This window comes from Manacus vitellinus, unplaced genomic scaffold, assembly GCF_001715985.3.
Source record: "Manacus vitellinus isolate BGI_N305 unplaced genomic scaffold, ASM171598v3 scaffold_13_pilon, whole genome shotgun sequence".
In the NCBI taxonomy this organism is placed as follows: Eukaryota; Metazoa; Chordata; class Aves; order Passeriformes; family Pipridae; genus Manacus; species Manacus vitellinus.
In genome coordinates this window covers 1953716-2089967 of record NW_021938999.1, presented here as the reverse complement: position 1 = coordinate 2089967, position 136252 = coordinate 1953716, and the positions used below count along the sequence as shown (strand labels likewise).

Here is a 136252-nt window from a genome sequence, read left to right as displayed (position 1 = left end):
TGGGTTTTTTTTTTTTTTTTTAGTTTTGTTTTTGGGTTTTTTTTCAAGAATATGGGTTTAGGATTCTTCCAACCTGTGTCGTTTCAGTGGCAGCTCGGAAAGCCTTAGAGGTGTGCTGTCTCTGGGTAATGCCCCCCTGGACAGTCCTGTTATATAGGTAGAGAGCGAGAGATAAACACAACGAACTGTGCTGTTCGGAGTATTATGTCCTGCCTCGGAGTATTACGTTTGATAAACACCTGCCAGAAGCACTTTCTGTTTGGTGGAAGCAAAGACCTAATGCTGTTCTCAATAGGCTCTTTGGGAATACATACAGGAAAAGTTTTTCAGGATATTAAGTTACCCATAAACCTGGTAGTAGAAATGGGCTAGTATCTGATTTTTAATAGATACTGTGATTATTCTTGCAGAAAGGTTAAACTGTGCAACCAATTCTTTAGGAAATGGAAGATGCGAGTGATAGTTGCTTTGAAGTTCCACCAGAAGGCTCAGGTGCAGAGCAACCACCTGCATCCTCACAGGGAAATGCAGTCGGAGAGGCCGAGAATGGGGATGCAGCAGAGAAGCCTCTGCTTCCAGAATCTTCAGGCCCTGTACAGTCAGAGGAGGGCTGCAATCAGATGCCTCCTCAGGAGCAGTCAATTTTGGAGGAACAGGAGCAGTCAAGTTTAGCACAGTGGGAACAACATGAAGAAGTGCGGAGGGAAGAACAAACTTCTCAAAACTCAGCACTACCAGAGAATACAGCAAGTGGGACAGTAACAGGTAAAGAAGTTATTAAAATGTTGGACATTAGGGCTTTAAAGAGAAATTTTTTCTTCAATTTGATTATGGCTTCTTGCACCCCCTACCCTCATTCTGTTCATATTTGCTGGGTTTTGGCCCTGAAGTGACTTTTTAAATTCTCATATAAAACATACTCCAAAGGTAAGGAATGTATTCTTTATATCAAGCTACAGTCGCAATTTATAGATGGCATTTTATAGAATGATCCTTATTTCCAGAAACGTGTATGTGTTTACACGTTTTGTACATGCATTTAAACAGTTTAAACTAGATCATAACAATCGCTATTTTACCTCTCAGATTCCTCTATAACTTACCTGCCACTCTTCTGTTATCCATGCCTTTCTTCTGCAGTCCCCTAAATGCTCTGTCATTTCCTGCACCTGTTACCCTGTGTTCTGGATGTCTTTTGTCACTTCCTCTTCCCAATTCAGCACCCCATTTTCTTAGTTCTTCAGAGCAGAAGGCAGCACATTCTGTTCAGCAGGTGAGCACGGTGAATAATCTTGCTTAGTATGGGCCTGTTGACTGTCTTCTTCTTGTCTGGGCTCCATTCAGATGCTGTCGTTCTGAATAGTTGGCTTGGAGTGACTTTATGTGGTGATAGCATTACATTATTTATCTCTTTTAAAATTGTATGATGATACTGCTTCCGCTTTCAAGTAGACTGTCTTTCCAGCTCAAAAAACTATGATTATTCTGTGTTGTGATGTTTCAATAAAATCATCCTGGGGTAAACTAGGAGTGATTTTACGTGTTTGTTTTGAGAAGCTGATCAGGAATTAATTTTGGTTTTATTTTTAGAAACCATGACTGAGGATAATAAAACAATTAGAAGGACTGGGCCTAACTTTGAGAAAACTATGCAGTCTGAGAATCAGGAACATTTTCCTGGGAAAGTCGTTCAACAGGATTACCACATGCCTGATGTCATAACTGTCAGAGTACAAACAGGTAAATGCTGGTTTTGCACATGTATCAATGTATAAATTCTGCTCTAATCTCAATGTGTTACTAAAAGAAACAGTATTTCTATTTTGGAACTTCCGTTTTAACAGATTCTGATTCATTCCAAGAAGTAGTTGTAAAAATTGAAAGACCTACCTATAATAAACCTTTTCTGGGTGGATTTAGGAGCATGAGAACAGGAGTGGAATTTCATAACGCAGGATCACAAACAAGATGCAAAAAACGACCTAACAAAGGAACTCAGTCATTTTGTAGGGAAACACAGGTAATGGTTTTGTATTTTCTTTTTAGAATGTTGGTTTTGACACTATTTCTGATAGGAAAGAGGAAGCAGATCAGAAATAAGCATGCAAATGGAAGTATTTAGTGGATAAATATTAGTGTTGTGTTTCCTATTAAAAAAGCTAATTTTGCCACTTTTTGTAATGAGGCAAAAAATCTCTGTGTATTTTCTTATAATCTGACATGCATTTTTTCCCCAGACGGTTTGGGAAAAAAATAAGCCACTACAAACAAGAAATACAACATCAACACAGATGACTAAAATTGGCCTTTATGTGTCAAACATGACTGACAAACTAATAAGTCCTGGAAAGTATTTTACAGCGGAAGAATATCATAAACGTAGACTTGAAGCAGTAAGTCCTTATCTGTTTGAAACTATCTGTAAAGCAATGTATTACAAAGGTTATCTGAATATTTAAAGCGTATTTAGAGTGTTCAAAGACTGTGAAGTCAACTGTAAAATGTCTCATCTTCGTGTTTTGAAATATTTTAGATATGGGGAAAGCCTGTGTTTGCTCAGTGGTTTTAGTGACATTTGACACCTTGTGACTTCTTAAATATTAAGAATTCTGAATTTATTGTTTTCTGTATTACACTGACAGTTAAGTTTCCATGTGGAATATTAGGGATTAAACAGGCATATCCCTACAATATTCTCACGATCTCTTTGGAAGAACCTAAGGTACTTGCTTAATGTATGGCCTGAAATGGATGGAGTATTGGGTTAGGATTTATGAGATCTGCATCCAGATTTTGGGTTTTGTGTTCTCTGTTTGTTTGTTTAACAGTCTTGGTAGGTTACCTTGGGCAAACTGATCCATTTTGGATTCTGTTCAAGGTCCCTTCTTTGATATTAAGGTAGAACTGGGCTGTTCAAATACATGCAGTAGGTCTATGGGGTTTTCTAGTGTGCTGAGGTGCCTCGTGCAGGTGATTCTGATTACAGATTCTGTATATTCATTGTGCAGAGGATGCCATTTAGGCATTCTGAATTGCTTTTTGGAAACCATGTGTTCAGTGACTGCACATGTAACTCAGGTGCACTCTAAATTGTGCTAGGTGTGACACTGCTTTGTAAATGCTCTAGTTAGTTATTTGATTGCTTAAAATAGGCAGTCTGAATCTAACTGAATGGACTAACAGTTGATTCCCCAAGTGTCTAAGTAGGATAGTTGTATTGATAATTGTACTGAACAAGATCTTTGAAATATTCTGGGTAGAAGTTTTCTGTAAGAACTTCTTGAATCAGTCAGCATCAGCTGATGGCAAATAAGCATCTTGTAGAACTCAAATAGGTAACCATTTCCTCAGGACTGCCAATATGTCTTACTATGATCTTAAGTGACACTTACTGAAATCTGGAATGTATCTCTCAAGTAATTTATAATGCACAGTAGAGAGACATCAACTTGGTGTTGGTTCAAGTTGATGGATTTGCACAGTGCAATGTAGGTCCATATTGAAATCTGAAGACATATTCAAGAGAAGTGTTAGGTTAAGATATCACTAGAGACAGTGTAACTGCATTAGTATAATTTTGTGCCTGTTAGCTTTCATGCTATAGCTCATGGTATTGATCTGACTAAACTGACTGTAGTGCAAGTGCTAACCAGCTGGCAGAGGGTGAGGCTTGTGCATTATCCTCCCTTGACATAGTGTAGACATTTCCCTAGTCTTCAATACCCACAGCTTGGGAAGGTAGATGATTTAATTTTCTTTCTTAAGTTTTGTCATAACAGCATTAGTAATTTCACTTTCATTATTTGTTTAAAAATAAAATGCAGTTGATTTTATTTGTGTGTGTGTTGATTTTTGTATCTAGGAATCTAAAAGAAACTTCGCAAATATGTGTCTACATTCCCACTATGTAAATTGATAATAAGATGAGGAAGAGAAAAAAATAAAAGCAATACCTGACAAAGGACATTTTTTAAGGGGAGATTTGAAAAAGAAAAATGGATATTTAAATGTAGTTTATATTTTGACTTGATTTTATGAACCTAGTTTATCCACTGTATTCACTGGTTAGACTCTGGCAGTTGCCTAAATGAGTAAGCATGCTGGTGCTTAAACTAGTAGTACATGACTGATTTAGTAACATTTATATTAGTTTCAGTACAAGACAAATCTTAGAAAATATAGTTAGGCATCTACAAAAAAAAGAACAGTTGAGAACAAAATACTATGCTGTTTTGTTTTAAATTCACGATTCTTTGGTATTGTATCACATGTAGGTAATAGTATTACAGAAATATTTCCGTCGTTGGCATGCTATAAATGTAGTACAAAATCTGAGGGAACAGAAGAGGTTAAGGCTGCTGTGGGAGGCAGATGAAGAATTACGGAAAAAAAATGAGAAAGAAGAAAAATTGAGAAGGGAGTACGAGCGAAAACTGAACCCTAAAACAAAGGAAGACTTTGAGCTACTGTACCATGACTTGGAATGTAAGTTGTCTTAAAGAGATACCATTAAATCAGCAAAATAGTACAGTTTATTTACAGCAAAATTATGTTTTTACATGTTCTATAGACATTTCCTTGATGTTTTTTCCACTTACAGTGAAATTTCTTTAATTTTAAAATAATTATTTTATTTTCATATTTTACTAGAAACATAAAAAGGGCCTTGATGCTGTGTAAGCACTGTTCAGCAATAACTAAACATCCTTGTGTTATTAACAACCAGAGCATAGCACCTTACAAGCTACTATGAAGAAAATTAACTCTATTCCAGCCAAAGCCAGTACAACTTTTTAGGAAATAATCAGCTTGTAGAATAGTGCTATTTGGCAGTTTTATTAATTTTTTTTTAATTTATGTCTAATGCTAAGGTCAGCTGGAGGAACAGAAGTTGTTTTTTTAGATCAGACTTCATTGGTCTTTTACTCTATGTTTAAGATGCTAAAAACAATTCCACGAAGAAATTAGTATTAAGATCCATAATTCATCATTTGATATAGACAGTTTTTATAATGGATTAAATTTTTGCACAGAATTTTACAACATATGTCAGAAGTTATTCCTTTTGTCCTAGTCATCTTCTACTGATGCTTTTTCTCCTCTCTAATTCATTCCACATTTCACAAAACTGTCAAAATTTTAAAAATCTCTTAGGAGTCCTACAGGACATCCTAAAAGTCATATTTTTCCTGTTTCTGCAGTAGATGTCTAATACAGGCAAGTACCTCTAAACTTTTCCAGAAAAAAATAATGTGAATGCTGCAGATAATTGATATAAAGCCTTACAGGAAACTAGTGTTGCAAATGGAACAAAAAACTGAGAGTATCTCCTTTTGGAAAAATAAAAACAATCTAAAGCAGTAGACTTGTACCAATCTATAATGAAATGGCAAAATTTTTGTTTTTTACAATGTCTCTTATAAAGCAAGAGTCTTGCACTGTGACTTGTAACAACTCTTATATTATCTAGGCTACAGTGCTTGCTTATGGTCTAGCTCTTTGACAGTTTGGTTACTGTTGTCCCTGTAGCAGAACTGATTACCTACTTCGTTGCAAAGCCACCTGCCCTACCTTAAACCATCTCAGCTATTTCTTCAGTGTTACACTGAGCATAAATTTGATGGCATGTGTTATTCACAGAGCTTAAGATCACGATCCAAGAATTCCCAAGTTATACACTAATCTTTTAATGCTGTCATACTTTGTGTGGCATTGAACAAATTGCTTTGTCTGAATGAATAAATGACTTACAAATATCACTGTGACAAATGTAAAAGTTACTGCTTGTCTTGAACTTTAAAATTGTAGGAATGAGATTTGTGTCTTGTTTGGGGTTGTTCCCCCCCCTCCTTTTTCTTTGTAGATAGTTAGCTTTTCACTTCACAAGAATCATGCCCTTTTAAAGGTGTGACTGACTAGATAGTCAGAAGACAAGTTACTCAAATAATAGTCTTTTGCATGCCACTTATACCAAGACTTAATATTTGGCATCTAATTTCCTGTAATATTTTCTTTGAAAAGCTGCTTTGTAGCTAATGTGCTATCAGATGTATGATCCATTTTTTTTTTAAGTGTGAAGTGTTTTATTTGTAATAAAAACAGCAAAGCTGATTTAAAGTTATGGAAGAGTGCTAATACTCACAAAATTTTTAGATTTGAAACTTATGGTTATATAAGTGTCTCTTGCTTAATGTAATGCCTTTGGATTCTCAAATAATAAAACTTTCACCAATGCATACTCAGGAATTTCATATCTAGGCAACCTGAAAAAAACATGTCCCACTTCAAAACAGAACAGAGCAAACTCCAGTATTTGAAATGTCTTTTTAACATTTTGTTAAAAGTAATGGTCTGGTATCAATCTTATTGTTTTGTTTTTGTTTACTGGCGTTGACTAGTTGCTTCTCTACATGGAGATTTGCAGTCATGCTCTTCATTTTAATAGAGCTTAATGGTTCTAGGAAGTTGGGATTTTTTTCCTACCTGCATTTGAAACTGCTTTTACGTTCTTATAGTGCCAACGGTCTACACAAGCTAGATCATTGTGACGGTAATAGAATGAGACTGTTGTCCTCCAGGGATCTGTGAAGGTTATTGCTGCTGATCACAACAGGTGTACTATTACAGGGTCAACCAGTACAAACAATTCCTGGTGGTACAAAAACTTGCCTGATGACTGTATGGTGCAAATGAGATGTATCTATATATTCAGTTTGTCTGCATATGGGCATTCATTATTTTAAAAGTATGAACTACTTTGTTTTATAAAAACTGGAATAATAAGTAAAATGTAATGAGTAAAATCTCTACCTGTAGAACACGTAATCTAAGAGGAATATTTTAACTTGGTTGCATGTATGTGTGGAATCACAAGCTGAGTATCGATGATAACTGAGAGCTCCTTCATTTCTGAAAGTATAAAATTGCTTACTGTGTTATTACCTCTACCTTAGAGGTTTCTGCCCCCTTCAGGCATAAAAAGCTTCATGTAAATTAATTCTATATAATGCTTTTGCTTGCTCAAATGGCTTTATTTAAAAATATATTTTTGCATTCTCAGAACTTATCAGACAGCTGTCATATTAATACCACAACTTGGAGAGCCTAAGGGAAATGATTTGAAATATTTAAAATTGTAAAATGTAAGGTATTGTAGACAAGAAAGGCACAGGCAGAAAATAAGCCTTCCTCCTTTCCCTCATCCTACCTCTAATCTTACCCGATCCAGGATGTTGTAGGCTTCTTCAGTGCACCACATATTGGTTTGTTTCATTTTACGCCACGTTTTGCTTTTGCATAACTGTTCTGGGATGATAGCGACACTTTGAGATATTATTCAGAAACGTTGATGGTTTCGATTTTAGAAAATTCCTCACAAAACTCCAGAGATATTTGAACAGGATCAGGCTCTTCAGAGAAGCCAAGAATTGTTACAACATAAGCGAAGGTAGACTCTATTCAGTAAACACAGTTTGGTTTTAGTAACAGATTTCTCTAAGGCTGTGTTTTCTGTGTATCAGCAGCATAAGTGTCAGAAGACCAGATTCTTATACAGCATGTACTGATCCGTGTGCTGCTGTCATGACCATCCTGTGGCTCCCGTGCCACTTCTCACCACACTTGAAGGGTTATGTTGTAGAAGAGGAAAGGGAGAGTAAAGCCATGACTGTCTAATAATGATTGCGCATCCATTGGATGGCAAAAGGTGATACCACTGCAATATTCAGTGTAAGACCTGGAGTGCTAAATGTGACTGTCAGTCAAGTTTTATCTCAGTTTTGAAGGACTTTAAGCTTCTTTAGATTTTACTCATTTATGCAGGGAGAAGCAGGAATATTCTCAGCACTGAGTACTAGTGGTGCCACAGTAAGGTACAGTCTTTAATTTGTTGAGATCTCCATAGTACCTTTACTTGTGATTTTGATGAGAAATTGTTTAAAAAGTTCATATTGCTCATACCTTTTGGAGCTGTTTGAGTCTTAAACAGTTATTTTTAGATGCAAAATCTGAAGCAATCATTACATCACAGATTTCCACAGGAGCTAAATTCCTTTTCTCACATAGAGCTTCTTTTTCTCCTACCCGTCCTTGAGTTTGGAATTGGCAGTCTGGAATTGATGTACACACACATACTCTCACAGAACATCTGTATAATTTACATTCATTTCTGGGCCATTTTACATGTATTGAAAATATGCGTAAGAATCAATTACCTAGCATAGAAACTGGCTTTTAGTGAATACTAAAAAAAAATCAGTTATGTTATTTCTTAAATGTGAAAGCCGAAGTTTCGCTGGAAAGTATCTTGTAACAAATACCTAGAATATTTGTGTCTGCAGTATGGATGCAGGAGGAGACTGAGCGGATTAACAGAAATCTTACTGGAGCTGAAAGAAAGGCAGCACTTTGTGCACTTCTGGAACAAGAGGCACAGCTCATTGCTTGCTTTGGGAGACACAAACTAAATGCCAATGAGGAGAATCAACACAAAGCAATACTGCACCTTCTGGATAAGGTCTGTCATTAGGCTGATAATTTTAGGCTGAACATAAAGAATACCAAAGTACAAGAACAGAAAATACACCTGCAAAGCACCAAAAGTAAATTTTGTAGGTTTTGATGGTTAATCATGTGAATGCTAATGTTACAAATATCCAAATTATTCATGTCAGTACAATTCAGTAAATTTCTTTTTCCAAGCTGAGAATTTTGTAGCTCTCTGACTGATTGAGGGATTAAGAGTGCGTCATTAAAACTGTTACCTATAAAAAATGTAAATAATAAATATAAAACTATAGCCCTGAATGGATGGATTTTATATTATGTAACTATTCTGCATAAAGAACATGATTCTGATGGTACTGCTAACAGCATTAAAGGCTCAAAGCCTAACAGTTCAGCATGGTTAATTTGAAGCTAAAAACCATCAGGATCTTGCATACCATTCAGTATTCTGTACTGTGTGCATTGTAGTGCAGAAGGAAACCTATTAGCTTCTCTTTCAAAAATATTCAGTTTCACTAATCAAAAGTAATGACCAAGTATTTTTCTCACTGATGTGTTCTGTTCATTGCTCTCTATAATGAAAAGTTTGCTACTTCATTTAAAATTAAATGCGAATGTTAAAGTAAGTACTTGTAAAATTAAATTTTAACCCTGCAAAATGGATTAATATATTTTTTTTTTCTTCTTCCCTTGGAAATTTTATCCCTCGGGAAGTAAATTTGCCGTTAATTTCCCAATTGAACACAGGCCTCTGGTCATGATGTCTGCCTTTAAAGAAAACATTTATTCTGTTTTCGTGTACAAAGAAGAACTTTGACTAATTCTTATATTGAACTCAGTTATTAATTCACTAGTTTCTGTTCCATTAGAACTTGAGATTTTGTTCTTATATTATCTTGGGGATGATATTTGAGGCAAGTGTTCTTCAGGCTTTACTCTATAAAACAAATATAGGAATTCCTTTAGTCACAATGGTTTAGTATGGCATTAGATACAATGACACCTTAATGTAAAATACAAAAAACCCAGTCCTTTTTAGGTAGATGTTCAGCAATCCATCTCCTCAGAAAAAAAATAGTTTATTTTCTATCTGTTTCCATAGTATTGTGATGTGATTATGAAAATAAATACTGCAGCTGAAATGGGTTTTATCTGATTTTTTTTTAAATTTTGACTATTTAGTGACCAAAAGTGAAAGTAATAATTTTATCCGAAAGAAACTTTTTTCATTCTTTTCATTACTGATGCCATGGAACCATGCTGTAAAAAGTGATGTGATAAAATCTGTTACATTTTTAATTATGAACAAATTGCTTATCTGAAAAGTTGATGGGATGTTACCAAGTTTATTGCTGTGGTGTGATTGTATTCTGTATTACTGCTTTCAAGAATGCAAAAAAACCCAGAAAACTAAATAGTTAGGAATGATATCAAAGCCTTGTTTCTACTACTTACAATATATTCTGTTTTCTTCAAAGAAGAAAAAGAAGCCTGAAACAGTCAAAGCAAATACGTTTCTCTCTTAACTGACTCTCTGTCATTATTTTTCCCTTAAGGACTGCTTTCCAATGTCCTACCATATACAGTGTACTTCTAGTATATATTCTGACAAGTTGTACAGTTTTCTCACATCTAGAATCACAATCAAAATGTTTTTCAGTACCAGAATCCTTAGTGACAGTTGATGTTTGGAGATTCAGGAGACACATCAGAGACAAGAGATGCTCCCTCTTTCCAAACAAGGGACGTATTTCTGAAGCACTACTAATTTATTTATTCATATTTAAAATTTAAAAATTATGTTTTTCATTAAAGAGACTGTATTTTTTTTTTATTTTGAGAATCTAATGAGCTTCTGAACTACTACAACTTTTCATGGTTTTTTATCATGTTGGCTATAGGATGGCAGTGTTGTTCTAAACTGCTAGATAGCAGCCTCACTCAGAAGTAGAAAAAATAATTTCTGCTTTGAAAAAAAAATACTGTTTTGGAAATCTCAAAATTAAATGGCTCATTTGCTCTGTCTGTGAAAGTACAATTGAAGCACTTTAAATTGCAGTATGAAGTTTATTGTTGGAGTGCTAGATTGTGGACTATTCAGTTATTTCTTTGATTTTTTGCTGATAATGTTAATCTGGACACATTCCAGTTTAAAACTGAAATAACACCTTTCACATCTGAAGACTGCAAGCTGCAATAGCCAAGGTGATATGAAACTTGCTTCTCCATGGAAACCTTTGTTCCCTTCTTTGCTCCTTTAAGCATGTATCTCTGCAGGCGTGTGTGCTTTTACAAAGGTTGCTACTGGTTGTGTGTGCACTACATTCTAGGGGCTTCGCTTTTATGCTGGGCTCGCTCTGCGTCAGGATTTGTACTTTGAAGAGAAAGTATTTGATTAAGCTTCTGTACAGCAATCATATTTCCTTAAAGGGATTTGTGTAATTATTAACTATCGCTCAGTTCATACCCTTCATGCTTTGTGCTGTTTCTGCACACATTCTGTGGATTCTTTTTATTTTACTTACCTTTTCTCTCTGTGTCTCTGGTGGTGTGTTTCTCTCCTCAGGCACTTTTTCTTCTTTCATGCATTGGCAGCAGAGTACAGTTATAGTAGCCTTGCTTTCTAAAGTAATACGGATAACAGAATTATTGCAAATTTCACAGCACTGCCAGCAGACTAAAAGACAAGAAAAAGCTGGCAGATCTCAAAGTTTTAGTTTTTCTTGCATCACTCTTAGTACAGAAAAATAGTCCTGAAATCAGAGACCTTGTGATTCTTTCTGAAACATAGGAAATCTTCATATTAATGAGACCTCTGGGTTTTTTTTTCAGTAAAAACCTGCATATTTTTTATAGATTTTATTTTATATAATACCAGCTATAATGAGATAGTAAGAAAAATTACAGAAGTTACAGATATATCTTCAAAGAATTAATTATCATAATATAATTGGTCTGTGTTAAAGATCATTTGCAGAGTAGGAGACCAAGACTGCTTACATATATTTGGGCTTGCAAATTTATCAGAAGAATCTAGTTTTAGGAACTATTTTCTAGGGTAAACTCTACCCTAGATTGTCCCTAACATAAGGAAATGACCTTTTTCTCTTACTATAAGTGATTTCATTGAAGAGGTTTAAATGTAGGTACTGAATTAACTGCTATGTGGAAAGCAGTGTTTTTTTCCCAGTCTAGCATACAAAGGAGTGACAGCATGATAGACCTAAGTTGGTTGGAGTTTTCTTGTTTACTTGGCTATGTGTGGGATGGGTTTTTTCTTTTAAAGAATTTCTAGCACTGCACAAAGATAGTGAAACAAAGTAATGAAGTTACAGTAGAATGCTCCCTACTTATGACAGTGAGAAAATCACATCTCTCTAGTTTTGCAGAAATTCAAAGATTTCATTAAGGAATTAAGAGTTGCTTTGTTTTTTCTTTTTAATGTCTGGTTTTGCTATTGCATTTCTTAGTCAGTTTTGGCTCTAAATTGTGACCTCTGATTAGCAATACCCCCTTTAACTAGAGTTCTACCCCCACTGATAAAATAATTATTTGTCAGTTATTCAGTGTTAAATCCTTTTTTCAATTATTTTGTCTTTCATTTGCTTACCTAACTTTATAATTTATTTATTTAAAAATGAGGAAAAGTCTATTTTGATTGTGGTGATGACTAATCATATCTGTTCTAACTATCTAATATTTATGGTGTTTTTATGATTTAGCACCATAGCAAGCCTATGTGATCAAAATAATGATTACATCAATGCTGGGGTCATATCCAGAAAACTACTAGTCATGTGAGCGCTTCATGAAGTGTTGCTGTTGTTAACTCACGCTGAGACTTCAAGGTGAAGTTCATGAGTGTTTGTGAACATTCAAGTTCCAAATATAGTGAAAGACAATAATTAATACAAAGAATGAGGTTTGAAATACCTGTCCCAATTAAGGAAAAGAAATGGAATTAGGTAATGGTGGGGCGAGGGTTTTGAGAACTCTTTTTCTGTTGGAATTGGATACCTGTCTCCATACAGTATGGATACAGTGTGATTTGCAACCAAACCCAGTCTTCTGGAAAGAGGAGAATGGTTGGGCTTTTCAAACAAATTGGGGCAGCTGACATCATGTAACTTCTCACTGTCTCTAAAAGTTAAAGATGTGCGAAGAGGTAATTGAAGCATAAGGTATATGGCATGTGGTTACATTCAGAAACAAGAAGCTAGGTGAAGTGTCTGATAAGCTGTGAACTCATACCTTGTCTTAGTTTTAACAAAGTCTATGTCTTCTATCTGTCTCTGCAACTAGCATAAATAGAACAGTTCCCTGGAGATATTTTGTACTGCGGTAGACTCTAAGGTCTTAAATTTGCAATCTTTACACAGTCAACCAACCCATTGATTTTTACTGATAGTTTGGAGGGATTCATAACTGCCAGGTGAAGTATAAGAGCAAACATATACTCTAACACTACTGTCAATAAATTCATTTTAAAGAGGTAGAGCATATCCCTGTAGAAGAATATTATTTACTTCTAATATACTGTAAGTCGAAATTTTCATGGCCTGCAGCTTCAAATAAAGTGTGCAATTGAATGCTTGCTCTGGTGGCAGAGGTACTGTATCAATATTGACACTAGAATTAGCCTTTTGCACTAATCAAGCATTAAGGTTAAGTCCTATTTGCTCTGATGAAACTTGATGTAATATAATGCACTTGTTCACCTGGTGGTCAGATTGTAATAGCTCAGTATTCTACTAATTGTTTCTGAAGTGTGCACAACCTAAGAGATGGAAAGCATATGATGGAAAAATCACTGAAATGGATACACAGGACACGCTCTGTGCCAGAGAACTACTTGAAATCTACCGCAGCATTAGCACAAAGGACATCCCAAAAGATGAGAGAACAGATGTGCTGTTAACACTCAGATGTACAGTGAAGGTATGTTTTATTTTTCTGTTTATGTTTAGCTTGAAGCTGTGCTTCCCAAGGATACTGTCACTTAATTATGTTGCTGCACAAGGGTGCCATGATGATTAGCTGGCAGCAAGAGACCCCAGTGTACTGTCTGGCATGAGAGCATAATTTACATTCCAGATATACTCAGAATTTATATTTCACTTTGTTATGTGCACATTTTTCTTCAAGTTTGTTAGAATTTTAACCCTGTGGTTTTAGACTTTTTGGTATATTAATACATAATACAATTTTAGTACAAAGTTTAGTTTAATTGTTTATAGCAACCTTATGAGAATTGTGGCAGAAATGTATGTGGCTATTGCCATTTATTTTTTCTAAGTTTTTTGAAATGTCTGTTTAGAACCTTATCTCTGTTGGTTTGGATTATCAGTTTTAGGGGTGGCAAATACTGATTTTTGTCTTTTTCTCTTTACCCCTCGTCCCCCACCCTCACTGGTGCTGCCAGTGTTCCAAATGAATTAGAAGTTGATTGCATTTCTTGTAATCTTTCATATTTGTTTTATTCATTTATTCACATACAAAGAGAATGAGTTTTAAGGTCCTTTTAGGATGATACCATTGACAGCAGACTAGAATAGAATGCTGCTTCCTGGTCTTATTAAAACAAGCAAACATCTTACTGTTTGCTTTAGTAGTGCCAGTATTTAATCTGAAGTCAATATGGCATTGGGAGCACTGCTGTTTTATGAACCCTTGCCCATCTTAATACAAGTCAATATTGCTGTAGTGAACAGGTGAATTTCTGTAAATTAGCACTTTCTTCTACCTGAGAAAAACTGAACTCATTTACCTCTTATCTCTCTCTGAAGAATCTCCTGACAAGCATTTGAAATATTAAAATAACTAATTTCCAGGCATCCTCTCAAAGTCCCCCATGCCTTTCGTGTGGTGGATTTTTTTTTCCTGTGGCTTTTTTTTTTTTTTTAAACCATCTTCATTACACCTCCAAGGACATAAAAAAAGCTTCTTAGGGAGATACTTCTTTGGGCTTTTGGAGACTGAAAATTTTGCATGTATTGTATATCTCTGCTAAGCATTTTTTAGTGCTTCCATGCTTACAGTTCCTTACAGCTTTGGTATATATATACAGGCCTCTTAAAACAGCATCTGTAAGCATTCTTGCTTTTGTAGTTCTTCATATTAGTTTGATTGGAGATTGTTTCCTTGAGACATGAATGGGTTCTTCTGTGAACATGTTCTTGCATGAACATACACAGGTATGAATAGTAATGGGCATAGAATCCACAGTTTGCTTTCATATATGCATTGAATTATTTTGTTTGTTTGTTTGCTTCTTTATTATTGTGAAATTTGTTTTCCTTTTTGTGTTTTTTTTTTTTTCAGGAACATGAATGTAAATTAACGCAGGAAATAGTGGAACTAATTGACAGGGAAATTGATCTTATATCAAGAGAGGTGAAAGAATGCAACTTAGAAGGACTGAGGAAAAGAATTTGTACATTATTTCTTCAGTATATTAAAATTCCAAAGGTTAACCCTAAAGTTGCTGGGTTACTTAAGGTATTATCCCTATTTTGCAGTCTGACATAGTGGCCATTGAAATAAGGAGAAGGGGAATGGAAAACATCAAAAGCTTTTTTTATTTCACATTTTGCTGTGGAATTGGTGGAGGAATTCCTCAAGAGCTAAAATATAGCAAGTACATAGGCTTCACACAAATAAGCTTAAATAGTCATACAGGAAGCATGGGGCATGGACACGATTATAAGAACGTGACAAGTGGCTGCTACTACTGGGAAGGCTCAGGAACTCTTGTGTCTGAAATAACAAACCTGAAAGTTATGAATGGTAGATGTTATGGGATGGTATGGGTAAAATGTAATATCAAAGGGGTACCAATAGATAGAACAATTCATGTTTCTTCCACTGGTCAAGGGGCATCAGACCATGCTTCCAGGAGGGAGGAACATAGCCATCATCAAAGTGACATAGCCATCATCAAAGTGACATCTAATGACTTGCACCTAAGCAAGAACTCTTACGGGCTTCTGTTGTACAATCAGTTGCTGCTGTGTGAGAAGATGTAACTAGATTTGTGTGATTGTTTTTCTTTTCTGACTGCAGATTACAATGAAAAATATGATTCACTATCATATGTTGCTGCTTTATGTAGCAACACCTGTGCTGCACCTATCAGAAGAGGATTCTTTGTGCAGGGATTGATGGTATCTTAGGAGCATAGAATCTGTCAATAAACAGAATTTAGAACCAACTGACAGTTATTTTTATGCTAGGTTTATTAGCAGGGCTATCTACGTGTGTGATAGCAGAGACTGAAGATTATCAGACTACTTAGACTGTCCAGTTACAGGCTTGGTCCCTCTTCACAGACTACATTATATTCTTTCCAGAACCCATGAAGGAATATGACAATGAGGAGGTCACTAACAAGTTTAGTTTATTATCTTCCCCTGTGTTGTTTTAGGACATGTGGCTCTGATGATTTTGTATTCTTATGCCAAAATATTAATATGCCCATAATCTCAGGGTTTTATCTTTGACATAAAAGGCAGATTGTACATGAAAAATTAAATGCAGAAAATGTAGTTTCTGTTTTTCTGTGTTGTCATCTTTCCAGAATGGCTGGCAATCTGCATACATAAAAGCGCCAGCAAGAACACTGGAGCGTGATGTTTAGGATCTTCATATAGCTTAAAAACGAATTGACTGATTTATATAACCGATTTTAACATGTACAATAAGAAAACACAGTGGCTTTTGGTATCCTATCTAAGGAAAAATCACACCACCTTGTTGGGTATTTTCAAAACTAAACATTACTAGCTGCTACATATTAGAATACTTGCATGAAGATATGCAAAATGTATTCTGACAGACTGTGACACACAAGTAATACAAAGATACTTTGTGGTAAATTAACTTTTTTTTTTTTTTAATTTTTAGGTTCCACAAGATCCTTTAAAGCTTTATAAAAATGTGTACTTCTGTCATAGCTGTGAAAATTACTTACCATCTACTGAGTTTCTTATTCCTGCTAATTCCCACACCATTGGCAGATGTCGCTTGTGTTACAAGCTTGATAATGAGGCTCGGCGAAGAGAATCATATTTGAAGTACAGACTTATTCTAGAAAATCTCAGGAAGTCTGAAGCTGATTATCAGGATGATAGTCAAATTGTTTTCTTAGTTCAGGTACTGTTGGAAAGAGCATTGCTAATAATGGAAAACAGTGGCTTTGACTATTTGTCCTTTATTTGGTGTATGTTGTTGGCAGTTTGAGAAATAGGCTAAAAGCTACAACTTCTTCCTGTTGTATGGGATGTTCCATACCATAAAGAAGCAGCCCTTAAGCTCTCGAAGCATAGTTGAAAGCTGAATTGCACCTCCTGAGCCCCATTTTGTGGACTGTTTTAGTAACACAACTGAATTGTTGGAAAAAAAAGTAAAGGAACTTAGGTTTTGACATTCCTGTTCTTTGTCAGTAGAATATCTCTGTAGTTGGAAGTTTTGCTGTGTGCTTTCATTAGGGGATGGCTTCAGTAAATATTTTAATTTTCTGCATTTTTTACCATCTTCTGTAATATCTTTCAATATGTAATAATCATTACTGGAACAGGTCCATTTAAAAAAAAATTCTTGCATCTATCTTCAGCAAAATCTCTATTTTAGTTGTTATTGTCAAATGAATTTGACATCCAATATCCACTGAGAAAGTTTTGAATATTAGATATTTGCAAAGTATTAAAAATATTGAACAGCCAAGATTTATTTGAACTTTCTGAGATTTAGCAGTAAAAATCTCTACAGTATCAACATCCATAGAATAATCTTTGAACTATATTTTCAGTATGTTCGAAAGAACAACCAAGCAATCAAAAGCCAGTCATCAATATCCCACTGCTACCAAAAAAAGCCATGCTGTGGTTTAGCACTTTGCCAGTGTGCTGCCAAAAGGAAGCTTGGAATTTCTTAATTATTATGCCTGAGTTAAGAAATAGTCTCAAAAAAACCTGGATTTCGTAAATGTTGTTCGTCCATACTGGTTTTCACCAAAGCTGAAGAGTTTTTTGTCTCTGTCTAATTTAGTTCATCTTAATATGTAAACATCCTTCAAACTCTCTCACGTCACTTGTGATGGCTGGTGGGTATTGATGCACTGAAACATGACTGCTTCTTAACTGCTGAGACCATAAGCCCTCACTTGTAGTTCCATTTGTGACTGTACCATTGCAACACCTCTAGATATTGTGTAATTTTCTTCCAAATTAACTTATTTTCTCTAGAATTGTAAGTATCTAAACAACAGAGGTTTGTAACTGAAATCACTGATTTCCTAGTTTTTTTCCTAACATTTTCTTAAATTATTAGATTTTCTTCTGAGCTACTTGCCTTTTTTCCCCTTCCCCTCCCAACAACCCCATCCCCTTCTGCACTTATATCCAGAACAGCTCTGGGGCACCTAGAAATGAATTGGGCACAGCTAAAACTCTTTTGAAGCAGCTGAAACTGCTTCATTCATTTTGCAGTGCAGCATCATTTAGAGATGATACAAGAAAAATGCAGTTGTTAGTTGCTACACCATTCTAAAAGTAGATGTGTATGTCTAGATGAAACATGCTTCTTCCTTCTTAACCCTCTTTTTCATTTCAGCTTACAGATCTGCAGTACCTGATTGAGAATATATGGAACTGTCAGTCAGCTCTCAGTGCCTGGGGTGAACTGTATGATTTGGTTATGGTCAGATGGGATAAGAAGCATGAGTGGTCTCCATGGAACACTATTCTCCTCACTAAAGAAGAGGCAGATGCACATCTTAAGCTGTGTAATCTTCAGGAGGTAAAACTTGATGGGCTTAATTTTTTATGTTATTTATGTTATGTTTTAATAGAATCTTGTGACTAATTAGTTGGACCAAATTTAGTAATTACAGTTGTCCATGTTTAGATTGGCTCATTGTGACTATTTAAGTGATTACATCTGTACTATTAAACAAAATGGACATCAATCCAGAAGGCATCTGGCATGTACCACTCACTCCATGCACATGAACTCTGTCTTGCCCTGATACTCCCTCCTGTATTGCAAGAAGTGGTTTCATCCATGCTGCCTACTGAGGACAGTGCCGTGCATATGCTCTTTCCTCAGATGAGATCAGACAACAGCTGGCCTGGATGAAAAGCATAAAGACTAACCATAAATACTATGACAGTTGTGTGCCTGAGCTCTTGCACATGCTCTGGCCTCTTTAGTTTCTGGCCTTATAAGTTTCTCATCAAATAGCAGAATGGCTCTTTTTCTAGAACTTAACCATTTGTCGTCATAAAATTGATCTCAGTTTACTTTCTTACATAGATGTCACTTCAGTACCCCTGACAATGCAATCTTACAGTTTGCAATTAGGCAATAAAAGCATAGTTTCTCTTTTGAGTTAAAAAAACTCAATGTGTTAGAATGTGTTAGTCATCATCAAAACTGTATTTTTACAGCAAATTCCATGTCTAAACATGGTAGTCTGTTAAGTATCTCACTCCACTGAAAATATATGTTAAGAGTATTTAGTTTTATAAGGCACAGGAGAATCCTGTGAGCTGTGTTTGTCCTGCAGTTAGCAATGGATTATTAAGGCTTTCACCTCTAGGTTATTGATTTATGTATGTAGAGATCTGTGGTCATTGTTGCCTAGTGTCCTTTTGTTCAGGGTGTTCTTCAATTTCTAACTCAATATGTGTGCATCAGAAATGCAGCTTCAGCTGTTATACATTGCCCTTCTTTTTGGAAGTCTTAAGAGGATGTGATAACTAAACTGACAGAGCAAGTTAATTACTCTCTTAATGAGTTGCTTTATGGATGAAATATATCAGGGAATTCTAAAGGTAAAGGGAATTCTACCATCCATGGTATTTTGAGTGTGTGTGTGCCCAACTTGTGTCTTCAAGCAGACACGTTTATGTGAGCTTTAGCTTTAGAAGGTAAAACCAATTTGAAGCTGAAAATTCCTTTATTGCCTCCTCTGTCTCACTTGAGACAATAAGGCTGTTCACACAGTTTGAATCTATCAGTGTTCCTCAGCATCCATAAATTTCTGTTACTAGCATTATGGCAGGCAGAGATGCTGATTAAGCACTTAGCTAGTTTGTTGCCACAAGTCTGGATATCATAATCAAAGAGATGCCATTAACTTGATTAGGTCCAGAGCTTCAGTGGAGGTGGAGGTTAGGTCAGAACATCAGCAGGTAAGGTACACAACCTTACCTAAAAATCGTAAGGTATTTTCTTTAGCTCTTGTTACAAAAGCAGAAGTGTGCCAGCTATAGTGAGGAGTCAGCTTTCTTCACTGGTAATGACCAAATCTTTGTTTCAAATAAAACCCAAAACAACAGAGTGTGAAATAAGGAAATTGAAGCAAACTTAGAGTGCTGTAAGTCAAACCATTGTTTCTCATTCACTGAAACAAAAATTTAGGCCTCTCAAGCACTTTCATTAATAGCAGTTATTGATAATGATGACTTTTGCAATAGCAAAGAGTTTTTTCAGCTAAATATTCTGGATTTATTACATCATCCAAACTACTGCTAATCACTAGAAATTTGGGAAAATGTCACCACTGCATGCAAACACTGACTAAAATGCTGCAAAATGCTTGCTGCCATGATTATTTGTGGATAATGACTTTGATTCTTATCAGAGAGTTTCCCTATACCCATCACCTTGCAAATGTTGATATTTAAGCATTGCCTTATTTAATTTTCAAATGTAAATACAAATGTTCTTACCTGAAAAAGAGAAATAAATAAATTTTATCTTGAATTGATAAAAAAAGTTGTTCTGGTTTTAAAAGGTGACTAATATTTCACAAGGATTGGTTAGTAATTGTCACTATTGGGCCATAAGATAGCAGTATAGAACTACAAAATAATTCATTATTTATCATATACAAATAAATTATCGGGTTTAGTTTATTAAAGGGTCACTATTTATACTGTCTAAAATGTGAAGCAACATACAGATTTCTAGATATTTTAATTGTGTTTGATGAGATTTGAATTTATTTTTTCTTTCAGGCTTATGAAGCTGCATTTATTTTCAGAATAAAACAGAAGCATATCCGGGCAAAAAACTACTTTGCTCAGATTCCAGCGTTGTCATCATTTTTGCATAGGAGTGACAATCAGGCTAATGCAAGTTCCTACGAAACCCATAATTCTTCGATGAAGTCTGCTGAAGTTAAAGAAGTTCACTAAATTATTAATACCATTTCTTAGGTTTTAAAGAAATACACATTTTCATCAATACTTCAAATATATTACAATGATCAAAATAAACTTTTGAGGATAAAATAATTTGATCTAGATCAGTTAATATAACTGCATTTCAAGTTTTGTAACCTCATTATTTAAGAAATGAAATGTTTATAATGAGCTTTGTAAATTCTAAATTTTTAGAGCAATGATTCTTTTTCTGTATGTGCCTGCGTTGCTTGGAACATTCTGTCTATAGTGTAATATACCTGTTGGGTGAATTCTGTTAATTCTTTGTCACCCTTTAATTAGAAAAATAATACTGTAGCACTGTATTAAATTTATTTTTCTCGTCTTAAGTATGTAAGGCAGAAAACCCCTGAATTCCAGCATGAGAACAGAATAGATATATTCTTGCAAATGTAGCTGCTTTGCCTGGCAAACATTTGTGCAAAAGAAAACTTTAATTTTTTAGCTCATCTGGATGGTCATAGTGGAACCGCCATTATGTAATTATATTATTTATGCAAGATCTTGAAATGATTGTTAATTATACTTATAATTTGAACTGTACAGTGCAGACTGTCTGGAACATGCTTATTTTTGAGGAGCTTGTGTTATTTGAAGAACTAAATTCCCTCCGTAAGTAAAAGTTTATGTGTATGTTTGATTATAGTTACAGAGAAAAACATAATATGCTGTAAATTCAAAAAGTCCTACAGAAAGTTGCAAGGTTCTGCTTGAAACCTCTATTGTAGAGATTGTTTTGACCCAGTCTTTTGCTCTGACAAATGAAAGTGTTTAGGAAAAAGCAGTAACATTTGAAAACAGAAATAAGCATATATTTGGCAGCAAACAGCTGAAAACTGTATTGACTCCCTCAAAAGAACATGAACTGTAGAACCAGTACTGGTCTGACTGTGAATTTTAACATAAGTGGAGCCCTTCCATTGATTTTACTATTAAATTCAGATTCTGAATTTTAGTTTAGTACTGAACTAGTTGTAGAATTGGAGCACATGATCATTACAGTGGACTTGTGTGTTTTCCAAGATCTGAGCCTTAAGATAGGAATGGCTGCTAATACTGAGTTTCCTCCAGTGATAAAAAGAATTTTGAAGTAAATTATGGTTGAATGGCAGTAAAGAAAATATGAGTCTCATAGATAGTAATCTGCCTCTTTATAAATTTGTTACCTTTCTTATCAAACAGATTATAAAAAATGTACTTTACAACCCCAGCAGGATGATTTAAATAAACAGTAAGGAAATAGTTCCAACAAATGCGAAAAGCCAGTAGTCCATTGATTTCAATGCAATGTGGTGGTGGAGTTTTTTGGAATCATTTAGGTTGCAAGGACCTTTAAGAGCAAGTTTAACCATTACCTTAACACTGCAAAGTCCACCACTAAACCATGTCTCCAAGGTCTGCATCTATACATATTTTAAATATCTTCAGGGATCGTGACTCCGCCACTTCCCTGGGCAACCTGTTCCAATGCTTGACAATTCTTTTGGTGAAGAAATTTTTCTTATTATCTGACCTATCCTCTGGTGCAACTTGAGGCCATTTCCTTTTGTCCCCCTAGACCTTTCACTAGCTTTGTTGTCCTTCTCTGGACAAGCTCCATCATCTCAATCCCTTTCTTGCAGTGAGGGGCTGTAGTGGGTTGACCAAGGCCAGATGCCAGGTACCCACTAAAGCCACTCTCTCACTCTCCCTCTGCAACTGGACAGAGGAGAGAAAAAAAAGCCAGCTAAGACTTCATGAGTAGAGATAAGAGCTGGGAGAGGTCAGTGACTGATCACCTTCCAGGGGCAAAACAGATTCAAAGTGGGGATAGTACTTATATTTATTACTAACAGGATAAGAGCCAAAGAGTGAGAAGTGAAACAGTCTTAAAAACACCTTCCCCCCACCCCTCCTTCCTTCCATGTTCTCCCTCCTCCCCTCCAGTGGTGCAGGGGGATGGGGAATGGGGGTTACGGTCCGGTCAGTTGTTTCTGCTGCTGCTCAGGGAGAGGAGTCCTTCCCCTGCTCCCAGGGGTTCTCTCCCACAGGAGACAGTCCTTGATGGACCTCTCTGGCGTGAGTCCATCTCTCGGGCAGCAGCTCTTCCCAAACTGCTGTCCTGTGGGTCACTCCTCCATGTGGTGCAGTCCTTCATGAATGAGCTGTACCGGCGTGGGTCCCCCACAGGGGCCAGAAGTCCTACCTGGGAAAAACCTGCTCCAGCGTGGGCTTCCCTCTCCATGGGCTGCAAGTCTCCAGCAGGACCCTGCTCCATCCTCGGCCTCTCACAGGGTCACAGCCTCCTTCATGCATCCACCTGCTCCAGCATGGCCTTCTCCATGGGCTGCAGGTGGGTCCCTGTACCCCGATGGTCCTCCATGGGCTGCAGGGGCAGAGCTGCTCCACCATGGTCTGCACCACGGGCTGCACGGGCCTCAGGTCTGGCACCTGGAGCACCTCCTGCCCCTCCTTCTGCACTGACCTTGGTGTCTACATTGTTATTCCCATGTTCTCACTCTGCTCTTCCCTGGCTGGAATTCCTTCTGTGCAACAACCTTCTGTTCTTAAATATGTTATCAGAGAGGTGTTACTATCACTCCTAATTGGCTCGGCCTTGGCCAGCAGCAGGAAGTCTGTCTTGGAGCCGGCTGGCATTGGCTCCATGGAACAGGGGAAGCTTCTAGCAGCTTTTAACAGAAGCCACCCCTGTAGCACCACCCCCCCCCACCAAAGCCCAGCCACAGAAACCCACTACAGAGACCCAGAACCGTATTTGAGGTGCAGTTTAATACTGAGAAATATTCATCAGTGCTAAGTACAGGTGAACGATCACTGCCCTGGTCCTGCTGGCCGCACTGTTTCTGATACAAGCCAGGATGGCTTTGACTTTGGCCACCTGGGCACACTGCTGGCTCATGTTTAGTCCACTGTCAACCAGCACACTCAGGTCTTTTTCCACTGGGCTTGTTTCCAGCCACTCTTCCCCAAGCCTGTAGCTTTGCATGGGGGTTGTTGTGACCCAAGTGCAGGACCTGGCACTACGTCTTGTTAATTCTCCTGCAGTTGGCCTTGGCCCATTGATCCAGTCTGTCCAAATCTGTCTTCAGAGCCCTCCTACCCTCCAGCAGATCAACACTCCCATCCAACTTGGTGTTGTCTGCAAACTGACTGAGGGTGCCCTCAGTTCCTCGTCCAGATCATCAATAAAGGCATTAAACAGAACTGGCCACAGTGCTGAGGCTTGGGAAACAGCACTTGTGACTGTCCACCGAGTGGATGTAACTCCATTCATCACCAGCATTTGGTAGTTCCTAAAAATGGCAGTGCCATTTAATCACACTGTAAAAGCTCTTGTAAATAGTTAAATAGTTAACAGTAAATAGTTAAAATTTGTTTGTAATTATAGTGAATTGGATACTTGACTAATATTTGGGACATGGCTGTCCGCAAAATAAGTGTCTGCCTGTATAAAGTGAATACTAACGTCCTACAAATCAGTTTCAAAAAATGCCTTTTGAAAGCATAGAAATTGAAAGTTTTGGAGGATACAATGTATAGAAAGAGAGCTGTTGCAAAATGGAAAAGTATTTTCAATACTTCGGATATCTGAGTTCTCTTGCTAGGACAAAACCAAGTAAAGCCAACATAATTACAATAGTATAACTTTTTAAAAAATGTATCATACTTGAAAACACTATAAGATCTTTCATGTTAGTTGTCTTTAATTGTTAATTTGGATCATTATAAATGCTTTATTGATATTGTTACTGTATTTAAAACCAATGATTTTTTTACCACTTTTTGTCCGTAGCATTTATAATTGTATTGCATTTGAAAAGGAATTAATTTAAAACTTTTCTCCCATAGTTACTGAATTGCTTCCCCCGTTTATGTAGCTTATGTATGATATTAAAATGGTACTGGAGAAGTATGAAGAATTAGTGTTCTCTGTATCATACAATGGAGAATACTGGGAAAACTGACTGAAAAGATCAGAGGAAGAGTAAAGATACTAGAGTTTTAGGAGTAGTCATTGCATTTTATCAGGAAAAGAAAACTATTCAGATAAGAGGTCAGACCTGACAATTTCTAATAGAACTGATTAAATTCTTTACAAGCACAGCTGATCATCTTTGCTTGAATTTCAGAGAGTTACTCACAAGATGGTTTTAGGATCTGCTGGTAATAAGGCTTCTGCTTTGGAGCATAGATACTTCCAGGATAATGAGAACAAATGACTGTAAAGTGTCAGTGCCTCTTCAAAGGAGAATAGACTGTGAGGTGAAATTCTAACCTTCTCCATTCACTTCTGATAAGTGGCTGAAGTGATAAGCTTATTAAGTCTCTTAAATCACAGCTCAGAGGTTAAGCTTAGGAGGAATTCACACTCCTGAAACCCTCCTGAAAGGCTGGTGAGAGATGCTGTGTTTGATTCAGTTCTTTCCCGGACAAAGACTCTTACTCCCAGGTAAAGGGGATTGGTCCATAAGGCCTGTATTGCACCTTCTGCACTAGCAGAGACATGAGCCCATCATCACCTACTGCTTTCCTCACAGGACTCTTGCGAGCAAGAGTTTTGGAACATGGAGCAAAATTTGCCTTCAACCCACCTCCAACACCACTGGCAATTCATTTTCAGAGGGAAAAATTCTAGCTGTCTTCCCACATGCACAAGTGAGTAATATGGTAATTTGCAAGGAAACACATGCACTTTGCCTTCCCACTCCAAGAGGAAAATCCATGCTTTTTCCAGGATGTAAATCTCCCTATTTATGTCTCAAAAGAAGAACTCAGAGTAATTGTTTCCCCCAGCTCCTTGCCCTAAAAAGATATTAGTTGCCTTCTTAGATAATAAAATTATTGTAAACAGTGATAAAGCAGGATTATAAATTAAATATGTCAGGGTAACACAAAGTTACTGACTTCTATTTGGCATATAGAAAATACTTTTTCAATAGGAAATTATACTAATAGTAACTGAGATTAAAAACAAAAAATCATCCAAATCTTGAATTCTTTTAAATATTATTTATTTTTTAAAGAGCCTAAATTTGAATATGTGCATTATCTGAGCTGAGAGAAGAATCATAGAATCATAGAATCAACTGGGTTGGAAGGGACCTCTGAGATCATCAAGTCCAACCCTTGATCCATTACCCCCATGGTTACTAGACCATGGCACTAAGTGCCATATCCAGTCTCATCTTAAAAACCTCCAGGGATGGAGAATCCACCACTTCCCTGGGCAGCCCATTCCAATGCCTGATTACTCTCTCTGTAAAGAATTTCTTCCTAATATCTAACCTAAACCTCCCCTGGTACAGCTTAAGACCATGCCCTCTTGTCTTACTGATGGTTGCCTGGGAGAAGAGACCAACGCCCACCTGGCTACAACCTCCTTTCAGGTAGTTGTAGAGAGTGATGAGGTCTCCACTGAGCCTCCCGTTCTCCAGGCTGAACAGTCCCAGCTCCCTCAGCCTCTCCTCATAGGACTTGTGCTCCAGTCCCTTCACCAGCCTCGCTGCTCTTCTCTGGACCTGCTCCAGCGCCTCAATATCCTTCCTGAACTGAGGGGCCCAGAACTGGACACAGCACTCCAGGTGTGGTCTCACCAGAAGTTCTTTAATATGCTACTGCAGTATCATGTTAGCTCCCAAATCTATTGCTTAAGGATCAAATTTGCATGCAAAATGGATGGGACTTACTTTTGTCACCTGTGTATGCACAGTTCTCCTGGCTTATCTTGTACTGTCAATTGTCCTTGTTGCAACAGTCACCCTTTATAGTCTGGCTTACAGGATTTACCTTCATCATTCACGCTTCTTTTTGAATCCAGATTTTTTACAGTAATCAAAAGTGGGTTTAGTTTCCTGCTCACAGATAAAAGAACCACTGTGATCTCATCTAATTACAATTAAATGAATGAAAGTAATATTTTTTAAAATATCTTTGCAATAGGTATATTTTTTCTTGTTGTTTAGCCAAAAAAACCCTTTAGGAGTGAAAGAAAATGAGAAAATATAAGCAGATACATTTGTGAGCTAAATTTACCAAGGGAGGCGAATTAAAATCCCACTCAATAGGTTCTCTTCATTGTTTTTTTTCAAAGCTTTATTCACTTCAGTTGTTCCTAAACTGTGGTTTGTGGAGAAATACTAAGAAGGAAGTCAGTTTGTTTTTGGTTAAAAGTTTGTTCATAAGTAATGTGGTAATCTGAGAGTAAACAATCTAGTTTTGTTTCAACAAGTTTTAAGACTGTTTTTATAAGGTAGAATATGGAAAGTATACCCACCAACTGTGCATGTTGGAAGAATAAAATAGTGAAGAAAATCCAAAGTTCAGTGTGTGATGATGAGGCACACAGTGCTTAGAGCATATACAGAAATTGGATGGAGGTCCTGTGGTTTGTGTTGCCATGGTATTGGGGAGGAACAGGAAGCAGGGTAGAAACCACATGGTTTTGTTCTTCTACTTGTTGTCCAGAAATGTTTTGTACAAACCCATTTCGCAGTTTTGGTCTCTGCAGTATAAGAAAGATATTAAGCTATTAGAGAGTGTCCAAAGGAGGGCAACGAAGATGGTGAAGGGCCTTGAGGGGAAACCGTGTGAGGAGTGGGTGAGGTCACTTGGCATGTTCAGCCTGGAGGAGATCGAGGGGAGACCTCATTGCAGTCACAACTTCCTTGTGAGGGGAGGAGGAGGGGCAGGCACTGATCTCTTCTCTGTGGTCACCAGTGACAGGACCTGAGGGAATGGCCTGAAGTTGTGTCAGGGGAGGTTTAGGTTGGATATTATAAAGAGGTTCTTCCCCCAGAGGGTGGTTGGGTACTGGAACAGGCTCCCAGTGGAAGGGAGTACCAAGTAGTACCAAGCCTGACAGAGTTCAAGAATTGTTTAGATGATACTCTCAGTCACATGGTGTGACTCTTGGGGAACAAACACTAGCTTGTTAAAGGGAAGAGGTAGGATTTCTAATGTATATCGGAGGAGGAAAAAGAGGGAAAAGTGCAGTTAAAGAGTTAAATTTTGTGTTATCAATATGGAAAAGGAACATGTAGAAGTTTGGTTTATTGCTTCCCTCAAAATTTTTATTTTTGTCCCAGAAATTTGATTTCAGATTGAATTGATGAACGAATTGCCTTATACTAAACAACCTTACTATAACAGTATGCTTTGGGCTAAGGTAAGTGGATTTAAGTGATCCAGTTATGTGTGCTCAGATCCAGACGTGCATGTCTTCTGATACCTGTTTGTGAGTTCTTGTACAATTTTCATTGTGGTTCCTTATTTTTCCCTTATCACAACTTGTTTTAACAAACCAGAATTTCTTTTGTGTATGGTCTCTAACATCCTGTTCTGATGGTGAAGTGCCCAGTGCCTAACATGTGTCAAGACTGCTGCTGCCTAATCTAGTCACGGGGTGTAGAAACAGCTCAGTGTTTGGCAGGGACAAAAATGTGTGCCAGAGGAATTTGCTTCCTGGCATGAAGGAATTCTCCGTGACTATTTTGATCATGCATGAGACTTGTGAAATACTGAAGTCATGTCAGTTTCTGAAGTGATTATAATTTGCCCCTGACTTAGATATTTTTGATTTCTGGGATAGCATCCTCCATGCAAAAGATAGCTTAACAATTCCATATTTAAGTGGATACACTCTGAACATTTTCTCTCTCTCCTGCTTCTTGCTGGAATCTGCAATGGGTAGATTTGTTGCAGATTTCAAACCTGTCAACACCCAAATGTGTGACACCAGCTCTCAATACATGTGAAAGAACTAAGCTGAGAGACATGATAATATGTAACAGGGGAAGAAGATGGAAGTTCTGCAGGATACATTCTGTGCAGTGGAGAAAACTTTCTATAAACTCCATTTTGATGTTGCACAACTCTCTTATCAGCCTGTGTAGGACAGGAGTTTGGACTTCATGACTCTCCCTTGCACTAGAGGAAACCGTCTATGCTTTTACTGCAGAGAGTTTTATGAGCAGCTTAAATCCCAAACCCAAGAGTATTAAAAATATGTGTAACTCCCAAGCTCAAGTGAAGGAAGTTCATGTTTTGAAAATTCCCCCTGCTGTTAGAGAGCTGCGTCACCCAGCAGCCTGGCTGAATCTGGATAACAGCAACCCAACCGGGAAGTGCAGCAGTGCACACGCTCGGACTTTTCTTTTGTGGCTGGCCAGTTCCGTGTGCACTCGCCCGGAGCCATGGCACGGCTCTACTCTACTGCTCCAGCCCTGCTGCTGTGCACCCTTGCTATGCTGTTCAAAATGTCTCTGTCAGTGGACCATGTGCCGATGCTGCTTTGGTCAACTCAGAGGTAAGAAATCTAATAGAATGTATTCCTGCTTATGCTATTGCTCTGTGTGTGTGCACGCAGAATTATATATTGTGTAGCATCGATTCTGGTAAATCAGCTCATGGCAATAAAATTTTTCAATAAATAAATCTACCTCTTGGCCATCAAACAACCCAATAGATCATTTTACCCATTTTTATTTATAATTTTAGTGTTCTAAACCAGGCAGAAAGAAGTAAATAAAATCCATAGTCTAAAAATCTGAAGTAGATGTGCTTTATTCACCCTAAGGCATCCTTGAGATGTCTGTCTCATGACTATTGGAGACATCGTGACTCAAAGTCACGCCATAAGGCAGTGTCACAAAAAGGAGCTGACCAAAAACTGTGTAGGCAACCTTAGTCCTTGCATTCCTAACTCCTGAACCCTGACTTTTCACTTTAATGTTCTTTTTAATACAGGTTTTTAAATACACTGATGGACATATATGTACCAGTTGTTAGAAACAACTGCAGAGTCTTGACAGATCCAAAGAGACACATGAAATTCAGGGGTTTGCGTATAATTTATGAAATAAGACTGAACCTGTCTTAAAAGAACCAGATACAGAACCCTCTTTTTCCAACCAGGAATTTTATTCATGCAGACTTTAAGGATTTTGTTTGATTTCTAGGGATTTCCAGAAATATGGCAACTTGGGCAAGTTCAGGTCAATACTGGATATGTAAAGTTGTCAGAAGACTATGGGCCACTTATTTACTGCCTTTGACATATGTCTACTCATCTATTATGCATTTCCAAAACCTGAAACTCTGTTCTCTACGGGGACCACTGCATATAGAAATCTAAAAATTTTGAAAAAGTTTGATTTGGTAGCTTTGACTTTTTTTTTTCCTGAAGAAAATAAATTGATATCTCAACATCAAGGGGGTTTTTGATATTCAAAATACTTAGTGATTCACCCCTATATAAGATGGGCATATGCACGAATAATAAACCTTTGTATTTAAAAACCAAGTAAATATTGGAAAGAGCTGTTCTTAGCATAAAAGTGATCCTAAGCATCTAAGAAAAGATCAGTGCTTCCTTTGTCCTACTTCCTAGTTTATAGAAGCAACACACCTATTGTCAATATAAACAAAGTCTTATCAGTTAATCTCTCATGGTCATAAAAGCAAACTTTCCACCAAGATGCAGTTATGGGCTTGTTCTACTGCAGATTGTTCTGGTTTATACAAATCTAGAGTAAGAAAATCAGGATAGTGGACTGGTTAAGCCAGTTTCATGTTTTCAGAAATAGAAAATTTTCTGGAAGAAATCTTCCTCCTGCATTTTGAATGCATTTGCATTTTGAAAGGAGAAGTTCTTGTGGAGCTGAAATTAGTTCTAGTGAAGGTCGATGAAGCAACTGAAAAGAAGGTTTATATATTTATTTATTTATTTCTAAAATAAATGAACTCTAACAGCAACTTTTGGTTGCTAACCCTTGACTCTGTGCTTTACATCTTGGTACTTTGCAGTGATGCAAGGTTTGCAGTGCATGATCTACAGGCCCATGAAATCTGGAAACCACTATTAAGAATTTTAGGAAAGTTAACTACAGAAGTGCAGCAATTATCAATGGATTTCTATTTACTTTGTAGGAACATGTCCCACCAGTTTAAAAGCTTAGTGCTTCATTGATCAATAGAAGTTGAGATTCACTGATCTATTCCATCACCCTTTGCCACGTTATCTGTTAGGATTTGATATTGAATAGTTGAAGAATAGTACATTTTGTTCTTATTTAGAAATAGTCAGAGTTTTTAAAGCCATATCCCAGCTGTATTATGAAATGTAACACTTCAAAATCTGTCTTATGCATTATTATTGTACTATAATCATGTTATTAAAGATAATGTTAGAGATGAAACCTGCAGCTGACAAACACATGTAGTGCACAAAGCATAAGGGAAGTGTGATATCAGTCCTTACAGAGACATTAGTAAATCAAATACCTCTTTCCTCTATAAAGAAAAATGCAGATCTCTACTTGGAGAAAAGTGATTTTTAAAAAACAACAATCTTTCTCCATTCAACTTGGGAATAACTCAGTAGGTCACAATGTTGTACTTTTCACAAAGAAATACTAATATATCACTGGATATTCTCCAAATAACTTTGACATGAAAAATTTTCCTTTATCTAACATTGGCCTTTAAACTAATATTCCCTGGTTGCTTTTCAAAGCAGGAGAGATTGAGAAATTCTTATTGCATATGATAGACAGAAGAAATTTGATTTAGCCACTTTGAACCAATATTCAAAAGAATTTCTCTCCCTCCATAGAAAAGAGAGGGAGTTTGAGGAAATAAATTCATTAAAATTAGGTCTTGCAATTGCGCCCTCATGTGTTTGTTTTGGGAATGATTTTTGCTTATAGTAATTGAAAATATATTACTGCCTTCATTTATGCTATGCTTATATAGAAAAATTAATGCTTTGTTTTAAGTTTCCTTAAACTTATGTGCAGGAAAGCACATACATTAGCAAAGATGCTTGTCACTGTGAGCCTCCACGGCTGAGGACCCCTGTATGGTTCTGTGGTGGTGAGTCTGATGCACCTGCCATGGGGGTGACTGCACAAGGCTGTTGCATATTGGGACATAAAACTTTGTGTGAGCAATCAATAATAGCAATCAATATGTCTGTTGACCAACTGCCCGTTTCACCCCATGTTGTTGCTTACTGATCTCTTGCTGATCGCTTGAGGTGAAGAGTTCAAAGAGATGGACTGGTTGATTGCATTCAGTAAGGCACACCATCAGTGTATCCACAATCTGTGGCAGTCACATATCTCCGTTTCACCCTGCAATTCACAGTAAATCAGCCAGGAAAACATACTGACTGGGCAACAAAAATGGTAAAGAGGCTGGAGCACAAGTCTTACAAGGACTGGTTGACGGAGCTGGGGTTGTTTATCCTGGAGAAAAGGGGGCTGATGAGAGACCTTATTGCTCTCTACAACTACCTAATAGGAGGCTGTAGGCAGATGGAGGTTGGTCTCTTTTCCCAACTAGCAAAGTGGCAAAAGAATTGTGGGCTTTTCTTGGTGTCTTGAACCATTCCGTTCAGAAGAGCTTCTGCCGCTGGAGGTGGCTTTTCTGAGCAGCTTCTGCAGAATGGTTCCTTCATCATGAAAACCTTAGGAGAGAACATGTTTACAATAACACTGAAGAGACATTTCTACATAACAGAAGCTTTTATTAAAAAGTACTAGTTTATGACAACTTATGGTCTAGTCTGAGTTCTACTCCTCTTGACCAGCAACATACCTGCTGGCAAGTGTTTTGGGAGTTCAGATTGCCTCTGAGAATTCTCTCTGAAGGTTTTCAACATGTTCTTCTTCATTCCACTTAGTAACTAACTTTTTTTGGAAAGATGCAACTGTGCTGTTGCACACAAACAAGAAAATAGAGAAAGACATTACCCTGTTGGATGAAATTCATTCCTGCTTTAACACAGTTAGATACAGGAATAAATGGGCAAGTTATTTTTCTGTTGAGTAGAATGAAAGTAAACTGAACTGTAAACTTAATCTAAAAATGAGTATATCGTTATCTGCCGCTGCATATTTAAAGAAAGAAGAGGTATCATCATTGGTAGGAAATTTTACAGAAAAAAAATTATTCTTTTGCAGATCACAGTGGAATCCAGACACTGCTATGCATGAAGGGCACGTTTTCTCAGCACAGGAGCTGACAGTACTGTTGCAATCTCTTTTTACCCAGAACTACAGAAACCTCGTCTTGTTTCTGCAAGATAGGGTATGTGACATCAATTCCTTTTCTCTCACCAATGCTGAGTACAAGTCTACCTAAATGAAATGCCATGGCTCCTTCTCACCAACCTACTCTCTTTGTTTTTCAGCTTAGTGTAGATGATTTCACATACCTCAGTGAATCCTATGGCAACAAGAATCCGTTTCAAAATGTTCAGGCAAGCATTTATCTCTTTTATTTCTTTATATGCAGTATTTAAAATTAAAAGAGAAAAACAAGTAAGAAAGATGCAAACAGACAATAATTGTGAAAATGGAACTGAATTGCAAAAGTTTTTCTATTTAAATTATTTATTGAGATTTTTGCAGTTTAAGCAGATACATTAAAGGAAATCAACTGAGTTTAAAGATGTGTGCTTTGTAGCTCTTTTATTTCTAAAGTTTTCAGAATTCATCATAACTGACAAAATTGTTCTTAAACATGCTGCAATTTTCTATTGAAAAAAACAATAGAAACTTCAAGACTGAGACCCCAGAATTCTATTTTGAAGCCACAGGAAGAAAAGAAGTTATAGGAATCAATCGTTTATTCCTTTCAGAATTTAATACCTATTTTATTTTCATAGCAATTGAAGCTCATACAGGGAGTTAACTGTTTCATATTTGAATTAAGATATCAATAAATACTATAATAAATACAATGCTACTTGATTAATTTGAAATAAACTCCAGGCACAGAATTTAAAATGGAGTGCTCCTGAGTCAGTCAGCAACTTCAACTTCTGTCCTCACTGAGAAGGTTTACAGATTTTGGGCACAGCATCTATGATTGTACTTATATGACAGTTTATCAAAGTGTAATTAGACAAAATGTTCACACATGGAAGTGATAAAGATATTCCTGGAGGCAGTGCAGGATGAACAGAGCTAATGTAAATGATATCAGAGCACACAAAGAAGTGTAAATTCCCAAGCATTACACAGCAAGCACTATGTATAATTAAATACATAAATATTCTCACATTACCTATCTCTACATCTATATTAAGAATCTCACATCTTCCTTGCATGGCTGAAACTGGAGATCTTTATCTCTTTGCCACATAACAGCATTTTAGCAGTGATGCTGGAACAAAAAACAACTATTCAGAGTACATACATGGGTTTTCTGAGGAATGAATGGGAGTCATAATCAGTTGCAATGTAAGGATCAGTGGTTGTGTCTGCAGGCAGATGCACTGGTACTTCTCTGGTATACCTTATTTTCTCTGGGTTTAACATCTCTGCAAGGCTGTGTCTGGAGCAAATTTTTGTTGCTGTCTGACTGCAAAACTGGTTTAATTTCAGCAGCTGTGTGAAATGCATTGCAATGTGTGGCATTGCAAATTGCTAATGATGTGGTGGTCTTATTTAAGTAGGCCTTGGATGTTTAAGAGAAGGGGTATCAAAGTATATAAAACTTCCTTCTTTTGCCTCGTAATCAGGACTCCATCAGTACTGCAGAGATTAGAGGCTCTAAAGGCTAGAGGTGAGTCCAGAGACTAACGGGTTTAGAAATCAGGCAGTATGCTGGGTGGATTGGAGACTTACTGAGGGCTGGTGAGGAGGTCCCCAGATAAACAAAAGGTCATGTTGAAGTAAATCTTTGGTCTGTCTCTGGCAGAGCAAAGATTTAAACCCAAGTTTTCAACAGCCTGAATAAATGTCAGCCAATGTTTGCTTTCTAACTTTGCCTCTGTCCCCTCTCTGTCTTGGAGCTAAGAAATTTTTTCTCATTCTTTAAAACAGGAAAGTTTTTTTTCATCAAATTGCTCACCTTAACTCCAGCACTTCCTAGATTTGTTCTGTTGGACTTTGCAATCTTGATGCTTTTCTAGCATAGTCTGGGAGAGGTGAGGTGCTGTAACATGAGTGAAAGAAAATGAGATGTATAAATTGCATATTTCTTTTTCACCTAGGTGCCCCTACAGAGGGTTTTGTCAGTATCTATTGCATAGAGTTTAGTTTTTATTGCATAGGGTTTAGTTTTTAGGTTCAGAAAAGGATCTTTATAATCATCTAGTTCCATACTGGATGTAACAGAATTTACAAAAATTTGCTTAGTTGCTATTATATTAGTTGGACTTCATTTGAGATACTTTGGCTAAGAAATCCATTCTTAATCTTGCTATGAAAAATTGTTATAATATTCATACAACACCGGACAAAGTGAAGGTTGAGTTTGAATTTTCTCATTGGGGAAATTAGAATCTTTGATGCTGCATAATCACAATTATTTTTACCTTCACAGTCTATATTATACAAGTGATCTGTTAAGCTACAACAAAAGTTCCATGTCTCTCAATTATTCTCCTTTCAAACTACAGAAATGCAAATTTATTCATAAACCTAAACTGGAGATTTCGCTTAGAATGTATATGTGTATGTAGCAGCATGTGTACTACAATAAGAAAGTGTTATTTGTAAAAGAGATAGAAGCCTGTAAACCTCAGACACATTTTCAGATATTAGATTTGTTCAGCTACATTAGCAGCTGTTTTGAGCTTTTGGTATCACTGGGTTTGTATGCTATAAGAGAATTCTATTTCCAATTAATACAAAAGGAATCTTATAGGTAGATCATTTCTCTCGAACTTCCAAACTACTTTTAAATTAAATAATAAAATACAAAAATTAGCATTTGGGGAACTTCTTTGTCAAGCAAAGAAGTTGCTACCCTACAAACTGTTTTTCTTTAATATTAGCTTTGGTTTTCCCTAGACAGTGCTCAGCTCCTTAGAACTGCAATGTATGGTAACAAACTCCAGTTAGTGGCCAGCTGTGCAACAGCATAATTATGATTGTAAGTCATTGCCATTCGTGGTCCTATAACTCCATCGTATCCTCACTCAGTGGTCATAGACTGAGGAGTACTATTTAGTCACATGTGATACAGAGGTCCTAGTATAGTTTTGATTTTCTTTATTTCATTTCTTTTAGTTTTATTACATTATTTTTTGACAGGGAAACATGCAGAACTGCATAATAATCAACATAAAATTCATCATAGATTTATTCAGTGACATGATGTTTGGTTCTCTAGCCTGCTCTAAAACACTACTAATATTTTTCCAATTCTGATCACTATCAGCCTCTGAATTTCCATTTTCAAAGGGCTGTTGTAACTCTCAAGGTTTCATTATTGAAGGGTAACACTCAGTTCTGTTACCTACTATTGTGTAGATAAAATTAGGTTTGTTTTCTTTTTACCCTGCGTTCCGCTAAAATCAATTTACATTGAATCTTATCAATCATTCTGTTGCCCAAGAGGTTGTACCATAAGTTGCTTCTGTAATTCATCAGTCAGCCCTTGCCTTGAATAATTCAGCATAATGAGTAGATTTCATTAGCTCAATATTTATATCATTTTACCAGATAATTTACGAACATATGGAACAGAACAGACTCCAGTGCAGTAACATATATTTTTTTCTACCCCTTGCTTGCTGTATCTTTACTTATCCTTTACCTACCTTCCTGTGAAGACTGCCTCTCTCTCATCAAAGCAGCTTCATTTCTTTAGCAGTCATTGCCTTTTGTGGATCCAAGTGGACGGTACCAGGTAGAGCTTCCTAATGTGCATGACTATTGACTCCTTTGGAGATTTTCAGCAGAATTGTGAGGCAAAACTTTTTGTCAAGCTTTTCCCCAGTATAATCCTTCCTTGTTGTTATAGTCTGTATTTAATTCTTTGGAATACTTCCTCCCTATCTTGGACTTCAGGTTTTCTTCTCTCTAGTTCTTTGGATTGTTCTGTAACCCTTGGAAAAAAAAAAATCTCATGTTTCCCGCTATACAGCATAATAGTATGGAGGTTTGTTCAACAGTACTTCCTGTATTTGCAATACACTTTATTAGCAGAAGAACATCAGATCAGTTTTCATTAAAATCATAATGTATTGCTTTATGCATACATTTGAAGGATACACCTATAGTGTAAGAGTTTATAAGATAGATAGTAATTGGAAAGTTAAAATTAAACAATTATAACTTTCTTTGCAGTTATCACTGTGTGTAGAAACAGATGTCCTTCATATTCTGTTTAAATAGATTTTTCTTTTTTTACAGATAACCCATTGACCAATGCTGTAGAACATAAATACAATACTTTAATATTTTAAATGACATACAATTAAAAAAAATAATCAAATTATTTCTTTTACATGGAAGAGCCTACCTGCTTCAAACATAGCTTTCCAGATATTTCTGCAGCTCAAACAGGAATCTTTTTCCCAACTAATATTTTTTATTATAGGACTGTCTATCAACTTTGATGCCAAATGAACTAATTCAGAACTATGAGTAGGCCTACACAATCTTTTACAGGCAAATGCATAAGTTTTTAATAAAGATTTTAACAATAAGTTTTTAGTGATAGACCTAAATTTACTCCATTCAAGCTTCAAATGGCTTAGGTGTAATATCAATGCAGTTATAACACTGAAGTAAGGACAAGTAAGTCTGGGCATAGATTTATCCTAATGCAGTTACTTCAGGATGGCTAGAAATGTGGACAGTCATCCCAAACCTACCTTCAAAAAACCCTGACCAGTGGTATATGTCATCCAAGAATGATGTTTCTTGTCTGTTTCACCAGGGAGATTGCTTGAAGGGACACTAAAGAAAGTAAACGTGCTCATAATCAAAGCTGCCCATAAACAGGTTATAGATACTGCATTTAGTGTGGGAAGTTCTGCTGTCAATCTAACGGTTCAATAGGAGGTTTCCTTCCCTTTCCCTTTCCCTTTCCCTTTCCCTTTCCCTTTCCTTTTCCTTCCCCCCCCCCTCCATCTCCCCGTCCCTCTCCCGTTCCTAGCTACTGTGTGGTTGTACCTCTTCTCTTTAACTTGATGAAAAATCAGGTGTTTCTCAATAGTCCTCTTCATTCTCCACCCTCTTTTGCAGTTCTCATGTTTTGAACAATTGTAGTAACTGAAATCCTAAAATGTGTAAAGCAACATAGGGGTATTGAAGAGAAAAGTGCACTGTTGCCAAATGTCAAGATGGACTAACAAGATGTGTGTGATTAGAATGACTGAGGCTAAGGAATTGATATCCAGCTGTTTCTACCCTTCAGATGGAAAACAGTTGAATACCAATGGCTGGATGCTGAGACAGGTGGCAGTGTAGGATTGGTTAGGAGCAGAGGCACAATTCAGATATTTCTCAGTAATGATGTATTTTATATCTTATTCTACAATATATGAGTAATCTACTTAATATATATCCTTGGAAAAAGTGATTGCTGTCATTCTGGCTGCTGCTATGGGACAAGGGATGAAAATATTGAAAATAAAACAAAATCATTGAAATGCTCAGAATTTCAGCTCTAAATTCATATCTGTAAACAAAACAAAATTTATCTTTTCCTTCCAGGTGGTGCTAAAATTGCTACTCAAAGACCTGTGAACAAGATCAGTGCTTTCTGCTCTATTTCAGTTTCTGCAGTTTTTTATTTATCAGTCTGGCAAGTCAGACAATACTGCATAATCCTCCCTTATAAGCATCTATAGAAATGTGAAAATAACTAGCCCTTGCCTAGGAAAGAAAACGTGAACAATTAGAAAGAACCAAAGCAGGTCAAAAAAGTGGTAGGCAGCCAGAGACAAAAAGGAAAAAAGAACAGTAGGAGGAAAGTGTTAGCAACACTCCAACACTTGCATCAGAGGGAGAGAAAGAGTCTGTAACAACCTGAATATCTGAATGTTGGATTAAGTGACAGACTTAGTCTAGACTTAAATGTAGAAAATGGGAAAGCAATGTTAACAAGTTGTAATTAATTTCTCCAAGTCAAGTCTGTTTTTCTCATGACAGTAGTTAGTGAGTGACCTCTTCCTGACCCATGAGCCTTTTGTTTTATTTCCTCTTCCTTGTATAGTTGAAGAGAGCAGTGACAAAGCAGATTTGGTTGGCACCTGGCATCAGGCCAGGGTCAACCTACCACAACATTAAAGTTGGGGTACATTAATTTTGATAATTTTCAAAGTCTTCATCTTGTATTTTGTTTCCCCAAATATTTAATTTTATTATCAAGAAAAATCTTTGGAAAGATGTTTTTTTGACTATGAGGGTTTAAAATTTAAAGAATGAGAATGTTTTTCAATTCATTTCACTCAAGTATTTTTATCAGAAACTCAGCTATGAGAATTGTAAATAAGCTGATGGATACCCTGATGCTTTATCATCTGAACCAATTCAGCCTGAGCTTTATAAACAAGCAAAGCTACTTTTCTACTTCAAGTAGAAAGTACATGACATAAGCTTTGTTTGTTTTTATGTCTGGAGGCTCTGTACATCCTGAAATATATAGCTTTTGTTAATTAGCAGTTACAAATTAGACACTTGTCTGTACCATGTGTAGGATGTACAGAGTGTTTATTATGCAAAATATGACTCTTTACTGAAGCTGCTGGAAATGGAGGTGTTTGACATTGTTCCTTGTCACTCACGAGGGCATTTAGTTAGAGGGTTGTGTGAGCTTCGGTTTTGGCAGCGCTCATCTCCAGTACACTCTTAGCTTGAGAACTTCTACATCATCTGTCTCTCCTCTTACACCACACGTGTGGAAAGGACAAGTAAGAAGATGGTGTAACTGAGCACTTTAAGCTTGCTGCAAGAATATTCAGGAATAAGAGCAACACAAGTGTCTCTCCACTGCCCCTTTCCAGAAGCAGGCTGCAGCCAGCATCAGGCTGGTGAGAATTCACATGATGTTTATCATGGTGGTTCCTCACCTTGAATATTAAATTAAGGATACTTCAAAAAAAAAAAAAAAAAGGTTTGTGTGTAATTATTAAGCAACTAAATATTAAGCAAGTAAATAAACTGTTCATAAATTTATTACAGGAAATTCTTCAGTCTTCTCCTTCATCTTTAGTTTTGCCAGCTGTTGACTGTGAGGCTACCAAGTATCTTCTGAGCTTTCTTCAGGAGTCAGGAGATTGGAAGTTAACAAATGTAACTAATCTCAATGTGTCTCAGCTGGAAATGAATGCATCCGAAGGAAACTTACTGGTGGTTCAACTACAACCGCTTGTCAGGTAGGAGCTTGTCACAAACAGAACTGACCCAAATGTGTGCATGAATTTTAGAGCTTTTGCAAACATCAGTTGTATTCAGGAAATTAAAAAAACAGAATAGAAGCTTACAGGGCTCTTACAAGGGTGAATTCAGTGTTTTCCAAAGCCCCCTGATGAGCTTACCAGGTGTAATAGATGAATTATGTTGAGCAAGGCAGTCAGGTATGTCTATTTTGTCTGACTCATTATATGAGAACAAAGGGACAGCTGATAAAACTAAATGACAACACACTTTTAGCAGAAAGGCTCAATTATTTTACTCAACACATGATTAACCTGCAGAATTAATTGCTAGAAGGCATACCAGGGGTCAAAAAAACCTGGCAGAATAAATAAGCAAGCAACTAATCATACAGACAAACCTGAAGCTAATATGAATAAAGAGACTGATTTTCATCACTCTGGAAGGAAGAGGTGGACTATAATTCTTCATGTTTCCAGCCCTATGAGGACTGTGATTTAACAGTAGAGTGAGACTGTTCCTTCAGGTGAATGTATATTTAGAAAATACAAGACATAGTTGCTCAGCTGCTCCTGCTCTTTCTTCTTCCCAGCCTTTTACTTGGGCATTTGGACATCATGACACGCATGTCAGTGTAAGGTGCGTATATCTGTGTCCGAAAGAAGTGCAATTCTAGCTGTCACATAACTGCACAAAAAGAGGCATGATACTTGTCTTAAGGAGCTCATGTACTAATGGTAGACAAGGGGCCAATGCCAAATGAAAAGAAAACTGCCCAGAGATTGATCGAAATAACATCAGTAGCCTAGGAAGTTTGAGGGGTTTAAGGAATCAGCTGAAGATATGGTCCTTGTAATTTTAATGGCTTTGCAGAAGAAAAGGGTCATTAGGAGGAGATGAGAGAATGATAGAGGGACTGACACTGACCGTAATGATTTTACTAGTTAGTATCTTCATACGTTTGTGGTTCTCAATGTTTTTCCTAGAAAAGATTTTTAATTATTTTTCTTCCACTCTTTCTGTAGTGGTTTAAAAGAGATTTCCACCCTAGAAGCAATTGCTGAAAATGGTAAGTAATATGACCAAGATATAACCAACATTTCATCATTTAAGTCTGTGTTGTCACTGGAGCTGATTGTGTACTCTAGTTCTTGGTCTTTGCTTTTTACTATTTAAAGATTTTACTCCCCCCCATCTGTAGTACTTATAAGCAGACAATTATCATAGTGTTGAAATACTGAGTGTCTGATTCAAAATCCACCAAACTGGATACTGCTCTGTGACCTGAAATGTAGTGATAATTCATCTCTGCTTCAGGCATGGGTCTTTGTTCGTGCTCCAAGTATGAACCCTGTGTCTCCATGCAGCTTGGACTACCTCCTTGTTTCTCACCTTGCACACTGGGAGCTGAAGGTGCCAGGCTCATCCAGCAGCTCCAAGGCCTTGATCTCAACAGAGGGTGTCTGCATGAATAGGAAATGTTTTTCTAATCTTTGTAAAACAATTCATTGCCTTTGATATCAGTCTTTTATTGGGATTGTGGTTATTAAGGACTACTTGTTAGAGTTGAATCTTTCCATATGACACTATAAAAAAACCTTTTTCTTCCCTAGCGTCTGGTTGAAAAAGAGGTGCCATACACCAAAGAGGCACTGAGAGGCATCTCATTTTTTCACAGGGCTTTCACTTACAACTCTAGATTAGGGATTGAGTTATAAGGTCTGCAAATCACTGACGTGGTAGTTTTGGGGGTATACAGTGTAGTGTAGTGGGCTGATAATTAAACAGTGTTATTAGTGCCAATGACTGTTTCTGTTCAGAGCTGGGGGTGTAAAATCAGAAGGAGTTTTGAAATTAAGAAAAAAGTACCTTAGTACTGAAATCATTAGTGAGTCCTTTTCTATGTTTTTGCAGTACTCCAAAATGAATGGGTTTTATACTCAAGTGGTTGAATTTCCACCTCTGAATGGCAGAGGAGTTATTTTGTTCTCTTTTCTTGTCCCCAGAGCATTAAGCCTTGGCTTAATATTGGCCTTGGCTAAACATTGGCTTTTTCTTTATGGGACAGTTCTTTCATCAGCTGCACAGACTGTAGAATAAGCTTCCCAAACCATAGAATCATAGAATATGCTGAGTTGGAAGGGACCCACAAGGATCATTGAGTCCAGCTGCTGGCCCGGCACAGGACAGCCCCATGTGCCTGAAAGCATTGTCCAAACTCTTCTTGAACTCTGTCAGGCTTGGTGCTGTGACCAACTTTCCTGGGGAGCCTGTCCAAGTACCCAGCCACCTCCTGGGTGAAAAACCTTTTCCTGATATCCAAACTAAACCTTCCCTGGCTCAGTTTCATGCCATTTCCTCCAGTCCTGTCACTGGTCACAAGAGTGAAGGGATCAGTGCCTGCCCCTCCACCACTTCTCATGAAGACGTTGAAGATTGCAGTGAGGTCTCCCCTCAGTCTCATCTTCTCCGGGCTGAACAAACCAAGTGCCCTCAGCCACTTCTCAAGTGGCTTCCGCTCAAGGCCCTTCACCATCTTCATTGCCCTCTTTTGGACACTCTCTAATAGCTTAATGTCTAGCCTAACTGCACACAAAATTCAAGGTGAGGGCGCCTCAGTGCAGAGCAGAGCAGGACAATCACCTCTCTCAACTGGCTGGCGATGCTTTGCCTGATGCACTCAGGACACGGCTGGCCCTTTTGGAGGCCAGGGCACACTGCCTACTCATGCCACTGTTGTCTCAGGCCACTTTGTTTTGGAAAAGCTAAGTTAATGGGTGACCTGTGGGAGGGTGGAAGATCAGGCTATGCCAATTCTTGGGTTAGTGTCAGCTAGCTGTTAATTGGGAAAAAGATGTGTGGATCAGGGAAGATGTGCCACTTTGCATGGCCAAGTGCAAAATCTGCACTACTGCTCTCATGTAGGCATATAATTTAGGGCCTTTAAAGTATGGTGGACAACCTGGGCCCTTTTCCTTGGAGAATTTGAAAATACTTCATGAGCAAGGTAGAGTTCTGATCACAGACAAAGATCTATATCAACTCCCTGAAGCTTCTCTGAATGAAGGAATTGCCCCTAGAATCTTCCCAAAGGCAAGAGTTATAGATGCTACTGGTAACTATAGTTACATGTAGCTCCTTTCTGAAGTGAAATGCAAATAACATGTTATTTCAGAAAGCTATTGATTCCTTTAATGAAAGAAAAAACTGAAGTCAATCTATGCATTTTTATAAGTATTATTTTTTCTTCTGCAAATTTTAGCTGAGACTGATGAGAATTTCCAAAATTTATGAATCTATGAATCTATGTTATGTAATGCCTTAGATCTCCATAACCAATATAATTACAGTAGTAGTAGTTAAGCAGTTGTTTTTCTGACTAATAAGTATATTTCTTATAGTAGATCCTTTTAACAATAATTTTTAGAAGGAAAATATAAATAGCTATGACTCTTGACTGGTATAAGGCAGTCAGATTGGTTAAAACCTGCAGAAAAACCAATGCATTTGCATTCTTACAGAAGCTAAACATTTTACTCAGCCAGGAGACCATAATTAGGGTAAATAGAAGAGATTAAAGAGGATAATAATGAAAGCTCCATTTCCAGTACATGAAAATAAAACACAATTTCTGTAAAATATAACCTCAAAACCTGAGAAATCTGTGTGTCCAGGCTATAAAATATCCATTCACCAGTCTGGTACATGGATGAGAAGTGGAAAGGCACTGAAACAGTAAATGTGAGTCTGCTTGCTTGTTTCTCTAGCAGTCCAAATAGCAAGACTAATAATGTTCATGATTCACAACTATTATGCTCCTTATTATAAGCAGATGTTAATATTTCTGCATAGATCTTGAAAATACTTATCGGTTTTAAGTATTTGTTGCAACTGCCTGTGGTTTCAGAACTGAAGGAGGATCTTCTGTAGAGGCATAATTGACTTCTTTGAAAGGTCCTCTCTTCCTTGCTAGACTTCTCCTTCCTTTTCCAGAAATATTCCACCGTATTTCTCCTTTGGCCTCCACTGTAGTCAACAGCAAAATTTTCTGTATCCCATTGAGGGTGCAGAATCAGGCTTTAAATCCACTGAAGCCAAAAGAAATATTGTTGCCAATATTATGCATATTACACTCCACACTAAGCACTGTGTTTTGAGTATTGTTTCTCAGTGATAGGTTCTGTATACTTTGTAATTCACAGAATAATACTTCTTAAACTTTATTATTTATTTATTAATTGGTCCCTTGACTAACAGTATATGCGTCCTGCTCTCATCTCTTAAGTGATTTCTTCTGCTCTTGTTTTCAATTGCCCAAAGTTCAAACTTTTGGGCACTGTTTCTATGATATTTACCTTTCAGTTTCAAAATCACTCCTTTTTCTGTACTGTTGTAATGTATTTTTTGGTATTATTTTAGTGAAATTTTGCATTTGTCAAGACACTGAACATGTCATCCCATTTTTACCTATTGACCTATAAATGGTATGAGCGCTTGAATTGCTTAAATAGAGCAAATAAGCTTAAACATCTAGCTTATTACTTCTCCAACTACTGTAGGATTTTAGCTTTCTAATCTTACAGAGTTTGTTAAATTATACATATTTCTATTTACAGACAAAATAATCAGAAAAGTGACCATGGATCTGCAGGAACGAGGGATTCATTTTTCAGTAATTTTTACTGCAGCGAGACCTTCAAGGGTGAGTAATCTTCAGTGCCTAGAACTGTCAGATTTTTATCATTCAACAACTTAATGTTTACAGAGAAATGCTGTAGATGATTTTAAAGATTGCACAGGAAAGCAATCTGTATTATATGAGGTTTTGACCAGAAAATATTACACGAATTTTCATGTACGATAGCTATATCACATAACTATAGAAGTTTTACTGTTTTAGGAGACCATAAATCTGCCATTGTCTTTAGAACTTGTTGTTTTTAGGAACTGTAAATTATGGATTTTTTCTCCATTTAAGTCCAATGGTTTCATAGTGAGTTCTGCATGGAACCTTATCAAGCTTCAGTAAAAACAGTGTTATTAATTTATTGAAGGCTAGTAATGTATCCATTTTTAAATTAATTAGTTTCATTCCTTTTAGTCAGTACTTAGTATTTACAGCTGGAAGTTAATAATCAGAACATCATTTATAGATCACATCATATCATGTTAACAGTAAATAGCAATGCAGAATAGTTATTTATGAAGAGTTATCTTTTTTATGACATTCAGGTTGAAATCAAAAAATATTCAATTTTTAATTTTAATGTGATTAAATGAAAGAGAGTCCTGCCTTGAGGAAAACAGAATCCAGTTGCCATTATAAAGAGAAACATATGAGAGATGGGCTGAATCCTAAAAAATGCAACTTTGAAAGAAACACGTCTACCTGTTCCAGTGGTAACACATCTGAGTTCCTGATATGGTAACACAATCATAGAATCATTAGGGTTTGAAAGGATTTCTAAGATCATTTGACCGATCACCTTTGACTGAACACCATCATGTCAACTATATAGCACTAAGCGCCACATCCAGTTTCTTCCACACTTCCAGGGATGATGATTCCACCACCTCCCTGGGCAGCCTGTTTCAATGTTTGACAATCCTTTCAGTGAAGAAATTCTCCCTGATGTCCAACCTGAACCTCCCCTGGTGCAGCTTGAGACCATTTCCTGTCATCCTGTCACTAGTTGCCAGGGAGAAGAGGTCAACACCCACCTGGCCACAACCTCCTTTCGGGTAGTTCTAGAGAGCAATAAAGTCTCCCCTGAGTCTCTTCTCCAGGCTGAACAACCCCATCTGCTTCTCATATGAATTGCTCTCTAGACCCTTCACCAGCTTTGTTGCCCTTCTCTAGACTCGTTCCAGTACCTCAATGTCTTTCTTGTCATGAGGGACCCAGAACTGGACACAGCACTCCAGGTGTGACCTCAATAGTGCTGAGTACAGGGGAACGATCACTGCCCTGGTCCTGCTGGCCACACTATTTCTGATACAGCCCTGGATGCCTTTGGCCTTCTTGGCCACCTGGGCTCATGTTCATTCTGACTGTCAACCAGCACTCTGAGGTCCTCTTCTGCTGGACCACTTTCCAACCACTCTGCTCCAAGCCTGTAGTGGTACATGGGGTTGTTTTGACTCAGGTGCAGGATTCAGCACTTTGCCTTGTTGAGTCTCCTACAGTTGGCCTTGGCCCATCGATCCAGCCTGTCCCCATCCACCTGCAGACCCTTCCTACCCTCCAGCAGATCAACATTCTGGCCCAGCTTGGTGCTACCTGCAAACTTACTGAGGGTGCTGTCCATTTCCTCATCCACATAATTGATAAAGAAGTTAAACAGGACTGGCCCAACACTGAGCCCTGGGGAACCCCAATAGATGTAGCACCATTCACCACGACTCTCTGGGCCCAGCTGTCCAGCCAGGTTTTGAGCCAGTGAAGACTGTTCCTCTCCAAGCCATGGGCTGTCAGGTTCTCCAAGAGAATGCTGTGGGAGACAGTATCAAAGGCTTTACTGAAGTCCAGGTAGACAACATCCACAACCTCTCCCTCATCTGCTATGTGGGTCACTTGGTCATAAAAGGAGATCAGGTTGGTCAAGCAGGACCTGCTTTTCCTAAACCTGTGCTGGCTGGGCCTGATCCCCTTTGTGGTCCTGTACGTGCCATGTGATTGCACTCAAGATAATCTGTGTCCATAACCTTCCCTGGCAATGAGGTCAGGCTGACAGACCTGTATTCCCTTGATACTGCTGCTGACCCTTCTAGATGGATGTGACACTGGCCAACCTCCAATCATCTGGGACCTCCCTGGTTTGCCAGGACTGCTGGTAAATGATGGAAAGTGGCTTGGCAAGCTCTTCCACCAGCTCCCTCAGTACCCTCAGGTGAATCCCATCTGATACCATAGACTTGTGAGTGTCTAAGTGACACAGTAGGTCACTACTTCCTCTTGGATTACAGGCATTCTATTCTGTTCCCAGTTCCTGTCTACGAGTTCAGGGGGCAGGTTACCCTGAGGATAACTGGTCTTTCTGTTGAAGACTGAGGCAAAGAAGGCATTAAGTACCTCAGTCTTTTCCTCTTCCTTGGTTACAACATTCCCCCCTTTCCCCTGCATCCAATAAAGGATAGAGATTTTCCTTGGCATTCCTTTTGTTGTTAATATATTTATAAAAACACTTTTTATTATCTTTCACAGCAGTTGCCAGATTGAGTTCTAGCTGAGTTTTTGCCTTTCTAATTTTCTCTCTATGTGACCTAATGACATCCTTGTAGTCTTCCTGAGTTGCCTGCCTGTTCTTGCAAAGCTTGTAAACTGGTTTTTTCTCTGAGTTTGTTTTGTTTTTTTCCTTTAAAAAAGATCCAAAATAAAAATTACTTAATTATTGTGGCTCTTTACTGTTTGAAACCAAAGGCACATGGGCATTCTTAGCTGAAAATTGCATTTAGAACAACTGGAATGAAAAATATTTTTAATTAATGAAAGAATAGAGTTAAGAGAAGGAATTTTTTGATCGATTTTAAAAGTTTGTTGAGTTTTAAATCTCTGCATATTTCAAAGGCTTTCTAAATTAAAGTAACAGTTCAAGCAACTGAAGCACTTCTAAATAATTAAATCAATGTCTTTTAAGATATTCTACATTTTTTAAAAATTAGCAATTTAAACTTTTCTTAGTTGTATAAATTCAATGCTATATTGAATTTATAAAAGCCATTTGAAACATTTTTTTCCCCTCATGACAACTTTAAGTTATTTTACTGCACTCAAGGTACTTCTGTACGGAGCTAGAAAAGGCAGCATAATGTACCTTTGAGAGTTCATCAGTCTGTATATTTGCATGTAAACTCTTCTTAGCATGTATTGCATGTCTTTGGCTGTGCTTGAACCATGAAAGATAAGAACTGTTTCATAACCATAAGCAAAAGTACTTAACTCCCTTCACTTAAGCTATAAAGTTTCTATTGTATGATCTAGAAGCTCCCCAGTGATAGCCAAAATCAATACATATGAGAAGTAAAAGGCTTTAATCATATTGAGAAAGAGTTTACATTACTTAGTGCATTTGTAAATCAATAGCAGTCATTCAGTATGAGAGATTTGCATTTACTAAGTTGCCTTATTCTCAGTGATTAAGGAGATCAGCTTTAGGTAATTACACTTGAAAAAAATTAAAGGACAACTCCTTCTAGTCACTTAAATTAATTTTATATGATGAAGCTCCCAAAAATGGGCATTTTTGAGATGCTTCTCTCCCAGAAGCTCTACCTCCTTGCTGTTGGGCAGTGAATGGCTTAAAAGCATCATCACATTACATTCATTTGTTCTTCCATTGCCTCAAGCAGAGAAAAACAAACATGAGAAATGCATATGTTGGAAAAGGTTCCAGACTGATATTGGCTTCACAGAAAGTGAATTAATGAGACAGGAAGCAAAACTCCCCTATGATTGAGCCTCTTTTCTGATTTGATGAGAAAGAGCTGCTTGGTTTAGTCAGTGCAGACAGAGATGCCTTTGGGCTATCATAATTATCAGTTCATTACCCCAGCACATGATGGAGATTTGTTCAGGCTGGCTCTCGTTCTGTTCCAATTTCAGCATGATTGGAGGGCTAGAGCACCACTTCTATGAGGAAAGGCTGAGTGAATTGGGATTGTTCAGCCTGGAGAAGGGAAAGCTTCAGGGTGAAATAATTGCAGCCTTTCAGTACCTGAAGGGAGCCTAAAAGAAATCTGGAGAGGGACTTTTTACAAGGGCATGTAGTGATAGGACAAAGGAGAATGGCTTTAAACTGAGAGTGTGTTTAGATTAGATATTAGGAAGAAATTCTTTACTGTGAGGGTAGTAAGGCACTTTAAGAGGTTGCCCAGAGAAGTTATGGATGCCCCATCCCTGGAAGTGTTCAAGGCCAGGTTGGATGGGGCTCTGAGAAACCTGGTCTAGTGGAAGGTGTCCCTGCCCATGGCAGGGGATTGGAACTACATGATCTTTAAGGTATCTTTCAACCCAAGCTATTCTATGATTTGAAGCTGGAAGGCAGAATTAAGACTCTGAAAGAGAAACTGCTTTGTGACCTGCTTGAAATGGTTTCACTAAGCAGTTCATGATTCCTCCCATCATCTCATAAAAGAGCTGCCTTCCTCCAACAAAGCAAGTGCTAAGTCTTATGACTTGTTCTGAAATGCTTTGCCTTCTAGGTGGCTGAGTCGGGGTGACACTGAGAGAATGACTTGTAACACCTAATTCTGAGCAAGTGAAGTGTATAGGTCTACATTTGAAGTTATCAAACAAGGTTCTCTTTACAATCAAGGACTTTTTAGGGTATAATCCTTCTGACTGTTTTGTAGGGGACAGCTGCAGAATGATAATCTCCTTTGTCTCTGACAACCATAAAGGCAGTCCTCATGCTGAGGTCAGATCTTGATATATGTTTAGTCAGACAACTCTCACTCAACATTTCTCATATTTTTTTTCCATTAAAAAACAGAAACTTGTCCCAAGAATTGAGGAGTCTCCTGCCAAGACCTTTCTTTCCTTTGAAACTCATTTGATTGCTAATTTTTCTTCTGGAGAACAAAATGCCTCTGCAGTCCTTGTTCCACTCTTGCGTCAGTAGTTCTCGTGAATATATAAATTTCTGTGTTCTTGGGGTCTTTGATCAAGGTCACCCTTCTACTTGTGCTTGCTGCTAGTTATGTTTTTTTGCTTGTGGTTGTAATGCATAATTTTACTCTGCTGTTGTAGTTGGAGAGGTTAAAAAGGCTGCAGTGATTTAAAGTTAATGCTTCAAATAATAAATCTCATCATGTTTCCCATCCTTCAGATTCTCATGGTGTCCATGTAACATTTTTACTAGTTTTCTTCTGAAGCTGCAAGAGAGTTTTATAGTTGTCATCTTTTTCCAGTTAGATTGAATGCTAAGGGACTACAAATTGCTAAAAGGAGATTTATGGCTATGTCCCAGCTGATATTCGTTTTGTTGATTTCGCTTGTTACAGATGCACTGTGAAATGCACTGCGAACCTTCTCTGCTGCCTCCACATTTTCAGAGAGCTTCAGCTACCATCAGCCTTGGGCTGCTTCATTTTACAAGCTTTCTGCTCTAGTTGGTGTTTCTGTGTGTTAAGTCTTTGATTCCACTCAGATCCAAGCAGTATGAGTTATAGAAACTTTATTCAGCCAAAAGTAACATTGGAATCTGCAGCACAAGTGGTTACTTTTGACTCTTAAAAAACACCTCTTGATAGTATCCTGAGGTGCTATTGATGTGCACCCCAGCTGAAAAGAGTATGAAAAGTTTTTATGTTCTTTGGCAAGTGCTTGTGCTTACATTTTCTTTGTTTCTACCTTCTACCTAACATATTTTTTAAAATGCATCACATTTTGCTCTGCTTCATCTTCCACTTACATCCAGCTCCTCTCTGTTTTGTTGACTATTCCTTTTACCACTCTGAGGAGACTAAATGCTGCAACAGCCACCCCATTGACTTCACAGCTTCTGGTTAATGGAATGCTTTTGACCATTTACTATACTTAAACACTATATAAAATGAGCTTTCCCATGAATGAAGCATTAGAAAAATGCTTATAATGCCATTTGCAGGAGTTGCAGGGGTGAAGGTTTAATATCCTCATTCATCCTTGAATACAGGAATTGCCTTATTCATTTAGTCTTGTATTTTTACATTTGAGCAATTATTGTTTAACATAGTATAATAAAGCATCGATGTTTCCAGCCTAAAAGAAGAAAACAGAGGATTTCCTCATCCTTTAGTCCTCTCCTCTCCCCACTTAAAGAATGCCATTATAATTAAAACTAAGCTTTGACTTGTAGATGAAGAATGTACACTTGATTATTTCCTATTTAACTCAGTTTTGAGCATTCTTTTCTTATACAGATAGAATTCAGTTTTGAGTATATTTTTCTAATACAGGTAGAGTATTTTTAAATAATTACAAAGAATCATTTAAGGCTGGTTGTAGCCAGTTAGTTGTCATGCTGGAGGGGAAAAAAGAAAGAGGAAAACATTTAGCAAAATTAGCTTTGAAATTGAATGACACAGATGTGAGACATGCTTGTTAGCAATTCTGTATGATTCATGCCATGTGTTAGTGGGGAATTCAGGGAAATAACTGAAAACTTTTAACTGAAAACCTTTAACTCTAGACTTTGCACTAAGGTGAGTTAAGATTCACTTCCTTTAAACATTTTTACAACTTTAGCTTACATTTTACATTATGTTTATATATATATATATATGCTCATTGACTTCACTGCTAAATGAAGGGCAGCATGGAAGTAAGATATTATTCTTATCTGATCAGAAAAATTTTGTTATTTTCTGCTGTTAACTTTTTAAGGCATAGATGAAGCCTGTACAAATGTTCCATACAGATCAAATTAGCAAGTTGTGTTTATTTTGCATTTAAAACTAAGGACTGGGAATACTGAAGTGGAGGAGGGATGGTGGAGAAGGACATGGGTGAGGATGAATTGTCTCCCAAGAAAAAAAAAGGAATTTGTAAAATGCAGGTATAAAAATTTCAATGAATACTCTAAAAGATACATATATATATTCATATATGAGCAGAGGTCATAAACTAATAATTTAGAATAAAATTAAAGTATAAGGCTAAAATAGGATAGAATATATCCTATTTTACAGTGTGTAACTGTAAACAAACATATTGATATGAAATGTTGGTAGGCATGCTAAAAACTTTCAGGAAGGAAAATTCCAAGGTTATAAAAGTATTAGAGTGAGAGAATAGATATGTAAAGGATGGCTGTTGTGTCTTAAAAGAAGTTAGGATTCAAGGAGACAAAGATAAATATTCTGAGAATTCTAGAGTCCTATTCTGAGAACAGTCTTTGAAGGCAAAGGTTGAACACAGCATCCAAGTGATATGACTTTAACCTAAAGATCTAAATAATCCATCTATCTGTGATTTGATGAATTGTCCAGTAGTCTCTACTAATTATGTTGACTGACACTGTTTCTATCTGGAATACAAACAGTTTTAACACAACATATTAAAAGGTCAAAATATATGTAAAAAAGCATTTTTCCCCTCACCCTCCTCCTCACATGGAAATATACCAAACCGTGCCATAATTAGCAGAGTGAGATAGAAGTAATAAAGCCATGCTTCAAAAAGCACACTCCTGTATGCACAAGGAAAATTAAAAGGAATATAAATTCTTGCAAATTTAGTACCATATTATATGATAGGCCTAAAGAGATTCAGAGGAATGATATGCACAAGACATAAAAACTATTCATAAAAACACATTAGACAGGAATTCTTTCAGAGAGTACTGGATCTAATGAAAAAGAAGAACTCAGAAAAATGAGTTACAATGCAAAGCCAAATGACCTGTGTGTTGATTATTGCTATAGTAGAACATAGACAAGTTCTCAGTTCAGAGACTTTTTTCAAAAATCATTGAGCATCAAGAGCTTTTTCTGCTACTGAGGTGGCAATAGAAGAGATTTCAGAATAAATCAATAAAATTAATAGTGTCATATCATCAAGGTTGTATGTTTTTCACCTAAGTCTAAACTAAAATAGGAAACTGCCAAACTGTCATCGTGATTTCTAATGTACAACTTTTAAATTATAATTTGTATAATATATATGAAAATTATGAAATAGTTCAACCTTCATCTCAGAGGATGAGGAATTTTCAAGTGTGACATGGCATTTGGAAAGCCTACCTTCCATACTGACAAAATTAATTGAAACTGAAGTCATAAATATGTGGATATATATAAAGAAAATACAATATGGATTCAGTGTTCTCTGAGAGGCATAAAATGTACAGGTAGAAGTAATTGTGTTGCTAGAGTAAAAAAGATAAAAAAGTAGAATTATTTTGGAGACAAAGTAAAAAACATTAAAGGTAGGAAACAAAGGGTAAAAATAAAGGATTAATGTTCACAGTGGGGAGTATTTGCCAGTGGAATTCTATGAGGATTGATGCTGATGCCTGTGCTGTTCAACAGAGTCATTAGTATTGAAAGGGGGATGAAATACAAAGGTGCCAGAGTTTGCTGATGTACTGACAAGTTGTAGAAACCACTCACAGCACTGCATTACTGGGTGATAAAAATACAGATGCAATCCCGTCTGAAAAAAAAGTAACACATAAGGAAAGCCTTAAATATTCATATTGCACTGTAGTGAGTGGCTGCTATTTCTCAGAAGAGGGATCACAGTGCAAATGTGGGTAGATCTCTTGGAACACCCCATCAGTCAGCAGTTGGATGAATAGCAAGCAGAGCGTTACCCATCATTTGGAAAGGAGAAGGGCAAGGCAGCAATCATCAATTAATTCACTAAGCCCTTGGTGAGTCCAAGTCTACCAGTGGAACAGTGCATGTGGTTCTGGACTCCCATGTCCAAAGGTTACAATTAAGCTATGAGATTAAAATATTTTAGACAGGAAAAGTGACAATTCAAGAGGGAAATAATAAATAAAACCACCAATATCATGAATGGGCTGAACATGGAATAATTACTCACTGTCTCTGGACAGTATTCATGACTATCATCACTCACAGATCATAACACAGGAATTCAGAGGCACCAAGTTCCTTTAAAGAAACAAAGTAAACTATTTTTGGATGACAAAAGCACATAGCTTTCAGTAACTAGATAAACTAATGGAAGAAAAATAGGAAGGATGGATGGAAAGAAGATCCTAATACATGTGTTCATTTGAATGCAGCCTTCAGCTCTGAAGGTTTCTAACCCAGAGATTACAGAAATCAAAGAGGGCATCCCAGGACAAGTATTCTTTGTATTTACCCTTATCTTATTTTAGCTGCCAGTTACAATCAGGATCACTGGCTGTGAGCTAGGTGGACCTTTGCTCTCATACAGGTTAGCTGTTCTCATGTCTTGGCAGTGGAAGTTTTGGGTATTGACATAGCATTTCTCTGGGACAGGACTGTGAAAAGTAATATGTAACTTATTTAACTAAAGGCAAAGAGCCGGAAGAGGCAGCCAACAGACTAAGTAAAGCTTAGAATCTCACAGAGATTCTAAATAATCTCACGGACTTTCCTCCTCATGCCCACCTGTTAGGTTGTTGTAGAATTTCCACCTTTGAAAATGAAAATAATTGCCACATCATACAAAAAAAAAAAAAAAAAAAAAGCCTGCTGCACATAAATCATTGTTCTGCTGGCAATCAGGAAATCTGTAACGAAAAGTGACTGTCAGCTGGAAATTGGGTAAGTGGCAGCTCAAGCTTGGTGCAGTCTTCCCTACTTTAAGTGAAACCGGCTGGATTTTCAAGATCCTTGTGATTAAGCCTCTGCAAATTGCCTGGGGGACCTCTGAATCTTTTTGCCATTCATTGTTACCAGTGAGCAGAGAGACTTGTGTCTTCAGTACCATCTCCAGTCACCAAAACCCATAGGCATGATCTTTTTCAGAGGCAGACATATGTTGCCATTTTGGGCACTTTGGGGAAGCAAAGGGTTAGAAATGGGAAATGATCACATCTACCCAGAGAATCACAGTGTATGTGTATCCTCCAAAGACATCCCTAGGATGTGTGGCTGCGCAGCTAGGAAGCTTCTGCATGTGGTCAGAGCAGCCTTGCCCTAAATATCTACCTGCAGTACTACTTGTCTTCCTTCCCTTTGTAGGAAATTAAATTATGACCATAACAATATTCCTTGGTCCTGATCCACAGTTTTTCTCAGGATCTAAACTTCCATCAAGAGCAACTGATTATGGTTGAGCCAAATTCCCAACCAGGCTTGCCATTACATGGTGTAGAAGCTTGGCTATGGTGTAGGAACAGCAATGGGCATCAAATTGCTAAACCAGTCCCACAGAAATGCAGGAAGAAAGTTGGTATTTGTTTTCTAAAATGCCTCACCTTATAAATTTCAATTTACCAAAGTCTCATATCAAAGCATCGTGACAAGGATCAGTAGCTGGCAGCCACAGAGGTGACAGTTCCACCTAGCTGCTGGCAAAGATTGCATGCTTTGGTCTTGGTTTGGTTGTTGGGCTAGAAACTGGTAGGAGATGAAGGGAATTATGAAACTGAGATTGCTGACATTGGCTGAGAGCCGTTAACTGGAAGTTTTAACTAGACTTTTCCCCTAGGTTGGTGGAAACACATCTATTTTGAGACAAACTTGGAAGAAATGAAAAGGCTTATCAAGAGAAATGAAAGCGTGGTAATATCCTTCAAAAAAGCATGGATATTATGTCCAAGATTATCTTTGTCTAGACTTTCTGGTGTGGATTTTACATATATGGATACCTTCTATCTCACATACACTACTGTCAGAAGAATTAGGTGGAGATTGAGTGCAAGAAAGCAGAGTAGAAGCACCACTTTATAGATTTTCTGTGAAAAAATCCATCTTTCTAGATTTATTGGTCTTTACCTTTTGATTCAGTAAAACTCAGAAGAGAGAGCTAGACTCCCCTGGCAAGTTGCTGCAGTGTAAGGTCTGTCTTTCTCTGTTTTCTCCAAAAGAGTTGTCACACACAGAGATGCAGAAAGCAAAGAAAGGTGGTTTCACACTGGACACAGTATTTTTACAGGGAGAATCTGAAAAATATGCAGCTAATTTATTATAGACAGACCTGAGGAGTTGGAGGAATTAAGTGTAATTTTTTAAAGTAAAAGATGTAAAAGTAAATTCCTTGAATTATCAATAAAAATTTGAAGGTAATATGTAATGTTATTTTCTTGTCCACACATCTCTCTTCAAGTTAGGAAAAAAGGGAGACAGGCTCCCCAGTTTTGCAGATTAGTCCTCCAAAGTGCTGCAGGATCAGAATATGAAGTAGAGGAAGGGAGAATTTTAGGGGTCTTCAGATTTTTAATTTACTGTGACTAGCCTACATCTGGGATAAACAGTGCTGGCAACTCTCCCAGCACTGTGAGTGCTCCTATCTGCATTTTTCAATTAGGTAACCCATCAGACCCCATATAACCTCTGTCCAAACCTCATTAAGTATCTGTTTCCTTTTATTGCAGCAGACACTCCTCCATCCTTTTTCACATCTCCCATGGCAACTTGAATTCCACATATGGACATAAGAAAGTGGGGAAAACAACCAGTTGGAAGTGGGTATTCCCCTGGCAGTCTAAAATTATGCAAAATCTGTAGCTTCTTTAATCTCCATGGCAGAATTGCCTGAAACAGCACCAGAAATCTAATGCTAAAACTGGGGAGATTGGCATCAGTAAATATTCCTTGAATCATACATCTGGTAGATTCCTTTCAGAATTAATTCTCTTTTACAGTGCAGCTCCTAATACATTTTTTCTCTTTTGTATATTGCATTGCAAAATCAGATTTACTGAAAAGGTGTAAATGAGTTTTAACACTATTGAAGATGACCAAGACATTGTTTTCATTGGAATAATTGTGTTTGGTTTATTTCTCCTAAATGAAATTTATGGTGGAGAATTAAGTGCTACTCCAGCTTATACACAGTCTGTTTTACTTTCTAAATTCAGGATATTTTTATAGACTAACTCCTGCTCTTTCTGAAGTTAGATGAAGAAGTTTCATATACAAATCCACTAAAAATTGTAGCAAGAAAATAACAGGAAATGTAATTTTCTTTAGAAAATCAGGACTACTCTGGCATTTATGGATGTGTATGTTTGTGCCATACATGTAAAAATTCCTTGCCTTATTTTAAGGCCTTTTAAGAAGATTGGTTTCACAAGTGCTGCATTGCACCACCTTCCTCTGCAGTGGATTCTGTTGCTTTCATGGTCACTGCTAACTCACTTGTCTCTGCAAAATGTTTGTGTCACAGAGTACTCACATTTTCTGTAAATCACAGTCAAGAGATCTTTTGTATAGCCCAGTGCTGCTAAAGGACAGGCATGTGTAGAAGCCCATCTGACCCCTAAGCATGTGAGCTGACACTGTAGATCGTGTTTATGCACGCCATGGCTGAACTGAGCAGCATAAAAAATATTGCAGCTTTATTGTCCCTTCTAAAAGAAGTTCCTGAAGCATTTGGTCATGACTTGGGTACTCTCCACAAGTCATAAAAGTTCTATCAATTATAAGAAAATATTTTATTTTACAGTGAGATCATTATCACTTACTGAAAGCATACATTCTGACTTTAACATTCATGTCCCAACCTTGCTTTTCTGAAAAACCCAGGGAGATGCAGAACACCAGGTACAAGCTGAGTGTCACAGTGCCCAAGCCATTTGGCTTTCTGGTAGAAGTATGTGTGCTTGGATAGGGCATGTGATGTCTGACAGGACATCAGATAATAATGTGAGATAGTAAGGTTGGCCATATATCCTACAAGGCACGAAAATTATGTTAAATCATTGTTAGTAAATGATTGCTATTGATGTGATGTACCTAATTTCTGTGTATTCTTTTTCTCCTGCTTTATCAAAATATTAATAAAGATGGAAAATAGACATGAAGAATTCTTCTGGTCAAAATGTCCTGCTATTGACATTTATTCTGATATCTTGGTTAGGCTTACAGTTGCTGTACAAATATGTGAAATAAGGCTGGAAGGGACTCTAAAGATCATCCAGTTCCAATCCCCATGCCAGGAGCAGGGACGCTTTCCACTAGACCAGGTTGCTCTAAATCCTGTCCAACCTGGGCTTGAACACTTCCAAGAATGCAGCAACCACAAGTCAGCCTAGAGGAGAATTAAAAACCAAAACCCCTAAAAGATTAGAAATCATAAAAATGTAAACAGTTCACACTTTCAAAAATAGAGATAATCGGTAACTCTTTGCTTAATGTTCTAGATTTTGACAGCTTAAAGCACTGTTATGCTACAGTCTTGCACTGACAGATGAATGAAATAAGTGCAATCAAATACATTATTTCTACTTGCTGTGTGCATGATTTTTTGACACTGCAAAGAACATTTTTACAGTTATACCAAATTCTAATATTTGACTTTCAAATTGTTGACCTTTAGCAGTGAGATACATCCAGCCATTGCCTGTACCACAGATTTCTGGTACACTATCCTTCAGAAAAATGGATACATTAGGAGAGAGCATGGTGATACTACCCGTAGTGAGGCCATGATGCTACATCAGTTAGAAAACATGGAGGAAAACTGTCCGATTTGTGTGGGAAGAAATCTGAAATGGTAATTTCAGGAAAAGCATTTGTAATGTGCTGATACTTGGCTGGGATGTGAATGCTGAGTGGCTTCTGATGTGGCACAGCCAAACTCCAGCAAGCAGCATGATCTACCATTCTGCAGTACCCCTGTACTGAGCACTTAGCAGCTTCCTAGTGACATTTTTTAAAGGATACCTTGCAAAAAAAAAAAATTTTAGTGGTCCCTGTTAAAGCAATTTATGAAAAATTGCTTTAACAGCAAATGCAGGTATACAGTCAATTTGGTATCCTGTCAATAGAATTGCAGTTGGTACATGATATGTAGATGCAGTTCCAGCTGCTAAACCCCAAATCCAGTTCAGATGACAGGTTTTGAGGTGCTGTGATAGCAGTTGCAGTGCCTGCCCTCTCCTGCAGGAACTTTCACCTCAGGATTCAGACCATCACAAGTGGCCTAAAAGGATTCTTTGGCCTCCTCTTTCACGTTGTATTTTGAGCTTTGGTCTATACATACATTCCTGAAATATTTCCAGGTTCTTTTCTTCATTTGTGAAAATTAATGCCATTCTATGTTGGAACAGCCAACAAAACTGTGGCAACAGCAACAAAACAAGTGAATAATTTTGGATGTAAGGTCTGTTTGCTTTGAAAAAGATTAGTGTGTTTGTGCATCAGGATGTTGCCAGATCAGCTTCCTTCTCCTTTCCTAGAGAGATTAATCTGAATTAGAAGGCTTACAAAACATGTCAAAAGGAAGAATTTTGTTCAGGCTACCTCTACTGCAGGTTCAGCTAAGTAATTACAGCATTCAGTTCTGGTTTAGAAAAACGTAAATTACACCCTTTCTTTTCTGTATCTTCTTTAATCAGTTCTTGTGGTTGTTCACTGCACATCTGAGATCAAAAATGCCGTTGATAAATCCAGAGAACAAGATGGTGACTCACACATCCCACAGCTCAGATTAGGTAAAGATGTAGGGCACACTAAACAACAGAATTAAGTATGGTTTAATGATCAGCAACATTTCCACCATGGATTGTTCCTAAATAATCTAATTTGATGTACAGTAACTCAGTGTAAGAATTACCTCACCCACAGGTATGTTAGTGAAATGCATCTCCAGGCTAAAGGGGTGAATATACAGGCCAGTGAGTGTTTGGGGGACATTTCTTCAGAGAGCTGATAATTTCGGGCTCCTGTTTAGTGTAGTGATCCTACCTGCCTATAGCTGTGCAAGTAAAGACTCTCTGGGCTGCACAGTCCATGGATGCCTATACTGTCATTCACAAATATGAAGGAAACAAAAGCCTTTTTAGGAGTGTTTTTGGGAAGCTGTGTTGCCTCCCTTCTTCAGCGTGGGCAAATTCCTTCAAACAGATTTAATAATGGAAAGCTAGTGGATTTCTTTGTCCCTGAAATGCCTTCTTCCTGGACAAACACTCTTTTGGTTCATATGCTTTTTCAGAGCCGGAAGGGAATCTCTGTGTGAGAACCTCATGACAAAGTACTGGCAGGAGAGCAACAGAAATAAAGCTGTAGTCTTATGACTGTATTTTAATAGCTTTCTTTTTATTTTAAGGTACTTAAACCTCATCTCCCAAGTTCTCCTAATGACAGTATCCAATGTAGCATTATTTTCAGCTACTAGTAGGTGTTTTTTAAAGCCCTCTTTAGGCGATAGACGGGGCCCACATAGTGAAGTCAATAGTTAGACAGGATATAATTTAGACTTCAGCTTCTCCCCTCAGTTTGAAATAAAATGATTACATTTCAGGAAAGCCTAAGGAAAGATTAAAAGTTTTATATCAAAACTTGAATATTTTCTTTTGTTGTACCCTCTTTTTTAAAGAAAATGGTATTAATTTAAAATAATGCATGTTCTGATGTATTTGAAAAGAGACTACTCTGAATTAAAAAGAAATTCATAAAGTATGCATGTAAGGGAGAGGAAGATTGCAGTCTTCACTGGGGCATTTAGTCAAAGGGTTTTAATGTAGCCTATTCTGTTTCATTCATATAATGAGGTATCTTCAAAGACATGTTACAAATAACAGATGGCCAAGAGCATTTACAGAGCAGCGGTTAAGGTGACAAAATCTTTTGGGGCTCCTCTCCACAGGTAGGTTATAAAGTGATATTATACCCTCTGTTCCAGACTTGGAAAATGGTCCTTGACTGTCTCTAAACCCATTAAAAGTAGTTCCAGGCAATAGCTCTATGTAATTATCGTTCTAGTAATTCCTGTGATGCCTTTCATTTCTTGTACCCCAAAGTTATACAAGGGTAGAGACCACTTGTAGCATACAAAGTTGTAAAGCTGACATGGGACTTAAAAATATGTGGAATATCCCAGATATGAACAGAGTAAAAAGTGAGGAGTATGACATGAACAGGATAAAGTTATTGTCTAAAAAGGTCAGCTAGTTTTAACTGTTGATATCGGTGGGGCTGTTTTACCAAGGATGCTCTGGGCACATTTTTTAAAACATTACCTACTAAAAGGAATTCCTGGAAATCTCCTAAAAGCAAATGTCTCTCTTGCAGGAGCTCACCACATCAGCCAAATAGGCATAGGTCTTCTTTTTCCAGAAACCATCAGAAGAATCTAAAAAAAATAATGCTGTAGTTAAGTAGTCTGCTTTCATGCCTGTTAAAATAAGTGCAAAAACTATTACTGTTGCTAAGGGGTGATGGTCTCTGAACTGGTAAGCTGAAATTTTCTTGTGATTTTAGTGCAAAAAAACCCATTCATTTCTTTTAGTATATCCTTTGGGGGAAAATTAATTCTTTTACCTGTTAGCACTAATGCATACTACTATCTTATGACAACACTACCAGCATGGTTTTACATTCATTTGCCTAGTATCAGTGGCGATTGTTTTCACATGTGGACACCTGGCCATGGAAACCTAGGTTAACACTGCCTCATTAGCCTCCACACCACCAGTTAAATAGACAGACAATAACAAACACTGTGGTTGACTGAGGATTTAAAAAGAATGGGTGCTCATGGTACAGAAGGGTGAAGATCAGTGTTCCGTCGATATTAACTATTACAAAGGAGATGAATTGTTAATGTGCTGTTATTCCAGATTTCTAGAAGGACCAATGTGGTGGCAGAATTGAGACGTCAGTTAATGGCCACTGAGGAAGAAGATGATTTATCATATCCTCCTCTGAATATGACCACTGGAAATTATACATGCATCCTTTTTTATGCTAGTAATTTCAGCCTCAAAGCCAACAGTTCAGTTTTTGTAGATTTGACAAATGCAACATTTGTAACACAGAATGTGGATATTTCTGCCTCTGAGTGCTCAGACAGCAACACAACGTGAGTAGCACAAGAAATTTCATAATACATGTGATTCTGAAAACTAACCAGAAATAATACAATGTCAAATTAGTGCTAGTTTAATTTTCTTCTTCTACAGCATTCAAAATTTAAAAAAAATTGTGGATATTCTTAAAAGAAAAGAAATAAATCAAGACCACAAAAATTGCTCAGATGCAGCCTATTATTTTCACATTTTTTCCCTCTTATGTTCCTTACTTCCTTGCTTGTTTATATTTGGTCCAAACAGGTTTCCCTGTGTCTGATCTCACAATCACAGAAATCTACTTGCATTAATGAAATCATAATTTCATTCCCTTGAAGGGGAGTATTGCCAGTTACTAGTTAATAATTCAGCTGGAAGTACATTAATGAAACATAATCTCAGTTTTCCTTTACTTTGAAAATTTGGGTAAACGAAACCCTAGAAATATTTAGTCATATTTTTCTGTGTACTGAACCTTTGCTATATGACTTTTGTAATTGCCTACTGATTTAGAATATTCCCTCCAATTGAAATGTCACAATGATCTAATTAAAGCTGACTACTCTAACATTAAAAATCTGTTTCTTTTTCTTAGACTGTCATTAAAATACACAAAGCCAGTGAATGGAATCAGCAGCCTAGAGATAAGGTAACTTATGATTTTTTTTAAATAGATCTTTACAACACCTGTTTGTAAATTAGGAGCAAAAAAAGAGGAGGAGTTAAATAAAAATGGTTTTGAATTTATTGTTTTCTCTTCTGAGGAGTTAGGGTGCAGGAGAATAATATTGTAGTCTTTATATAGAAAATATATTAATATGCTCAGATAAAGTTCTAAAAAAATATTGTAGGCAAAAATCCAGACTGTATGTTACTGGTATATGCAGCATCCTGTTTTACTAATAGGATCAGTCCATGATCCTGTCTCAGATAAATCTAACTGTGATTTGTAAAATATTCTAGAGAGTGAAGTCTGCTTGCATGTCCAGGGCTGTATTTAGTCCTAATGTGGATTGCCAGTGCACTCTATTAGTACTAGCTTGTGGTTAATGAAGGTGCAAAAAATCTTAATTTTTCTGCTCCATGGGTGATCACAAGACAATGTTTCTCCTACCATGAGAAGAGGGAAGAAAAGCAAGGGAATGGGAAGACTTGTGAAGAAAAATCAAATGGAGAATCGTAGAATCATTTAGGTTGAAAAATACCTTTAGGATCATTGAATCCAATGTTTAACCCAGTGCTGCCAAGTCCACGACTAACCATGTCCCTAAGTGCCACATCTACATGGATTTTAAACACCTCCCGGGACGTTGACTCAGCCACTTCCCCGGGTAACCTGTTCCAAGGCTTGACAACCCTTTCGCTGAAAAACTTTTTCCTAATATCCAACCTAAACCTCCCTGGTGCAATTTGAGGCCATTTCCTCTTGTCCTGTGGCTTACTTGGGAAAATGAACTGACTCCCACCTCACTACAACCTCCTGTCAGGTAACTGTAGAGAGCGATAATGTCTCCCTTCAGCCTCCTTTTCTCCAGGCTAAACAACTCGGCTCCCTCAGCCCTTCCTTAAAAGACTTGTGCTCCAGCCCCTTCACCAGCCTCATTGCCCTTCTCTGGACTCATTCCAGCACCTCAGTGTCTTTCTTGTAGTGAGGGGCCCAAAACTGAACAGCGGATTTGAGATGTGAACTCATCAGTGCCAAGTACAGGAGGACAATCACTGCCCTGGTCCTGCTGGCCACGCTATTTCTGATACAAGCCAGGATGCCTTTGGCCTGCTTGGCCACCTGGACATTCTGCTGACTCATGTTCAGCTGACTGTCAACCAGCACCCCCAAGTCCTTTTCCACTGGGCAGCTTTCCAGGTGCTCTGTCCCCAGCCTGTAGCTCTGCATGGGGTTGTTGTGACTCAAGTGCTGGACATGGTACTTGGCCTCACTGAACCTCATACTGATCCACTCATCCAGTGGATCCAATGGATCCGGCCTGTCCAGATCCCTCTGCAGAGCCTTCCTACCCTCCAGCAGATCAACACTCCCACCCAACTTAGTGTCATCTGCAATCTTACTAAGGGTGCCCTCAGTCCCCTTGTCCACATAACTGATAAAGATATTAAGCAGAACTTGCCCCAACACTGAGCCCTGGGGAACACTAGCTCTGACTGCCTGCCAGCTGGATTTAACTTCATTCACTGCCACTCTGAGAATTCACAGATGTTGTTCTCACTAGTGGATTCTATGGATGAGGAAAGCATCTGCTAGTGTTTGCATGCTGTCATTCAGCTGCTGGTAAAGAAATTCTTTCCTCAGCAGCAGGAACGGCGGTAAAGGATTACTTTCTTAAGCTCTGGCAAAGATAATGTGGCCTACTCTTTTCATTTTGGTACCTCAGTTAGTTTCTTAAAATTATTTGGGAAGGATTTGGCCAGGGAACTTGCACTGAATTAAATTTCTGTATATCAGATTATGAACTGGATGTTTGCTTGGGCAGCAAGACACATGACTTTTGCCATCTAAAATGCTTTTCACATTTTGAATAAGGGAAATTGAAATCCAAGGAAACCAAAGAGAGGAAAATAAAGTAATAATGAGGGAGATAACAAAACCTTGAACAACGTATTGGTAAAAGAGCCAAAGAGGCACATGACATTAAAATTATAAGATTGAATGAATAAATACCATTATTTACACTGAGACAGAAGGACATTCTACATTTAGGTAAAAGAATCTCCAGAACTTGTGTTGAGGAGAGTCAGTGATTTGTTTCAAGTTGTATTTGGAGTGCATAGAGACACTTACAGTCATTATCAGAGACCATGGCAGACATGCATTGTTATTTAATATCTCTCCTTCAAGCATCTGCAGCCTTGTGAAAGAACATAGTGTACAGATAAGACTGCTGTTAGTATAGTATTTTTTTACTTTTTTGACTGTTGTAGTTAGCTACGTATAGGATTCTTGAGAACTGTCCTTGGTGATGGTGTCAAGCATGCCTTGGTTTCAATACTGTAGATTATCAAAGGGACATGTATTTCTGTAAACACCCCGGGGAATTAAGTAAATATTTTCCTTGGGTCTCATTCGAAAAATACTGTTCTAAAACCAAGTCTCTGTGCAAGTTGTGTTTTTCCTTTTACTGTAAGTCTCAAAATATCACCCTCTCTGATGCTGCCCTGGTGCATTTCTGTCTATTCGTTGCTGTTCCTGTCCCACTCTCATAGAGCCAGACCCTCCAAAACAGGGCTCTGTATTTTCATTCTGCATCTTTGCTCATCCTAGTACACGTCTTAGCTGCTCTCCTAAAATCTCTTTCTGTATGAATTGAATGTGGTTGTTTTCTACATTTCTCCTGAATGTGACATCCTCAGCATAATATCATGCTTTCTAGTAAAATTACAGTTCCAAGAAAATAATATGAATCATAAAGCATCCTATGGAGCATGATCCTGTGCTTCAAAACTAGTTAACTGCTAGATCTTAAAGGTGTTGTCTTCTTTAAAGTAGTCAATAGTACTACAGACCAGAATCTTTTGGCAGTCAAAACATTTATCTTAGATTTTGTTTTCTGAGGCAGGCGTAAGAAGATCAAATGTGATGTTAGTGCACATATATGGACTTAATGAGGGTTATTCATATTTATGTTTAGTCATCATTATAAGAACTTACGATTTTAATTAATTATTGGACAAAAACTTTAATGTGGTCATGAATCTGAGGTGTATCTGAAGAGAAGAAATTTAAAGCAATTCTGCAAACAGACCTACTGTAATTTAAATGAGAATATCAGTACAAAAGCTGAATGATTCATGTTTTCTCTCTTTTTGAGGAACGTTTTTTATATTCTTTGAGCCTGTTTTAGTAAAGGTGAAATACTCACAAAGTTTCTCTTGACCTTTGCTTCTACTTGAACATACCGAAATGCAAAAACAGCCCTTGAAACTGGAATAAAAAATTCAGGCTCCACAATAGGTGAGGACTTGAAAAGAGAGCTCAGGTAAAGTCCTGAGTGTTGTCATGCCCAGCAAGTAATATTAGCATAGGCTGGCTGTGTTTTGCAGAAGATTTTGATTTATTCCATGCAGTCATGTGTGATCCAGGTTTTTAATAGGCCCTCAGGGGATTTAGATACAATTTTTTATGGGTGACACAGGTGCTTAGCAATAAAAAATGGAATAGAGAAAGAATGTAGGGGGTAGCTTCTGGAGTAGTTTCCAGAGTAGCCATTGCTTGGACATTCATCATGCATTGACCTGCATGTGATTGTTTCTTCATTGTTTTTTTCCCCCTCTTTCCTTAACTTATTGAGCTGTCCTTGTCTTTACCCACAAATTTCCTCAGTTTTGCTGTTTCTAATCTCCCCTCACCATCCAGTTGAGGATGAGAAGTAAGGGAAAAGCTATATGGGTGCTTGACTACTGTCTGGTCTCAACCCACAGCAACTCAGAAACCTTTATAAATAAAAATAGTACTAAAGACTCACCTGGTTATTTGTGCTGCTTTCTGTTGGATTTTCACTTGATTTATGAGACAATGGTGTCATTTTAGGCATCTATTTGCTACCATAATACACTATTGTATGCTATATAATGCAAATAATAAGATATACTCAACAGAACCAAAGCAAGCCATTGATTTTTTTTTCATGATTCAGTAACACTTTATTCACTCTGTGTATCATGTTTAGCATGTCTCTTTTCAAGGGCTTCTAAAATCTACAGAGATACTATACAACCTCTGCTTTCCCCTTCTGGTAAACTTTGATTACATTTGTTGTTCAAGATTATACCTTAGTAAGATTATGGTCTTACTAATAAACAGGACACAAGCAGGGCAAAGAGGTGGAAAGGAACAGAGCTGCATTTTTCGACTTATAAAGGCCATTTTTTTAAGTGTAGGAGAGCATCCCTTGAAGACAGAAAGTGACTCCAGAGAGGATCATGTTCAAGTAGCTCAAATTATTCTTCAATAAAAGAGGCTCTAACTTCATCAGCATGAGCCAGATCCAGAACCTGCCCCCATTACCAACACCAGCCTACCCCCATGTACTGAGCAGCTGGTCACATCCTACCTCCTCCTAGCAGCTGCAATAGCTGCTTCATCCTGTGCAAACAGCTGTCACCTCCCTCTCCCTCTCTTTAGCGAGAGCTACAGTCCCACTCATCCTCCTGCACTTGCCACTGAGAGGTGAGCTGTTAGGGAGCGGTTGTAGAGTGTCATGATAGTGTTAGAAAAGTAAACTATTGCTGCAGCAGGAGTGGGAGCTGTAGGTTTTTTGCTGGAAGAAGCATCATCTCAGCTCTCTCATAAACTGATATCCAGCTGTTCAATCGTTTATCTGTCATTTTCTCTGGGAAAAAAGTGTTAAAGTGGATGGAAGTGCAGAGCATTAGTGTTTTCCACACTTACATTGATACATACTTGACTGATATTTTTGTTCATAGCATGTAAAGAATAGAATTGATGAAAACCACACATTTTAAAGTCTTTTACCTAACAGTTGTGTTTCTTTCTGAATCTTTAAAACAGTAGTAATTCCAGCTATCTTCCTTTTCAGAAATATCTATGCTTGTAATGATTAGCCATATGAGATGTGATCAGTAACAGGTGGTGGCAGAGTTCATATAGTTATCTGGCACAAAGGGATCCTGGCCCATGACCAGGAAATTTTGTGCCACCGTACATAAAGTACATGATGTCTCTAATATACATAATTGTCTCTAATGTTTAATGCAAACATAACATCCTATAAAAGCCAAGGTATTTTCAGTTCTGAAGATAAAGCCTTTGTTCTCTCTCCCTTTCTTGTCATTCATTTGCTGTAATGTGCTCTTTCTATTTGTTATCTGCTCATCTGAGAAAATATTAAACTAAATGAAGCAACTCTATAGATTTTTGTTGCTTGTCTTTTTTTTTTTTAATTTAATGACCCATAGTTACATCAGTTATCAGTTAAGTGCATGCTTGTTGGAGGCTATTCACTACTGTTTGAAAAAATGCTGAGGATAAAAGCCTGTATTAGTAAGTCAACCATGTTCAACTAGTTTATGAAATAGAATGTTAATTCTCATAAATCTGCAAGTTAACATAACATCTTAGTCTTTGATGCAATGTGAAGACAGTGTTCTCTTGGAGAATGCATGGCCTTATAAAACTTGTTTGTTCATATGGTAAGTTTACAAGCAATTGCCTTGTTTACCACTTTTCTCATCCTCTCAGCAAAAGCACAGACCACATCCAGTATCTGTGGTTAGCATAAACATTTAAGGTTATAACTGTGTTTATAACTGGCTTTCAGCTAGTGCCTGTAGCATTGCTACAGGGACACCATGGAAATTCTGTTCAGATTGTACTGTATATCAGAAAAAGATTCCTTTCTTCTAGCAATTAATATCAAGTCTAACACATGTTTTAATTTTGTAACTCTATAACAACAGAATTTTGTCCATAAATATTCGTGAATGTGTACTAGATGATTTTTTTTTTCTTTTTCACTGATGCTTGCAGCTGGATGTTGCGTGGATAGTAAGGAATGCCATAAGAAAAAACATTTTTTCTTGGTTTAATGTCACTTTGAGTTCTAGGATTCCTTCTGAGCATTTTGAAACTCTTGAGATTTTTGAAGTTACATGAATCAAAAGCCACAGATTATTAATAAAATTAAAAAAAAAAAAAAGGAAAAAAAAAAAGAAAGGGTTCAATTACTGTAGTAACCCAACCTGACAAGATTTGTGTTCAGACCCTGTGTTTTGTGGATGATATGATACTGAAAGTAACTAATTTGAACAAACAAGTAACATTCTACAATGGAGAATATTCTTTCTATATATACCTATACCCTATATATGCAGATGCCCTATACAATATAAAATAGCCTACATTGTGCCCCTTTTATAGATGAATGCTTGTTTTTTCAAACCTATCATTATTGCATCTAGGGTATTACCTGAAATTTAAAAGTCAATACACAGTGTTACCCATGGGGGATAGACATATTAGAATATTTCATTTAGTAACAGGTATCATTTATTGCTAAAAAGATGCCTTTTCTAAATCCTTTGTGCTTACCAATAGTCAAAAAAAAATCATTGGCAAGCTGTATAGGGGAATACATGTGTAGACCAAGTAGGGATAAAGTATTAAGCAACATACAATAAGAAGAAAGGTTTATCATTTCCTTATGAGATAGCTTGAATGCCTAGAACTGGATAAAAAGTGGTAAAGATTGGGACATAGTCCTGATCTGTAAAGGATCAGGATGTACTTCTGGATGTTCTCAATTATTTCTGTTTCAGAACATTTGAGAGGTGTTCAGGTGGTACTGGTAATAACATACATATAAATTCCATCATCATAAACTACTGGAAACAGCTGCAATACCACACATACACAGATGTTTTCAAAATGAGGAATATTTATTTGTGCCTAACCTACTACAAATTGTGAAACTACAGCTGACAAAACCCTCCCCACCCTCCAGTGAGAGAAAACACTGTCTTCTGTGTCAAACTCAGACCTTTGCAAAGGAAAATGCAATTTAGCCATTTGAGCCAAGAAAGACTTGCAATGATAAATTAGGATGGCTATCATGCCTGTACCTATCATAAAAGCAATTTTCAAAAAAATCCCATAAAATGTTTATTCAGAGCCACTGCAGGCTTTCTTACAGTCTCTCAGCTTCTCCTCTACTGATTATAAACTGTTGGTAACTTATGAAATACAGCACTAGCAGAGGCCCTTAAAAAATGAAATTGCATTTGCTCCTTGCTTGCCACACCTATGGAAAGCTGTGCTTGTGAGATGAAACTCTAAGATGTAGTAAATACATTCACAGAATCAATCCCAATGATGTGATCGGCCATGTCATCATCAGCTGTGATGTTTGTAGCCAGCAATAGTGAACCCTTATCTGCCACTAGTGCTTTATCAAGTGGATATTAACTTTTTCCTTCTAACCTTTTGACTTTCTTCTGTTGTCTTTCTAGGTTTTTAATGACCAACAAGTTCTATGAAGGTTCGGCTAGACAATGGTCCACTTTAGATTCAGTGGAGATCATACAAGACGGAGAAAAGTTTGCTAAATTTAATGTTTCTGTCATCTCTGCTCCTGCAGAGTATTCATTTCATTGTCAGCTGGTGGGAACAAGCAATCTCTATCCTGCAAGGCTGGTTCCAGCCAACAATGAGGCAAAAAATTGGGATGTTTTCATTTCCAGGTTGCAGGTGAGTATGCATTGCCATTTCAGAGATAACTCCAAGAACTATTACTTGCTATTGTAGATGCTGAATGACACACATTCATAATGCACTTACTTTCATTTCAGCCTGAGGGAAAATATAAAAAAAGAGCTGTTCCCCTATGTGAGCTTTTCAGTAAGGGTAAAAAAGACACCAGCTGCTGAACAAGGAGAACATGAAAGCACAGCTTTGAAAAATAAAACTATGAAGTTAGCCACAGAAAAGAAAAAACAACCAAATGTACTTAATCAGGCAAAGAATGACTATGCCTGTTTAATGAATTGGGCTGCTCTTGGGAACAGGGGCCTCTTAGGTGGGTGGCTTTTATGCTGCTTACTTTGTTTATATTTGATTTCTTGGCACTTCGTTTACCTAGGAAAGTACAGCTTAGTGTGGTTGCTGTTTCCAGTGACATAGACTATCTGTACTCCTACAGACAGAAACAAAGCCCAGTGCAATTACATTTAATGGAAGGTTTGCCATGGACTTCAATTAAGAGCAATACTAGATCCTGCATGGCCGAGGAGGAAAGCAAGTGGCTTTTTTTGAATGAGACATAGCTTTTCTGTGCATTTAGTGCAGTAGTACAGACTGCATATGTGAGATGTAGATGATTACATCTGTTTTATTTTGAACTTTGTTCTTGAATTAGGAGAAGCATATCAACATTTATATCTTAAAACAATACGGCACTAAGGGATCTCTTTGATGAAAGAGATAGGAATAATTTGAAACTGTAGTCTATTTGTCAAACATGAGCTAACCCTGTGATAACTAGATTCAAATACTGATATAATTGTATTTATGATTTTGATAACAAACCAACTCTCAATAATCTGGCTCCAGACTTGACATTTCTGCTTAAATAATGGAAATCTCAAAGGAACATCATTGGTGCTGAGATTTCCACAAATTCCAGTATCAAGTCTCACAATTTTTTGAGAAAAAATGTACCACTACACACCACTGTTATGAAGGTTCCTTCTGATGTTATTTTTTATGGAAAGGCCTGAAAATACCCAAGTTCATGGAACTCTGCTTTGCCTAGTCAACTCTTTGGAGTTAGACTTTCGCATCACTGTGATATAAAAGTACATGAACAATGAAAATACAAGTGTTCTCTTACATTTATCTTTTCCTTGAATTTCTATATGCTTTGAAACTAATGCCTTCTTAAATCTTAGAGGCCTTACTCCATCCTTAGTAAGCATCCTTTCATTGTGGTCTTAATCAATACCAGAAGTAGTAGGTTTCCCACCTTCCTTATTGATTTGAAGGAGCGGCTGCTTCCACTGTTCAGACAACAGAACTCACAGTTCCTCTTGAGAAAGTCCTTTTTCTCTGACCAAATCCTAAGCATGGAACAAAATCTGAAAAGTCTTGTTCTAATTTTTATTGTTGTGTGAGAAAACAGAAAGTCACCAATCTGTGCACATTTTCAAGTTCTATCTGAACTAGATTATACTTTTCTAGATATTTTCCCCTGATACATAGTGAAATGTGATATCAATATCAGTTTGTTCTGGAATGAGGTTTAGAAACTCCCAAACTCTGTTGCATGGTGAAAAAAGCATGTGGGATGTGCTCAGTGGTTGCAGCCAGCACAAAATCCTGTTGCTGAAACTGAGGAACATGATTTTCATGTCAGTGTTATGCAATGAATTAGAAACTAGGATCCAATGCCAATCAAATTGGTACCCAGCACTTTGCAGTGCTGGGTCCTGAAAACAGTAATAGAGGGGCATGGCAGCTGCACAGGGAAGCCTTGCATAGCTTGTTCCAAGGCAAGGCTGAACTGATGCAGCCTTTCATTTAAGTTCTGGAGCTAGCTCATTCACTTCTATCTAAAGAACCTCTGTGGGATGCTGTCTAGGCACTCTCATAGCCTAGGATGTCACCACTCATAGCTGTTCACAGCACCAAAACTTCTCTGGGTTTGGTTCGGTTTTTGTTGGCTGTTCTACCACAGGCTTTTGAGGATTCTCAGAATTGTCAATGAAGTTAAAGAGGACTCTGCTACCAAAAGCACTGTTTTTCTGTACTATGTGTCACAGTAGTTTAGAAGCACCTAGTACCCAAGAAAAACTACCAAAAATTAAAAATCAAGAATATTAGGATTGTTTGTGGCTAAAATATTTCTAAGTTCAAAAATTAGATGTTCAGTGTACACTTAAGAGCCATGAAAACAACATATTTTACTTGAAGGCTTTTTCAAGGGTCAAATGATGAGAAAACTCCATTCAAAAATATTTTTAAAACTAACAGTAAATAAAGACTTGTATAACCAAGGCAAATAATGCTAGACCAAACACTAAATTTGAAACTTCTGCAGTACAGGGGCCTGTATCCAAGAGATTTTACATTCATAAAATTTATAGAACCACATGTATGTATTTTTGGCTTTTCTATAGGTAGAAATGCTGCTCAGAGTCACATTTTTATCTCCCACCTGTGATCTAGCACCCCCACAGAAATGATGAAGCTTCAGAAAAACAATAAAATAACCCTGCATTTTCTTAATCTCCTGTCTTAAAGTAGACATAGCTTTTTAAGAATGTACAATTTAATCTTTCACCTCAAAGGTTCAATAAGCACAATCCAGACTGAAGAAAAAACACAAAACACAATAGGATTGAAATAATAAAATTAAGTGTTTCTGACTAAATCTGAAGTGGCAAAGCCTTTCTTAACCTAGTATACCTGGTAAGAGATTCAGAGATTCCTTGTCAATGTGATAAGAAGTGTGTATTGTTTTCCAGAATTTCAATCCATTTTTTGAACACAAATGACATAAATCATCAGCTGCTTTCTGTTTTTATTGTAAATAAGTCTTTCAGGTTACATTTCATGACTCCTGTTCACATTCTCATTTGTGTTGGAAGCAGTGGCTTAACAAGCAAAGGCTTTTGCCATCACCTGCATTCCCTAAAGCAGTGCAAGCAGTTATCCAGCCCAAAAGCTTGTTTCATATTAGTAGACAACACATATCCCATACCTCAATAAAGCAAGTCCTCCCTCCCATTTTGAGTCTTTGATGTCAAAGAAGGGAGGAAGAAAGGTTTCACAACTGTTTTCTCCTTGAACTTTCACTAAAACTCAGCCATAAAAGGTCATCTTCATTAGGTGTGTTTTAAAGTAGGTTCCAGGAGTTTTGTTGGTGAAGGAGCTATTAATTAAATCTCTCAGGGTATTTCAACAAATCTCGTGATCTGAGGAGGCCTTAACTCTCATGAGTTTGATTGCTTTGAGTTTCCTGGTTCTGAAGTGGTCATTGAGCTGATGATCAACAAATACTGATATACTGATCACATGGATACAGAATACTGATTTGACTACAATGAATGCAGAATACTGATCACATTTCCCCTTTGGGACTTTACTTCTTAAAGTAATACAAGTTTCTGAAGCGGGAAACCTATTTCTTGCCAAAGAGATGGATTCTGCATCTTTAATTTCCTGGGTGAAAAGGAGACCTGGAAAATTGTTACGCAGAGGATTTTGTTTGCACTCTTTTTAATGGGCAGGGTATGATTGGTAAGTAAAAGGTGTGGGTTTTTGTAATTACCACATACTTCCTGAAAGTAGGGACTACACTCCAAGCTTAATTGCACTCATTAATCTAGCTTCTTTCATTTTCAGATTCAAGGCTTCAACATTGAAAACAACCAGTTTTCCTATGCAAGTGACTGTACAGGTTTCTTCACCCCTGTAATCTGGATGGGCCTGGTAACATCTGTGATTTTACTGTGGATCTTGACTTATGGAATCCATATGATCATGCAGCTCACAACAAACAGCAGATTCGATGATCCCAAAGGTCCGGCTCTGTCAGTTCCTCAGGCAGAATAACCATGGACTGACTCAATGGTGCTGTGACTTTTCCTAGTCTGATATTTATGATTTTTATAACCTTTCTACTTCATAATATGTGTAACCTAAAAAGATATCATAGCAGAAAGAGATAATTAAACTACATATAAAAATGATCCCTATGCTTGGAAACAATAATAAATCTACTTTTTATTGCCATCATTTGTTAACAGCTATCTGTGTTAAGGTTCTGAAGTGAGGTTGTAGAGGTTGTTACTCTCTCTGGCTATTACAAAGACCATTAAAAATTGCCTTCAGATTAACTATTATTGGCAAAGAAAGGATATCATGACAGAGATAATTGTGAAGGATAAATAACTTATTTGATGGGAAACTATACATTAAAAATACTGGTGTCTCTACAGTCTCTTCAGTGAGTATGTCGTGATGATGCTACATCTTAAAAAGGCTGAACTGTGTCTTGTAATTTTTTCTCTTGAGTAAATAATCCAGAAATGTACAGAACTAATAAAGATAGTAAGTCACTAACTAAATGGTCTTGAGAATTTTTTAAAAATACATCACTTTGTTCAGATGTGGTATCACAAAGGAGAATGGGCAGATGAAGGCCTAGCTTCCCTCTAATGTTGTCTTATGCTTGTAAGAGTTATGTTGAGTAACACTGACTCCTATTTGTTTTAACCATGGACAGATGATGGAGCAAGATTCATCTTGTCCAAACCGATCGCAAAATTAAACTTGGTGTTATGGCAATGAATGCAACTTTTCAAGTTCAGAACCTACTATGATTCAATGTGCCAGTGCAGACAGCATCTTAACAGAGATAAGGTAATTTTCATAGCACCTTGCCTTTTCCAGGTATCTTTGGAGTAGTTATAAAGTTCATACAAAGAAAGAAAAATAATATTATATAAAGTCACTAGAAGCACTGTGTTAATGTACTATTTAAGTCTGAGAATGTTATGGTCATCTCAGTGAATCCAGAAACCTGAAAACCTTCACAGTATGCTGTATTATTCTGCAATTAATAAAGACACTGGATCTTCTCACTGGACAATCTGACTGTGGAGTGAATTACTAAATGCTATAAAGAACTAGGAAATAGTAAAAGAGCAATGGTAAAATTGTAAGAAATGGTAATAACAATATATTTTTCTTTCTTCTAGAACATTTTGTTATGACTGTGTATGTTCAATTAGTAGATAAAAACCCCAAAAATATCATTTGTCACATGAGAAAAATTCTAACTTTTCTGATCTTGATCCATGTCATAGTAGAATGATACACCGGAAAGACATTTAGAATCAACTATTTAATTAGATAGACCACAGTTTCTATCCATTGTTTCTGGATGTCACATTTTTATTATGCAGTCCAAAAGGTAAATTAAATGCTGTCTGAAGCTGTTCCTCCTGAATTGTTCAGTCCTGACCTGGAAAACAAAAGGAAAGCTATCATGTAACTACCAGAGGTGTCTCCTCTGCTGTAATATTTTTCTCAGATGTTTTTCAGAAACTCAATAATGCATTTGATCTACACAAAACCTCTGTGTTAGAAAGGAATGTTTCTTTGCAAAAATTAGTTGCCAGGAGACCACTGGACTTGTTTTATTAATTCTCCTTTCAAAGCAAGTTGCATGAATAAGACAACTGAAAATTGACATAATAGTCATGCAACTGATTGCTAGAAGAGAGAAAGGCTATTACAAAGGACGTGGTTTGTGGAAGACAGCTTTCTTATGATTTTTATCTAGCTTCAAAAAAATTCGGAACAAAATTAGATTTTGTTCAACAACGGTGATATATAAGAACTGAAGAAAAGCTTTACAAGGCCATACAGCTCAAGATACTATCTCCAGCTGGGGTATGAGTATGGTGAGCACCTAGTAGTACTTCCTGCAGATGTTCTCCCATTCTCAGGTACTCAGGTTCTCCCAAGCTCAGGTAATTCCTCAGCCAGAAGCTGCCTTTGTATATAATAACTCTGGGTAAAGTTATAGCCCATGAATTTGTTCAGCTTTCTCTTGAGCCTGGTGGATGCTAGGAGAGTGCACAGTGTCCTGACTGTAGCATGGCACTGGAAATACTTATATCCTCTCTTACTTGCCTGGGATGGACTCTGGAGAAGAGGAGTAGAAAACAGTTTCATATACCCTGTACCATGGGGAAAACATAAGCATCTTTCAGAAGAGCTGTTTGCTGTGTTTGATATTACACATGCCAGGATGAAGGGGAAGGCATTTTTAATGGATAAAAGCTTTTTCTTTCTATCTTCTCTGACAAAAATGATATCATGAATGCTTTGGCAAGTAGGGTCTGTGGAGGCATATAGCCTGTTTCCATAGTGAGTTGGGATATCCTTGTTACAGAAAGATCAAACATTTTGTAGCCCTTCATGTGGTTGGGTTATCCTTGTAACATCTGTGCTGGGAAAGACTGTGAAAAAGAAAGGAACTGTCTACAGCTCTAGCTGTCCTTGGGGCCATGTGGATGGGACTTTGGACACAATGGCCAGTCCATCTTAGAAGAGGACCAACTGCTCTCTGTCCACATGGGGGGGTAACCTTAGCTTGCTGTCAGACACATCTTCTCACACCTCTGGCCTCTTCCCACAGAGGCCACCCCTGCTGCCAAAACCTGGACACAGACACCAATGCACCACCTCAGAGGGCCATGTGTGTTGCTGGAGTCCCCATGACCGTTCAAACCCCTGTAGCAGTATATCACACTGCCCTGTGGCTGAAGACAGAAAACTGATCATTTATTTTAGCAGTGCTGGATCCCCTCCTCAATGAAGTAATTGACTCCTCCTTTCCTTCTGTGTGACCAATAATTAAATAATATGAAAATCTAAATCAGCTGAATTATTAGGTGATGCCCAAGCATTAGAGGATGATCAAGCAGGAGAAACTAGATGCTGAAAATAAAGTGACCATGAAAAGCTAACTCCTAAGATAATCATAGATAAAAGAAGTCTGAGTGTTGGATAATGGTCAGCATTGGAAAAAAAATTGAAAACAGCCCAGCAGTAGTCTCAATACCTGGCGATGATTGTGGGGTCAAGTGTAGTGACAATTTTACCCCTACACTGCACAAGAGGATGAGACAACTTACACAGGAGGGTCAGGGATTCCTTTCTCTGAAGGCTGTTTTTATTTCTTGCATCCTGTGGAGGGTTGACTTTTGTTTGCTATCAGATGCCCATTTGGCTACTGTCTCACTCCTCTTCCTCAACAGGGGATGAAAATAAGATTGAGAATCTTGTGGGTCAAGATTAAGACAGAGACACCACTTACCAGTTACCATCATTGGCAAAACAGACTTACAGAAGATTAATTTATTGCCAATTAAAATAGGTTGAATGGTAAGAAAAAAAATTAAAACAATGCCTTCAGTCTGCACAAATGCCAAAAAACCCTGTAGTGTCTAACATCTTCAGTGAATAACCTGATCTTCAGTTTGCTAATAAAGATTCTACTCTCAGATTAGTCCATTCCCTATCAAACTTAATGCAAGATCAAAGAGAAAAGAACAATGTCTTCAGGACTCAGATTTCAGCCTTAAAAATTGTTGAGGGGAGGGGAGGAAAAAAAAAAGGCAACAAGATCTTGCCAAGGGGTGGTTCCCTAAGCAAGTAGCCTCTCATTGCCACAGTGTGGGTGTCTTTCTTAATCTTCCTACTTGTGTAGGTGGAAAGGAGACTTACGACAGTGACTGAACCCGAGAGCAGATCGGTTGCTATTGATGTCCCACAAATGAAGTGGCTTCCTTCTCTTCACCACAACTATTTGTGTACTATTTGTATACCTCTAGTGTGAACACACTTTCCCTGCTCCAGATTATCTGGATTTCTGTGTAACTCCTGGAGCTGGTATGTTCTTGAATTATTATAGCTGAGCTTAGTTTTAGACTGTTTTATGTGTTATTCATTGTTGCCATAATGGAAGATAGCTTACTGAATGATTGTATATTTTCTGCTTTGCAAATATCAATGTGGATGTCCAGTGGAAGACTGGGAAACCCATTTTAATCTGTCTTAATACTTCTTTAACTAGCTGTGTAGAAGCAACATAAAATGAATAGTGTACAGTCTCCATGACATCATATGCAACTATCTTTAGTTAATGAAAACTGTGCAAAAGCAATATTTGCAACATAAAAAACCCTCCCAACAGATGCTCTCATGAAAGTCATTTAGGAAGTTGGATAAGTTAAAGACTTTCTGATAGAATGCTTGAATTATAATTTTGTATATCCTATTTATTCTGGATAAATATGGATACATATAGATTGGTGGATGCATATAGATCACTTTAGCTATTTAACTGACATCTTTCACTGTACTGGCTTGATTTAGGATACTACTGTCCCTAACTACCCTGCCTTTCATTCGTGTATACCTGTGCTTCAGCTGTTTGTTAAATCCACACTGCTGCGCTGTCTTTTCCCATCAAAGATATAATATTTTGCACTAGAGTAGCTGAGATGCAGATGTTTGTCTAGATCTGCCATTCCTGCTGTTGATTAATAAAATCCTGGAAGAGGAGCAAAGCAGATAGCTACAAACACTGATATCTTAAAATATTATAGCAATATTGGGGAAGGATTTTTATTATAGCTGTCAAAGCAGGAAACCAAAGCATGCAAATAGCCAGGTGCCTTGTCAGGATCAAAGACCACATTACTGATAGCCTGAGAGGCAGGACCATCTCCACTTTAGGGAATGTGTTTTCTATCTGTGTGTGTGTCAACACATTTCAGATAATAACCTGTGCCAGGACAAGTTCAGGAGTGCTCTATTTCATATCCTGCTACAAAGACCCCTAGACTGTCCATGGCAGAAGATAGACAGAGAGCATCAAGATCCATCTCTGGCCAACCTTTTTTTGTTCTGTATCTTTCAGACTGCTATTGAACAGGGATGTCCTAGGCCCCAAACAGTCTCAACCCATCTCTTTAAAGGAAAAGAGGAAAAATGTGGAAGAGGAAAGGCAATACAGATCATCCTCTTTTCCTCAATAGTGAGGATCTTTGCACCTCTAAGTGTTTGCCAGAGCCCTTGCCTGGAAAAGCAAGGCTGGCAACAAAGGGCCCTGCCATTTCCATTGGAGGTGCACACCTGTGATGCTGGGCTGTCTTGGAAGGTTGCCCAAGTCTTCAGCTTTCTCTCCCAGAATGACACTTCAGGGCTGTCTGCAAACTAAGGCAGGAGTCAATGCTTTGGCTGCCCTCCAGAAACTCTGAGGTAGCTGAAAGGGAGTGGGAGGAGGGAACCCTGCAGCTATACCACATTTATCTTACCGCCTGCATGAAGTGTCAGAATTGTATCCCAGAGTTTTTGAAACAGAAAGTTGAATTCTGAGTAGAAAAATCTTCTTATAACTAATTAGTATTACAGTTACAAAATAGATGATCTGCTTTTGCTTGTAGAGCTTTCATGGATATGTACTTATGCAGCAAGAGTGGAGCAGTTGCATCAATTTTCATTGATTTAGAATTTCACATAATTTTTGTTGGTGTACAGACTGGTTTTGAGGTCAGAATTTAGACCTGAATGGCTTACTGCTACCAATTTCTGTGGTCTAAAAATGACTAATAGATACTTAAATGGAGGGAAATTAGTATGGAGGTTTTTTGGTTTTTTGTTGTTGTTTTTTTTTTTCTTAAATAGCACAAAAGATTCTTTATTGAATATATCAGGAAACTTATAGTTTGCTCATATTCTGATGTAATTTGAATCCATTTCTGCTATAATTGCTTTTATAGCACTCTGAAGTTCTAGGGTGCAGAAAGGGCTTAGTGGTCATAGATTGCTGTGCTGAGCACGCTTCTGACAACAGGTAAATGAGCTAAAGATTAATGACCAGTTTTCTGAATTATGTGGAAATCTTCCCTGTATAAAATTGGTGTCCAAAAATTAAGAAAGACACAGGCTTTTGCCTAATGAATTACTACTTCCTGTTTATTATGAAATTCATGTTTAACACTTGAGCCAGTTACTTTTACCACTTTACGTTATCAGAAAGGTGAGGACCTCCTTCAGTTGGGTCATTGTTTTCATCTGGAATAGCCAAAGGTTTAACTTCAAAGATTCAATAAGATTGCATGTTACTCATTAAGTAAATCTGTCCCTTGTCTAATCAGCAGTGTATGCATCTTCTGCAAATCCAAGGCTGGATTCAGCTCCTGTGCAATGGGACTCTGATTCTAAAAGCTGTTTATGTTGTATCTGGAAATTACACAGTGATAAAGATTATAGCTTGTGCCCTTCTCTGATAGTGTAATATATAGGGCCTCCTGTCTCCAAGTGTTAGCACACTTCAGCTGCTGTAGAATCTGTACTCCAGCCCTTTGCACCCTTTGTAGGAATGAGAGTCTAAAGGGCACTCACAACAGAGATGATGACTGCCATTAGTGTTCTAAGTGAAATAATTTCATTATTGTCATTGCATATTATTGATTTAATGTATTTGGAAGGAGGATGATGTTTTCCCTTTAAATATTAAGTCCAATGTTAAACAATTATCTATTAGATATTTCTCTTAAGGAACTTTGTAACGTCACTCTACTGTGATGCTGTGGTGGTAGTCGGTTCACACCAAATATTAATACAAGCCTCTGATAGAGAAAAGGTCTCAAAATCAAGATGTATTGATGGAAATTGTTTCATATGTATGTAAAACTGCAGCCTTTTTGTCAGAATATAGCCTCTATTTACTTGTGTGCTACAGCATGTTGTCTATGAAGTGAAGAGCACACCTTATATCTGAAATGACATGTAGGCCATATGGTTTGGCCAAGACACTAAAATTAGCAGTTATTCCCCAAAAACTGAGGGCTAATGCAAAGATGATATGGATTTATGTCTCTCTCCTCTGCAGTGTGGTGCTCCTGACACCTCTTCTCCAAAAAGACAAGGTATTATCACACTCCCTAGCAGGTAAAAGTGGTTTGGCAGCTGAATATTGAGCCTTCTGTTGCTTCATGGAGCTATGCTGTCCACCTGGATGTCTGACTTTAAGCTTTGCCTGAGTTGAAACTCACATTTTTAGCTCTTTTCTCCATGTTAGAAGTGAACGTGCTTGTGAGTAAGCAGCAGAAGTGAGGGTTGACCTGATCTGATTTGGAAATACTCTGAAGTCTGAAACTTGAGAACATCCCCCTTCTGCCCACACACGACATCACCTTCTAGCTGGTCCTTCCTGTTTGGTGACCCAGTTGCTTAGATCTGAGCTCTGTGCTTAAAAGCATTTGGCAAGTGCAATGAGTACCTGAGAGCGGCACAAGGCCCATTTACAGTCCTTGCCAGAGAGAAAAGCTGCTTATTTGTTTCGGAAATAGAGGTTAAAGTGTGATATTTCAATCACTTCCATGGCAATAGGCTTTGAGAGACAAAGTGGGACTTTCCCAGAACACATAACAACTTGAGAACAGAATAGAAAAAAATTTACATAGTAACACTATGAAGTTTCCTTTAACTTTTGAATTTTACCTGTTAGTTAACCAATGATTTAATCAGTGAAGTAATTGCTGTTCTGCCAAGCAGTTATGAGCAAATTGGCATTGATTTCTTTCAGGTGCCAGGCATCCCTTGTTTTTGTAATGTCAGAGGATGTGCCAGCACAGTGTGGTGCCCCCTACTTTCCTCTGCCCACACAAACCAGCAGGTGCCCTGTGATGATAAGTGTATTTAAGGGGCTGCAAAATTTGGAAATGATTACCTAGTTTGAAGGCATTGGAATTTTTTCTGTCTTCTGTGGGCTTCAGATTTGATCTGATCTTAGGAATGCAGCACAGCCCATTGCATGGTCTACTTAGTAAGAGGTCAATAAAGCACATGGTTAAGTGACAGGATTGCGAACCTCCTTATAGGGTAAACCCCTTATATTCCAAGTTAGATCTGGTCACTGCAGAGAGAGGAAAAGACTCCTTGTGTTATGAGCATCACTTCCTCCATTTCCTCTGGCTGGCTCACGCTGGCAGCTCCAGATAGAGCTACAGTGCCCATGTGTCAAAGGGCTTATCATCAGACTTACACATACTGCAGGAAAAGGAAAGGTTACAGTAAAAACAAATTCATTTTGTTTCATTCACAAAATCTTCTCTCCTACATCTCTAGCAGCAAAACACCAAAGACAACAGGCTTTATTCTTCACTTCATGCAAATGGCAGTAAGTTAAGGATGCAAGTAATTGGTTAAGTAGCTCCATAAGTGAAGGTTGAACTTTTAAAACTTTAACTTTAATTAAGTTTATTGCTAGAAGTGTACCACTTAGATGTAGCAATTATTCTTGAAGAGTGTTTCTGTCATATCTCTCACAGCACACCCTTCACTCTGAGCAGAACAAGGAGTTAGCAGTGAGATTTGGTAATTTTTTAGCAGACAAAGTAGGGACTGTCAGATTGGAAAGTGAATTTTGATTTCTGAAAGGAATTAAGTGCCATGTTAGCCAAATAATTTTTTGGTTATTCTCCCATTTAGTGATGCAAACCAATTGAGAAGGTTGACAGTCAGACATGTGAGCTCTAGGACTTATCCTTCTGCTCTTGCTCCTTCCCTTGCATAGTCTGGTAATTGCCCCAGAGCTTTCCATGACCCTTTTCTAAGCAGCTTTAGGAGTAAGTAAAATAATTTGTTGATCCTCAAAAATTGTCTGTATAAGTATGCGATTTCATACTCTGCCTTGAAGAATCTCAGTTTATACAGTAGGAAACATGATAAGAGGCTACAATTTCATTCCTTTTGCAGAAATCCATACTGACCTGTAATGTTTGGTCCAGAGTGGATGTAGGTGTCACTGACCGATGTTCATACTCAGTGTGGTTTGATGTTCATCCCTAGCATTACTATTTTATATTGCTTTTCTAATTTACTCCATATGAAGCAGATAAAATGCTTTATCCTTAATTTTCTTTAGATCTTGAAATATTAAGCTCCTAAATATAATTCTTTGAAGAGGAGGTTTGCAAGTACATCAGAAGACTTGGAGAGAGGAGGCAAAATTACATAGAGCTCAGAACTGCAGATATCCATTTTTTCTGACCATCATTCAGTCTCTTGGCAATTTACAATTTGTCATTGTGCTGGTTTCAGCTGGGGTAGACTTAATTTTGTTTACAGTGGCTGGTATGGGGCTATGTTTTGGATTTGTGCTGAACACGGGGTTGATAATATACAGATGCTTTGTTATTGCTAAGCAGTGCTTACACAGAGCCAAGGCCTTTTATGCTTTTTGTACAGCCACACTGGCAAGGAAGTTGGGGATGCATGCAAGGCTGAGGGGAGACACCACCAAGATAGGTGATCCCAACTGACCAAAGGGATGTTCCAGACCATATGACACCATGCTCAGTATATAAGGAGGGGGGAAGGAAGAAAGGGAGGATGTTTGAAGTGGTGGTGTCTGTCTTCTCAAGTAACTGTTATGTGTGATGGGACCCTGGTCTCCCAGAGATGGCTGAACACCCGCCTGCCCATGAGAAGCAATGAATTAATTCCTTGGTTTGCTTTGCTTTTGTGCACAGTTTTTGCTTTCCCTATTAAACTGTCTTTATCTCAACCCACGAGTTTTCTGGCTTTTACCCTAACGATTCTCTCCCTGATCCTATTGGCTGGGAGGTGAGCAAGTGGCTGTATGGGGCTTGGTTGTTGACTGGAGTTAAATCACAACAGTCATTTCCTGGTAAATCATCAGTCTCAAATTTTGGACACAATTTTATGATACCTGTACTTGGCATTTAGACAAAGAGGTGAAGTAAAGGCCCTCAAACACCGACCTGGTTAATAAAAGCAGATGTATAATGCAGCAAACATTATGCCAGTTGAACCTAAATTTTCAGACACTGGCAATAAACTTTGTTGAAAGCTAACCCTCCTAACATAGAAGCACTCCCAGTTACAGGCTGCTTTCAAAATTGTAGACCTTCCTCTCCACATGCCTTGATTTCTGCCTCAGTAAAATGGTGAAGCACTGAGATGTGCCATGAGATGCTCAGGTAAATGATGCTGAGCAACTGCAATATCTTCTGTGATTCTTTTTATGGCTGAGCATCTGCTTTTTTCAGGCAGAGGATCTGAACCATTATTTCTTTTGTGCCAGTGAAATAGCTTTAATTTAAAAGAAACTGGAAAAGAAGAAATTTTTATTTTAGACTAAATGGTACTTCAACTCTTGACAGCTGTACTAATTTCCCTCTCACTTAGTTTAGTGATAAAGCAAGATTTGTTTCATTGGAGTAAATGAAAAGAAACTTTTAATATTATTGTGGTTGTTTTATTGCAGGGTTTGATTTTTATTTCTTTCTTTTCAAGATAAAGACAAGCTTTCAAGTTAGAAGGAAACTAGACATTAAACCTTCAATGCAATGTGTTCACAACTTCAGTTTGAGTTTTGTAGGCCAGACTGTAATATAAATAATTTAGCACAGAGATGAGGCTGATTTAAAAAAGTCCTAAGAGAACATAAACCTTGATCCTAACTAATTTAGCTAAGTTACTTCAGTGGATTTAATAACTTGTATCCCATTCCACAGTGTTATCTAAGTTGAACAGTTCTCTGGAGGGAAAAGGTTTTCCAACTTGTTTTGCTAGTGAAAATTTAGTAGCTGGAAACAACAATTCTCAGAACTCAAAGGAATCTGTAACAAGTTACATCCTTGTTTGTGATTCAATATGAAGCAATATGAAAGTATTTGGAAGTGATGAATCAGGGTTGTTGGGGTTCTCTTGTTGTCCTCTCCACCAGCTGTTTTTTTAACTGGCTCTTGAGAAGCAGAGCAAGCCTTTATAGTTCTTCATAAAATTACTGTTCTGTCTGCTTTTGCTTGGGGATGTTTGTGTTCAGCATTCCTAGAAAGATCTGGGAAGAACAAGTGCCTTGATATTCAAATAATTGACAAATACTGAAATTTTATCTTCTTATTTTACCATTGCATCATATTTTGCCAAATGACTGCATCAAGATAATAAGAACATAGAAGAAAGTACCAAACTCATATTCTCCTGAGGTGCTCGTTGTTTCACAAACCCCACTGCTGACACCATCGAGTACCAGAGCAGAATTAACTTTATTGCAAAGGACTGTGGTTTAAATACAGCACTTAAACGTGTCACATAATCCTCCAAACAATAACACCCAAACACTCTACTGAGCATGCATGAGAGAACCAAAGACTACATCTCCCATAATACCTTGCAACATCCTTCCTGCCACAATTCCCCTTTCCTTATATAATTAACAAGCTGTAAAACAGTACACTTTTAAAACATTTTTAACATAAACAAACTTATCTTAATTATCTATAAAAACTAGGGCCTATCATGATAAGGCCTTTATTGAACTGTTGATAACTTTATTGGTTCATGCAATATTCCAAGCAACCTTAAATTACTCAGATTTAATTCAGTCTCTTAGGCAGTTGTGATTTACAAGCAGCTATTTTGCACTTTTTTGACATTATGCTGTGATAGCAAAATATTTTGAGAATGTTTGAATGTATTATTAACAAAAATTGGGATGTTTAAAATTCTAAACTCATTATTTGAATAACGTTGTTACAATAATTGCATGTATGTGGATGTATTTGAGAATCTAATAACTCTAACAACTTCTAACAATTTTTATCTTTAACAATTCAAACAAAACCACTGGGAAATTAATGAAAAAAATAGGGAAAAACTTCTAAAGCTTCAGTGTTTTGGTTTTGTGGAGATAAATTTAAACATTCTTAGTTAAAATGACACCAATTTACATACTGAAAGGCAATCACAAGGGCTTTTAGGCAACAAAGAGAATTTTTCTCCCTCGCAGTGGTGTGAACAAACAGTTGATAAAGTTTCAGTTTGCTATGTTTTGTTTTCCTTTTCCCATATTATGTAAGAAGGGAGATTTTGAGTGAGAGATGAGAGGGGTTTGTTTGTTGTCTCCCTCATCAAAAGGCAAACCACCTGTTTGTCTAGCCAAAAGGTTAGCAGGAAAGTTTTTATAGAAACAGGAATAGGGTAGGAGATGACCTAATCCAACTCCACCCAATTGCTAAGCAGTAAACCATCACTATTATGTTTGAAGGGCAACATATTATTTCTTTCTTTGCAAAGCAATTATGCAAGAAGTGTTTTTTACCCTTTTCTTTAACCAAAAAGTAAGTTGTAAAATCTTGGTTTTTGAAAATTCCAATCTTTTCCCACTCTGAGACGAGTAAAAAGTATGAAAATCCATCTTTCTTTAGGTTTGAGAGACTGATGGATTAGTAGGTTTTTTGTTAATAGCAGGGCTGTGTTTTTATGGTTTTCTAGTAGTGTATGTAAATGCATCAGCTCTATTTTAAGGAAAGGCCACTGTCTCACTGATTTAGGGCTATTTGTTTCTTGGGCTGCCTGTGGATTTAGCTGCCTTTAAGAAAAATCTGCTGTTAATTGACAGTCTCTTTGACTGAAGCAGTCTCTGTTCTACAGAATGAGTGATTTCAGTGGGTCTAATGGAAACAGAGTTAATGTCTGGGCTATTGCTGGTTATGATGTCTCTGTTTTACTTTGGGGATGCTAGTTTAGAAATACTTGTTAAAAAGGTTTGGGTGTCTTTTAAGGGCCATTGTGAGGCATATATGATTGTTACTTCTTTTCTGCTGTTAAAAATGTTTGATATTTCTGCCTTTGCCTTCCATTCTAATTGTTTAATTTGCATAAAGGCCAATTTATGCATGTTTGTGTTCTGAATGGATTTAGAGGTGTGTATTGCTGTCGTAGCCTTGCAGGGCATCTTTGGGCTTGTGCTGTATGAGGGAATTGTTTGTTTTGCTTTATCAAGGCTTTTGCAGTAACTGCGTGTAAAGGGTTATGTGTTTCTGCAGCTGAAATTGTAACTGGTTGTTTCTTTGCTACTTGTTTAGGTTTGGCTTCCCATGTTATGTATTGTATATCAATTTTTATTACGTGAAACAGCATTTTAAAATTGTGAGAAGTAAACACTTGATTTAGGGCCCCTCCTAGCATTTCTATTCTTCCCCCCAGCAACACAAAAGAACCTTCTATAATAGCAAATAATTTGTCAATTAGTAAGGCTGCCTTTTTGGGACTCAGAAAGCTAAATATAGCAGCTGATAGCTGTGTGTCTGCTGTACTTTGCAGTGTTACCCTTGGATCGCTACCTGTGTCGGTGGATGATCTGTGATGTCCCAGCTGAAATTCTCACAGCACAAAACCTACGGCTGTTAGCATTGATAGTGTAGCTAACATATATACTGTCCATTTTAGTATCAGTAGCTTTGACTTCATTGATATTCTCGGCTCAGGCAGGCATATGTTCCATGCGCTCTCTCAGTCTGTATTCTCCTCTTCGGGCTGAAGTAGGAGCTGCAGCCATGCCAGCTGTGCTTCTTCTTCTGCAGGATCTAAAACTGCTTGTCTTTTTGTCCGTTCTCTCGTCTCGCTGAGCCCGAGCTGACACAGCTCAGCTAGGATTTCTGGGAAGTTGAGTTTTCTTCTTTTTTTTATCAGGTTGTCTCCGATGTAGAAGCTGCTCCAAGGCTGGTGGAGGCTGTGGGTTGGTTCCTTGGTGGGAGTAACACGGCTCTGGCTTTGTGGCTGTGGGTTTGTCGCGTGTTGGTTGCGTAACCATTGGGGGCGGGAAAGGCACCTCCACTTCTGCCCCATGGCAGGAGCGAGATGGCTATGTCCATGCTGCTGTGGCTGCATGGTCATTCTGCAGTGGTCCCATGGCCGCTGCACAGCCAAAGGGAACCAGTACCCCAGAACCTCCTTGCCCCCCGTGAAGTTAGTCCGTCCGCTGCCCCCCTGCTGCAGCCCCTGCAGTGCCGGCACTGGCGGTGTGCATTCCTGCCAGCGCTCCTCTCCGCTGCGGCGCAGCTGCCACCACACCGCCCGGTCCAGGACTGCCTGTGAGCGGCACTGCCACCACCTCCGGCTCCTCCCGCCACGCTTCCCTCAGCAACAGCATGCCTGGGACTGCGAAAGCAGCGCCGGGAGGAACCGGGGAAACGGTGGCATGGCGTGCCACCAGCTTCCAGTCGGCGGGCACTGTGCCGCTCGACCTGGCACCTTGTGCGGGTGGCGCCGCAAATGGAGCTCTCACCAACCCCGCGTCAACCCCTGCCTCCACAGTGGTGGCGAGCACCAGCGCGGTTGGCTGAACAGCCACCGGGACCACATCAGTGGCCCTGTGCCACTGCACACATGGTTCCATGGCAGGTCTGGTTGGGAACTGAGCCCCTGGTGCAGGGACCAGGCTCGGCACTGTGGGAGGCCGTGCGGCCGTGCGTGTGGGGGGGCACTGCCCACGGCAAGTGCTGTGCCTGACCCCGGCCGTATGTTCATGGTGGTGGCTGGGGTGGGTGGGCGTAGAATGGAGCACATGGTTCCAGCATGAACCCAGCACCATGTGCTTCCAGACCACCCACCACGACTGCACTGACCCTGCTCCGGGCTCCCTCTTTCCCCCTTCTCTCCCCCACCATGGAATTCCCCCCGTACCATCACTGCTTTACCATGCGGTCGGGGGTAGTTTGGGGCTGCAGTGGGGCTGGGGGTAGAAAAGTCCATTGTCCCGGCTTTTTTTGCTCTTTTGTAATGTGAGTTCAAGGTAACCATAATTTCTTTCCATGCTGCTAAGTTCTTGAGAGCTTCCATATCACCTTCTCTTGTTTTTTCAAGTAACTTGCTCCCTATTTTTCTCTAAGGTAGCACTTAGTGAATTCCAGTTAAAGGCAGAGCTGGTTCATTTATGGAAATCCAATACAGTAAGTCCCATAGTCTACTTTTTTCTATGTTTCTGTTCTGCTCTTTTAAAAAATGGCTAATTGCTTCAGCTGTCTGTTTAATTGCCAGAGAATACCTCTCCTCATGGGTTAGCCACCCTCCCATCTTAGCTAGATTTTTGCGTTACCTCTGTGTGCTGAAGCTCAGTTGTCCTTTTTTGTCCTTTTTTCTTCCTTTTTTGTCCTTTTTGCAAAGGCAACCCAGCACGCTGAATTCTTCCTTTTTCCTTTTGATTCTAGCTAGGTGGAACACCCCCCCAGCAGGCACCCCACAGCTTAATGCTCCTGGTTCCTGGTGCCTGTTGAAGTCCCTGTTCGGGCGCCATTTGAGGTGCTTGTTGCTCCACAAACCCCACTGCTGACACCATCGAGTGCCAGAGCAGAATTAACTTTATTGCAAAGGACCGCAGTTTAAATACAGCCCTTAAACGCGTCACATGATCCTTCAAACAATAACATCCAAGCACTCTACTGAGCATGCATGAGTACCAAAGACTACATCTCCCATAATACCTTGCAACATCCTTCCTGCCACATTCTCCTGTTGTTCATGTTTTCAGTTCATATGATGGTTTTCTTAACACAGTTAATTTGGAGAATCAAAAACGGAAACCAGTTTTAGAGCAGAAACCTCACAACACTGTTGTAGTCCTTTTAAGGAGCTTGTCTCTTTTTAACCATAAGCTAACTGCATAAATTCATGAAGTTTGGTCTAAAAACAAAGTGTTCTTGAAAACTAGACCCTCGATCATATTTATTCAGATAAATATGTAGGCTACTTTACAGAAATTTTTGGGAACCCAAAGGCTGCTATAGAAGCCACTGGCTGAGCAAACAACAGGAAATTTTAGATAGATAGATAGTTAGTTAGTTAGTTAGTTAGATAGATAGATAGATAGATAGATAGATAGATAGATAGATGTATATCTACCAGAATCACAGAATGGGTCAGATCAGAAGGGATCACAGTGGGTCATCTGGTCCAACCTCCCTGCTCAAGCAGGGGCATCCCAGACCACAGCACGCAGGATCACATCCAGATAAGCAATCTGTTCCAGTGTGCAGTCACCCATAGAGTAAAGTTCTTCGTCATATTCAGGTGGAACTTCAACCCACACACCTTGTTGTCACTTAGACACAGAGACACTGTCTCTACTTTCCCATTGCTACACCCAGATACATGCAGAACCACAGCAAAAACTTGTTGTGTCATTGTCATGGTCTTACCACCATTTAGTCTGTCCTCAGACCTTGCTTCCACCTAGCACTCCCATGAACCTCCCTGAATATCGGCTCTACTATCTAATTGGTTTTGGTATTAGGAACAATTTTCATAATTTCACATGTCCTGAACATTTTATTTTCTTCTATTCTCTCATGGTGGTTTTCCTTGACAGTAATAGAATGAGATCCATGGACATCCAACACATATTGTTTCCTCATACATTTTGCTGAAATTAGAGTAATATTCTGACTTCTTAATTGTATGTGAACTGGAAAAAAATTAGGAGCAGCTCTGTAAGCAGTCCTGTATTCAAAAGATTTTTTAAAGTTCCAAGTGGAAAAAATGAGATACATTTAATCCCTTGCTCTTCTTGTAGGAGAAATTTGTCCTTCTCCTTCAAACACCATTTAAGCAAGTAATCCTTCAAGCCTGGTAAACATTAGAACCTCAGGACCACAATACTAATAGTTATATTTCATTATCTGAGGTATGAATGAAAGTTATTAGCATGTTTTTGTACTGCAGTTAGGGACAAATGACATGGAGGATTCAATTTTTGTGAAGCCTGAAGATTTTCAACAAGTTAATGAAGCAGAGTCCTTTGAAAAGCCAGGTTTGAAAACTTCTCCCTTTCTCCTGAGGTAATATTGTTTGCCTGACTGTGAAAAAATTCTCACTGTGGTGAAATGACTTGAGTGTAAGGACTGTGTTCTGTGAAGCAGGGAAAGGAATAATTTTTAATTATGATTTTCCTGTAATTTAGCCTGCCAGCAAGTCCATGGAGGAGCAGATAGAAAGGAAAGAGAGTAGAGAGACAGAAATGATAGGATATGACAAAAGTGAGTTGAAAAAAGGAAACACTGGAAAACTTCATTCTTCCTGTGAAAAAGTTGCTTCAGATACTGAGAACAAAGCTTAGCTCACTGCCCAGAGGCAGGAAAATATATATGTAATAACTAGAGCTGAATGAATACCATGAATGGTCATTCACCTTCTAAATGGATTTGCTTTGATTGTATTTATCTCATCTTTTTTGGTTTGGTTTTGGTGGATATTTTAGTGAGTTTGTTGACAACAGTGACTAAGAGTTGATCAATGTAAGCTCCTTGAGTATACGTATAAGCTGTAACAAAAAAGAACTAATCATTCAGAATCTATAGCAAAAGAGATATAAACAAACATAAGGTACTTCCCTTCCCTCTCCATTCAAAAGAAAAAGAAAAAAAGGAAGCCCTTTGGTCGTGATAAGGGTGTGAGAAGACAAACAGAAATGTACATTAGTGAAGATTACTAAGAAGTTTTAACAAAGAATTCTTTCCTGTTATTTACTAGGCGTGCACTGTGTGGCCCCTAAATAATCTTACCAAACCCTGCCTTAAGTGTTAAATGTTTTATACTTATAAAATTTATGAGTATAAACGTATAAATGAGTTAATGAGTATAAATGTTACTTTTAAGTATAAATGTTTATACTTATATAGTTTACTACCTTTCAAATTCTATTTACCTTTAGAATAGCAGAGTTTATAAGAAACTTTGAGTATTACAAATAGTTGCTCATGTTGCTGTGTTGTAAGTTTGATTTTTATACACGTTTATGTTTCAAATACAGCCTGTGCTTTCTATAAACTACGGGTTTACTGCAATGTATTGGCAGTCCATTGTCAGCTCTTTTCTGTAAGAAACTTTTGTCAAATCATGCTACAGCAAACAACAGCGAACTCCTGCAAAGAGCAACCTGGGCAAAAAATAACATAAATGCAAAATTAGTTAAAATTAAGTAAATTTTTAGGAAATTAAGGAATCCTGTATACAACCTTTTGAAACTCAACTAAGAAGAGTCCAATGTGTATATTCGGTTATTCTTAGCTGTGACTCACCCTACTGCCTGAATTTGACATAGCCACTGTTTGCAACACATGGATTACTAGCTATAAACCAGGGCTATTGAGCTATAGAGATTAGTCAATGTTAAATTGCATAGTTAAGGAGTTTCGTCACTAATTATTATAATTATAGCTCCATTATTTGCAGTATCGATAACAGAGGTCATGGACTTAAGAAGAATGTTGTTTTGCATCTTGCCCTATTCTGATAATGAGTTTTAATCAATTAATTTTTTTAATCATTATTATTATTAAGGGATAGGCTTTACTTGCAATGGCCATAACGATATCCCTGTAGGTCTGCATGCACCTCTCTCAAAGTTTGGTGATGCTGTTCAAATTCAGGGTACAATATCAGTCCTTTTGCAGTCTGTTTGCAGGGAAAAGGGTTGATGTGTGTCATCTCAGCCTTGGAGAAGGCAGCCAGGACGCAAAGCAGACTGTGAGGTGACCAAAATGTAGCAGTAACAGCGCAGACCTGGTGGGATCTCTGTGAGGCCTGCTCTCTCTGTGAAAGTATTTTCCAGAGCTGAGTTTGACGAGTTTGCCACATGGCCTGTCAAGAAAGAAGACAAGTGAGGAAGATATTAACAGAATTAATGGCTTTTAACAATGCTGTGGACAGCACAGTTCCCTTTGCCTCCAAGGCTGAACAGCAGGGTCTAACTAATCTTATCCTGAGTACTGGCCACCAAAAAGCCAGCTGGTCCACACAGATGAGAAATTTTGAACTAGGCATGTTTAACATTTGCTTTGTTGCTGCAGATGTGTTTATGCTGATCATTAAATAACAACTTAATTGGCTGCAGCCAGCTGGAAAGAAGGCAAGATGGGGGAAATTGCTCTCAAGCAAGTGTGCTGAGGGACTGGGCAGGTTCACGAGTTGTCAAGGATGGTTAGCAAGGGAGCAGGATACAGAGCTGGGAACATGTAGCTCAGAGATGGAAACTCCTGCAAGGAGCAGGGAGCAGCTGGCTAGCCCCTGACAGGGACAGAGGAAAAACTGTCCACATTGGGAAAGACTGTGCAGAATTTTCTATTAACAGGAAACAACAAAACTAGCTAAACCAAGATCGGAATAAAGGACTGTTTTGGAGTTGAAGAGCTATGTATAAAAAGCTAAAATTTATATATTCAGTTTTATTACCATCTTGAGTAGATTTTTTTTTTCTATTTAAATATTATCTGACTCATTTTATATCACAATAAAGCCTGTTTGTTTTATGGTTTTGTTTGTTTGTTTGGGTTGCTGTTTTGGGTGGTTTTTAATGCTTTAAAGCCACTCAGTGGCCTTTGAGGAGACCTATAAGGAAGCAGTTTACGGAGGAGGCTTGAATGCAGTGGACTGCTTTCAGTCTCATCACCCAGCTGTGGCCAGCTATTCCCTATCCCCAGCAACACTAATTTGAGCCTGGTTGAAGACAAAATTGTTATAACAGATTATTTCTCTCCTTGGTTTCTCTGCAACCAGCAGCAGCAGGTTTCCTGTTGTTGATCACCCTGACACTCTGCAAAGGAATGTGGAGGCAGTGAACCTTGTGACAGAGGAATTTGCAGACTGCTTGATTAGCCAGGACAGTTTCCAGAATCTGACAGAAACTCTCATTAACCCCCCACTGTCATTGTTCGGAATACCTGGGGAAAGTGGTGTGCATCTGCATAAACACACAACAGATATATCCTTTAAGAGAGACATCATGTCACTCAGCATACTTGGCTGAGCGGGTTATAGTGGGTTAGCAGTATTTACTATCTGTACATAGCTAGAGCACAAGCACTCTAAACGAAATGGGAGCCCTTTCAGTGGATGCTGTTAACACGCACAACAGAAATCTCTATTCCAAACTCTCTTGATCTTGTTAGAAGAGACAGGTTTGGTTTCGAAAACCATAGGTCAGGCTATCGGCCCTCCTCTGGACCAGGGCTGCGGAGCTGGCCTCTGCTCCCTGCTGGCCGCTCTGGGTAGGCAGGAGGGATGTGCCTGCTCACCAAGGATTGCTGTTAACCAGCAACTGTCTCTTCTCAGGGAAAAGGAGACAGCCCAGTGGTGATGTTCCATAGGAAAAGCTGATGTTTGGGATGAGCCAGCATTGAGTTGTGCCAATCTCAATACAGGAGACAGAAAAAGGGAGTTGTATTGCCCTCATCGGGGACTCAGACATAGAGAGCCCAAACAGTTGGTGCTGGATCAATCCGACTTTGAGTACCAGAGCTGGCAATGTAATTCTTGTTTTCAAGAAGTATTTTCTTTGTATTGATGAATAAGTGTATTCTAGTGAGATTTTAAACTGTTGAATCAGGTAGGAAACAATGATTTTCATAACATAAGGGAAGTTGGCCAGGGATTCTATGGGCAGTTTTTTTCCATGAAAGTTACTGTGTCACACAACAGGAAGTTAAAGAAAAGGTTAATTTTGTTAAAATGCTGACAATTTGTTTAAAGTGTATCCAACAGTTGGCCAAGAAGTTAAGCTACTGCAGTTTAGTTCATTCTGTAAGAATCCAGTCCTTGAAAGCCCAGTGCTGCTGTGCCTTGTTACCCAGCAGCACACAAAAATACAACTTTTCTCCCTGAGTTATATTCTTCCTTTTTCATGAGTAAAGCTATAATCACTCAGGATATGTTTTAGGAAAAATATGACCCTGTTCTGAAAAAGTCAGAACAAAATACAAAGGTTTGGTGTTATTTTTAATTATTTTTCCATTACGGTTGGATGAATTTCATTTTACTTTTGGGGTGAGGCGTGGGGAAGAGACCATAATCCAGGACTTAATTTGGAAGAACCATAAAGACATGAAGTTCGCAGGGATATCTGGAGATCATTCATACAATCTGAACCTGTAAATCTTTTACAGAGCTATGTATATGTAAATTGGCTGATTGTTAATCTTTGCAAAGATTAAGAATAAAGGTAGTGACCTGAAGCCAGGCTAGAGGGTACAGTGATTAGCGTCTCTCCGTAACTAATTTCAGTAAGGAATTCCAGATTGCCATACTTTACATATTTGTGGTGTTGCATTTCTCTCCTCCTTCTCCTTCATATCTTCTTGAGAATGGGAAATATACAGCTAATGAAGCCTTTCATATAAATGAAGAGAAATACTGTTGACTTGTAAACCATAAAAGACATTTCTGTTTTCTGACCTGTAAAGTATGTTTTTGTCATTTTCTTCCTTATTTACACACACTGGATCTGATGATTTGACTTCCCTAATGTAAGCAGATCCTTCAGGCAAGTGGGTCAGTAGAGCTGGCAAAGACTTCATGTTTCCAGGTCACAGGATCTGTTAACATACAAACCTACCTTTGTTTTGAATCACACTTGAAGCTAGATTAAAAGCAAAAAAATCTTTCATGTTAGAAATCTAATAGAGGAGGAACACATATTTCTGAGGCATGAGGTGTTTCCAAAATTAAATTGTTCAGCTGGTATTGACACTGGCAGCAGCTGTTGGGTATGTAGCCTGGATACCTTAACAAGTTTCTGTGCATCACTGTCACTGATATGACAAGATCTACAGTCATTTATTCCCACTTCATATCTGCCGCACAAAGGTAATAGGTGATGTGCTGTAAATCCATCTCTCAAAATTTGTTGAAATCACTTGTTGAAGAAGCCTTGCCCACCACTGATGTAAACTTGCATGAGCCCATTGACTCTCATGGCACTGAGCTGGCTGGCACAGAGCTGGGGTAATCCAGGGCTCTCTGGCAGGCTCAGAATTACATCTAATAACAAAGTAAGGGCATCTTTATGCATTTCTTATATGTCCTCTTAAGTTCAACTATGAAGAATTCTGAATCTTTCCACAAAAATGGCATGACCATACAATATTAATTTACAGCTTGCTTTGAACCTGAAATAAGTAATTATTTCAGAATTAGGGAGAAGTGGATGGGTGCTAGCCAAACCTCATGATTAGTGCTCCCTGATCTTTCACGCTAATAAGAGTTTAATACTGATTCAAATTCAAATGGGGCAAATTAGAAGAGCCTTAAAATATGGTTCAGTGCAACTCTGGACCTGATCTCTGAGCTCGATCTATTTTAAAAGAAAATATTAATGGTTAAGCAATGAGTGATTAATATTTTTCTCTTCTGCATTACTTAATACACAGGATTCAAACTGGGATTTAAAGTGTGAATTCACATCTGAACTTTAGTCTTTAACCACTGTTTTCCTTGAAATACATTTTCATTGAAATACATGTTGATTAAATGACATTGATACAAATATGCTCTTATTATGACACTGCTCTTGTATCCCACAGGAAACCAATTTTTTAAAAGAAAAAAACATTCTCAACATGGCGTAAGTCTCATGTTGCCTATCTCATGATATATTAAGGGGAGTTCTCCCCAGCTCAATGAAACTTCCTTATCTAAGTTAAGGAAGACATCTGCTAATTCATGTGGATTAATTTTGTGGATATGAGAGAATTTGCATTTGGTTGGTTTTTATCTCAGAAGCATTAACCTTTTCAAAAATAGTTTCTCAGGTGATTTTTTCCAGCCACTCCCTTACTCGGTCAGAGAATCCCTGTGATAATAAAAACAATATCTAGGAAAATGCATTCTTATCATGCAGAACTTACTCTTAATAGTTGAGCTGCCTTTCACTTACACGTCAGCAATAGGTTTTTCAGTATGGACAGTGTAAACAATGGGACAATGCTTATGTACGTGCAGACATCCCAGCACTTCATCTGCATTTTGGACTGTTCTTAAAACATATTTTCTACATATTTATTACAAACTCATTTCAGAAGATGGCTACAGGTGTGAAATTGAGAGCAGAGACTGTCTCTACCCACTTCTACTCCACCTCGGTGGAGGTTGTGTGGCTGCAGCCTTCTCTCATTGCTGCAGTTTCAGCCTGAAATGTATTTACAGGAAATTTCCTCGGCCATGCTGAATGGGGCTGGAGATATGAAATGTGTGCTAGTACCTTAGTCTCTTCTTCAAGCAGCAGCTTACTCCTTGAGCCTGGTCCATTTCACTTGGACTGCTTGACCTGGGGCATGTTACAAGCCCACATTTACCATCATCAAGGCGCTCAGTCTCCTGGCAGCATAGGAGACACTGCCAACCCAAGCTTGTACAGAGTTTACTGGGTGTTGACAGAGTTCCCATGAATGAGTAAAAAGAGGAATATATTCACCTAGCTCCAAGACTTCAGAAGACAATTTTATTGCAAGTTGTGTTTTTTTTCTGCAGTGTGGGGCAATGGGAGTACTTGTGTGGTTTACTTTCCTGGAAGATGTCATAGAATTTTTTTCTGAGAAAGTCAAGATTGCAAAGAATTCCTGAGTAAATATATTTGTGCCTTTATTGTCCAAAATTAGTGAAAGATTAGGAAGTAATATCTTGATTGAGATAAGCCCACCTTTGATCTGGCTATGAAATATTCTCAGGACCTTATGGACAAAAAAGACTGTCACAGTTTTATTTATTGTTGATGATAAACTGATCACTGAAAGTTTCAAGAGAGACAAAGGATGACAGAAAATTGAAGAAAAATGGGAAAACAGGACTGAAGCTTAGCTAAAATATATTCCTGTCAATGTGAAGACTCTGGATGAGGTCATTTAGCAGTTTGGTAAACTTTGTTAAGACAAAAAGTACATAAGAATATTGACAAAGATATGCTCCCAAACTCAAAAGTAAAATGAGGTCCAACATTTGCACATTATAAGATGCATTTTTTCATGTGTTTTTACATGTGGATATTTATGAAAAACAGATACCATTTCAGAGAACAAAGTATTAATGTGAAGTTTTGGTCCAAGATGGGAGAAGATCTAATAAATAATTCTAAAACATTCCAAAAGGTTAAATGGATTTACACTCACATGGCTTGAATTTGGAGAGTATATAGTTAATACAGCAGAAACTTGATCAAAAAAATGTCATCTGAAGGGAAAAAAAGCATTTATTTTTCCATAAGTTTTACATGCTAGAGGAATATTAAATGTAAGAGCTTTTAAAGTGTATCAATAAAATGAAAATAAAAATATTTTTTACTGAAAGGAAACAAACTGTTAAAGTCATTAGTAAGTAAGAAATTAAAAAAGATAAGATTAAGTCTAGGAATGATCAGTTTAGAATGATTACACTACTGAGAAATTTCATATAGTTACATTGATCAATTAAAAGTTCCTACATAATTTTTACAAACTACTTTTATTCATTTTTGTGTTTCACCAGAATAAATTTGGTTGTCTTCTTTGCCATGGTTTATCCTCTGTGGTTTCCAAGGAAGTGAAAGTCGAACTTTTCTTTGAGTATAAATCAAATATAATAGTCAATGATTTGGGATGCTTATCATCTTTCCTCAACAATAACAGATCTAACATCTTAGACAAAAGCCAGCATGGTTGATGGCATTAGCATGTCATCAATACACACACAACATCAACTACACAAGTTATAATTCTACTGCTTCCAATTTGCTGTCGTGATCTGACCCAATTAAAACCCCAAAAGCCACCAAACAATTGTTGAAATGATGTAAATATTTTTCCTTCTCATGTCGCTTCTCAACAAATATCATTATGGTACTACTGACTCACATTTTATTTGATGGAAGACCACAAAAGTGAGATTTTGCTGCCATGAAGGGAAATCCCCTGCAAACAAAGACACATTTTATAGTGCCATTCCAGGTAGATTTTTTACTGCTGTTTTTACATTCTGTATAAAAGTAAACGTAGAATAATTTGAGTTGGAAGGGACCTTTAAGGATCATCTAGTCCACATCCTGCAGTGTGCAGGAACATCTTTCACTAGACCAGGTTCTTCAAAGCCCCATCCAACCTGGCCTTGAACATGTAGCCTTCCAAAAATGAAAACCCTGATCTAGGAGTCATATCGTGCAACTAATTTTAAAACAAAATTCCTCCTCTGAAATGATAACAATCAAAGGAATAGTATGGTGTTTTATCAGATGATGTCTGCTTTTTTGAAGCTTAGATTATTTGCTAACAATTGTGCACTATTTTCAGACATATATTTTGAAATTCATTGCCAAGCCTATATTTTGTAAGTTTGAGGAATATTATTAGCACCTCATGAAATGAAGAGTCTTATAAATCTGTATTTACTTAAGCACAATCTTTATCACCTTGTTGTATGAAGAATGTGCACATTCCAGTAGGAAGAGGTCTGAAAAGGCTATGCCAAAAACTCCAGAAGAGAGTTAGACCATGATGCATGGCAAACAAATCTGTCCTTGTAGCCACTCCCATGTGCTCATGGACTCGCCTAGGCTTTGAGAGTGTCTCTTCCAGTAAGAAGACTTGTCCATGCAGATCCACTTCAGGTCAAGCTTTTGGTGCACACAGTAGCCTTGGATTCACACAGCACCAGCTACTTGGCCATCATTCAACATAAATATGAGGCCATATTTTAAGGAGGCAAAAAGTTATTAAATGGTGAATTAGGCCTATAAATGCTTCAGGGTAGGTATTCTGGTTTTGTGCCAGAGCCACATGACAGCAGCCCAGAGGATATGTCTCCTAAAGAATGGTATTATTGCCTGTTCAGTCAGAGAGCAGGACACAAAGGAAAATGGAAAGTTTTTGAAGGCTTCAGGGTTTTTTCATTGCATACTGATTATTGGCAAGGGAAGTTGTCAAAATGTAGGAGCATAAGTATCAATTGCCAAAAGGCATACAACTGTTGTCTGTAAAAGGACCACATTGGACAACCATGTAGAGGAGGCTGGGGCATTCAGTGAAGCCTCTGGAATGAGTGTGGAGCAAAACGTTGCACAAACTGGAAGCATGGAAGCTCCTTCATCAAGAGGATTGTACTTAACAGAGATCCTGGCCAAGTAAATAATATGCTGTGGAAGCTGAGTATCAGGCTTGCCTGACAAGTGTCCAGGATGGGTTTTGAATTTGTGGAATTGGACTTACCTGGTTAATGTCATGCTTCATTCAGGAAACACTCTTGGCAGACCTTGTTTACTGTAGGCACAATATTGAGTTGATGAAGCTAAATTGCTTTCAGTTCTAAAGTTAACTTGCTTACAGCTACTTCAGAGGTGAAGAGAAGCGTTGTCAAGAAGTTGTTTGGGAGAAGCAGACTGATGTAGAGACAGACTTAGTATAATGAGTCTCAAATAACTGGGCCTTTTTAAGCTTACAAGGTATGAGTCAGGTATAAGGGACCAGGGCTCTCTGTTGTTTAAAAATCCTGTTATTCCTTTGTATTCTATATTTCTACAGGAACAGTAAGTTTATATGTAGTGTATGGCTTGGAAAATATTCCTTTGTGTCATGGGGCAGTAATTTCAGTGGGGAGGTATCACAGGAATGGAGAACCCAGGATGAACAATGAGTATATTGGAGGAGCTCTGTGCTGTCTAGTGTCATTGGAAGAGAGTATTCTGCTTCAGAAATTTGGAAGGTTGTATAGAAATCTCTGAAGCACTTGAACTGATTCAAAGAAAATGGCTCTGACTGCAGGTCATCTTGAAAAATCATGACACTAGTGTCCTTTAGGCACAGCAGGTTTCCATTCAAAATGAAAAGGAAGGTGGTTGCAATGAAGACTGAACTTTTTAGTCTTTAAAATTCTCAGTGTCAAGAAACTGGGTTTTGTTTCTGTTCCATTTGTTTGCCTTTATGCAGTAAGGAGTGTGGAAATGTATTCAACATGTCAGGTTCTTTCCATTCAGAAATATAGCCTGAATGTAGGTATGAAATGTGTTTCTTCTCTCATCACATAATAAAAATTAACTTAATCTGGTTTTTGTGAAATGCTTCTCCAAAAATTGTCAATAATCTCTTCAAAAGAGTACTTTCTCAGCAGTTCTGTCATATAGAAACAGAAATGCAAGGAAAATTGGAAAGAAAAAGTAGGATTTAGGGTTTTTTTAACAGCCACTCTTTGACATATCAGGTCAAAAACATATGAATACAACACCCCAGTTATTTCTGAAGCTTCCATCTTCAATCTGGAGAGAAATCTCACATATTGTTCAGAATTTTGTGCTATTAAAATTCCAGAAAGGTACTTTTGTTCTGATTGTTTACCACATTTTCCATACAAATCTCATTGTCCCTGACAGCATTCTACTAAGTTTAGAAGAGTCTGTTCCTTAGGAGAGAGTTTAAAAAAAGAAGACCAATGGAAAAATGGAAAAACACAGTTAAAAATACATCAAATTGCATTTCTATAAAGATTTACTAGCTTAGAGAGTTTTTAGAGCATTTAGAGTTGTTGGAGCAGTTGTCTGTTATCATCTTGGATACGTACTTAGAAATGGGAACACTTCAGGGTGCGATTTCATCTGACACCCCTAAGTGCTAAATCTTAGATATGCTATTGCATTTTCTCAACATTTGTTGCTTTGATTCCCTTGTGGTTTTTAGAGCAGAAAATCTTGATCAAGGTCCAGCACTTTCCTATCATTGTTATGTTTTGAGGAAAAATGATGAGCAACAACAACAGGAAACAACCAGGCAGAATTTCCTGAGCTGGTTAAAAACCTTGCAGAATATGCAAGATCTTGGAAAATTAGTGGTTGTGACTTAATGTCCATGCTTTCTGTTTAGTAAAAATTTATTCTCACTGATATTTTTCAGAAGGTGGCGATCAATGTTGGGTTCTTACTAAAGATATTCAATTTTTCTGTGGCAATAATGAAACCTCTTGATCCTAGCCACAGATAAATTAATACACAAATAAGATCAGAGATGTCTTCCATTTTTTGCAATGATGAGGAGGGAGTGAAAGCTAATTATTCAATAATAATGAAGTTTAACATTCCAATATCATTTTGTTTAATGATGCTATATCCATTGGCCTAAACTGTAAGACCCAAGGAAAAAAGAGGTTTTCTTTGCTCAGGGTTCCAAGTCTTTTGCAGATATCTTCGCTTCCAATAACTTCTTAAGACTTTTTCCCAAACAAGCACAGGATAAAACATGTCTGTCCCAGCACAGACACCTCAAAGTTAGACATCTTGCGTAAGGCTTTTTGTAGTCAGTGTAGAGAAACACTCTGTGTAATTCACCTCAACCTGGTATAAGCATCTCAGTTAAGGAGGGTGGGCATACTCACATTTCTCTGTAGATTGTGAAGCAAAGGTTATGATGACCAATTTAAATATAGTTGTGCAAAATTAGTAGTGAATCCCACCACAGTACTTACTCAGGCCATTTCTGGAGCTTTTGTCTCTGTCCCCTACATGGTTTGAAACATGGTAATTTCATAATTCCAGTCCCAAGTTCTTCTTATATAAAAAAATTCCTTTTTTTTGGTAATGTTTCTCATTTCTGTTATGAATACATATAATTTTGAGAATAATTAATAAAATTTTGTATAAGCACAAATCCTTCATGTGTCTTCAAGAATCTTCTTTCATAACATTTGTTTGCTCTGACTGTTCTTCCTCTGATTTCTTCCCTTTGGGCAGTATCTTACTTGCCTTACATTTCTAGTAGTAATAGCCTTTATGTTACAGTAGTTAGTTATATATTGGTATAAAAATACTTTCCTTCTAGATTAGAGTGCCAGTCTAAAATAGTACTTATCTCATTCTGTAAAGGCATTCTGCTAATCCCATATGATCAACCTTTGACAAGGAAATATTGACTTTTTTCCCCCTCCACATTTCTACAGATCCTGCCCTGCTGAACATTGTACTAAAATCTGCATGCTTTGAAATTCCCGTGAAGTATTGCATAACTAAAGTGTTCCTCTTGGCTTTGTACAGTAATACTACCGCTGTGTCCGTGACAATCAAAAGATAACTGCAGGGGATGGTAGAGAGGTAATGTAAGTTACAAGGCCATTGACAAGGTGGGGTGGGTTGACCGCTTTCGCCAGCTCTGACTCGAGTAGGACAGGGGACAGAATAGGAAAAGCAAAAGTGAGAAAATCTGTGGGTTGAAAATATTTAATAAGCAAAGGAAAGAGTAAAAAAAAAATAAGTAAAACAATTAACGCAAAGGTAATCACCGACCACCTCCCACAAATAGATTGATGCCCAGCCAGCCTCCGAGCAATGTCTGCTGTCCTATAATACCTCTCCCCCTCTTTTTTTATTACTAAGCATGATTTTATGTGGCAGGAAATATCCTGTTTGATCAGTTTGGGTCAACTGCCTTTGCTGTGTCAGCTCCCAACTTCTTGAACACCCCCAGCCTACGTGCTGGGAGGCCAAAGTGGGAATATCTTGATGCTGTGTCAAGACTTCCCAGCAATAACCAAAACGCAGGTGTGTTATCTACATTTTTAGTCAGATTTCCAAAACGTCACATGATCCAAACCAGCACCATACACGCTACCATGAACAAAATCCATCTACCCCAGTGCAATTTCCACCTTTCAGTCCATATAATGTATGTCATGATCAAGTCTTACAATACAACCTTACTAAGCACCCCACTCCTTCCCGTCACATGATATATATACACAGATATCATTCCCTTAGTCTATGGATCATCCCTGTAAAATGTTCATAAAATGTCCATTGAGTTCTTTAATGCATGACTTGGGCTTCATGTGTTATGGTGGTTGCTCAGGACAGGAAAGATGACATATTTTATTTAATTATTGGCTCAGGTTGGGTCATTGCCATATTTGCCTATCTTCTTGCAAGGCTCATTCTCTGTTGGTTCACATGATTCTTGATTATATGCAAATCAAATGATATGTTATTTTTCACATTACTCATCAACTGTCAGGTCTTTCAGAAAATTGCCCTATATCCATAGTTCCAACACCCTTGACGCTGACCTTGGGTTTCTGAAGGTGTTTTCTACCAGAGACTCCAGCTGAGTCATGCTTCCTGGCAGTAGCATATTTCTCTCATCTGGTCCTGTCTGGACTGGCCCAAGGGCTACTACATGAACTATATGCTGTTTGATCCGTGCAATGGCTTGTTGTTGCTCAGAGTCTCAGTCAAAAGAGTTCTTATAGATCACTCAATAGAGAAGACTCAAACTGATTGTAACATGGAATATGCATTCTACAGAATCTCATAATGCCTATGAAAGTTTGAGATTCTCTTTTTTTTTCTAACCAATGGGGACGTGACTAGTGTCTTATTGATCATATCTATTGGGGTGTGATGATGCCCATCTTGCCATTTCATTTCCCATAACTGGATCTTTCATACAAGCCTTTGATCTTTATCTGTTTTATGGAAAAATCAGCTTTTGGAATTTTTCTTTCCTCTTTCTCAAACACTTCTGCTTCCAGACAATGATGAGGTTTTGAGCACACAACCCCTTCTTCAAGTATGAAATAGTAGTCCTCAGTCAAGCTGCTAATACAGCTATCTAGACAAAGCTTCAGCATAAAAGAATCATTCATGTGAAAAGATGAACCACAAAACTCAATTCAGCTACTGAGAAAATACACAGGAGTTGTCCACAGTTAACTCAAGACATAACAAAAGTAAATTAAGCATTCCAAGAAGGCTAGGGATTAAGGGATCAGTACTGACCCAGACCAGCTAACAGTGGGTAGTATAACAAGAAACATTCATTCTCCCTACAAACTTCCTCTCTTTTTAAATTTTTTTTCCCATTGTTGCAAATACATCCTTATTTTTCAAACTGAATTTATTATTTTTTTCATAATCATTCAGTAATACCTCAAATCACATTAGAATCCCTTTCCTCTTCACATGCAGAGCTGTATGTTTAGGTTCTTGTAAGTAGCTTTGTATACCCTTGCTTGTTCCTTCTTCCTGCCTGTTAGGAAAGTTTTCTGCCAAATTCCATGGTCTTTCAGAAAGACTTCAGCCTTCCTTCACTAAACTTACTACACTGCAAATTCATTATCTACCTAAGTATCAATCAACAACCAAAGTATTGATCCATTCTCAGGTTACCTGTAAAAGCCTGATTGCTCCAGAAACAGCATAAGTTTGGAAGTAAACCTCTTTGGTTTAACTCCTAGTTCTGCCCTGGCCATCTCTGGTGGTGGCTGACTGCAGATCTCAGACCAGGGACCTGCAGACAAGCTTGAGAATTTCAATGATTATTCTGCAGGACTATTTCTACTGTTCCATCAGCAATATTTTACTTGAATTAGTACTGGAAGTTTTTCCTCTTTTCTCTTTTTTTCTGAAATGTACACCCCTATCTCCACACAGCATTTTGCTATAGAGAATGCTGAAAAAGCAGCTTTTATCTAGTATTGGTTAGAAAGTATTATTTTAATCTTTGTCCTGCTGATTACTAGTTTATGATTCAAACCACTAAAAAAAATATGGGATAGAAAATTAAGCAGAATAGACCCCTTAAGGACCAGATTTGAAATGTCTTCTAAGTATGAATAAAAAACATTTGCAACTGCTCTTCAAGAACAACTTTTTTTAAATCGTTTGTGCACACAGACACAATTTCCCCTAGAGCATTATTTCTATCCTTATGAATTACCCTTAATTCACCTAAAAAGATTATTAAAGTAAAATAAAATGCATGCAATTTACATCTTTGGTCACTAAGTTAGTTGTCTCATAGAAAGAGAAAAATAGTTTGAGTTCGTGTGACATATTAGCCATATTTCGTTTCCATTTATGTGACCAGTTTTCTAGGAACTTGTAGTACTACACAGTTTTCCAAATATATGGCATAACAAAATGTATTCAAATGTATTCTAAAATATTTCTCAGATTACTGTATGAATTATCACCCATGAATTATGGGTGAATTTCATCTGGAACTGCTGACTTGAATACATATATTAAATCTAAATATTCACTACTCCCACCAGCACTGTGCCCACAGTGCACTCCCTTTTTCATGTCAAAATTAATTTAATTGACTGTCATTTACCTTTGTGAAGACTCAAGCAAAGAAAGTGTTGAATATTCCAGCACTGTCTGCAGCTTGTCTTCTCTTTTGCTTACTAAATCCCTTTACTCTCCTCTGTTTTCTTCTTAGTTCTGACATTTTAACAGAACTTTTCTTTGACATCTCCAACTGAAATATATTTCACATCAAAATCCTCCTGAATTTATTAGTCTAAATTTTTGTTATTCCTTTATAGCAGTCCTCAAGCACATGCAATGTTTTCCAGATATCATACAATTTCTTTTTTATTTTTGGATATTTGGAGATTTCCTGATACAGGCACATAACGTCTCTCTTTGCTCTCTGTTCCTGAACTCTTTAAACAAGTTTCATCATTATATATTTAGAACAGTCCATTTCAAAAGTTTCCAGTTCACTTAACATCTTTAATTCCTTACATTATCTTCTCAGAAGGTCTCAGTCTCAGCTCCCTAGGTTGTGACAAAGCTTTTTTCCCAATTGCCCAGTAGCAAAGGCTGTTATTTCATTATTACTTTCATCCCCAATTTATTTCCCACCTTTGGTTTTTCAGTCAGTTCCTTCCTGACAGATATGAAATATTACTTTCCCATAACCAAAGTCCTACCTTCCGGAAGCCAGACATTTGTACCCAACACTGGCAATCTGATCGCTTGGTTTGTCTGTACCCTGACACATGGATTCTTATAATCAAAAAGTTATATGGATAGTAAAAATTCACCTTTATTACCTGGCCTTTGGATAGTCCTGAAGATAACTCAAAGACTTCTTCATCTGTCTCCTCTTCCGATTTTCTGCTTCATGTAAGATCTTGAGCACAAAACACTGTGTTCTTTCCCCTTTTGATCTTCATCCATAGATAGTGTACAAGCCTCTTTCCTATCTTTTCCTGTTCTTTGTTTGATGCTAGTTTGTTGTATTACAAAGACTGTACCAAGTTTTCTTTTATTGAAAAACAGGAAAATTCAAGCAAAAGGGGGTTTTTTATTTTTTACTTTTGCCTTAAAAACTCGTCTACTCCTAGCCTTCCTCAAAGCTTTATATGATGTACATAAAAAACCTCATCCTCTTTCTGCAAGAGAAGAGAAAATGAGCTATCATATACTCCCTGCCTGGCAAGACAGAAACCCCCTCCTCCCCTCAATTTTTTTCATATAGTTTAAATTCTAGACAGACAGAAACAACAGAGAAATTGAGGTTAAAAGGGCCTTCTGTAAGTTCTCTAGTCCAACCTTTTCCTCAAAGCAGAGCAAAGTTCAGGTCAGATTGCTCAGGATCTTGTCCAGTCAAGTTTTGAATATCTCCACAGATGGAGACGACAAGGAAGAATTTTTAATTCTTTTCAATATAATTATCTTGCATATGATTTCACACAATGTCACAATTGGTTTTGAATATATATTCTATGTATGTTATATGTTTTGACTTCTTACTGAAGTCGACAGTGACTGGGAGAGCACCTGAAGTTTTTAGTTTTCTAGCTGTCTAAAACCTGCTCTAATTATATAAACTTGTTGTGAGGAAGGGCAGGGAGAGAAAGTCCTGCTAGAGTTGACATCTAGCCTTGGTTTATGATGAACACTTATCTTATCAACCTACTGTTAATAAACTCACTAAAACAATAAAGATCAAGATTTAATTTTAACTTGCTTTACTGGCCTGCTTTAGCAATGGCTAAAGGTGATAGCTTGGAAAAATATTAATCAGAGTCAGCTATTTAAAGTCAGACCAGTTTTTTGGCAGTTTCTGCAGGAAAATTCATCTACCAACCATCAACCATGAAGATTCTTAGCTACCTCTTGGTTTACCGAAGGTTGCTGCTCATTGTCCTCACTCCACTACTTTTACTTCCACTCCCACTTATCATCAAAACCAAAGTAAGTGACCTGCTTTGAGACGTAATTATTTTGCACCTGTATGTAAAGACAGATTCCCAGATCTTTTAAGATTCATAGAATCATAGATAGTTTCTGTTGGAAGGGATCTTGAATAAATTCATTATGTTTTCATTTTGATTTTTTTTTTGTCAAAGTGTATTGGCATAGAATTGTAGAGAAGACAGCTTCAATGTAAAATTCTGTACTGGATTCATGAAACTCTGAGTCACATATTTGTTTTCTTGTTCAGAAGTGCTTTTCCCATTTAACATCATCTAGATTACATTGAAAATCCTGTCCTTGCTATTACCTTTTGGACACTTTTAAACAGCTCTGTATGACTGACAGTGAAGATGAACTGTCAGGAAGAGAGCTGCATTTACTTTTTTGTTTCATGAAGGATTTTAAGTTCATCACATATTGTCCTGTCTGATAGTAAATGACTGAAGTCAAGGACCTGATAAATTTCCTCTAGTTCCTAGATAAAGAAAAGTCTGTGGCAGGATATCTTAGTTTTATTTTACTTGGAATAAATTCTTCAGGCATTCACTATTCTTTTGACAACTCCAAGCTGATGAAACAGCTATCAAAGATGTTGTTAATGATTCTATTTGGTATAGCTCTGATGTCAGTAGAATGAAATGGAGTTCTCCCGTGATGCGTTATCACATGTGCATTATACATAATCATACATATCACGTGTGACAATACATGAAAGTTAATTTCAGAAATGCTTGCATCACAGATAGTGATTACAGAGCAACATGCTTCACACTCACATCACAGTTTCAATATTTCAGTTTCCTTTTCAGGAGGAAACTCACAGGAAATTCTTAATGTGGTAGGACTTGAGTAAGATGAACATTTGCTAGATGAATTTTGACATTTTCAAATTGTTTAATACATAACAAAAACTTCTTTCAAAAAATAAATGATAGTCATAGCTGACTGACTTAGATTTAACATTGTTGTTTTACCAGTCAAAGGTTCCAAGAGCCACATCATTCAGCTTTCCCTTTCCCAGTACAAATCATCTGTGCTGCTGTTGGGCAGTTTCATACCCTAACCAGTGGCACTAAAAGCCATTTTCCTTAAAAGCATAAATAGAAATCAAAAACACACAAAAGAAGTTTCTAGGATTTTAGAAGAAACTAGACTTACTTCACCTGCATTTTACAAGCAGCATTGAAAAAGATTCTCCTGGTAAAAAAAAAAAAAAAAAGAAATAGAAAAAACTCTTGTTTTTCAGGAGTTTAAATAAAAGACAGTCATTAAAATTACAAGTCTTAAAAACAACAGCTGTGTTTCTTGTCAGTCTTGCACAAAGCTTTTTTACATTAGATCATATCCTTGCCTTATTGATATTGATGAAAAAACTTCACTGATTACAGGAGAGACAAAACTTGACTGTGAGTTCTCCTAGAGGCTTAAAGGCTTGCTTGCATATAGAGAATGTTTGTGATTTATGGTAATTCATGGCCTGAGAATGCTCCAGAATGACCTGTGTGATTAATTGTCCTTGAAGGATTAGGCAGCTGACTTTTCCCCTACCTTTCCTAAGTCGTAGAATTTAAATAATTTTACTACCTCTTAGAAAAATCAGGTCCCTTGACTCATACTTTTTCCAGGTGTGGGGAATCTCTCTATTGACATAGCTGTGATTTTTTCCACTGGATTATCAACTCATATTTTTGTTGGTGCCTTTTGTATTCTAGGAAGCAGAATGTGCATACACGTTGTTTGTGGTTGCCATCTTTTGGCTCACAGAAGCTTTGCCACTGGCTGTTTCAGCTTTGCTCCCTGCCTTTATGTTCCCATTGTTTGGTATAATGGGATCCAAGGAGGTAAATCTTTCTTTTCTCTCTTTTATATTGTGGATATCAAGGATCAAAACTTCAAAGAAAGAAATGCATAATGTTGAAACCTGTCAGGCTAATCTATGGAGTGCCAACCACAGTAGTTCTACCTCAAAATTTGCTTACATGCTTTGTCCTCAGGACTTGTTTGTATTTCTTTAACACTTTTTTCTGTATTATGAGTGCTTAGATGCCAGTCAATAGAAAAATGCTAGTTACATATAAAATATCTTAATGTTACAGATGTGAGGTGTCATACTAATGACTCCATGCAAAATGCTGAGTGCAACCCCATATGCAAAATACATCTTCATGTCAAAGTGATGACACCATACTCTATGTTTAAAGTTGTTATTGTATTTGTTGAACAGATGACAAAAGTAATAAAAGCAATATTTCATTGGTGATTTAGTCTATATGCGAGATGTGACTGATAATTTTAGGTTGTTCTATCATAAGCCCTATTTTTTATTTTGTTTTAACAATATGCACTTTCGTGCATTTACTCTTGCAACATTTGGTTAAATGAAATTAACAGTTCTAATGAACTTAACAGTTTAATTTTAAGTCAAAAAATTTTCCTGATATTTATTTCAGTATATAATATTACTGTATTTTTTTCCATTAAATTGATAATACCAAATACTATCAGAAATTCATCATTTGATTAAAAAAAAGGTTGGTTTTGGTTTTTTTTTTTGGTTGGTTGGATTTTTTGGTTTTTGGGTTTTTTTTCTTATTTCAGGTGGCATCTTCTTATTTTAAAGACTTTCATCTGCTGCTGATTGGAGTAATTTGCTTGGCAACGTCAATAGAAAAATGGAATTTGCACAAAAGAGTGGCTTTAAGAATGGTGATGCTGGTGGGTGTCAAGCCTGCATGGTATGTGCTAAACAATGTCTTGAAGGAAATAATACTTGTGGAAATCTACGTATTCCAGAAATAATTGCCTAGTGCTTTTTCAGTAGTAGAAATTCAGCCTTTCTTTTCTACTCAAAGTAGATATTTGACTTGATATGATTGATTTCCAGGTGACACTTTATTATTTTGCTGAGGTCCTAATTGAAAGTTCCCTTTCAGTGATTCTGTTCATAATAAGGATCCTTCTGGACAAAAAGAATGGTTAATTTGTGAATAATATAGGGGTCCTGTTTCTTGATGGTGTTTGGAACATTCATACCCAATGTCTTCAATATAAAATCTGTTTTATGCTGATTATTAATTTTTATTTCAATAGTGTTTTCAAAATTCTGGACATTCCCAAAAATGTATTTTTGTACACATTAAGTACAATGTCTTTACCTATGTTTTTTTCCTTTGTCTACCTATGAAAAAACTATCAAAAGAGAAGAACTTCCCCAGATGGATGAGGTGATGAGGGAAATGAAATCACACTCTCTGCTTACTCGCTATCATCATATATCTTATGAAGTGAAAACTCTTTGCTTGCTTTACAAACTTGCAGAAAAGGTTTAGGCCCAGAGGTGCACCTGTCAGCACACCAGTAAGGCTGCAGATAAGATTTGTAGAGCAAGTTTGGCTTCCCAGAATATATCATATTCATGACTCCTTGCCAGGAAACAGACTGACAGGAAGCAAAAGGTCAGAAAATCAGAAACCCCAGGTCTAAAAAACGAGATGGTCTAACTAATAGCACCTCATGGAAATGCTGGATTATTTCTATTCCTCAGTGATTTGTCTGACCTAATTATAAATATCACAGTTATTTTGCTTAGGTTCTGCATGTTTTGATAACTGGTAGCTTTCTGTTTTGACAAAATGATCCTTACAATCTTCTTCTACTGCCTTCCTTTATCTTTGGCTGTATTCTTGAGCTATGTAGATTTAGTTGTTTCGACTTCTATTTGGTTGATCACTCCTAAAGCTGACTTCTCACCTTTTGGCCAAAATCTTGAAAGGGAGGACACAAGTGGATGGTGTGCCATGCTAAGCTGAACATTGCTGGGGAACTTGCTGTGGGTAATCCAACCTGCAGCCAGCTGCTGAGGAGACCTAGAGTAACTCCTGAGATTAGCTCAGTTGGTTAGAGCATGGTGCTAATAATGCCACGGCCATGGGTTTGATCCCTGTATGGGCCATTCACTTGAGTTGGACTTGATGATCCTTACGGATCATCCCACATATTCCAACTCAGAATATGCTGTGAAACTCCACAGAGAGCGTTGTAACCCTGAGGAAGCAGTATCCTTCATAACTAGCTCATCACATTTCCTGATCATGACAAAGGGATAATAAGATTATGATAAGACAATTGGTGAAGGATCTACCCATCTCTCAGCATCTGCTGCTCATTAGTGGTGCCCACAGCAGTGGTGGTGCTGTTCTCTGCACCAGCTGTCCTCTGCTGCTTGCAGCAGTCCCCAGCCAGCCTGTGTACATTGGAGACTCATCCTGCTCAAGGTAGAGATACCACTGGAGGAGGTTTCTGCATTAGAGGTCATGAGGGGGTGCAGCAGTGAAAGTAGAATAGCAGGAGACTTCTGGATTTTTCATTATGCATTCTTCTGGAGAAACAAATATATATCAGACATAGTGTGGCCAGCAGGACCAGGGCAGTGATTGTCCCCCTGTACTCAGCACTGGTGAGGCCAAACCTCAAATCCCGTGTTCAGTTTTGAGCCCTTCACTGCAAGACAGACATTGGGATGCTGGAGCATGTCCAGAGAAGGACAACAAAGCTGGTGAAGGGGCTGAAGCACAAGTCTTATGAGGAGCGGCTGAGGGAGCTGGGGTTGTTTAGCCTGGAGAAGAGGCGGCTCAGGGGCGACTCTCTCCAAGTACCTGAAAGGAGGTTGTAACCAGGTGGGGGTCAGTTTCTTCTCCCAGGTAAAAAGTGATAGGATGAGAAGACATGGCCTCAAGTTGGACCATGAGAGGTTTAGATTTGTTAATAGGAAAAATTTCTTCTGTGAAAGGTTGGTCAGGAAAAATTTCTTCTGTGAAAGGTTGGTCAGGAAAAATTTCTTCTGTGAAAGGTTGGTCAGGCATTGGAACAGGATGCCCAGGGAAGTGATTGAGTCACCATCCCTGGGGACAATTAAAAGATGTGTAGATGTGGCACTTAAGAACATAGTTTAGTGATGGACTTGGCAGTGTTAGGTTTAGGGCTGGACTTTATGGTCTTAAGGGTCTATTACAATCTAAATGATTCTATGAATCTGTAAAGACCTCCTGTCATTTGCACCATGCAGTCTGGTCTGCAACTAGCAGAGAAAGGTGAATATGTCTATGCAGCCTGCAAGGACTAGAATGGGTAATGAAACATTAATTGTGTACTACATAGCCAAAAGTGACTTTATACTTAAATGTAAATGAAATTATCATCCAAGGTTCCATGCAAAATATTTTTTTAACGATACCACTGAGAAAATAATGCAGAAAAACTGAATGCAGAGGCTGAACAGGATAGAATATATTTTACTATTTTGTCATCACTTTCAGAGTTCCTCATTAGAGCCCACTACATTGTACCAAATGGTCACATGATCATCAATCCATCAAATGCTGGAAATTTATGCTGAACAGTTTTGAAACATGTTAGTGAATTCCTTAATTTGCTTTAGTTTTTAACCTCCCCTGCAAGTTCTACTAAAATGGCATTTTTCTACAGCTTGAAAATTCATATTCAGTGTGCTTATCCTGACCAGTAATTTCTGCATAAGAATTCGTCCTAAAAACACAATTCTTCTAGAGCGTCTGTCTGACAACCTAACCGAAAACTGCCTAAATTAGTGGGGTTTATTGATGACAATTTCTGTTAAATCCGGTCCACATCTTGCAAGTCTACAGATCATTTTATCATTATGCAATTAAAAGCTCACAGAGAAAAAACAAGGTGCCTCTGCTGAGAAAAAATCAAGTTTGAAATGTTGCTGCTAATGGCTGAAAAGAAAGGCTATGAGAGACATTTTGAATAGTATTTTTACATAATAAAATAATGTTTACATGATTTTTATGTAATTTTTATACTGGCTTCATGTGCTAAGTAGACCTTCCATTTCTTTGTGGAGCTCTTGATCAAGGCTGGGCAAAGAGCTTTACAAATTGCACAGATGACTTCTGAGAAAATGCTGCACCACCACCATCCCTCTACTCAGCTGGTCTCTCACTGTGGTGATGCACGGCAGGTGTTTAATGGCAATGACAGCACCTTGGAACAGGAAGTCAAGAGGACTGTTCGCATTCACAACTCCAAAAAATGCAGTAAAATGACTTTGCGGCCTGTATTCTAAATTTACAGTCCAACTTCACCAGATACAACATGGAATGTTTGATTTTTCAGTCATTGATACAATTCAGTGTATTGCATCAGTCCAATCAGGAATTGCACAGATGCAATTCCTATTTGTAGTAAACTTGAAAAAGTTGTGCCAAGACCAGACTAAGGCATTCTAATGACCTTCCCTTTCCCTTTTAATATCAAAGAAGATGTTTATTGAAGCCCCAATAATCCCTGTGCCTGGCTTGGTGTTCTGATTAAGAACTAAATACCATTTACTGAATTGTTAATATTTCTTCCCATAACAACTGGACTGGTATCTAGAGGACTTATAGACAAAGAGATAACTCCATGATGATGATGTATCATCATCATCATCATCATGGCTGGGCTTCACGAATGAAGATTTGGGAAGGGCTCTACCCATGTTTGTTGCAAGCGCGTTGGTGGCTGAAAAGGCCGATACGATACAGGCATGTCCGGTTGCAAAAGGCACAGCAGAAAGACTCCTTAGATGGTGTATTCTGCAAAACACGGTTCTTTCTGCGTTGCCTTTTCTCCTCAAGGGTGATCCTGCATGCGTTCTCAAAAGTATCAGCAGTGTTATAGATGGTGTGTCTCCAGGTCTCCTGATTGGAGGCCAGAGTAGACCAGTTATGTTGATCAATATGGCCAAGGCTGAGATGTTGTTTCAGGCAGTCCTTGTATCTTTTCTTTGGGGCTCCTCTCTTGCAGTAGCCGGTAGCAAGTTCACCATAAAGCAGGATCTTAGGGAGGCAGTGGTCCTTCATCCTTGAGATGTGCCCTGCCCAACACAGCTGTGTTCTCATCAGCATGGCCTCTATACTTGTGACTGCTGCTTGTTCTAGAACAGATGTATTGGTCACAAAATCTGGCCACTGGATGTTTAGGACTGAACGGAGACGGCGTTGATGGAAGCATTCTAGGAGACGCAGGTGGTGGCGGTAGATGACCCATGATTCAGATCCAGACCTGGATTGTATAATGCAAGATTAATAGCATTAGCAGTATAGTCATTTTAACTCTCATTTGAATTCATGACGTATATGGTGTTCTTTCTTCAAAGATGACTCAAATATAGTATAATTCTGTAAATAAACATTATTACTTCAATTGACAACATATTTGAACCTTTAACACTAAAATATGGTAATTTCAGTGTCTTTGATCAATTTTAATTCATAAACTTCCTCAAAAATCAATTACAGACTTTAAATTTTTAGTGTTTCGAGCTTTCTGTTGAAAACATTTTCCATTTATATTAAATAGACTGGTGATAGGAGATGCTACTGTAGCAGTCACAGACTCGTCTCTCCTATTCCAGGCTTATGCTGGGTTTCATGGTTAGCTGTGCTTTCTTGTCGATGTGGCTCAGCAACACCTCTGCTGCTGCCATGGTGATGCCAATTGTAGAGGCTGTAGCTCAGCAGATCATCAGAGCTGAAGTAGAAGCTGATGCACTGGAGATGTCTTGCTCTAATGGCTCCGTCAACCCAGCACTGGAGCTGGACGGTAGGCACGCGCTGCAGCTTCCGTTCTTGCCTGCCCTCACTCAGCAGTAAAAAACACATGAAATACAATTAAATGACTGGAGAAGTACTATTGTCATTGCACGCTTCATTGTGACACTTCTCTTGGAATACCATGTGTGAGCTCTCTCATGTTCACAAAGATTGATTAAAACAGGTGCAGAAGATGGCAGTTTCATGAGAGGAGGAAAGAAGGGGAGAGGCTGGCTTATCAGTCTAGTAGAATGTCTGAAATATGACTGCAGGCTATAGATACACTGAGCATTAAATGTTAGCACAAGGAAAGAGCTCTTTAGTGTCTAGGGTAATGCTAGGAGAACAAATGAATCTAAACTGGTTTCCTACACGGTTTGATTATAAGTTAGAAAGATTTCTCCTCATTAAAGGATTCAGATTCTGGGAATAGGAGTCATGAACGAATAGGGAACAATTCAACTGTTTCTCAGACCAGCACTTACAAATGTATTCATGGGACAATGTGAAGTGATTGCATGGAATGGGACATGCTGATGGAGCCTTTCCAGTTTTGCTCCTTTAAATGCTTATTTGTCTTTGTATCACTGTCTTACAGAACACATAGGAGAATGTGAAAACACTGAGTGGAAAGAAAAGCAAGTTAATGGGTAATTGTTATTAATTTACTAAATTCTGCTCTAAGAATTCTTCTAAATAGAATATCTGTTTATTACAATACATGTCTTTGTTTTCCAGATATAACAACAGTGTGGCTAGTACTGTGTGCACAGTTGAAAATGAAAACGAAAAAGGAAATGAACAGGTACTTAAGGTGTCTTTTTATTACATAGTGTAACTTAGTTTTAACCTAAATCTCACTTCTATGCAACACCTAACATGGCACAGGTAGCAATGAATCTAGTTTCACGTGAATAAGAGATATATGTGTAGTCACACATATACACACAGTTTGCTTACATAATCATGTCATTAGTGGTTTTGTGCTCCCAGTGTATTTTACACAAGTTAAACCAACCTCACCAGAGTACAAAGTTGATATCTACAGTGTGTATATATATATATATATATCAGTATATATAAGGGAAGTTCTTGTCTCAGTAAAGACAGATCAGGAAAAGGACTTCAGAATTTGACTCTTCCTCCTTTTCCTTTGCATGAATAATTGCAGTACCGCTATAATAACAAACCAAACCACACTGCTTACAGCTGTATTACCAGCAAATTGTCTTGCTCTTCTAAGGCATCCTTGAATCCTATTTTTGTGCCTCATGATGAGCCCTTCATATATATTAATTGGTGTATATACTTTCTAAGCAGAACCTACCACCTGCTGAAGCAGAGCGAAAAGGCAGAAAGGACAAATACAATGGGATTCTCAAAGTGATGTGCTTATGTATTGCTTATTCTGCTACCATTGGAGGGCTGACCACAATCGCAGGAACATCGACTAATCTGATTTTTACTGAGCACTTCAATTCGTAAGAGACTATATTATTTATATTCATTTTAATCCAGACTTCTAACATTACTCTTGAGCTCTCACATGGTTCGCCTAAAATGCATTAGAAACTTTACCCTTTGATTTGATATTACTCGATTCTATTGCTTTTTTAAATTATTTGTTAAAGACAGAAAATGAAATTGCATGGTTGTATTTGCTTTACACAGAGAAAAGCTATAAATGATCTGCCAGCACATACAAGAAGACGATCATTCTTTGGTTAAGTAGTACTTTACTATTTGAGTAACTGCATGGAAAAAGATGGGCTTGTCTGAGAAGGAAGGCGCTACTTAGTATGAATAAGATAGGCACTATTAGGTTGTAAAGAGCTGTTATTAATTTCTAAGCGAAGCAGGGGTTAAATCTGGGTCTGCTTAGCAAAGACCCTCAGGAGAGACTTACAAGAGGCTAAGCATTGTTGATATGAGGAATTTAGGTCCATTAATAAATGAAAAAGAAAATAATTTCAAGCCAGTCTGAAACCTGCATTCAGTGGAACACCTTGTTTTGAGGTTTTCCAAATTATTTTTTAATATTCCTTCTCATATTTAAGTAGAACTGCTTTGAAAAGAAAATGGCAGATTTAATTCCAAAGCTCTTGATAAACCAATAGTTCTTGCTGAACTTTTTTTTTCTGCAAACTATTTATTTCCAGAAATATGCATACTCTAATTTTGAATGGAGTAAAATAAAGTACTATCCTTTGGTTACCCTCTGCCCACTATTTTGTATTGCACATAGCAAAATGTTAAAGACCAGTTATTGATTGCATTTGTAGTGTTTTCATTTTCCAGAGGGAATAGGTCTAGAAAATAAATAGTTCAGTGTGTCCTGTCCATCCTTGCCTCCGGTAAGACCTGTAGTAGATAATCCAACAGCAGGTAATCCAACCAGTATTATGTAATAGATCATTTTGAAAAATCATTTAAACTGATTGTTCTGTTTACCTGAGGAATATTTGGTCGGGAGTTGAAGAATACCTAAATGCAATATTCAGATTAGCAGAAATACACAAATATTCAGCCCCGTACAAACCTACTGTGGAATATAAACACAATAAATTAACATATTATGATGGAACTGAATTTTTAGCATAAAATTTTTAAGAGCTTGTTTATTGCTCAGTAAGAAATTATCACATATGTTTCAGGAAAGACCATAAACACTTTAGCAAATGATGGAATGCTAAATTGTTACAGTTATGTCAGATTTTTCCTATCTTACAATTTTTAAATTCAAAAATTGATATGGCTAATCATGTAATAAAAGCTACATAGCCCTGTAATCAATAAATAATGTAACAGCACAATGCTTTTAATTGTTCTAGTTTCATTGTCTCATCATTATGTACAGTTGCAATTTAGAGCATCACCTCAAGAAGACGATAGGACTTTTGGTTTTGTCCCTGTTAGCACTTTATTTGCAATACATCTAAGCATCATAGCAAATACAGATCAAACCTAAAATGTACTTGAGAGAGCATTTATGATAAGCATTTACAGCTTCAAAAACCTATGTAACCATCAGAATTATTTTCCTTCTAGCAAGACATGAAATACAAAAGATTGGCTAATAATCAGAAATAGTCATTAGAGACTCTCTCTGGACATTTTATTTCCATTCTACCTGATTTTTTTGCATCAAGGAGGAAGCTGTTTAAAGAGATTAGAATTTTCTGACTTTAGAATTAAAAGCTCACTCAGTAGAGTTGAAGGAGCTCAAGGGAAGAGTAATTTCTATTCACAAAGTAAATTGTAAAACAGGCTTTCATTACGCTGCCCTTTTGACTCTCTGGCATCTTTCACATTCAGGAGCAAAATAATTTAAATTGTAAAACAGGCTTTCATTACGCTGCTCTTTTGAGTCTCTAGCATCTTTCACATTCAAGAGCAAAATAATTTCTTTCAGTAAACCAGAGCCCCTTTCTCCTTTTTTTTATAAAATCACATGGCAGGGAAAGCTCTGGCTGAATGGTCCACATCTGTAACAGTAGGTTAAGACAGCCTCAAAGAGACAAGGTGACTGGAGAGACAATCCACCTAGCAAATGAATATTCCTGGAAATTACTAATAGTAATTTTGATTTTAATCAGTTTTGAATTGCTTACGGAAGTTTTAAAAATACAAATCTCCACTGTTGTTTTCTGTGTTCATTGGAAGCTTTTTCATTTATTTTCTTGTGCTAAAGTCTCATAGAACTGTTTTCTTTCAACTTCTGTTTCCTTGTAGTCCTAATGGTCCTTAATGCTAATTAACGAGTGGCCCCCCCCTTGCCTACTGAACTCAGGTTAGACACATCTCAGTCCATGTCAGATCGCCAGATCTGTTGCTGATCCAGTGATCGAATAACTGGCACAGCTAGTTCCTGTAGTGGTCATGAAGATAAGGATGGGAGGGTGAGGAAGAGCATACCAGAGGGCACCTCATGCTGCCAGCCAGAAGCGCTGTCTTGCAGCAGTACATTCTGGCACTTCTCACAAGTCTTCATTCCTTTGCAAAGCTCAACTGAACATGTTTTTTACTTTCATCCAGACGTTACCCAGATTGCCAGTGCATCAATTTTGGATCCTGGTTTATTCTTGCCTTCCCCATTGGAGTTATTATTCTGCTGCTGTCCTGGGTCTGGCTCCAGTGGCTTTTCCTTGGGTTTGAGTAAGTAAATGGTATAATCAATAAAACTAAAGGTAACTGGTATAAAAGATAATTTGCACCAGGAGTAAATACTGCATCTAGGTTTAACGGGTTCAATAGGAAGAAAATGCAGCAACAATGATTTTCTGTCCTTGATTAGTATGACTTAATCTCTGGATGGAACAAGAATTTTCTAAAATAGGGATCCTTGACTATTTAGCTCAGCGTAAAAAGTTCATATCAAAAATGAGTCATCATTAAATAATGCATGCTTGCAAGACAGACGAATACTGAAATCTTATACATTTTGGTCTGACTGGAAGATTCACAGTCAGGAGCATGCCCTTTTGTGGAGTCAGGGATTGTTTTTAATACTTTAACAATATCTGAGTTATAAACTGATTATATTTGTAAATCTGAAGTAAAAAACTTCTGCTTCTTCTAAGTTCATGTGTGGTGGTATGGTAGGGGTTTTGTCTTTCCACAGAGCTTGGGTTTTTATGGTTTTGGATAGGACATACTTCTTTTGGGCTGATTCTTCAAAGCCTTGCTCTCCATAAGTTCACTAGCATCTGGAGAGATAAGTGGGACAGCAATCTTCCACAATTACATGGCTACTTACAGTGTGAGAGATGAAAAGTGAGACTATTTTTAAACAGATAGAGTCATCGCACACTTACCACTTCATATGTGAACATATATTGTTTTCTTTTTCTTGATGGTCATTTTTCTTGATTTGTAGTGTTCTTTTTAACACTGTGTAAGAGTCTTAGCCAAGAATGAAAACCTAGCTTGTAGCAAATACTCTGCAGGTTACTCATGTGATACAAACTTTTTCATTCTAAAACAAAGTAAAGCAAAGTCATAGATGACTTTCATTAAATAGCTAGGTTATATATTTGGTTGTTTCAATTAGTTTCCATGATAAAAGTTTCATGCTTCCTGGGCAAATGAACTAGTCAAGAATAGGACACATTTTGTTGCAGCCTCTGTCAATCTCCCACTGGACTTTTTCAGTTAATTCCAATATGCTCAGTTTGTGATAATAGAATTGGAGATACTGTACTGTAAAGTGACATTTTTCCTTTCGTAAAGTGTTTTTGGTAACTGATATTAGAAAAGTTAGACTTTTTGTTTTTCTTCTGTATACACTAATATACACTCAGCAATACTGCTGCTTTACATTCCAGTTTTAAAAACATGTTCAAGTGCAGCAAGAAGAAAACAGCTAGAGAAGAGGCCTCATCACGGGTGATTCAGGAGGAGTATAAGAAACTTGGACCAATGAGGTATCTCAAACTATAAATCTGCAAACAAGAGCAATTAAATAAAAGTGTGAATTTAAGAAAATTGATAACTCATTCTGTTTCTGTTGTAGCTACCCAGAAACTGTTACACTTGTCCTATTCATTCTAATGACCATTCTGTGGTTCACCAGAGATCCTGGCTTCATCCCAGGGTGGTCTTCACTTTTCCCAGAGTAAGTTGTCTCTTTTGATACAGCAGCGAGAACTGTACTGTGTCTTAACTACATACCTTCTTTTCTTTTCAGTTTTAAAAAATGAAAATATTTGCAATATTTCAGAAATATTCCAGGTTGATGCAAATCTTTGTAGTGTATACAGTATAGATAAACTCTAGAGATTTCACATATGCATGTGTGCAATAGCTGAAATGTGTTAAACCCATTACAGGATAAAATCAAGGGACTAGAGCACAAGTCCTATGAGGAGAGGCTGAGGGAGCTGGGGTTGTTTATTCTGGAGGGGAGGAGGCTCGGTGGAGACCTCATCACTCTCTACAACTCCCCGAAAGGAGGTTGTAGCCAGGTGGGCGTTGGTCTCTTCTCCCAGGCAGCTATCAGTAGGACAAGAGGGCATGGTCTTAAGCTCTGCCAGGGAAGGTTTCGGTTGGATATTAGGAGGAAATTCCTTATGGAGACGGTGGTCAGGTATTGGAATAGGCTGCCCAGGGAAGTGGTGGATTCTCCATCCCTGGAGGTTTTTAAGATGAAACTGGATGTGGCACTTGGTGCCATGGTCTGGTAACCATGGCAGTGTTGGATCAAAGGTTGGACTTGAGGATCTCAGAGGTCCCTTCCAACCCCGCTGATTCTATGATTCTATGGTAAGTGCCTCCTAGGAAGGATTATGCCTAGGTTTTAGACTTGATCTGGTGAGGAAGAACGCATAATGATTAATGTCACAGTATCCCACTTCCTCATCAAACATGAAATTTCAATAATGAATCTTTGATTAGAATTTTTTGATCTCCTGCACTTAGTGACAGCCACACTAGTATGCATACAGGCCAACATCCCCTGCTTTGGCAGCTCAAATTAATGCTATAAATTACTTTCTGTTCATACATAACTCCCTCAACATCACAGTTCAACTAATGACAAAAAAGTGAAGAACTATTACATTGTTTTGCTTTTTGTTTCAGGTTCTCCAGGATCACCTGGATTTTTTTTCCTAAGTAATCAGTCAGTCTTACAGGAACTTTACTGTGATATCTCCTTTTCTCTTGCTGTACTTCCTGTAATTTCAGTTCTCTTTTTCTTCGATAAAGGTCTGAGTTTTGCTCTGGAGTGGTAGGAAGTAGTTGCAGGATTGGGATGAGCAGGACTTAGTGCTGTTTAGGTCCTTACGGATTTGACATTTATTATTGGATGGCCCAAAGGCCAGTGCTGGACTAGGATGTAATTTCCAATTTTGTTTTCGTGGGCATTTGTCATAAATGACATTGAACCTGTATCCATCATGCTTTCTTGCTTTCAATATATTTTCATCATTCATGCACTTACACACCTTCCCCAGGGCTCTTCCAGAAAGCCTGGGAGTGGATGTTACCAGGAATAATTGTAGCACTTTGAACATTTAAAGCATGAAGCAAAATTATTTTCTGCAAAAATTGTCATTATAAAGCGTATTAAAAACTAAGATTGTTTTAAAATTATTTACTTTTAATTATCAAAATAATTGCAAAAGAACATTTACTACCCCCCATAACAACAGCAGAGCTAATGATCATTGTCTCGTATGAAACACTGCATTCTTGAAGGGGTTTTGGAGTGTTGACCTAATCAAGCAATCAATCAGCTAGCTAAGCAATCAGGCTGGCTTGGCTTCTCTTCCTGCTTCATATTAAAATTCAGTGCTCATTGAGCACTGTTTAAAGAGCTACATCTGATACTGAAAAACAGGCATGGTAAACAACCTTTCAAATATGGGACTTATGGCTCAAATTATTTTTTTCAGTCCAGAGAGCCACATATTCATATTTGAACCTAGCTACCATTGCCTGAGGATTTTTTTTTCACTGGCAGGGAAATACAGAACATTCTCAGAATAAGCATGGTTACAGGTTCTTCACAGGGACATTACTTTGTGGATGCCCTCTAAAGTTTTCCTTGGAAGGGAATGCAATCACATGTCATGTCATGTTAGGCTGAATCATGTTATAACTTGCATGAGGTAGCCTGAAGAGAAATAAAGATTCTGTTACACCCTTCAGGAGGAAAGAAAGCATTTCTAACTATTCAGAACTTGTCTATTTCCAGATAGCTCTCCTTTATCAATCAATTACATTAACTGGCATAAACCCAGGCAATTAGGTTTATACTTTCTGAGCAACGAAAACTCAGCCAAGATACATGAGTGGGGTAAGGGTCCAGCACAGGTATAACTGGGAGCAAGCCATCTTCTTAAAAAAAAAAACAAAACAAAGAAACACAACAAAGAAACAGGAAAAAGAACTCAAACCCCAGGAACTATGTTTCTGTCACTGTGATGCGACATGTGTGGGCTTCCAGCAGTGCAATGAGCTGTAGCTCATATCCCTCACGCACTCACTCCTGAAGGTACGCGCACACAAAATTGTTCAGTGTTCTGGATTTAAGTGTACAGATAGGCACGTGCACAACTTCCTAAAGTTTATGGCACAGGAAACAAGTATAAGGAAATTGTCTCCACCCTTACAGAAATCTGATAGTACTTGCTTTCCACAGGATCATATCCTGCAGTCTTGAGCAGGCCTCAGGGAGTTCTGTCATCCGAAAAAAGCTTTGACCTCATGAAAAGCCACAATATCAGAGCTATAAGTATGAGACCATCCCACACCAGTGAGTGAGTCCTATTAGCTGGAAATCATACCACTCTCAGGTTCTAATACCAGAAATGTCTGTCTGATCCTTTATTCTAATATGCTGAAGGTCAGGAGAGCTACATTGTTCTCTGTGTTAAGCTCAGTAGATATTCATTGTATTAGAACATGAATTTCCAGAAAGAAACCAGTCTTGATGTCAGGGTGGCAAAGCCCAGGTTCCTTGGATTTTGGAATTTACTCCTTTCCTTGATAGTCTATCCTGGTGGGTAGTCATGTCTGTTGTCAAACTCACATCTTGCTTTCTGTCTGAATATAACTTCCAGCTACATGTTCTTGTTGGATTAAAAACTTTTCTGTGATTGCTGCTTTAAAAATATATGTATAAGGTAATCATATCTCTTTATAAGCTTGCTTTGACAAACCAAATACTCAAAGTTTGTTTTGCTTCAGAAAAGACATTCCTATCACTCTCACAATCCATGTTCATGTTCTCAGCCCATTGTGTGCATCCTCACAAGTTACTCAAAGCTCTTTATTGTGCAAACACTGATATTTTTGAAATCCCAGCAGAATACTCATATTTAATCATGATACCTTCCCACTTTTTAAGCTAATTTTTGTAAAGTCAGCCAATTTTTAATCCATATTTGTGCTGTATCAGTGCTGAGTAGAGCTCATTTTAACAGCTTTATCAGATGTCTTTCAAAAATAAATTACATTTATGAGAAAAATTTGTAAATCTATTAAAGACTAATCAATCCTTTGCTGTCCTGTCCTGTGCCCGTTACCTCCCTCTGGGAGAAAACAGCAAGATGTTTTAATAAATATTGTATAACACTACAGAGAGCAGCACAGGCTAAAAATGCTTGTTTCCTCCCCGTCTGTTGATAGCATAGGATCACACATAATTTCTGCTACAGCAATTTCCTTCTATGTCCTGGCCTGATTCCAGGCTGTAGAGTATTAGCTTCAATTAGAGGAGTTCCAGGGTGGCCTTTGGCCAGGACTACAGGAACCTTATAAGAAACAGTAAGTTCAACACTGGGCTGCAACTGGTTACAGCTGATCTCTGCAAGGTGGGCTTCCCTCCTTCTTCCTTAGATTATTGCTTGAATGTACTCATGCTTTTTTTTTGCATGGTTTATCGATTTCTTTGATTCTAATACAAGACCACTATGTATTTTTGCCGACAGCCCTGTTCTCTACAATTATTTCAGCTGCAGTCATGTGAGATCTCCTGAATCAACAAGTTTTTTGCTTTCTTATACCACAATCAGATTTGCAGTTTATAAACAGGTAGACGTTGTATGTGCAATTGTATTACTACTTGGATAAATGTACTTTGAAAAAATATTATCTCGTTCTGTTCGGAATGGTATCATGTGTGTATCTTCGTAACAGTATGACTAATGGTAGGATGTTGTGTGTGTCCCAAGCAGGATTTTTGAGAATGGTGTTTTGCATCAGGAATGCTAAGTTTTGTGAGCAAAAAATTGCACCTCCCTAGTTCAACAAGCATAAATGCAAAGTGTAAATGCAAAATGGGGAGGAATGACCCCTGAAGGAAGGGGGTTGCACCTTGACAATGTTTAAATCTACATGGTATGGAGCAAAGAGGAAAGAGTCAGGGTCTTCTTAGTGGCACCCACTGACAGGATGAGAGACAATGGGCACACACTGAAACTTTCAGGAGTCCTGAACATCATGTAATGTTTTTACTTGTAACAGCAACCTAGAGAGGTTGTGGGGTCACCATCTTTGGTGGTATTAAAAAACTTTCTGGACAGAGTCCTGGGCAATTGGTTCTCCCCTCCGCCAGAGCAGGGAGGGGTTGGAACAGATGACCTCCCAAGGCCCCTTAACAAAATCAAACATTCTATAAAAATGCATCTGCCTAGAAGAAAGTGGCAGCATGAATTGTTTCTGTGTCCAGACCTTGCCTTCCTTCAAAAGTCCTAGCAAGTCTTAAGAGAATGCAGGATGGGATCCTAGAGGAGGAGATTTTGGATCTTTAGACCCAGCGCATCTGGTCCTAGGATAAGGGTAATATATAGGCAGAACCCTCTGACTATATAACCATAACAACATATATTTTTTAACCATAGCAAATATGTTTTTTCAAAATGTATTTTCTATGCAGGCAGACACTAGGAAGCAGGAGACACAAATTAGAGAATCACTTAAATTTCTATGGCAGCTTCATTTTGTGACAATGTTAGCTAAAACCATGCTGGTTTTGGTGTCAGTGCGCTATGCATATTAAGCTTTTTTGAATTTCACCTAACCAAGCAAAGGGATCTATCAGATCATGCGTTTGTAGCATAAAATCAGGAGAAAAATTTTTCTTTTCAGTGAAAAGCCCTTATTTAGTACAAAACAGTAAGCTGCTGGGAAGATCTGCTGGGAAGTTATTATTGGACCTACTGTAGCTGTATATTCAGAAAAGCATATGGTCTGAGGCTAAGAGAACAAATATATTGGTATATTGGTTCAGAAAATCTTACAGAACTTGCAGAAAATTGAAAAAATAACAAAAGTTAAGAAAATGTTTGCTTTAACTTTCTTCAGTAAAATTTTGATTCATTTTTAATGACCATCTTGACTGAAATAAGAGACTGGAATATGTCGCCTTCTAACAGTCTGTAACAGACTCAGATGGATGTGTTAAAATGGCCTTAGAGCTCAGCTTTGCACCTTGCCTGATCTTAGGGCTACTCTGTACAAGTTAGAAGGATATTGAATTAGCTTAAGAAACAGTAGTGCAAACAGTTCTCAGGCACTGGAAGTGACCAAAACAAATATGACCCTTGTGACTATGACCCTAGTAATGACAGCCATAGGAGGATGAAAATTAAGCTATGCTGCCTTTTCTTAGCTACAAAAACGTCACCCTTTCTGTGTGGCAAAACAACACATACTTACTCAAGATGTTTATTTATGAATTTAGAGGGACTGCACAAAATATTTCTACAGATGTGATGAGTTGACTGTGACTGTCTGCCAGGTGCCCACCCAGTTGCCCTCTCACTGCTCCTTGGCATCAGGACAGGGGAGAAAATAAGGTCAAAAAGCTTGTGGGTCAAGATAAAGACAGGGATACTGCTTTTCAGTTTCAATCATGGGCAAAACAGACTTGATATGGGAGAAATTAATTTAATTACCAGTTAAAAATAGAGTTGGAAGGTGAGAAACAAAACCAAAAACTAAAACACCTTTCACCCACCCTCTTTTTTTCCAGGCTCAGCTTGACTCCTTCATTCCTTACACCTCTGCCTCTTTCCACCACATCAAGTGGTGCAAAGGATGGGGAATAGAGGGTTCTGGTCAAGTCTACAGCAGCTCTTCTCTGCTACTCTATTCTCCTCCTCAGTCTTTTTCCTCTTCTCCTCCTGAATATGTATATTTATGTGATTTTTTTTTCCTTTTTAACTTCTCCTTAGGTATAAAAGCTATATTATGGATTCAACAGCTGCCTTAGTGATAGGTGTCCTGTTCTTTATCATTCCAGCAAAAACATTGTCTAGGACTTCAAATGGCGAAAACAGTTGAGTATATTTTGATATAGATTTTACTACAATAATGTACCTAAGATGCTACTATAAATAGAACTTATTGCACTGGTTAGAGGAATGTTGTTAAGTAATAATGCTAAAATCTTAATACAGGATAAAATTTTACTGGGATATAAAGTATCCCTGGCCTGGAAGTCAGTGCCAACAATTATGCAATGTTAACATCAGGAGCTAGTGCTGTGCAGGAACCTGCTGCCTGCAGCCCATCACCACAGGCAGAAACCTTTCTATTGACTGCAACGGGCTTTGAAACGGGACTGAATGGGCAGGGCTGGGCTTATTTTTGGAAAATTTTACTGCTTAATTAAGGTATCCTATAAAATTCAAAATAGTACATGAGTTCATTATCATGTAACTTTTCCTCTTCAAAATGAAATATTCCCTAAAGTATACTTCTAGCTTGTCCTCTTTATGCATTCAATTGTGCTGCTGAAATCAATGAGATCTGGGGGTTCATAGAGAATGCAAGACCATAACCTAAATGCGCTTAAGTGAAACAGCCTTTGCACAGCAATCTGTGAATAGTGCAGTCTTATTGAGTAAATTAAACTCACTGATATCCCACAGCTATCTTCCACATAGGGAAGGAGGGGAAAGGGGCCAATGTTCCACTGGTGGAAACTGTTACAGCTCTTATGTCTCCAAGCTGTGACAGTTTTCCCCAGTAAAGATCTGTCCCCGGAACTGAAGGTTGATTCCATCAGAGGCTTTCTTCATGTTATAATGATTGCCTTTGAATTTTTCCCAAGTACTTCCTCAGAGAGATTATTTCAAGAGCTTGTCAATATGTTTTTAAATGTTGTTTGGGGATTTGTTTTTTTATTATTTTTTTTTCTCTAGCTGTTTTTGGTTACACTCCACTCATTACTTGGAAGGAATTTCAGTCATGCATGCCCTGGGAAATAGCTATTCTCGTTGGTGGCGGGTTTGCACTGGCAGACGGCTGTGAGGTAATGCAATTTATAGAAGATACTGAACAAATAGCATGACCCACATCAGGAGCAACTCAGACATGCAGTGAATTCAGTTATTATCTTGTTTTAGCAAGTTATTCTGTAGCAATATTGAACATGATAAATGTGATGAATATTCAAGATGTTCACAAAGCAGGTTTACAAAAAAAGAAGCTTCCTTTGTCTTCTAAGACAACTGATGACTACTGTTTCTTATGTAATTTAAACCTGATGGCGGTAGGAGTTTTGAAGACACACTGTTTCCAAAGCCTTAGGGTTAATGTCAAATGTCACTGAAGTACCTCTTATGTGAACAATGGTGGTTACTCAAGTAAATCAAGCAGGTTTGGACCCAGACTGTGGTGATGGAGCCTGATATATGCATATTACCATTTTCTGATAAGACTCTACTAACCATCTCAGAGGTACAAATATAAATAAATGGAATATAGTTTGCATGGGCTCCTATAGGGAACAATTGAATTAGAAAAATGGGCTTAAAAATATGTGGTAGGAATATGGAAAATATTTCCAGTGTTTTTCTCTTTTACATAAATATTTTGCAAGTAGCAGATGAGTAAAGTCTCTTCTACAACATTTTTAAAATTTTTCTTACAATGACTTGCTAAACATAATAATATTGCCATATTCCTTATGCAGGTTTCAAAACTTTCTGAGTGGGTAGCAAGTAAATTGACCCCTATAGGATCATTACCATTGTGGTTGGTTATCCTGATATCCTGTCTTATTGTCACTTCAGTAACGGAAGTAGCCAGCAATGCAGCTACCATCACAATATTTTTGCCCATACTATCTCCTTTGGTGAGTATAACAAATGTTATTTTTAATCAGAATATGCTCTATCATCCATATAATAATACAACTGCTTAAAGAAGCAGTTTTTAAAAGTCTCCATAAAATACTTCATGCAGTTTATTTTCCTGTTCTGTATTGTGCATTGGATACTTGGTGGTTTAAAGTATTTCTTACAAAGGATGTGGAAAATTTAGTAAAATTAGATAAAAGTTCATGTCGTGGTCTAAATCCAGTCAGCAACCAAGTACCACGCAGCTGCTTGCTCACTCCCTGACCAGCATGATTGGGGAGAGAATTGAAAGGGTAAAAGCTAGAAAAGTTATGCGTTGAGATAAACTCAGAAAGTTTAACTCAGAAAGCAAAAACTGAACAGGCAAGCAAAGCAAAACAAGGAATTAATTCACTGCTTCCCATGGGCAGGTGGGTGTTTAGCTATCTCCAGGAGAGCAGGGCCCCATCGCACATAGCAGTTACTTGGGAAAACAAATGCCAACCTTCCAAACATCCTCCTGCTTCCTCCTTCTTCCCCCCACTCTGTATACTGAGCATGTGGCCATATAATAAGGAATATCCCTTGAGTCAGTTTGGGTCACCTGTCCCAGCTGTGTCTCCTAGCAATTTCCCACTCACCCCCAACTTCCCTGCCACTGTGGCAGTAAGAAAAGTAGAAAAGGCCTTTGCTCTGTGTAAGCACTGCTCAGCAGGAGGAAAAAACATCTCTATATTATCAACACTGTGTTCAGCACAAATCTAAAACATACTAGCCACTGTGAAGAAAATTAACTCTACCCTAGCAAAATCCGGCACAGTTCAACATATGAAAATTAATGCTGTTATTACTATCTGTGAAGATCTGAAGCTCTTAAAAAGGACAGATCTCTTAGAGTTTCTTTAGGACCATATCTTCAGCAAAAGTGGTTAACACTGCAGGTTGTCAGGAAAGAGAGAGCTAATAGATGTGCTTTACACATAATTCTCATTTCTTCTGTCCTTAGCTCAATTCAGTCCTTTCTTCTAATCCTTTTTATCAAAACATCTGATTTTTTCTTCTTCAAAACTTACTGATTGTCTTCTAGTCTGTCGATTTTCCTCTGAGCCTCCCTCTCTTCAGACTAAACAACCCTAGCTCCTTCAGCCTCTCTTCACAGGACTTACCCATTAGACCTTTCACCAGCTTGGTTGCCCTTCTCTGGACTCGCTCCAGCATCTCAATGTCTTTCTTGTTGTGAGGGACCCAGAATTGGACACAATACTCAAGGTGTGACCTCACCAGTGCTGAGTACAGGCAGATGATCACTGCCCTGGTCCTGCTGGCCACACTATTTCTGATACAGCCCAGGATCCCTTTGGTCTTCTTGGCCACCTGGGCACACTGCTGGCTCATGTTCTGCCGACTGTCAACCCCAAGGTCCTTTTCAGCTGGGCCACTTTCCAATCACTCTGCTTCGAGCCTGTAGTGCTGCATGGGGTTGTTGTGACCCAAGTAGAGCACTCAGCACGTTGCCTTGTCGAACCTCCTACAATTGGCCTCGGCCCATTGATCCAGCCTGTCCAGATCCCTCTGTAGAGCCTTCCTACCCTCCAGCAGATCAACACTCCCACCCAACTTAGTGTCATCTGCAACTTCACTGAGGGTACACTTGATCCCCTTATTCAGATCACCAATAAAGATATCAAACAGAATTGAATCCCTCATTGAATTCCTCTTACGAATTGCATACAAATGCAACTTCATCATCTTTCTTGCAGTGTTTTTCCTTCTCGTGCCTGTGAAATGTGAGCAGCCTTTGCAATAGCCTTATTTTATGGACTCAACTACAATCAGAAAACATCAGGCATGAATTTAAAGAACTATCTTTTCTCCTCTGAAGCATTCTCAGATATAATCTCAAAAAACAAGTTACCAAAAAAGTTATTTCTCACTATTTAGACTAGCAGTTCTATCTACAGTTCACCTGTGGTAATATAAGAAGTTTGTATTTATGTATTTAATTTGGCAATGCATCCCTTGACAGCTGTACTCTCTTATTTTTCAATAGGCTGAAGCCATTCATGTGAATCCACTTTTCATTTTGATACCTGCTACCTTGTGTACTTCCTTCGCATTCCTGCTTCCTGTATCAAACCCATCCAATGCCATCGTATTTTCATATGGTCATTTAACTGTTATGGACATGGTGAGTTTTAAACAAAAGTCCCTAAAGGGGATTTTAAACATTTTAAAAATTTTCTTCAGTATCTTGATGTAAGTTTCTGTTTTCTTTTCCCTCTTTTTCAGGTGAAAGCTGGTTTGGGCATTAACATCATTGGAGTTGCTGTAGTTATGCTTGCAATTATGACATGGATAGTGCCTATATTTGATCTCTATACTTACCCAAGCTGGTTACCAAACAGTCCATTTACAAATGACACTGGACTGTAAAAAAAAAAAAAAAAGTCTTGTTTCTTTTCTCACATGTGGTGAGTCACTTAAAATGCTTTTTGTCACCACAATGATAAGGACTTACATTACTATAAATGCCATATTTCACAGTCCCAGAGACTGATGATCCAGTCTGAGAGTCTAATCAGGAAGAGTGCTAGACTTTCTAAATATCACAGTTAGATCTGGTTTCTAATCTAGTTCAGCTAGTCTGAATTTTAATATCTTCATGTTGTGAAGGAAAAAAAATAAATGTGCATAGCCATTATCACCGGCAGTTTGCCCCCATTCTCAGGGTAGCAGAATAATGAAATGTACATTTTATTATTTCAAATATGTGTTCTTGCTATTTTTTATTTGGGGGTTGTCAGAGAACATATTAGTTTTCTGTTTTCTAGATTCAAACTCTGTTTGAAACAGTGTTGATCATAAACAAAAGATCAGGCAGGGGACTCTCTTGAACACATAGTTTACAGACCTGTCAGAAATGCACAGAAAAATGGAGAATAGCAGCATGACCACTTAAACAGCACTTTATCTATTAAACACCTTGTAACCTGGAAGGAGAATACATACTTAAGCATATGTTTAGTCTAACTGCTCCCAAGACCTCACTGAAACATATCGTTACTGCTGTGAAAACAAGAGTTAAAAAAATTAATATTTCTCTGGATCAACATGTATTGATAGATCTGAGTTGATCTATATAAATGGAGATTAAATGATCATCATATCTCTCTGCCAAAAGTAGAGATAAATCCCCTTGATGAATGAAACCATAAGACAGAGTGCTGAAGATTTGACACTCAAACTGTCAATGAAGAGCATCTTCGCCCGCAGGCTCATGATCTCTATAGAACAGGTGGCAGTTTAAGGTTACTAAACGGTGTTAGTGTTGTAATGTTCTAAACACAAAACAGTGCAATGTAGTCAGAATGGAAGTTGGAGTTCAAAGATATCTTCAAATAATGATGTTCTATTTGGTTGTTACATGTTTTTCACCAAAAGGACTATCACCTGTTGGGAAGACCGGTGATAATTTGTAAAGAGCATGTAGCTAGTAGTCTGAATGAAAGCTGCATGTATTTAGCTTGGATCATGCCTTGGGACACCTGCATGATAGTTGTAAACCTTAATCTGTCTTTTATAGATAGTGTAAATTATCCATTTTTCCTAAAAACAACAACCAAAAAATGCTCGTTTTTTGATTACATAGTTTACATTTATTTTTGATAGTGCACATTTAGAGATGTCAGTCATGACTTCTATAATGCCAGAATACAGCGTATTGTTGTATATGTAGTATGCTTCCTTTAGCTATTAGTTGCAGATTCAGCTGCAGTGAATTATTAAAGAAGCACTTTTTCTTAATGATGATGGTTTTGTGTAAGTAGTTGCTGTCTGTGCATGCCACTACTCTTTTAAGCCTGACTGAGGCTTCTATCTCTTTAGGATGGCAACCCCACCTTTTTTAATGCAGTGGTAAAATAAGGCTATGGCCATCACTAGCCCTATCAGGAGCTGCCACTATACAAATAACGATGACTGATCCCCTGCAGCAATGATTATGATTACAGATATGCAACATTTGGCTAAATGAAGTCAGGTACCAGTGGGAAATGCTTATGCAAGTAACTAATCCAAGATACAAACCTTGGATTATACTATATGGTGTTCTCCCAGAAGAATGTGCAGTGCAGGAGCTCCTGGCTTGTGCAGGCCTGCAGACACAGAGAGGACAAACAGCTAAGAGAATGCTCTTACTTTAAGGTTCCCAGGTATGACCTTCTAATTCTGTCAGTAATTTCCAGATTATTCAAGAGCAGCAGAAACAGTGAATCACAGAGTATTTCAAGTGGAAGGGATCTCAGAAGACTCTCTCATCCAATCTCTTGCTCAAAGAAGGTTAACACTGAATTCAGACCAGGTTGTTTAGGGATTTTTCTAGTCACATCTCAAAACTCTCCAAGATGTAAACTGCACAACTTCCCTGGCTAATGTTCTCCAGTGCTTTACTGTCCTGGTTGTGAAATATTTTGTCTTTAAACAAACATATTCATTTTAGGCTAATAGATTCATTATTGTCCCTTTTATTTGGGATGAATTCTTTTCTGTTTGTAAAACTGTCTTTTTCTTTTTTAATGAAACATGAAAAAGAGAAGACAATCCTCTTTGTGGCCTTATGTTTACCAGTCCCAATGGATGTGATATTTTCGGTCTCCACAGGTCTGCTCTGCAGTATTATAATCATGTGGCAATTGTTTTTCAGCCAAAGGAAATTTATTAACTGTTCCTGAACTGTTCCCGAGTTTTATTAATGTTCCCAATACAGAATTGGCTGTTGTAACCTTAGCCTTGGATATGGCAATGTCTACAGAGGTCCATGAGTGCACTACACCATGAAATCAGGCTTTGACACTGGTATTCCTTCTTCAAGTTACACATCTTCATGGAAGAAAATAAACATTTTGCACTGTTTAAGAGAACTCTTCAGAAGTTGTCAACTGTACTAATTGATACAGTTTTCAGTATGACCTGAAGCTCAGTTTGTGCCAGATGATTTTTAGCTGTTCATTTTATTTACTTTTTGGTTTATTCATAGAATCATAAATAATATGACAAAAAAGCCCATCATGTCTGAACCCTCACATAATTCAGACCATAGAATTACTTGTTTTCATGACAGAAAGCATGGTTAAGTATTTTAGTAAACAAGAAGAGAGTCAATTTTTTTAATGAAGGATGCACTTTTAAAAACTGTTTTCACTACCGTTGGCATATACGGTGAAAAATATGCAAAGAGAGAAGGGAGAGATTTGTAAAGAAAGTCAGTCATCTGTTGGGCCATGTGTTTATAATTTGTCTAAATGAAATGCAGAATTATATATAAACTGGCTTTCAGTGACCAGTATTTCATTGTGTCATAATGTACCAAATTAGTGACAAAAATGAAATGATCAAGCATGAGGTCTTTGGAGATTGCATCCTGTAAGTAAGCCAGTTGTGAATAAACAAGTTTGTAGTAGTTGGAGTGCAGGGTCTCACCAGGATTTTTAACTTGTTTAGCCAGAAGTTTAAGGAATGGGTCAGACACAATCTTTGAAATTATTTGTTATTATTGCTAACTTATCTTTAAAACTTTTGGGAACCTTTTAAGTAAAAATTAACAATGCTGCAGTGTAGGGATTAATATTGCTAAAACTTTCTCACCCAAGAACATTGAAATGGAGGAAAAAGAGAATTTCAGAGTGTGGGTATGCAACAGGTGGATTTGACTCTGACTGCAGGCACAGAGCACTATGCTGACTGCCAGTAGAAATACACTCTACATATCTTGCTATTGTATTCCTTGCTCTGACCAGAATTTGTATTATGACAAATGGTGGAAATGCACCTACAATTATTTTAAGAGTTGATTAATATATAATGACATAAACTATTTGTAAATTGCTTTGCGCGTAATTTCCATATAAAATGGTGTGGTTTTTCTTTGTCTCAGATGAGTCTAATTAGTCTACTGTGTTAGTACATAAGTAATATTTATGACTTACTATTTATTTGTGGTCCATTCCTGATGAATTAAAAGGAGCCTTTGCCATGCACTTCATTAGAGAGATGTGCCAGGTCTTTGTTCTCCTTTTCTATGGCCATGCTATATTTAATATATTTTCACTTTGCTTTTGGAAGATGTACATTTAGCTTACCAGAAACCACAAACCATGTGAACCCTGGAAAAAGCTTCTTGAATTTCCTATTGTTGCGATCAGATAGTCAGATCAGTCCTGCAGTGTAAATCCCCCTATGAACATTTAAAATAAAATGACTGTGTTTGTTTACTGCAAGGGTCTTGCTTGTTTAAAATCAACTAGCCAATAGCTTGAGGGCTGTCTGAGGAGCAACACAGCACAGCAGCTTAGGAAGAGTGAAGCAAAAGATCCCACTTTATACCCTGGATCTTACAACTTTTTAGTTATGTCTAGATACCAAGCCCCTTTGCATATGAATAGCAACAGTGAAAAGAAGTTGCATGTTACGTGCAGCTGCTGGCAGGACTGGAAGGCTTCTGGTGATCCCTTAGACGTCCAGAAGTCTAATCATGCCCCCTTTTTTGCCCTGTCCTTGATAGCCCACAGCAGGATGTTGCTTGCCTTGATGGGGCAAGAGCACCTGGGGCTGAGGATATCTCCCAGTGGTCAGGTCTGCACATATATCAGATTGCTTTGCAGCTATTAGTCATAAATAATAACTTTGGTTATCAGCTTACCTCTTTGTCTCTGCAAAGTTGATTTGATGATTTGTGGTTTTAACAATCACTGAACTTTTGTCAGTGTCATTTCTTAATACTTTTGCCTTTTATTTTTGGAAGCTGATGTACATTATTTTACTTGCACAATGTTCAACCTCTGTCCAACTTTCCTTTACAATACCAATCTACTAATTTTAAAACAAATATTTTCCAGATGCTGTACAGTCTGACATATATCAGTGGTAAATTAAAAAGAGCTAAAATTGTGGTCTGAGAAGAAAACTTTTTGTCAATAAAGTGCCCGAGATTTCTTAAACCTTGTTTATTGTTATATCTCAACACCTGATATACATGGCAGTGAAGAGTATCCGCTGAGGATATTTTAAACAGGCTGGATATCAAAAAATTCCACTTTTAAAATAATTTAAAAAGGAGAAGATCTTTTAGCTTTAAAAAGGCAGTTATAGTAAAAATTCTGCTGTCTGGTAGGTTCCTCTACAAACACAAAATAAATACATTACAGTCTCAAACTGTTTGGTGCTTCATTAGAAATTAGAAAATCAGAAAGCAATGTATATACCTATGCAAAATAGTTCCTCAGTTCCTGGTTTCTTATTCAGAAATAATCATTTTAGGTCAAGGATACTGGAGCAGACCCACATGGATGGCTGGAAGAGTCACTTCCAAGCATTTAATTTAGTCTTTTGGTGGAAGGCCTCAGATTCTGCCATCTTCAGTTGTGGCAAATGTGGAAACTTGGGTGCAAATTTCAGACTGCTGTCCTAAATTTTAAAAATTCCCAGAGTGGGATAAAACTAGGTACCATGAGAGGGCTGAAGAACCAGTAAGCTGATGCACCCAAACCACCCTTCCTCAAATGCTGAATAATTTGAACCCACAGCTTTTACATCATAAAGGAGACCAATGGTATCAGGCTGTAAGATGCCTTCTCTTCCTGACAGACTGTGTAGCCAACAGAGAAAAATCTCTGAGGCCCAAAAAGACAGCTTTAAGCACATAGAATGGGCAGTGAGCTGTGAGGGGAAGCTCTGGAGCTGGCAGCTGGGACCACAGTCACACATTTGCCCTCTCACAGTGGGACCCCCTTCAAGGTATGGGGAGAGACTGTCACCCTGGGAATCTGAGGGTGAGAATCTCTTGCTGTAGCTGGATTGTGGTCTCATACCCCATAGAGACATATAAGCACAGTGACATTCAGAGATCCCTAAACTAGGAATCAATCTGAACAATCTGGGAAAGTAATTTAATATTTCCAGAACTAAGCAGGCAGTCAGATTTTTCTTTGAATATAGCTCTTTAGGTAAATAATAATGAAAAAGAGTTCAAAAGCCTATGTTAAAATTCAGATGCCGGACCTTCAGGCCAGGTGCTTTTCTTTAAAAAGAAAACAAAATCCTTCTATTAAAAGTGGGATTTAAAACAATGTTCATTGTGATTCAACAGGCT

The 136252-nt window shown here is 37.8% G+C and overlaps 3 protein-coding genes across 4 annotated transcripts; all 3 read left to right on the top strand.

Annotated features, from left to right (window-relative positions):
* Positions 1-223: 223 nt before the first annotated feature.
* On the top strand, positions 224-21218 carry IQUB (IQ motif and ubiquitin domain containing). Its single transcript, XM_025894635.2, has 11 exons — positions 224-765; positions 1591-1740; positions 1845-2020; positions 2238-2393; positions 4275-4485; positions 8340-8515; positions 13273-13443; positions 14827-15003; positions 16408-16656; positions 18115-18300; positions 20526-21218. Exons 1-11 carry the CDS (start codon positions 444-446, stop codon positions 20703-20705), a joined length of 2154 nt encoding a protein of 717 aa, XP_025750420.2. The 5' UTR covers positions 224-443; the 3' UTR covers positions 20706-21218.
* A 7623-nt stretch (positions 21219-28841) lies between these two features.
* ATP6AP1 (ATPase H+ transporting accessory protein 1) lies at positions 28842-74403 on the top strand. Its single transcript, XM_018067965.1, has 10 exons — positions 28842-29037; positions 32696-32822; positions 32926-32994; positions 39662-39855; positions 40882-40925; positions 44473-44558; positions 61066-61307; positions 61889-61942; positions 69274-69511; positions 73166-74403. Exons 1-10 carry the CDS (start codon positions 28925-28927, stop codon positions 73373-73375), a joined length of 1377 nt encoding a protein of 458 aa, XP_017923454.1. The 5' UTR covers positions 28842-28924; the 3' UTR covers positions 73376-74403.
* A 32398-nt stretch (positions 74404-106801) lies between these two features.
* SLC13A1 (solute carrier family 13 member 1) lies at positions 106802-134375 on the top strand. 2 transcript variants are annotated; one of them, XM_018067964.2, is made up of 16 exons: positions 106802-106916; positions 108632-108760; positions 109518-109654; positions 114358-114545; positions 115134-115185; positions 115274-115340; positions 115853-116016; positions 118571-118690; positions 119860-119958; positions 120048-120149; positions 126217-126320; positions 127189-127298; positions 127962-128123; positions 130157-130294; positions 130396-130577; positions 132809-134375. In XM_018067964.2, the coding sequence occupies exons 1-15, from the start codon at positions 106818-106820 to the stop codon at positions 130537-130539; spliced, it is 1815 nt and encodes a 604-aa protein (XP_017923453.1). In that variant the 5' UTR covers positions 106802-106817; the 3' UTR covers positions 130540-130577; positions 132809-134375. The 2 variants fall into 2 exon arrangements, with proteins under 2 accessions (XP_017923453.1, XP_008924832.2); XM_008926584.3 differs by lacking the exon at positions 132809-134375 and having other exon boundaries at positions 115856-116016; positions 130396-130843.
* The last annotated feature ends 1877 nt before the right edge of the window (positions 134376-136252 follow it).

Coding starts and splice junctions, on each gene's coding strand:
- IQUB (XM_025894635.2), top strand. CDS start 444: ATGGAAGATGCGAGTGATAGTTGCTTTGAAGTTCCACCAGAAGGCTCA. Junction 1,741..1,844: donor AACTGTCAGAGTACAAACAG/GTAAATGCTGGT, acceptor CCGTTTTAACAG/ATTCTGATTCATTCCAAGAA. Junction 13,444..14,826: donor CACTCAGATGTACAGTGAAG/GTATGTTTTATT, acceptor TTTTTTTTTCAG/GAACATGAATGTAAATTAAC.
- ATP6AP1 (XM_018067965.1), top strand. CDS start 28,925: ATGGCACGGCTCTACTCTACTGCTCCAGCCCTGCTGCTGTGCACCCTT. Junction 32,995..39,661: donor ATCCGTTTCAAAATGTTCAG/GCAAGCATTTAT, acceptor AATTTATTACAG/GAAATTCTTCAGTCTTCTCC. Junction 39,856..40,881: donor CAACTACAACCGCTTGTCAG/GTAGGAGCTTGT, acceptor CTCTTTCTGTAG/TGGTTTAAAAGAGATTTCCA.
- SLC13A1 (XM_018067964.2), top strand. CDS start 106,818: ATGAAGATTCTTAGCTACCTCTTGGTTTACCGAAGGTTGCTGCTCATT. Junction 108,761..109,517: donor GTATAATGGGATCCAAGGAG/GTAAATCTTTCT, acceptor TTCTTATTTCAG/GTGGCATCTTCTTATTTTAA. Junction 116,017..118,570: donor TTTACTGAGCACTTCAATTC/GTAAGAGACTAT, acceptor ACTTTCATCCAG/ACGTTACCCAGATTGCCAGT.